This window comes from Dreissena polymorpha, chromosome 16, assembly GCF_020536995.1.
Source record: "Dreissena polymorpha isolate Duluth1 chromosome 16, UMN_Dpol_1.0, whole genome shotgun sequence".
Classification (NCBI taxonomy): domain Eukaryota; kingdom Metazoa; phylum Mollusca; class Bivalvia; order Myida; family Dreissenidae; genus Dreissena; species Dreissena polymorpha.
In genome coordinates, this window is record NC_068370.1 from 5,946,241 (window position 1) to 6,090,419 (window position 144,179).

The 144,179-nt window shown below is 36.6% G+C and overlaps 5 protein-coding genes across 12 annotated transcripts in view; 3 read left to right on the plus strand and 2 right to left on the minus strand.

The window, feature by feature from the left end:
- The window catches only part of LOC127862336 (endoplasmic reticulum metallopeptidase 1-like), a 24,051-nt gene extending 20,353 nt beyond the window's left edge, over positions 1-3,698 (minus strand). The window contains exons 1-3 of one of the 2 annotated variants that reach the window (XM_052401418.1): positions 2,872-3,692; positions 2,112-2,239; positions 36-141 (exon numbers count right to left, since the gene is read on the minus strand). In XM_052401418.1, the coding sequence (XP_052257378.1) occupies positions 36-141; positions 2,112-2,239; positions 2,872-3,448 (811 nt within the window). In that variant the 5' untranslated portion in view covers positions 3,449-3,692. Of the gene's footprint in view, positions 1-35; positions 142-2,111; positions 2,240-2,871 lie in introns of both variants that reach the window. The other variant, XM_052401419.1, reaches the window with a different exon arrangement.
- A 12,448-nt stretch (positions 3,699-16,146) lies between these two features.
- On the plus strand, positions 16,147-81,469 carry LOC127862250 (uncharacterized). Of its 6 annotated transcripts, XM_052401296.1 has the most exons (15): positions 16,147-16,513; positions 41,686-41,850; positions 51,254-51,286; positions 58,389-58,436; positions 61,249-61,386; positions 63,614-63,751; positions 64,486-64,583; positions 65,516-65,735; positions 67,515-69,084; positions 69,315-69,461; positions 71,884-71,904; positions 74,155-74,322; positions 74,513-74,793; positions 75,311-75,496; positions 80,744-81,469. In XM_052401296.1, the coding sequence occupies exons 2-15, from the start codon at positions 41,719-41,721 to the stop codon at positions 80,864-80,866; spliced, it is 3,303 nt and encodes a 1,100-aa protein (XP_052257256.1). In that variant the 5' UTR covers positions 16,147-16,513; positions 41,686-41,718; the 3' UTR covers positions 80,867-81,469. The 6 variants fall into 6 exon arrangements, with proteins under 6 accessions (XP_052257256.1, XP_052257257.1, XP_052257259.1 ...); XM_052401297.1 differs by lacking the exon at positions 71,884-71,904 and having other exon boundaries at positions 16,148-16,513; XM_052401299.1 differs by lacking the exon at positions 58,389-58,436 and having other exon boundaries at positions 16,148-16,513.
- Positions 81,470-95,649: 14,180 nt separating this feature from the next.
- LOC127861648 (RING finger and CHY zinc finger domain-containing protein 1-like) lies at positions 95,650-115,998 on the minus strand. Its single transcript, XM_052400335.1, has 8 exons — positions 115,899-115,998; positions 111,516-111,635; positions 109,051-109,169; positions 108,079-108,157; positions 106,685-106,788; positions 102,923-102,952; positions 98,235-98,379; positions 95,650-96,019 (listed from the first exon to the last, which is right to left on the minus strand). The coding sequence occupies exons 1-8, from the start codon at positions 115,959-115,961 to the stop codon at positions 95,810-95,812; spliced, it is 870 nt and encodes a 289-aa protein (XP_052256295.1). The 5' UTR covers positions 115,962-115,998; the 3' UTR covers positions 95,650-95,809.
- Positions 115,999-116,114: 116 nt separating this feature from the next.
- On the plus strand, positions 116,115-120,191 carry LOC127861655 (uncharacterized). 2 transcript variants are annotated; one of them, XM_052400348.1, is made up of 4 exons: positions 116,115-116,177; positions 117,345-117,571; positions 118,354-118,462; positions 119,895-120,191. In XM_052400348.1, exons 2-4 carry the CDS (start codon positions 117,383-117,385, stop codon positions 120,044-120,046), a joined length of 450 nt encoding a protein of 149 aa, XP_052256308.1. In that variant the 5' UTR covers positions 116,115-116,177; positions 117,345-117,382; the 3' UTR covers positions 120,047-120,191. The 2 variants fall into 2 exon arrangements, with proteins under 2 accessions (XP_052256308.1, XP_052256307.1); XM_052400347.1 differs by lacking the exon at positions 116,115-116,177 and adding an exon at positions 116,184-116,215 and having other exon boundaries at positions 119,895-120,189.
- An 8,898-nt stretch (positions 120,192-129,089) lies between these two features.
- LOC127862790 (decapping and exoribonuclease protein-like) lies at positions 129,090-141,950 on the plus strand. The gene is made up of 7 exons (XM_052402059.1): positions 129,090-129,367; positions 136,679-136,938; positions 138,145-138,228; positions 138,373-138,478; positions 139,138-139,273; positions 140,072-140,166; positions 141,824-141,950. Exons 1-7 carry the CDS (start codon positions 129,090-129,092, stop codon positions 141,948-141,950), a joined length of 1,086 nt encoding a protein of 361 aa, XP_052258019.1.
- Positions 141,951-144,179: the final 2,229 nt, after the last annotated feature.

Consider the following 144,179-nt stretch of genomic DNA (forward strand, 5'->3'; position numbering starts at 1 on the left):
ATTCTTTTTTCCATCCATTAGAATATCAAACACACCTGTTTGGAAGACAATCTCCCAACCTCCGGCTCCAGCAGAGTCAATATTCACAAAGGCCTTGATGGAGTCAGCCCATGGATGCTTCGTTATGAAGCCATGGCTAGCCTAGAATGGAAATATTCAAAAAAATGAAAATAAATAAAAGAAATAGTTGGGTTATATATTCTGATTTGAATATTTCATTTTTTATGAATTTTTGTTCAAACAAATGTATACTGTGTAAGAGTAAAGTTGCAATTTTGGTTTGTGCAGAAGACTTTACCGGTAAAAGTGTATCAGTAATTGTTTGGATAGCAGCTGCGAGCAATGAACAAGATTGATAAGTTGCATACAGAAACTAAACTATTAAGAGCTGTCTCCATCAGAAGACATATGCCCCCAAAAAACGCTTTTTCGAAACTTCAACACAGATTTAGAAACCCAAACGAGACCCTAAGTTCAAGGTCAAGGTCAAAGTGGTCAAAATGTGTGTGGGTATGGAAGGGCCTTGTCCATATACACATGCATAACAAATATGAAGGTTACATCTGAAGCGACATGAAAGTTATGAGCATTTTTCGCGCGGAAAAGAAATTTTTTGATGATTCAAGGGCTGTTACTCAAAAGTGACTCTGTAAATTTTGCTGATTATCGAACTTAAACTAGATTTTATTGCCTTACACATTTTTATGAAGTTTGGTGAAGATCCAATGAAAATTGCTTTAGTTATTGAGCGGAAACGAGAAAAAAATCAATTTTTCGATGATTCAAGGACCGTAACTCAGGAGTGTCTTGGTCAATTTGGCTGATTATCGTACTTGGCCTAGATCTTATTTTTGATGATTCAAGGGCCATAACTCAGAAGTGACTCTGTAAATTTTGCTGATTATTGCATTTAAACTAGATTTTATTGCCTTACACATTTTCATAAAGTTTGGTGAAGATCCGATGACAATTGCTTTAGTTATTGAGCGGAAACGAGAAAAAACTCTATTTTTCGATGATTCAAGGACCGTAACTCAGGAGTGTCTAGGTCAATTCGGCTGATTATCGTACTTTGCCTAGATCTTATGACCTTACACATTTCCATGAAGTGTGGCGAAGATCCTATGACATTTGCTCCAGTTACTGAGCGGAAACGAGAAAAAACGCAATTTTTCAATGATTCAAGGGCCGTAACTCAGAAGTGTCTGGGTCAATAGTGCCGATTTTAGAACTTGGCCTAAATGTTATTGCCTTAAACATTTTCATGAAGTTTGGTGAAGATCTGATGACAATTGCTCGAGTTTTTTAGCAGAAACGAGAAAAAAACAATTTTACGACGATTCAGGGGCCGTAACTCAAGTGTCTGGGTCAATTTGGCTGATTATCAAACTTGACCTAGATGTTATTGCCTTACACATTTTCATGAAGTTTGGTGAAGATCTGATCACAATTGCTTGACGTATTGAGCGGAAACTATTCTGGACGGACTAACGGACAGACATTGCAATTTTAATGTGCCCCCAGAACCTATGTTATAGGGGCATAAAAAGTACCCAGAAGTATGGTCGAATGCCTTTCAGCACATTTTGCATACCCAGGGTACATAGTAGTATACTTAAGAGCACCCAGGATACTTTAAAGTACCTAAGCAAACAACGACCAATTGAGCGTCAGTTTGAAAGGGTATTAATACACGGTGTTTAATCTATTTTCTAAGATAATTGACATTCTATTCATAGTTCAGCGTCTTGTCATTAAGACAACAGATGCAACATGACCTTCGATAGCCGAACATATTGCTTTTCCATATTTTAAATCCAAGATGATCTACCATAATCAGAATTTGAGTATCTTATCAGAATTTTGTTTCTAAATATTGACCAATTAAATTTATTAGCAATAAGCATAAATTTATTATGGCTTAAAAGCTTTTATTTTAAACAAGCTATATGTTCTAGACACATCTTAAATTTATATTCTAAGTACTATTCAGTTAAAGCAATACAATGCCCCTATCTTGTGAACGAACTATTTCATGGGCTTAAGTGATCATATGAAGGAGAAAATGCAATTTATTATAGTAAGTATAAATGTCAGCGATGACAGCTTACTTGTAAGAGATTTTCCTCAGCTCCATTGAACAGAAAAATGATGTTATGAAGTTGTTTTACAGGTGATTGCGAAAATACCCTCAATATTTCCAGCATAACAGCACAGCTAATGGCATTGTCACCCGCACCTACATTGAAAAACAACTATTAAATTGATGTTCAATTATCCACACATTACTTGACAACTAATCACTCAATGAAAACAAAGAAAGACGTATTAATATATGCAAGTTAAGCTGGTTAACTTAGAAACATTATACAACACATAGAAAAAACTTGAATATTAAGCGCAACAGATAATAATTAAATAATTGCCTCCAGATAATATGAGATTTTAAACATTATCATATTACAGATAAATGTGTTTCATGTAAATTAAACAACATCACTAAGCTCATAAAAAACATTGATTATGGAAATTGGTTATGAACGATTACATGTACTTTGGCAAATGTAAAAAACAGTTTGTGAAAGCTATTTAACCCTTTTTTCCATAAAAAGCAAAGTGAAAATGGCTTTTGCAACCAGTATAAAACCAGAAAAGCCTGCGAGAAACTTGCAGTCTGTTCAGGTTTTATGCTGTTTGCTGCTCATCAGTAACTTAGGGGTTGGAATTGAAGCCTTTAAAGCTTGAATTTAGTAAGAAAGGTATCAAATAAATGAAACTTTATGAGGGACTACAAATGCGTCAAAATACGTATATAAGTGGTAAAGGGTCAAACTGAGGTCACAGAATTTTGTTATGAATAAGAATGTGTACCTGGGCTATCAATAGAACTGTCAAAATGGCAACTCATCAGGAGACTATGTTCTGATCCCAATTCAGATTTCAGCATCGCCGCAACATTTTTGACATCTCTGTATACGCTTACAAAATCGGATAAAAACTCTATATCAAATGAGCCTGTTGCATTCTGTTGATCGATAAGGATATACTTCTGAGGTAACGCATTTGTTTTTATAATTTGCAACTGTTTTAAAATGTATTGATATGCATGTATTTCATTTGCATCACTTCCAACAACCCTTGGGCCATGTAGAGAAAACTCTTGCATATGTTTTCTAGCATTGCTTTCGTAGAATGCATCCTTTTGTGAGAATTTCCCCTGAATTTGAGGTTCAGGAAATGAAAAACTGCGACTTCGGACGAAACTAAATATGGCACAGTAATACATTACGACAGCGAACAAAACGTATACAACATTAACCCCATCTTCCTTGAGACATCTTTCATTAATGCCATTTGACAAATGTCCGTTTTGATGTCCATTTACTTCCAAATTGGCGGATTTGTAAGTTCGCTTCCGTGTTTTGCTGTCACCCATGGACGCGGCCATCTTGAAAATATCCGATCTATTCGATTAAACGTTTCCCTGGAAACATTTAATCGGTTAACACTCTGTCGCCATCGAACGTGGCCAGTTGCTGATTTATTATTTATAAACGAAGAAGAGAATCAAAACACACAAAAATCCGATTAAAAATAGTGTAGTAATCCATGTTTACTTATAAAACGCTGCATAGTGGATTTCTATTGTTTATAAAGAATGTCCTCGACAACATGATCTACCTTATTGTATTGTAGTGATTACACAATACTGTAGTACTGTATATTGTAGTAAATTAATTAAGTGTAGACTACCGGGGAAGCATTCAATCGATCAAGAAAACACAATGCAAAAGCGGATTGTTCTAGATCGTAACCAGTAGCTTTATTTGGTAAAAATAATGTATCTCCCGATTTACAGACATAATGTCAGTACGGCAGCCCAGGAGTGACATTTTAGTCTTTAGAGAACTTAATCATAATTAGTTGCAATATAATCGAACTCCCAGCTTCTTGTCCCTTGAGGTTTACACATGTTCATGAAAGCTCAAAGCACTCAATAATCACTAACTTGTAACTGCTTATTCGTTATGAGTTAATTATATGTAAACAGCCCCGGGTTACCCATTAAAAAATACATTATCTTCAGAATTAAAGGAATTCTGTCGCCATTTTGATCATTATGGCAAAATGATATGAGGCATGGTTGTTAGAGATGTACCTTTCAAATGAGCCGCGTTTAACGAAAAAAGGGCTTAATTAATTCATGTGACACATTTGAGCGGCGCTCTGGGAAAACGGCTCTAAATGCATGTGACACATTGAGAGGCGCTCTGTGCAAAACGGGGCTTAATGCATGTCACACATTTTAGCGGCGCTTTTGGAAACGGGTCTTAATGCATGTGACACATTGAGAGGCGTATGGGAAAACCGGGCTTAATGCATGTCACACATTTAAGCGGCGCTCTTGGAAAACGGGTCTAAATGCATGTGACACATTGAGAGGTGCTCTGGGAAAACCGGGCTCAATGCATGTCACACATTTGAGCGGCGCTCTTGTAAAACGGGTCTAAATGCATGTGACACATTGAGAGGCCCTCTCGGAAACCGGGCTAAATGCATGTGACACATTGAAAGGCGCTCTGTGCAAACGGGGCTTAATTCAGGTCACACATCTGAGCGGCGCTCTATGAAAACGGGTCTAAATGCATGTGACACATTGAGAGGCGCTCTTGGAAAACGGGATTATATGCACGCCACACATTGAGAGGCGCGCTGGGAAAACCGGGCTCAATGCATGTCACACATTTGAGCAGGGCTCTTGAAAAACGGGTTTAAATGCATGTCACACATTGAGAGGCGCTCAGGGAAAACCGGGCTCAATGCATGTCACATATTTGAGCGGCGCTCTGGGAAAACGGGTCCCAATGCATGTGACACATTGAGAGGCGCTCTGGGAAAACCGGGCTCAATGCATGTCACACATTTAAGCGGCGCTCTTGGAAAACGGGTCTAAATGCATGTGGCACATTGAGAGACGCTCAGGGAAAACCGGGCTCAATGCATGTCACATATTTGGGCGGCGCTCTGGGAAAACGGGTCTCAATGCATGTGACACATTGAGAGGCGCTCTGGGAAAACCGGGCTCAATGCATGTCACACATTTAAGCGGCGCTCTTGGAAAACGGGTCTAAATGCATGTGGCACATTGAGAGACGCTCAGGGAAAACCGGGCTCAATGCATGTCACATATTTGAGCGGCGCTCTGGGAAAACGGGTCTCAATGCATGTGACACATTGAGAGGCGCTCTGGGAAAACGGGTCTCAATTCATGTTACACACCTGAGCCGCGCTCTTGGAAAACGTGGTCTAAATGCATGTGACACATTGAGAGACGCTCTGTAAAAACGCGGCTTAATAAAGTTGGGTAATGTGTCGTCAAAGACTAGCCTGGCTACTCATGGACGACACTTTTCACCCCAAGTTAGTATCTTCTTAGCGAAAATCCGCTTGTGAAAGTCTCGTCCCTTATGAGCATGTTCTGACTGCATAGGCTTATCTGGGACGCTAATTAACGACGCACCATCATACCCTTGACCGGTTTGGCCGTTTGGGGGGGGGGGGAATTAAGGAGGACAAACAGAAAACCTCCTCCAGGCAGGTATGGTGTGTGCTGCTGAGAGTAATTCATCCATGGGAATGGATGTCCACTCTTTAACATAGTCCATCCAGCTTTTCTCCTGACGACTTCGACGTCGACCTCCCTCTAGCGTGCACTTAAGAACCGTCTTGCACAGAGGGTAATGCCTGGTCACTTTACCAAACCAAGCCAACTTTCGTCGTTTGACGGTCGCATTTAGGGGCTCTTGTGGGCCAACAAGTGTAGTAGGATGGAGACTACGAGGGACTTGTAGAGCCTGTACTTGGTTTAGAAGCTGATGGAACTGCTTGTCCACAACCTGCTCAGTCTGGCCATCGCCGCGGTCGCCATGGCAATTCGTATTCGGACCTCAGCGGTACTGGTACAATCCTTGGACAGGGTTGAGCCCAAGTACTTGAAGCTGGTCACTTCTTCTAGCATCTCGCCGTTCATGAATATTTCTGCACTGCTCTTGGTCCTGCTGTTCTCCATGATCTTCGACGTCTCCGTGCTGACCTCCATCACGTATGTTCCTGCAATTTCATACAGTCTATTTGTGAGATCTTGAATTTAACTTCTGGTGCCACCACTGAGGTCAATGTCATCTGCGAATCTCAAATTGGAGATGTGGAAATGTAACCGCTCAGGAGAAATATGGACAATTAACCAGATTTCACCCATCATATTGCGTGACTGGTCTCATCTGAGACTTGTCTCAAGATGGACAGTCGACTTCCGGGAGTCAGAGTTCATGTTTTCCGGTTTTTCAAAAAACTGGAATCGCGGTTGCGTGGTAAGAAATGTGTGTCTGAGTAGATGCGGCGCGTGCGTTAGTTACATCTATTTGACGAATCCGTTTGTCCATTTTGTTCATAGTGCGGTCTCCACGTTGAAGAAGTGCTCTTCACTCACTTGTGAATATTCGACTAGTATAAGTAATACGCTTTGTGCTTTACAACGGATCGATACCGAGCGGTATTTCCGAGTGTTTCTTGTACACTCATGATAGATCTTATAAGCCCTGCTCAATGAAAATGTGGCTTAATGCATATGCGAAAAGTGTCTTTCAATATAAGCTCGTGCAGACTGGGACGACACTTTCCGCTTTAACTAGATTTTTGCCAATAAGAGCGACAAATTTAGCGACATTAAAATGCATTAAGCCTGGCTTAATTTCGCAAAACTTGGCTCTATATATCGCAAAATACTCATTTTTGTGCCTTTGCATTTGCTTTTAACGATTTATCAGTACGTGAATTTTGGAATATGTACTTCGTATGTTGTATATGTGAATATTTTTTTTATGTTTTACATATAAATGTACCTATGCTTGAATATGTAACACACAGCACATACGTTTTTTCGATGGACTTATTTTAGTAACGTTTCAAATAAAAACTGAAATATATTTATTAAAAATAAACAAAACTGAATTGATAAACAAACTTACTCTTCTTCTTTTCTAAATTACATTATTAAATATGCAATATTTAGAGATATTAACATGAACACAGTATCGCGTGTTGATCTTTGATTTATCATATAGAGACAGCCTCATCATGTGTGTTTGTGTGTGTGTGTGTGTGTGTGTGTGTGTGTGTGTGTGTGTGTGTGTGTGTGTGTGTGTGTGTGTGTGTGTGTGTGTGTGTGTGTGTGTGTGTGTGTGTGCGTGTGTGTGTGCGTGCGTGCGTGCGTGCGTGCGTGCGTGCGTGCGTGCGTGTGTGTGTGTGTGTGTGTGTGTGTACGTGCGTGCGTGCGTGCGTGCGTGCGTGCGTGTGTGTGTATTTCGATGTTTACGAGGTCCCTCCGCGCCTGAGATACACAAGAAGGCTTTTCTATCAAATGCACAAAAACATAAAAAATATAGTTGTAGCAAGAGCCCATGCAGAAAAGTGTGTCTTTAAATAAATGCTTTGTTTTTGACGAAGCCGCTCGTCTAAGTTATAATACCATGAAAACATTCTTCACAATGGCGACTTATGTAAAAGACCGAGCCAGTCCGATAGAGATGGCTCGATTTTTCTTATCGGCATACTTCGCTGATTATCATTGATAATGGTATAGGAAGCTAAGCTATAAATAGGACAGCATATTCTGGGGAAAAGATTTAATAATAGTTTGAAAACGTTAATTTTAAATCAGTTGTATTCAATCTATTATATGTTTATAGGTCAATGCAAAAACTATGCATTTTCTGTATTGTATTTGACATCTGTCATGATTCAGTAAATAAATTGCGAATTAAAACGCGTATAATTAACTTTCAACGCGATCATGAGTGTAAAGAAAACGAATTATTTCGAACCTGCCATTTGTAAACGCTGTAGCGACTATGGTATATAAACAGCATAATAGCCGGTTGACGTTTGTGAAACTCGCTCTTATGCGTGCTTTCTCATTTTGCATATTTAATAAATTTTTCAAACAGAAATTACAGAGCCACATCAGTGCACATACTATGTTTGATAATTCATTCGTTATTTGGGTATTGTTTGCTGTTTTAAACACATATTAGGTCATATCGCGGAGATTTAGTTAACCTTACAATGTTTTCATGGGCGAACTCACGTATTCAAGTGACCATACCAACTTTCGGAATTCATCATGAAATTATTGCCGTACTTAACGAACAAACATGCCTTAGCTTATTGAAATAGAGGAAAAAAACAATAATCAAAAGAGAAATATTATAGGTTCATGCACATCGGCATGTGAAATATCGTCCGTACACGTAGCATCATTAACTTAGGAAAGGAAAGAGCATGGCGTAATTAAAGAGCATGTCAAGTTTTGAATTTATATGCTGAAACGTAATGTTATAACCCACAAACGTTTTACTATAACAGAACGTTTTTTAAGATAAGTGGTACAGAAACTACACGTCGAATATCTTTTTAAAGATATTTCTTGTTATATTTCTTCGAGAATGTAACCCGCCTCCAAGTTTCGCTGAATGGATCAAGTTCCCCACGGATACTACTTCCCCGTACCCCCATTTTTTTCGTACCCTACAATTTTCGTACCCAATTTCTTTTCGTACCCAAATTTTTCTCGTACCCAATTTTTTTTCGTACCCAATTTTTTTCCCACCCAATTTTTTTTCGTAACCAAATCTTTGTTCGTACCCAATTTTTTGGGGGCATAATTTTTGTACCCAAAACTTTCGTACCCATTTTTTTCCTACCCAAAATGTTCGTACCTACATACACAATTGTGGTGATGTAGATAAACTTAAATATATGCTATTATATCAATCCTCTTCAAAATTATCGTCACGCCAGTACTGTCAGTACTTTGATATAGAGATGGCATTGCACAACGCCCAGCAACTACGTAGTATACTGCAACTTTTAATAAGGAAATTACCTCCCTTATTATAGCCCCTTCAACGAAGTTAGTAGTTATACTAGTAATGCATGGAATGATAGAGAGTGAACAATTTTAATAAACATTTTTTATTAAATTATTAAGAATAAATATTTCACTCATATTTAAGGAAAATGTACTCATTATTTTATACGGTAAGTAACATTTAGCTACTTACTTCCCTTAATAAAAGCAGGTAAGAAAACAGCAAATAATTCAAATTCGTCAAAACATATAATAAATAACATGACATTTCAAATGTTACTGTCAACTTACAAAAGTAATAGTGAAAAAAGGGATATAGCAGTAAGTTGTAATTTTTTTAGTACACAAATCTATATTTTAAAACTGCAAGTACAACACCATCGCGTGGGCCCCAAAATGTTCACTGCGCCACCCGGTTCTTAATCCGGCACTGATCGCTACCATCGTAATCTCTATTACCATCACCTCCATCGTAATCTCTACCATCAGCGCCACCATCTGTATCTGTGTCATAATCGCTACCGTCTTCATCTCTACCATCATCGCTACCGTCCAGAGCTCCAGATAAGGGCCGCACAGGCGTAAATACGCCTTTTTCATGAAGATTTACGCATTTATTTTTATAAACTGGACGTAAAATAACGGCATTAATATCCATTTAACGCATTTACGAAAACAATCTGGCCGTACCGATACGTCTGCGTCAGCACGGCGTGATTTATTTTATTGGTCCCTAAACTAACAACGCTTTTCGTTAATTTAAATTACCGAAAAGTTGTAGACTGGGTTCATATATTTTTGTCTATTCTGTCGCGTGATTTCCTGTAACTTGTAAATCTGTCGAAAACAATATGTCTGCGCGCAATGGAATGCCGGCTTAACCGACAGCGGTTCAAAACAACACTTTGTTGTCATATAATGGCTACATACGGTGTCGTCTAACCATCCTGACATTAAATATGTAAACCCAGAAACAGACATTGTCGCCCCGATATTAAACGATTTAATTGCATCGGTGGCTTAAAACGTTAGAAAACATGATGAGAAACGAATGAGAAAGTGAAATAAGTGTTCATTTACTTAGCTTACTAGTTGGCTTGTGTTTTCTTGTCAAGAAAAATGAAGAAATAGTATTAGTCATTAGTTGTAATGTGTAGTTGTATTTGCATCATAATTCAGAATGGAAAACCTAATACAGTAACTGTTTAAGAAGCTACATATATTTATTATAATTGCTGCAAATGTTTCTGTAAAGTCAGTTATACACCATTCAATATCCAAGAACACGGGTAGTACAGTACTTCCTGTATTTTTGGATATGGTAGTACAGGTACTAATTGAGTTTAAGCGTTACTCCTTTTCTTTCTGCCAGTGGCAGTACCGTTACTAATTTCACAAATCTTTATCTGGAGCTCTGTACCGTCTTCATTTTTATCATCCTCGATATCGGCGCCATCTCCATCATCACCGCTATTATCTTCATCTCTATCATCATTGCTTCCATCTTAATCTCTAGCATCATCGCTACCATGTTCATCTCTTTTATCCTCGATATCGGCGCCATCTCCATCATCACTGCGATCATCTTCATCCCTATCATCATCATTTATGTATTCATCTATATAATCATCGCTACCATCTTCATCTCTATCAGCATCGCTACAGTTTTCATCTCTGTTATCCTCGCTACCGGCGTCATCTCTATCATCACCGCCATCATCTTCATCCCAATCATAATCGCTAATATTTTCATCTCTATCATCATCGCTGCCATCTTCAACTCTATCATTATCGCGATCATCTTCATCTCATCATCTTCGCCTGTGGTCCCATCTGGGCCGCCAACAATCTTCCTCGAGGTGTCACAGTTCTGGGAGAGTCTCTCCAGCTGCCCCCATGTTTGGCCCATCTGCTAAGCATCTGCCTCCAGGTCACGGCGCCAGGTGTTTATTGGCCCCCCTCTCTTCCTCTGCCCTTGGGGGTTCCATGTGAGAGAATTCATTGCCGTATTGGATGCAGGCTTGCGAAGGGTGTGGCCTTTCCACAGCAAACGCCTCTGAATGATGTATTCTTCAACTGACTGCTGCTTTGTTCGTCCCGATAATTCTTCATTGGATATCTTTTCTTGCCAGCGGATCTTGAAGATCTTCTTGAGGCAGATGTTGATGAAGACCTGTATTTTTTTTATGGTGGCGACAGTGGTTCTCCGGTTCTTTGCTGCATAGAGGAGTAGTGGCTTCACGAGGGTATTGAAGAGCCTAATCTTGGTGGTGATGCCAATTTCGCTAGATCCCCAGATGTTCTTCAGCTGATGGAAGGCTCTCGTGCTTTACCGATGCGGGTTCTGACATCTGTTTCCGTTCATCCCTGGTTGTCAAGGATGCTGCCGAGATAGGTGAAGCTGTCCACCTCCTACAGTGCCTCGCATTGGACTGTGATGGGTGTGTTGTTGGGTGTGTTGGTGCTTAACACCTTGCTCTTCTCTCTGTTGATGGTGAGGCACAGTCTTGCTGAGATTTTCGCTACCATGTTTGTCTTTCCTGCATCTGCTGTTGGGTGTGGGGGAGAAGAGCCAGATCATCGGCAAAGTCGAAGTCTTCCAACTGTTTTCAGAGTGTCCACTGAATTCCATTCTGCTTCTGCTCCGTCGATGTCTTCATTACCCAGTCTATGGCCAGCAGGAACAGGGCAGGTGATAGTAAGCAGCCTTGCCTAACACCGGTTCTCAATTCAAAGGCATCCGTGGCTGTCTGCCATGAACGATTCTGCAGGTCTATCCGTCATAAGACTTCCTGATGATGTTGTTGATCTTTCCTGGCACTCCGTAGTGTCTCAGAAGTCTGCCAAGGGATTCCCGGTCAACGCTGTCGAACGCCTTTTCATAGTCAATGAAATTGGCATAGAACGGCGAATTCTACTCCAGGGATTGTCCCAGAATGATGCGCAGGGTTGCCATCTGATCCGTGCACGATTTCTCCTTTCGAAAGCCTGCTTGTTGGTCACGCAGATGCGGTCTACTGCGTCTTTCATTCGGTTAAGCAGGATGCGATTAAACACCTTTCCTGGGATGGACAACATTGCGATTCATCGGTAGTTGTAGCAGGAACTGAGGTCGCCTTTCTTGGAAAGCTGGATGAGGTAACCCTCTTTCCACTCTGTTAAAATTTCTTCTTCTTCACATATCTTGCTGAGGAGCGGGTGTATTAGCTCCACACTGGTCTCCACGTTAGCCTTAAGCGCTTCTGCGGGTATGCTGTCAGGTCCTGCAGAATTGCCGTTCTTTAATTGCTTGATTGCGCTGCTGATCTTTTCCTTTTTGGGAGGGCAGCACTTGATTGGCAGATCGCTTGTAGCTTCCGGAATCAGCGTTAGGTTCGCAGGAGCCGGCCTGTTGAGTAGCTCCTGGAAGTGCTCAATCCATCTCTTCTTTTGCCCTTCGTCATCTGTTATTATTCCTCCATTTTTGTCCATTACTGGCCTCTCTGGCTTTTCAAACTTGCATGGTAATCTCTTGGTGATGAAGTACATGTTTGTAGTTCTTTTTACACTTGCCTTCTTTTCTCCTATTTCCGCAACTTTCTGAAGCGTCTATGCTGATATCCACTCCTTATGGGTGTAAGACTTGCAGCCCAGTACTGCTGGGCATGTTGAAGTCACTGCTTCTTTAACGATCTGCCAATTCTGCTCTATAGTCTCTTCTTCAAGCAGCCTTTAGGGCCTGAAAACTTGTTGGAGAGAGTGACCTTACAATCTTCTTGCTTCCAGGTGTCTTTCAGTGTGGCATTGTTGTAACGTTGGCGTTGGCGTTGGCGCCCCCTCCCCCCTGTCCAAGTCTTCTTCAGCTTTAGTTTCAATCGGGCGACAAATGAATGATTGTCCGAAGCAACATTTGCTCCTCGTTTGACACGTACATCCTGAAGAGAGCGACGAAACTTCATTACGATGCACAGGTGGTCATTTTGGTTCTCCGTTGACATGTCTGGTGACACCCAAGTTGCCTTGTATTCTTCTGCGATGGAAAACACTTCCTCCCATGACCATGTTACGTGTGGCGCGCAGATCGGCGAATCTCTCCCCGTTGTCGTTCATCTCGCCTAACCCTTGCTTCACCAAGATCTCGTCATATCATAGGTTGTCTGTGCCGATCTTAGTGATGAAGTCACTCATTGGAATGATGATGTTTTTCTTTGATCTGGCTTGTATGATGGTTGACAGTCTATTGCTGTCCTTCTCATCCTCTTTTCTGTCGTTCGTCGCCGCGTATAACTGAATAGTGTCCACGTTGATCCTCTTATTCTTTGTAAAGAAAGAGACCTTCATGATCCGTGGTCAGTGCGCCTCACACCCGATGAGCGCTCTCTGTGCCGACTTGGAAATTATCAGGGCAACTCCCAAGATGTGTGCAGCATCCTCCTCCTCGTGCCCCGAGAACAGTTACTCACCGGAAGCCAGTCGCTTCTGTCTTAAGCCAGTCCATCTTGGTAAGGTTGAACTTCCTCATCTCTGCGACCACTTGTGCTGTCTTCCCGGACTCGTACATGGTTTGGACATTCTATGTACCGATGGTAATTGTGTTCCTGGTGGAGATGATGGTCTTTGGCCAGATGGCTTCCAGTTGACACTGGCTTTCACCGTCTGGCGTCATACGTCCTCCAGCTGGAGGTCCACTTTCTCCCAGGTCTGTGATGTCTGTTGTTATCCTGTTTGGCGTTTATGTAGCAATAAGGTTTCAACAGGGTTGGGAAGCTAGCCCGACGCCCAACATTCCTCCTTTTTTCTCTGCGGGCTTGGGACCGTCCTTGGCTGCGTTATCTTCATCTCTATCATCATCGAAAGCTCGTATTTTTTAGAGGTAATCCTATTTAGGCGGAAAGAGTCGTCCCTAATTAGCTCGTGCGGACTGCATGGGCTTATCTGGGACGCAAATTTACGCACAGTATTAGTATTTCAATCAGTCGCATTTTGTGTTCGAATAGTGGGTCCACGTTTTTATTTGCTGAAAAAATCAAATGGTCAATCTCCATTTGACTTGTTTCCACGAATTTTGACGAAGTTTACCGCTCTCGTTTGCCTATAAAAAGTATCAGTAAACATAACCATCATTCGCATACCACAAGGGGGTCAATGTGGGTGCTTTTTATGTGCGTTTGAAACGGTTACAAATTGTTGCATTTGTTACATATTCAACCTGATACTATCGGCGTATGTGACTGTGTTTGATGGTCACCATATCGGAGATGTGCGGTGTCCTTCCTCCGGCTTCCCCACACAGCACAAGACCAACTACACCTACATTGAATGCCTTCCATTACAACAAACATAATAGCTGGAAATTGTTGCTATAACTGAAAAATAGTCCCACAGGCTCAAGAGGACATCGTAAACTGCGAAAAACACACACATAATCGGAATTTCTTCTGACAAATAACACAAAAACACATAATTATGTTACACCACATAATACATAACACAATAATCTCCGTGCAGAGTTGTCGTTCCATGCACTAATGTACAATCTCTGCCATCACAGGAATTTTTTAACCAAATTTGATAGGATTTTAATTGTTTGTTTAGGTATTATATTATGAAAAGTAGTATCATTTTCTTTTTTATTTAAAGAAAATAGTTTATGCGTTTAGTTTCATAATAAAATATGTTACTTAAATAAAAAAACAGTTACAATAACAACGGTAAATTTTTTTTAACTTGTGGCTAGGCTATCATCACGTGGTTGGTTATGAGGGCGGGGATTTGATTCTGCCATGCTGGTTCCAGTCAAATCTCTGTGCGGAGGTTGATAACACAAAAGTAGTTTAGATTCTACGGCAGCATGGTGGGACATTCGAAATATTTTATCAACGTGCTCAGATAAGAATTATAGTAAATAGAACGGTACATTCTTCATATGCATTAGAACCCCTATTTGTTGGTTTTGGCAGCTAAACGACGAAAAAAATATAAACTTTACTAATAAGCCAGTAATTTTAACACGCGTATTTCGAAAGAAGTCATTAACGTATATATGATTCTGATATTAATGTTAATATGAAAGTGGCCAATCGGCGTTGCATGAGTTGTGATTATTAGTGTTGTGTTTCCTTTAAAGGAAATAAGACGATCTGGATTACATTGCTCGAAAAACAGACATTTCATTGCCGCTGCAATTTCCCCAAAATCATTACCGGTATACATGATCCGAACAATAGCAACGTCAGCAGCAAGTTATTCAATGGGAACAGAGTGCGTTCAAGCTAAATAATTCGGTTGATATAGGATATGAATATGCTGTAAAAGTTGATAACCAATTAAGGTTTCTCGATCGTACCGGAAGACCGTTCATCGCGAGGAGTTGCGCTTTAATAAATGTGCCTCGTTCTGGGAAAACAAAGCATAATGCGTGTGCGTAAAGTGTCATCCCAAAGTTGCATGTGCAATCCGCACACGATAATTAGGAACGACATTTTCGGCTTGTATGGGCTTTTACGTTTAAAGGAAGTCCAGTCTTAACGAAAAATCCAGTTTAAGCGGAAAGTGTCGTCCCAGATTAGCCTGAGCACACTGCACAGACTGATCTGGGACCACAATTTCCGCAAAAGCATGAAGCCCAGATATCGCAGAACGAGACTCAAGCTGACGCTGTAATTTACTGACTTATTTTACTGGCATGTGTCTTTTTACGCATAACGTAAGGTCAAACGTTTATATAGTGTCTATAAACGACATTTGAACGGCGTGATCTCTGTTTACGGTACATTAGGTAATAATGTCAACATATTTAAAATGGCGCCACCGTACCTCCAACTGGCCCTCTCTATGAATCGTTTTATTTGAGTACAATCAAGTGATTATAATTACACTTGAAACCACATTGTGATTTATAGTTGCAACACCCTTGACGCATAGCTATTGAACAAGTCTTCCTTTCCATAACAAAACAAAATGAAAATGGTTTCAAAGTTGACAATAATGTTATTTTATTTAATATTAAGTGCACATTGTGATTTTTAATTTGTTTATAAAACTCTTGACGTATGGTTATTGAATAAGTTGGGCTTTTCATCTCAAGATTAAATATCAAATCCATTCAAAATAAAATCATTTATATCAATATTTAAATACTTTTACATTGTACTTAAATTAACACTAAACTCTTGACGTTATCATGCCGACCGTACCCACATGCGTCAGATTTGCTTTATTTCTCCCTTCGATTCGCTCGATAGGATTTATTGTTAGCATTACTTTAAAACCAATCGATCGGGTTACGGTTTACATTGTCTTTTTTAGAAGTAGTCAAAACATGTTCTAACACTGAGAACGTCTAATCACAACCACTAATCACCAATCGACAACTAAGTTCGTATACTAGTATATGGCTGTGTTTTAGCTTCCGAAATTTAAACGCTTGACCGTGTATTTGTATGGGAATTCTCTTACACTGAGTCTACCCCAATAAACAGAAGTGTGGGTTTGTGATAAGGTGAATAAATAAAACTGTTCAGTGGAAATCTACATGACCTGCGTTTGTAAAATTCATATTCAGTGAAATTGGGATATAATAAACTGATACTTTTTTCCTGATCGGTAAGTAATTTTAATTTTCAACGTGTATTGTTTATGTTTATTTAATTGTGTCCATGTTGATACAGACCAACCGATACATGATATGGGTCGGGCTTATTTCGTAATAGCAAGTAGAATTGCACCACTTCATACACGTCAAATAAAAAGTAAATACAGTGTTTTCAATAACGTAATCTGTGACACTTCACTTTAAAGATACAGCGTTCCAAAGAGTATTTAACGATGCTGTTTCAATATTAATCGCATACATCCTGTTGAATTCGTTATGGAAACGTAATGTTTCGTCCACATCTTTTTGACTTCCAAATCACGAACATACATTCAGAATGTGGCTCACATTTTCCAGGATATATAAGCGTACAACATTAAAAGCCAACAAACATCTGCACAGACAGACAGACAGACAGACAGACATTTTATTCAAGACTTGTACATAGTACATCGTCTAAACACATACATTTACAAATAACATGTCAACAGGCTAAGACATTTTCTTTTCCGCATTTCCGATAAAAAAAAATAACAAAAATATATATAATTATAATAACAACAACAAATCAACAGGAAGGAAAAAGGTGTGAAGTAAACATACATGACAATGCCATCTCTGTAGTGGAGATGAGCTAGTAATGAATATACATATGAATTTGCAGAATATATTTATACAGACGCGGTTAACAATTTTTATAAATAGAACTACTATTTGCATTATGCGTATTTAATCACAGTTAACAATTTTAATGTAAATACAATTACATTTGTTGCAATCGATCAGTTAAAACAATTGCTCCATGTGTATAAATACATAAATAGATCAACAAACATTTACGCATTGGATATATCAGGAGCATTTAAAATTTCAGAACGCATAGTGAGTGATTCTTTTATAAAAAGTGATAGCTTAATAAGTTCTGCTCTGTTACTTGATTTAAGTAATTCTAAATATTTATTAACAAGGGTAGTAAACATGAAAATGACCTGCCCTTGTTTTTCGTATTGAATTAAAAGCATTGTTGGGAAAAGGTTCAATCCGTTATCTGTATAAGGTGATAACAAACAATAAATGCTATGTTTGTGTAGCAATCTGTTTCTTTGTATTTGTGGGATACGAAAAACATTCTTCCTATGTTTATATACGGGAAAATAATCTTATGCATTTATGTCTTTGGGGGGATAAGACGATGCATATTGTGTCCCATGATAAGGAAAACTCATTACCTTAAATATCCGTATGTGATTACTGAGTGACGCTTCCCTTTATCTTTTTATTCGGTTTGACACTGCATTTAGTATTAATATTAAATATAACACTTAAATGTTACAGACTATCACTCTATCGTTATTAGGTCGTTTATCTGTACATTTAATGTTCATGTTACGTCCATACCTCTATCTTTACATGAAAATGACTGAACATGTAGAGTTATTGTTAAATTCATAAGTCTATCTTTACATGGAAATGACTGAATATGTATAGTTATTGTTTTAAAGTCCATACCTCTATCTTTACATGGAAATGACTGAACATTTAGAGTTATTGTTTAAGTCCATACCTCTATATTTGCATGGGAATGACTGAACATTTTGAGTTATTGTTAATGTCCATACCTCTATCTTTACATGGAAATGACTGAAAATTTAGAGTTATTGTTAAAGTCCATACCTCTATCTTTACATGGGAATGACTGAACATTTAGAGTTATTGTTAAAGTCCATACCTCTATCTTTACATGGGAATGACTGAACATTTAGAGTTATTGTTAAAGACCATACCTCTATCTTTACATGAACTGAACATTTAGAGGTATTGTTAAAATCCATACCTCTATCTGTACATGGAACTGACAGAAAGTTAAGAGAAAATGTTAAAGTCCATACCTCTATCTTAACATGGGAATGACTGACCATTTAGAGTTATTGTTCAAGTCCATACCTCTATCTTAACATGGAAATGACTGAACATTTACACTTATTGTTAAAGCCCATACCTCTATCTTTACATGGGAATGGCTTACCATTTAGATTTATTGTTAAAGTCCAACCTCTATCTTTACATGAGAATGACTGAACATTTAGAGTTATTGTTAAAGTCCAACCTCTATCTTTAGATGGGAATGACTGAACATTTAGAGTCATTGCTAAAGTTCATACCTCTATCTTTACATAGAAATGACTGAACATTTAGAGTTATTCTCTATATTTAGATGGCGATGACTGAACATTTAGAGTCATTGTTAAAGTCCATACCTCTATCTTTACATTGAAATGACTGGACATTTAGAGTTATTGTTAAAGTCCAACCTCTATCTTTAGATGAGAATGACTGAGCATTTAGAGTCATTGTTAAAGTTCATACCTCTATCTTTACATGGAAATGACTGAGCATTTAGAGTTATTGTTAAAGTCCAACCTCTATCTTTAGATGGGAATGACTGAACATTTAGAGTTATTGTTAAAGTTCATACCTCTATCTTTACATGGAAATGACTGGACATTTAGAGTTATTGTTGAAGTCCATACCTCTATCTTTACATGGGAATGACCGAACATTTAGAGTCATTGTTAAAGCATACCTCTATCTTTACATGAAAATGATTGGACATTTAGAGTTATTGTTTAAGTCTTTACATCTATCTTCATATGGACGTATGACTTTACATTTGCTTTTAATTGAATAGCATTACTATGTGAGGTTATGACATTTTATCTTTACAGTTAAAGTTAATGTAACGATCTATCCCTCCAACTTCTTATGAGGATTCACTACACATTTAGTATTAATGTAAACAAATATGTATGGGGACATGACTTTCCACGATGAGTTACATTGATGTAACAATCTATCTCTCAGTATGTACATTGACATATTGTTATGCATTGTGTGTTAAGAAAACCGTCAGCACTCTATATTCATATAGGGATACGTCAAGACATTATCGATGTCATTAAGTTACTATGGCAAGTTCCAGATTGCCTAAAAATAATAAAGCACATAACACGGACACAATTTGAGTGCACACACACACGCGCGTGAAATGACACTGGGGTAACCGGCTGGAATATGTCCATAAATAGCGCTGAAGGTTTTGAAGTGGTTTATTGGGACTAGCCACAGAACTGAGCCTTGTTCTGGGAAAACAGGGTTTTGATACATATGCGTAAAGTGTCGTCCAAGATTAGTATGTGCAGTCCTCGTAAACCATCAATTTTTTAGAGCGAAAGTCAACTGATTTATCGCAACCAGCCTCACAAGTCAGCCTAGAATTATTATATTTCCATGCTAATGTAGACTGACAAAAGAACATTGTTCATCAGATATAATGTTCTTAACAACAAACGTTCTAAGGCCCTTTGTAGTCTGACTATACGCTAATATATTTTATGACATTTTGCCATAATGTAATGTTGGCTCTTACATCAATTATTTAAAAATATTAGTAAAATGATAAGACAGCACATCCGTGTTAACGAGTGGCATTATACTTTCATCTTTCATCTTCCATGCGAGTGCTTTTTGTCCTAAATAAACTCAGCCTGATGGAATATGCTTTCCAGTCAAGAATATTAAGTAGACAATTAGTTAAACAATATATGGACCGCGTTCTGAGAAAACTGGGCTTAATGCATTTGCGCTTTTATGACATTTTTCGTTTAAATGAAGTCTCTTCTTAGCAAAAATCCAATTTAGGCGGAAAGTGTCGTCCCTGATTAGCCTGTGCAGACTGCACAGGCTAATATGGGACGACACTTTACGCACATGCATTTAGTCCAGTTTTCCCAGAACGTGGCTCAATTAGTTAATCAATATATGATGTGTGTACGTTGTATTCCTTTATTTTAGTTCTATTCTAACTTAGCAGATCAATGCACGAATGCTTATGGACAGTGCTTTTAAGGGGCATTTTCACGTTTTGGTAAATTGACAAAATTAAATAAAGTTGTTTCAGATTCGCAAATTTTCGTTTTAGTTATGATATGTGTGAGGAAACAGTAATACTAAACATTTACCAAGCTCTAAAATAGCCATTATTATGCATCTTTTGACGATTTAAATCCTGAAAATTATAAAGCGTTGCTACGCGAAAAGATTGAATAATTTGGAGAGTTTGGTTGTTGTCGTTTAATTTTGTGAAACTACGAGGATTGCTTATGTAAGTTAAATATACATCTCCACATAGCATGAGCACGGATGGTCGAGTGGTCTAAGCGGGAGACTTTTTACTCCAGGACTCCAGGGGTCAGTGGTTCGAGCCTAGTTGAGGTTTACTTTTTTCTGTTTTTTACTGTATTCTTGTCTTTTTTTACTGGAGATATTTAGATCAAATGTTTACATTTATCAATATAAAGCATTTAATGTTAAGCTTCAATACATGCCAAAATATGTGAAAAGGCCCCTCTAAGGCTGATATGCGAGACATATAGTTGGCAGCGATATGATTAATAACTTATTTGAACAAACGAAAGTAAATACTTCAGTAAAAGCTTCGGTAGATTCATACGCAATTTAATTGTTTTCGTTTGATAGCAAAGCTTACGATATTGATAATATCAAGGGAAAATCATTAGTCGTTCATAAATGGTTCTGAAGTGGAGTGCAATTTAATATCATTGTGGAGTAGTTATTTCAAAACTCACAGGTATTTGTACACTTAAAATCGACCGCATCGACAGCCAATTCATAATACAACAATGCACACAACTACCAATTGAGTTAGAATTGATTGGTTATTTTTGTTTTATGGTTACGTATGTGTAAATATTATTTTTTGTAAGCCAACAACTAGAAATCGTTTAATTATTCAAAATACAATGATTTCCTTTATCAAGAGAGAGAAGATAAGTACACACTTACGTCTTCAATTATGAGTCGTCTGTATGCATATGCAATGTTGTATACCTTAAATGGGCCGGTTAACAGATTTCACGTTTTGGTAAATTAACAAAATAATTAAAAAAAGTTGTTTCAGATTCGCAAATTTTTGTTTTAGGTATGATTTTTTTAGGAAATAGTAATACTTGACCATTTACCATGCTCTTAAATATCTATTATATGCATCTTTCGACGATTTGAAAACCTTAACATTATAAAGCGTCGTGTGACGCGAAACGATTGAATAATTGGGAAGTTCTGTTGTAGTCCTTGTATTTTGGAAAACTACGAGGATTGCTTATATAGATAAAAAATACATCCGCTTTAAGCATGAGCATGGATGGTCGAGTGGTCTAGGCAGGAGACTTTTTACTCCTAGGGTCAGTGGTTCGAGCCCTGTTGAGGGTTACTTTTTTCCTTTTTATGCCCCCGGATCAATAGATCGGGGGTATATTGTTTTTGGCCTGTCTGTCTGTCATTCTGTCCCAAAACTTTAAGGTTTACCGTTACAGTAAAGTTTTGCAATAACTTTTGAAATATTGAACATAGCAACTTGATATTTGGCATGCATGTGTATCTCATGGAGCTGCACATTTTTAGTGGTGAAAGGTCAAGGTTATCCTTCAAGGTCAAAGGTCAAAAATTTAAAAATTTAATATATTGAAGTTTTGCAATAACTTTTGAAATATTGAACACAGCAACTTGATATTTGGCATGCATGTGTATCTCATGGAGCTGCACATTTTGAGTGGTGAAAGGTCAAGGTCATCCTCCAAGGTCAAAGGTCAACCAAAAAAGCGGTGCATTAGGGGGCATTGTGTTTCTGACAAACACATCTCTTGTTTTAAATTGTATTCTAGTTTTTTTTACTGGAAATTTTTAGGTCAAATGTTAAAATGTATCAATATAAAGCATTGAATGACAAGCTTCAATACATGCCAAAATCTGCTAAACGGCCCCTTTAAAAACACACACTTAAATCCACTTCAATTTTCGTTGTTGTTACGGTAAAAACGAGAACATGTGCATATTCGATTAATTGATTTATTAAAGCACAAAATGACTATTTAGTAAACAAAATATTTATTCAAAAAGGAATGTATGCATTATATAAATGTATAAACAAGCAAAATAACACTGCTGACCAAGAAACGTGTTTTAAATATCAGTTTGTCTATGGTAAATCATTAATCGAAATTGGAAAATTATAAACCGTTTGTTACGCTTTTCATTGATAAAAACGTCGTTATTTAACAACAAAGCGTTTGGATAACAAATCATAACCTCATAGACTACAATGCCTGATTACTGCGCACAGTGTAGTGGTACAGAGTTAGCGTTAGCCTCGAAAGATCATGAGTTTGAACCCCAGCCATGGTATTTTTATGCTCCCCAAAAATTTTCGGGAGCATATAGTTGCCAGTCCTTCCTTCCTTCCTTCCTTCCTTCCTTCCTTCCTTCCTTCCTTCCTTCCTTCCTTCCTTCCTTCCTTCCTTCCTTCCTTCCTTCCTTCCTTCCTTCCTTCCTTCCTTCCTTCCTTCCTTCCTTCCTTCCTTCCTTCCTTCCTTCCTTCCTTCCTTCCTTCCTTCCTTCCTTCCTTCCTTCCTTCCTTCCTTCCTTCCTTCCTTTCTTCCTTTCTTCCTTCCTTCCTTCCTTCACTTTTGTTGCAGTTTCTCATAGCACCTTCAATACTTAACCAATCTCATTCATATTTGGCATATGTACCATGCATGGACCTCTACCTTTTGATGAGGTTTGAGGTCACTGGGGTCAAGGTCAAGGTCACCGAGGCTAATAATAGATTTTTCCGTCACACTTTTGTTACAGTTTCTCATACCACCTTCAATACTTTACCGATCTCTTTCATATTTGGCATAGGAACCTTGCATGGACCTCTTCCTTTTGATGAGGTTTGAGGTCACTGGGGTCACGGTCACAGGGGCTTATAATAGAATTTTCCGTCACACTCTATCTATCTATCTATATATACTGCTAGTCGCCAACAATTAGCATTACAAGCAGGCGCGTGTCAGTGCTAGGAAATTTGGGAGAAGTGTATAGGAGATAAAAAGTAATACATAATGTATTTGTGAGACATAGAATCAAAGGTGATAGTGTTAGTTAAAAGAAGGAATATACAGATAAAAGGTTAAAAACAGCCAACCTGCTTAGAAACTGTGGTCTAGTTTGGTCACCCCCAGCCTAAACTGGTCCAGGGTAGGTGACTGTACAATATTGGCGGGTAGAGAGTTCCATAGGACAATAGTGGCTGGATAGAAGGAGAATTTATAGTAGTTGCTTGGAGTGGGGATTTGTCTGAATGAAAGAGGGTGCAAATGTCTAGTGAGCCGGGTCGGAGGAGTGACGTAGGGAGGCATTGGTACAGCAACCAGTCCGTGGACAATTTTATAGAACATCAGTAGCCGGGAGTCATACCTTCTGTTCTCAAGTGAACGCCACCCTAATTTGTCTAGCATGTGTGTGACACTGTTGTGATATGAGTAATCATTTGTAACCCATCGAGCGGCCCTGCGTTGGACCATCTCGATCTTGTTTATGTTGTGTTGTGTGTGTGGGCTCCACACTGAGCTACTATACTCAAGTTGTGGGCGGACCAGGTTTTGAAGGCAAATTCTCTAATGCGTGGGTGTTTTATGGGAATGTTGCGTTTGATGAAGTTAAGTGTTTGACTGGCTGTTGCAGTAACCTGGTTTATGTGTTTATTCCAGCTGAGGTCAGATGTGATGCTAACACCCAAGTATTTAGCATCACTAACTGTTTCAAGGGTATGACCGTGGAGTGTGTAAGTGGATTTGTAGGGACGTTTTGACCTGGTGATGTTCATAACCGTACACTTGGAAGGATTAAATTCCATATCCCAAGAATATTCCCAAGAATCTTGCAGGGTATTTTGTTCAGTGGGATTGTTGACCGTGATATAGACAGCAGTATCATCAGCAAATAACCGGACCTGTGACACTATGTTTTCTGGCAGATCATTTATGTAAAGCAAGAAGAGGAGAGGGCCGAGAACAGAGCCCTGAGGGACACCTGATGTGACTGGAACCTCGTCTGAATTGTCACCATTTACCAAGACAGACTGAAGTCGACCTATAAGGAAAGATTTGACAAATTGTAATGTGCTATCTTGGATGCCGTGTTGGTGCAGTTTGTAGAGTAACTTCATGTGATTGACCTTGTCGAACGCTTTCGAGAAATCCAGGAGTATAAGATCTGTTTGTTGACCATGAATACGGTTCCTGGAAAAGTCCTCTACAAGTCCTATGAGCTGTGTCTCGCATGACAGTTTTGACCTAAAGCCATGCTGGAGATGGAAAAGAATGTTGTTGACCTGGAAGTGTTTGGTGATGTATGAGGCGACGATAGGTTCCATGACTTTGCAAAGAACACATGTCAGTGAAATCGGCCTATAGTTAGCGGGGTTACTTTTGTCGCCTATTTTGAAAAGGGGGGTGACGTTCGCCTTGATTCAGTCGGAGGGGACAGTGCCTGTGTCTAGAGATTTTTGAAAGATTCTGGTAACCAAGGGGGCAATTTGTACGCTTAGATTTTTTAGGACAATAGGCCTGATATTGTCAGGGCCGCAATCTTTGCCAGTCTGCAAGTTGGACAGAAGCTTTTGGACACCACTTACACTTATAGAGATTTCAGGCATTTTGGGGTATTTTGTCTTAGGGGTGTTGCTAAACAGGGTTTGGGCTTTCATTAAACAGAGTTGACCTATATTTGAGGATTCATTGGGGTGAAGACGGAATGAAATTGGCGATTGAGGAAGTTTGCTTGACCCTTGCTATCAGTGATGAGATTATCATTTTCCAGTAGAGGAGCGATACCTTGGGTATCCTGTTTAGCATTTTTGATGGTGGAGAAGAGCTTCTTACGGGAGAAATTTTGACCTATATGGGGGGTGTCTGGATCACCGGACTGCGTTCGAGTACATATTCAAGGTAACTGTTGTGGGCCTGATTTATTTTATTTTTAACCTGATTTCTGAGTTTTCCATACTGTTGTTTGACCTTGGGACTGCCAGTTTTCTGTTTTACGTACAATTTGTTTCTTTTTCTTATTTGTCTTAGGATACTTTGGGTGATCCAGGGAAGAGAGGGTTTTGATCCTAACCACTTTGAGGGAATAAAGAGGTTTGATCCCTCTCGGAGAAGGTCTTTGAATTCAGTCCATAGCTCTTCGATGGACTTAGATTGGTAATTTGTGAACATGGTAGGGAACCTAGAAACAATGTATTGTTGAAAGTTGACCCAATTGGCTTTACGGAATAGGTGTACAGTGCGGGGCTTTTGTCGATTTAGTCGGGGTTTGATATCAGAAGTGATTTGGACAATGTCGTGATCAGAGATACCGGCTACTAACTTTACATTTTTAATGAGGGAGGTGTTTGACGTAAAGAACAGATCTAAAGTGTTTGTTAACCTTGTTGGGAAACTGACCATTTGTTGGAGAGAGAAGTCATTTATAAGTGATAAGAAGTCATCGTAGAGTTTTGGAAGGGAGCAGCCATCTTTAGCTGAGGGAATACCTTGGCTGTCCCAGGATAGTTTTGGAAAATTAAAGTCCCCAGTAAGCCACACTTTACCTTTGAGTTTGTTAACCAGTTGTAGTGACTTATGTAATTCTAATATGCTATTTTCATCTTGTTCGTGGGGTCTGTAGTATGATCCCAATTACAGTGGTTGGGCTCCAAATATTTCAAGTTTTAACCAAAGGATTTCACAGTTTGTTTGCAACTTTTTCATTTCTGAGACAACAATTGTATTTTTGACCAGGATAAAGACCCCACCCCCAGATTTACCTGTTGTTCTATCATGTCTGAATGGGGTGTAACCTAAGGATTGGGGAAAAAAATCGCTATCAGTGTGTTTGGGTGTAAGCCATGACTCTGTGCCAAAACTATGTCAGGTTTATCTGAATCAAGAAGGGCGTGGAATTCTAGTTTCTTGTTAACAATGGATTGAAAATTTATGGTCATGACTTTAAGGCTGGAGAAGAAATTTTTAACATTTTTTTTGGGGGGGGGGGGGGGACAGTGGGATTAGTACTAAGAGACGCAGGTTGGGGGGGATTCTGAGTCTGACAATAGGGAAAAACTATTGTGGGATTCATGGGACGACAAAGATGAAGTAGATGTGGAAAAGTTGGTAGACTCGCAGTTCGTACACAACCAGGAAAAGGACTGATTGCTAGATACCAAGTTAGAGTAATCGGGCTGGCTAAATCCTTCGCAGTGAATGTGGAACCACAAATTACAGGTGTCACATAAAATGGCGGGGTCATGTTCAAGAACATTTAAGCCACAAGTTCCACATGGATAATCTGGGCCAGGATTGAGTTCAATATCGGCGGATAGTGTCAGTACTAGAATAAATAAATAGCTTTTATTGGTTTAGCCTTACTTACAAAGTTTTGAGTTTTTGCTTTGCTCACTAGGCGACCTACATAAGTCTTTCGCAGATGAGGGTTACCTGAATGGTTGTGTGGTCTGATGAAATATCCACCTGTGTCAAGATCACATTGGGCTACATAAAACAACGATTTACCAATTGAGAGTAGGACAAAACATGTGAGAATTCCTGTAAACATTGCTATTTCCTGTTGTTGTTGTTTGTGTTTTATTTTTCGCTGGAAGGTCAAGGACGTATCGCGGGAAAACAGTTGGCTGTGGAAAAAACTTACCAAAACCGATATTAGCAACCTGAGCTACCCTGAGTTGAATTAAAGTTAAATTAAAATATGTTTAAATTTCTCAAACCGCAACTAGAACCAGAATAACTTCGCTAGAACAACTGTTTTTATTGAAAATTTCAGGAGAGAGAAGGAAGCTTGTTAGTTGCACGACGCATGCGCATTGACTCTTGTTACAGTTTTTCATAGCACCTGTTATACTTTACCGATATCTTTCATATTTGGCATGTAGGTACCTTACATGGACCTCTACCTTTTGATGAGGTTTGAGGTCACTGGGGTCAAGGTCAAGGTCACTAAGGCTTATAATAGATTTTTCCGTCATGCTTTTGTTACAGTTTCTTAAAGCGCCTTCAATACTTTACAGATCTCTTTCATATTTGGCATGTAGGTACCTTGCATGGGCATCTACCTTTTGATGAGGTTTGAGGTCACTGGGATCAAGGTCAAGGTCACCGAGGCTAATGATAGATTTTCCGTCATGCTTTGTTACTTTACCGATCTCTTTCATATTTGGCATGTAGCTACCTTCCTTGGACCTCTACCTTTTGATGACGTTTGAGGTCACTGGGCTCAAGGTCACCGAGGCTATTAATATATTTTCCGTCACGCTTTTGTAACAGTTTCTCATAGCACCTTCAATACTTTACCAATCTCTTTCATATTTTGCATGTAGGTACCTTGCATGGCATCTACCTTTTGATGAGGTTTGAGGTCACTGGGGTCAAGGTCAAGGTCACCGAGGCTAATAAAATATTTTTTAAGTGGTTATTAACACATAGATTGACAAAGCGCATCATCGGGAAGCATCCATCAGTTTCACTGATATTCTTGTTTTATTATAATAGTTATTTAAAATTATTCAAAATACAACGGTATTGTTAATAGATGTTTTTGATCCGTTAACAAATTCCTTAAAATGTAATAATGTGTTACTTAATATCAAGGTTTACATTTTCTTTCGTGTTTTCAAACTTACCTTATCCACATGGTCATGAGTAATGATCCCTTGACGTGTGCCTTTTTTATTCCAGAATGATGATATATTCTAATTATGCGGAGCGAACTACTTCAACATTACTTAAGTGATTGAATTGGTATTCGAAACATGTCACCATCATGAAATGCAGGTGTAAGTCAAAATTTTTATGCTCAGTGATTCAGACGTTCCTGAGTTATGTTCCCTTGAACTTAGACATGGTCATTGTAGAGGCAAACACATTATAAGCTACGGAGCAAACGTCCTCTGCATTTCTCAGGCGATTTGTTTTAAACTCGATATATTATGTCACCGCCATTAAAGGTAGATGCACATGTAACATTTTTACGCACATTTATCTACCATTCCTAAATTATGTGCCCTTGACAATAGTCAATGGCACGGATGCTATTCCGGTGACACAGCGGTGCTGGGTTGCTTAAGTCACTTTGTTAAAAAGCTCTACTTAAGTTAGAAACATCCTAAACATTATCAATGATGATTGTATTCGTCATAGCCTAACCTAATGATCAGAGTGCGTGATGTATAATACCAACGCGGCTCATTAATTCGTGACCACGAGCTTGCTTTGATAACTTGCAAAGATACTTCCATAAATTAATTAATAAGAAATGCAACAGCCTTGTCAATGAGGAATGCAAATATTGCAGGCGATGATCAATCAAAATACTTTAAACATAGTTTTGGCATAATAACAAAAATAGCCACGAATAAGAATAAACAAATAAACAAAAATCATGGATGAACATACCTATCGCAATGTGAGTGAATTTGGTTAAATGTTTCGGGTCGGATTGATTTCGAGGCATGTCGCATGTTTAAACCTTCCGTGGTTTCTGAAGACACGGCATGAACACATGGAGTTTTTACTAAGCAATATGGCATTGTCATTTAGACACATATATGGACTGGTGGATATTAACTTACATACACTTGTACTATTTAAAGTTTTAGGATATTCGAATCTTTAAATTTTCATATTGAATATATACATTAATGCTCGGAGTTTACATGACTAATGTCTTCCCACGCAAAAAAAGACGGGATAATGTTATATTACATATCTTCACGTTTATCACATTAACATATCTGATTAAAAAACAACAACATTTTGTCGGACGTTATTTAAAGCACGAACCATATTAAACGATTGGATTTTTACCTTATAAATAGTGAAGGATACACACAGTTCTTTTAGCGGCATCCAGTGTCTTTTATGAAATGCCCCTTTAAAAAGGTCTGTTATTAGTATTTTTATGCGCATGTGCTATAATTGAGGAAAATGCCATAAATACCATTATGTTATGTTTACCATTTAACCAATTGACATAGAATGTTAATTGCTTGCCATTATCTCAGATGTCGAACTATAATTGAACATTTGAATACAAAAGTAAACATTTGAATTGCAGATACATAAATTACCTGTAAAACAAATATTTTCAAAATACAGTCTTCTCGCACTAATAAATAACAATACTCTCACGGTGCGGATAGACACTGCAATAGATTTATCACAAATGCACTGTTATATAATTCTGTTTGAGACCAGTGATGGGAAACGGAATAATGTATGTGCGTAAAGTGTCGTCTCGGATTAGCATGTGCAGTCCGCACATTTAAATCAGGGGACGACACTTTCCGCTTTTTTATATTTCGATTTAAGAAGACTCTTGTAAAGAAAATGAAGTTTAGGTAAAAAGTGTCGTCCCTGATTAGCCTGTGTGAACTGCATAGGCTAATCTAGAACGACACTTTATCACAATGCATGAAGACTAGTTTTTTTCAGATCGAGTCCCATATGCTTTTATTTCATGTTTTTACACTAGATGTATAACTGAACGTTTGCATAAAACCTTTATATATATTTTTACAAAGGGATGAACAGTCCTGCACACGCGTTCTGAGTAACTTATGTTAGATTAATATTAGAATAGACCAAAAGTCAAATCCAAAAACAAGGTCATTGTTGTTCAGCAAGATTAATACAAACACATAGAAATTTGTCGCCTGGACCTTCCATTAATATGTACTCCTTCATTTGTGGAATTTATGGACAATTAATCCCTGACATGAAAACGAGCATCGGCCTGGGAAAACTGAGAAAACGTACCTTAATGCATGCGCGTAAAGTGTCGTCCAAGAATAGCCTAGGCAGTCCGCACAGGCTAATCGGATACGATATTTTCGCACTTTGTAATATTTTTCTTTAAAAAAAAATAGTCCTTCTAAATGAAAATCTAATCAAGGCGGAAAGTTTCGTCCCATATTAGACTGTGCAGACTGCACTCGCTGATAATGAACAACAATTAATGCACCTACAATAAACCCAGTTTTTCAAAGAGCGAGGCTAAAATCATTGTTGTACCGATCAACATGCCGTGCAAGAATCTCACGTATTCAAAACATTAAATAGCGTTGTTGAAATTCGATATAAAGAGTACGTGCAGATCAGAAATGTTTTAATTCATAAACACCGCAATCTTTGTGTGTATTTTTTCATCTTCAAGATATTGATCGGTTACGTGAGTGTCGATTTCCACGATTGGTACCGAGTCAATAGGAACCCGATTACCGGTACGTTCCGACTGTACTATTTGTTTAAGTAGATCCAAGTAAGTGGTTGTTCGTGGCTGATTCGTTTATGAAAAAGAATGGTGCACTTAACTGGATTTAAATCCCCCGCCTAAGGCGGAGTGATAAGAATTGTCGTTGTTCTGCCCGTCCGTCTGTTCGTCAGTCTGTAAGACCGTCCTCTCCGTCTGTTACAAAACCTCTGTAGTGCTATGTCTCAGATACTATATTAGATATCAACATGAAACTTCATTGGTGTATAGATATCAATTAGGAGAAGTGCCATGCAAAAGAACAAGAACCCTACACTTTCTTAAAGAAGAGTAATTTACCATCGTATTTTTGTAGAATGTAAATTGTCAGGCCTATTTCTCAGATACCATGCAAGACTTCAAAATGAAACTTCATGGAAGTATTGGTATTTACGAGGACAAGTGCCATTCTAAGAACAACAACCTTTCACTTTCGTAAAAAGAGTAAGTCCCCAATGTTGTAATGGCATAATGGAACTTGTCAGGGCTGTACTTCAGATACGATACAACATGTCAAGATGAACGTTTATGGCTTTATAGATATCAATCAGGAGAATTGAAATGCATGAAAACAATAACCCTACCCATAATTATGTTTTATGATCATACCACAGGTGATTAACGTGTGACTATGATATTAAATAATACAAACATCTTTTTGAATGAATAATTATAAAACTATAACGGGAAATCAACTTTTCAGAAAAACAAATTCACACAACTCGCGTGACCTACTTGTCGACGATCTGACCCGATCCAAGATTTAAATGGTAACGGAGTGAAGGACATTTGACATGCAAAGTTCACGGACCTCGGAACCATAATTCAATAAAACGTTTGACATTTTTTAACCGTTCTTGCCGTTATATTATGCATCAAAACTAACTGTCCAGCGACTTTTGAAACCCTTGTTTACATACTTCAGCTGGCCGACATTTAATACACACGAGCGATTTCATTGGTCCAACGCGAAGGTGTGTCTTTCAGTGGAGAAATTTTAGTTATGGATCGGGTCAGATGGTCGACGAGTAGGTCACGCGAGTTGTGTGTCGTGTTATTTCTTAAAATTTGACCCAGCATTTGTAAAAATTATTGCGAGATATGTGCATTTCCAGAAAGGAAATTCATTTCTGCGTTTAATTAGACCGAGTTCATGAAAATCGCTGCATAAGAAATAGCTGTTCAAAGCGATGTACCATATTTTCGGGTCATTTTGCATTGAATACATGGTTATATATATATTTGATAGTTTTTGTTTCAGATAAGTTTTTTTTGTTAAAACTTGATTATTTTTCACACTAAGTGATGTTTTTAATGATCAATACCGTAGCCACACGCTAACCACCACTTGATCAAGGGATTTGCATCCATTCCATAAACACAATTCATTTGGCGGTGAATATCAATTCAACACATTTGCTTGTTTGTTTGATAGTGTTGTTGCATTCTGTAAAAAGCTATCGCGTGACTATATGCAGAACGGACTTCAATCCCCATGGTATTGTGGTAGAGCACTGGCCTCATAGCCCATGGGGTACGGTTTCGAACACCAGCTAGAAGGTGATTCCGAGATTGCAAAATCGCAGGGTCGCCTTGTTCTTTTTCTTGAGACGATGGGCATATCCGGGAGACTAATGGTGCACGATAAACAGCATTCCACTACAAACATTTCGAAACAAATCATCAATGTTATACTAAGTTGTGTTATCGGAAAATATTTTATTTGCCTTGTCGCTCGCCCAATCGAATGTTCCTGTAATACTACCCGTTTTTGAAACGGACGTACCAATAAAAACGTTCTATTCTTATTGATTGAAAATCGGCCCTTGTTCAAAATTCGTCGCCAAGGTGGTGTTTACGGTATTTATCTAAAATGGATAGTTTAAACAGCCTGCCATGAAAGTGTTCAAATAAAATAATGATGTCCGAGTGTATAAACGAATTTAATAGGTGCATATAAATCTCCAATTGTTTTTGTTTATTTATACAACTGGTGAACCAATATAAACTGGTTTTCAGAGCAAATAATGGTGAAGTTCGGTGAACAGAAAAGCGGAGAATGTAAATGTCAGAAAGTCGTCCCCTTCTCCGTAAACATAGTGCTATTTTTATGCCCCCCGGTAGGGTGGCATATAGCAGTTGAACTGTCCGTCAGTCAGTATGTCAGTCAACCTGTCCGTCCGTCCGAAAAAAACTTTAACATTGGCAATAACTTTTTCACTATTAATGATAGCAACTTGATATTTGGCATGCATGTGTATCTCATGGAGCTGAACATTTTGAATGGTGAAAGGTGAAGGTCAAAGTCATCCTTCAAGGTAAAATGTTAAATATATGGCGTCTGTCCGTCCGAAAACTTTAACATTGGCCATAACTTTTTCAATATTGAAGATAGCAACTTGATATTTGACATGCATGTGTGTCTCACGAAGCTGCACATTTTAAGTGGTGGAAGTTAAAGGTCAAGGTCATCCTTCAAGGTGAAAGGTCAAAAAAATAATTCAAAGCGGCATTTTGAGTGGTGGAAGTTCAAGATCAAGGTTATCCTTCAAGGTCAAGGTCATCCTTCAAGGTCAAAGGTCCAACAAACTAATATTTTTTTTCAATGCGGCGTTATCATGAAGCTGCACGTTTTGAGTGGTGGAAGTTAAGGTCAAGGTCATCCTTCTTTGTCAAGGTCATCTTTCAAGGTCAAAGGTAAAAAAATAAATTCAAAGCGGCGTTCTCATGAAGCTGCACATTTTGAGTGGTGGAAGCTCAAGTTCAAGGTCATCCTTCAAGGTCAAAGGTCAAACAAAAATACTAAAAAAATCAAAGCGGCGCAATAGGGGGCATTGTGTTTCTGACGAACACATCTCTTGTTAGAATTTATTTGAAAACCATTTATGTATTTGCAGCCACCATTTCAAGAAATGTCTGTATGATATGATACCTATTTGAAATGTGATTAACACAAAACATTATTTACAGCAAAAAACAAATCTGCATCCGACTTCACAAGCAGCCAGATATGCTTCTGGGAGCGATTCGTGCTCAAGGCGATTCGTATTAGTAATTTGTCTTGAGTCGGACACGTACTCAGTGCAGTTTTAAGACGGTTATCGGACGATTCTTACTGATTGTACCCTCGCTTCCTATATCACAATTCGATGGGATCAATAACGTAATAATGAAGCAACAAAACTCCAGTTAGAAACCTAGCAATACTCCATGTTTACAAAATACCTGTGGCTTCAGTTAAAAGGAATCATTGGCTGTTGTGGTTTAGGGAAACTGTTGAGTTGATATTTAAATAAGTAAGTACATTATTCATGTAGTTACATGCATTCGAACAAAAAGTTATTGAGTTACTTGGATATGATCCTGTAATATTGATGCCAACCTGTCTTCTATTGATAACAATTAGAGGATTTTGTTTTTGCAGTAGGACCAATTGTTGTGTGATTTATGTTTTGTACAAGCTCTTTTTCAATTATGTCGTAATTGAGCGTCAAGGGAAATTGGAAATAAATGGAAGTAAGTAATATTTAACAAGGTTCTATGAAATATTAATGGACCGTTATGCTATGGTGAATTAATAGATCGTCGACCCGGACCACGTATAATTAAACTTGTATGTTTCTCATTTAAAGGGACTTATTCTCACAATATATTTTTTTTCAATTGATCAAATGCGCGCATTCATCATTCTTTATAACTCTGTTAAATATGCATCTAAAGGCTAGACTTATCAACGAGAACGCGAATTCAAAGTCATATCTTGAAAGGACGACAGTCGCTGGGCAATTGTCTATAAAAACATATTTCAATATTCGCTAAGGGCTCTTTTGTTTTGATTGTTCAGGGGAGTTGTAAAACTATTTTCACAAACAATATTTTTTACATATACAAACTACCATTATTCACACATGAACAATGGTGGCTTTTTTCTCATACATTACAATCGTATTCTTAACATATTAACAACGTTTGTGAGAGTTTTCAGGTTTGATATGACCTGGAATCAAAGTGTTAATCGTCGTTACGCATACAAAATTAAAAAAAAAGTAATTGATGTTTTATTTGTCACGTGTATGTGAAGGATATGAATAGAGAAAAAAACTATGATCGTAAAGTTAATGAATCCATGACCACAAATCTTGGTATGACACTTATAACCCTAGACCTAAGGAAATTGATTATTCAAGGTTCTGATCGTGTTTAAAAACACTATATATATATATATATATATATATATATATATATATATATATATATATATATATATATATATATATATATAAATATATATATATATATACTTATTGGCAGTTTACATCGATTATAAAATAGATTTCCATTAAAAACTGCTATTTCTTTGTCAGAAATGTATTTTTACTGTTTTGTATTTAGTGTTTTTATCCCCACGCTTTTTTAAAAGCGTGGGGATATTGTGGTTATCTCCGCCGTATGTCCGTCCGTCCGTCTGTCCGTCCGTCCGTCATGATCACTATCTCCTCCTACACTATAAGCACTAGAACCTTGAAACTTACACACATATTAGCTATGAGCATATGTGCGACCTTGCACTACTTGGAATTTGGATCTGACCCCTGGGTCAAAAGTTATGGGGGTTAGGGTGGGGCCGTGTCAGAGATTTTCACTCATTTTTTAATGTTATTTTACATTAACTTCTTCATTTCTACACCGATTTACTTCAAATTGATACTGAACATCTCTTATGACAATACGGTCAATCTCAACTATGCATGGCCCCATTACAAACCCTGGGACGCCCCGCCCACATAGACCACGCCCACCCAAAATTGCCTTTTACTATAATTTCTTCATTTCCACACCGATTCACTTCAAATTGATACTGAACATCTCTTATGACAATACGGTCAATCACAACTATGCATGGCCCCATTACCAACCCTGGGGCGCCCCGCCCACATAGACCACACCCACCCAAAATTGCCTTTTACTATAATTTCTTCATTTCTACACAGATTCACTTCAAATTGATACTGAACATCTCTTATAACAATAGGGTCAATCTCAACTATGCATGACCCCATTACCAACCCTGGGGCGCCCCGCCCACATAGGCTTCACCCACCCAAAATTGCCTTTTACTATAATTTCTTCATTTCTACACCGATTCACTTCTAATTGATACTGAACTTCTCTTATGACAATACGGTCAATCTCAACTATGCATGGGCCCATTACCAACCTGGGGCGCCCCTGGGTCAAACATGCGGCGTGGGGATACGCGTCGGCCTCTGCCGCGCCATTTCTAGTTTTTACTGATTACAGATATTTGAAAATCGTCGGTATTTTAATTTGTAAATGCATATATAGCTTTAAGATTGTTAAATAAATTAACATTATTATATAAATTAACACTGACTATGTAATAGAAGCTTCATGTTTCCTCATCAAAATTACTTTTGTTTAAAATCCTCACAGACAGTCAGTGTCTTCATATTGTGTTTCATGACATACGGTAAGTGCCACATTGCACTGGACAATGGGTGTTGTATAAGCTCGTAACCTAAATGTTCAATTATTAATGAAGGTAACTGAGTAATTGTTCCTCCTACACCATCTATGCGATTTAACTGACTCTAGTATTAAACTTAAGGTTTAAATCTCGATTTGCGGTTTGTTGACTAATACATTTCATGTGCTTGACTTTCAGAAAGTGTCGCGGCGATACAATGGAACACGACGTAAAATCAGTTAGTTATGAATTTATTGAAAATCCATGTCCATTTTCATTTGTTACCATCACCAACGTAATGGAATGCAAGACCCGCGTCAGGCGATTTGGTCTTAATGCTATATGCGGCCACCGTAGCTCCAGACTAGCTTACTTTAAAGTCAATCAATATGCCGTGGCCTCATTAACGAACAGCCTTGCTCCTGACTAGATTGTCTGACTGCGCAGGCTGTTCTGGAGCTACGCTGATCGCATAGGGTATTATACCCATTTTCGTATGACGTGTGCCATATTTAAATTTTTCGTTGTTTGAATGTGTTGCAGGAGCTATACCAACTGGGCTGACATGTTTGCTTAAATAAAATGAGCAGCGTAATGCAAAAATGTGTTTTATGCCATATGCGGTCAGCACAGCTCGAGACCAGCCTAAGCATTCACATAGTAGCGGACTTTATAGCGGAAAGTGTAGCTCCTGTTAACCCATTTATGCCTAGTGGACTATCCCATCCTTCTAAATTGGATCAATTTATTTCCAATATTAGGGATGTCTAGTATATTTATTTCTACATTTAGAATATTTCTTACATAAATTCCTTAAAGCAAACAGCGCAGACCCTGATGGGACGCCGGATCATGCGGCGTCTCATCAGGGTCTACGCTGTTTGCTAAGGTCCTTTTTTTAGACGATAGGCATTAATGGGTTAATAGCAAAGGCTGGTATGGAATAACGCTAGCGACATGTAGCATAATACCTATTTTCTTATAACGCGGTTCAAAAAAATAAATGCTGCAAATCAAGCATTGTTTCGGTTGTGATAAAGGTCTCAGTTACGACGTCAGAGGTTCTGTCACGGTGTAGAAGGTTCGCTGTAACTCAACTGTTTAGCCATTAATTTATGTATTCGTACACATGTCGCCTTATTTTAGGCTGTAATAAGTTGTAATTGCTTTAACATTTTATTTCAACTTCAGCAGGGGCGTAGCAAGCATTTTTTGAGTTGTAGGTCCGGACATGATACATAAAAACGGGGGGTCCGGGGGTCCCTCCGCCTGAAAATTTTTAAGTCATATAACGCCTGTGGTGAGATTTAAAGCATATCTAGACACATTATAAGATAAGAAAATATAAGACTATGGCCTGTTTTCTTTGATATTTTACTGCTTTACACCTCACCCGCCTCAGGGTCAACATTTTAATGCATTTTCGACGTTGAAGCATTTTTATTGTTTTCATGATTCAAAAAATATTGTAGGCCCGGGCCCGCTGTGCATAATAGCAGCTACGCCACTGTTCAGTGCAAGCCGTAAAACGTTTTGATCTATAATCTCTAATAAAACACATTACTCGACAAATATCAATTGCAAAAGGGTAATTCGTAAATTAAAAACAGTTCAATTTGAAATTCAAATTTGATTCACAGCAGGGTGTCAATTTAACGGGTTTTTGAGGGAAAACGTTTCGTCGCATGTTCTTGCACGTTTGATCAAACATAGACATGCATTTATGTTTATTATATGGATGACATTGTTCTCTTTTAAACGATCTACTTGCAACATCATTTGTTATGGACAGAAGTTTTGCTCAAGGAATCAATTTTTTTGAAGTGGTAAATCATTGAGGACTTTCTGGAACAGTGTGTAATAATTGTGTACGAGTTTGTATTACCCGTCGAGGCGGTGTGCCTTTCATCATAAATAAGACATCATTTAGAAAATAATCCAAATTTTCGTAATTCGTGAACGATAAGTCTTGAGATTCGACGAGTTTGATTTGTATATATTTAGTGTGGATACACAATGTTAAGTAAGTATACATGAAAGTTTTACCAACCGTATTATTTTCGCATTATAAGTATACATGTACATGATTGATATTTTGTGAACATGTTAATTTACATTATTATATAATGCACAAAGGCAACTAGTTATTTTATGTGGAAAGTTTTTAATGTAAATTCATGAAAAAATATTTGTAAAAACAACACAAACAACACGAACGTCTGTGAACAAATCCGTTTAAATGATAGACGAACATATACACGTGTGCAATATCGTAAAAATAATCCTTGACTTCATCGATTCGAATTCATGGCTCTATGATTACTCTCAATCGTTATCCCCTTTATTATATCAACATGAGGAGGCAATAATCTCGAAAAGCTATTACAATTCTACATTAGGAGTGCGTGTCCATTATAGTTGTTCTTCAGTGTTATCATGATTATCGATTGGTTTTTATCCTCTCGAATTTGGTCGGTTGCGTGATGATTGTTAGAGTTGGTACTGAGTCGATAAGGAACCCGATTTATTTTGGACTGAATTATTGGTTTGAGTTTTTCCGGGGTTATTGGGTGTTCGGGCGTTCTTAACGTACATGCTATTAATGGCGTTATTGATTGGATTTCTTATTAAACGATCTTTTATTCCACATAGATAGTGATCGGGGCTATTGGTAATGCACTGGCTTGAAAAACAGGGGGTTAGAGGTTCGACCCCACTTTTTTGAACAAACACACGTACGCCTCTTTCGCATGGGGTTATTGGAACAATTTTTTCAGGAAATCAAAACTAAACAGCAACTTACACAAATATTATTTTAATAACTATTACTTTTATGTACAATACTAATAAAAATGTGTGAATCATACATGCAAAATGTAGTGAACAATATTAATATAAAACATGAAAAGATTTATGTTTTCATTAAAAGCCTCATGTTTTATAGATCACATCATATGATTTAAACACATATTTATAGTTAAATGGGAAAATCTTAAGTGAATATATCAAGTGTATGCGTTACATATACTTACACTCACATATTGCGTATGCAAAAGTAATACAATTTATGTATGTAATGCATGGACATTACAATAGCAAGATAAAAGGGCATCAGCTCATTGTTAATACCAAAATACAACGAATTTGTAAAATGTGGTTACAATTATATGTTAACTATGGACATTGATCACACTTAAACGGTCGCTGAAAATCAGTAAGTGGTTCATGAATAATTGGTTAACTTTATACGAATCAAACTGAAAAAAAAACTGCGAAACATTGAATCTCGCAATTTTGTAGGCACGAATTCGAATCATTCCAGTCCGGTGCTTTTTATGAAATTATCAACGATCATATCACTGCCTGCAATTGCGCATGTTTGAAAACATACATACATTAGTTTGCCGTGTTCTTTTCATGTCAACCAATTATTTGTCGATAGTGGGAACATATCTTTCGTTTTATGGTGAATATGCAGGAGTATTTAATCGCTTTTGAATATTTGCTGAAAGGGACATGTTTCGGATATCCCGAAAATTACATAAGCCTGTAAATCATGGATTAATATTGAAATACCTCATGCAATGCCTTGGTATAACTGTTTTGCAATAATATACAATATGACAGGACGAAAGTGATAACACGCGGTCGTTTGGCAATTACTTTTTGATCATTTACAATAAGTACCGGTAACATCGATACGAATCGAAATGTACAACTACTGCGAACCTTTTAAGCTCGCAATTTTATAAGCTTTATTGCGACGTCCTTTTGTGTGTGGTCTGACGTCCTTTTATGCGCTGTCCGTCAACATTTCAATGTTAAATTATGTCATTATGTATCAGGGTTCGGTATAAAGAGAACTTATACTGCCTTGCTATATGCGCTAGCTTTTATAGCGACGCGGTAGAGTGTCTGCCTGATTTAGAACCGGGAGGTCCCGGGTTCAATCCAATTTGAATTAATTGTTTTGAATGGATAAATATACAATTAAGAGATAGAAATCAGTCAATATTTCAATTATCAATATATCAACGTTGTTATCAGTACACTCAATTTAACAAGTTTGAAAACATATTTGCTTGCCTTTATCCTGTTCAACCGAATAGCTCTCGATAGCGGTAACATGCATTTCGTTTTATCATGAATATGTTTTTGCAAAAATATCTCTTATCACATAGGGTAACCCCCGAGTATTTAATCAAAATATCACTTCTGAAAATTTGATCAAACGGAACACAGATCTTTAAATTGACGATATTTTTTTCTGTATGTTGAGTAAATAAAATGGATTAAATTGTCACGATGATTGAATGCATTCACATGTCTGCGCGTACGCTCACGTCTTTCCATCAGCCCGAAGCTGGTCAGATAAATGTTCAATAAAATACCAGGTCGGTGGTTGAAAGAAAAAGTAAAATTCACAAAAGCAATTTTAATTTTCTTTTCGCTGTTATCGAAATTTGGGGTCGGCGCTCACAGAAAACGAAATGTAAAATATAAATTCCTTTGCCATGTTAAGTGTAATTCTCCTTAGATTTACGAGAAACGTAACACTTGGTAAGAAATTGAGCCGCGTTATGAGAAAACTGGACTTAATGCATGTGCGTAAAGTGTCGTCCCAGATTAGCCTGTACAGTTCGCACAGGCTAATCTGGGACGACACTTTCCGCTTTTATGGTAATTTTAGTTTCTAGGAAGTCCCTCCTTACCGAAAATCAAGTTTAGGCGGACTCCAATCTAGGATGAAACATTACGCACATGCATTAAGCCCAGTTTTTTCAGAACAAGGCTGAATTGTACGTGTCGTTAATACGTTTGACAACACGACATGACGACACTTACATGATTGGCCGCATCGGTCGCATATTTAATGGCTCTGGCGTGACGGTTGTCGCCCTTCGCGCCAACACACCAGAACGATACAATAAAAGAGACCATATGATATTTAACGTTATTTACGGTCGTTATTTTATATGTTGCTGTTACGAAGTTCTGGTTTGAAAGGCGTTGAAACGACAGCAGGCAAGAATGAGAAATAGGCGCGCCGATACGATTAATAAGGTATTTGACGTCATCTCGTGTTATCAATCGGAAGGCGCCACACCAACAAAAGAAAGGAAATGGACCGCGCATAAGCATATGAATTAAGTCCCATTTTCCAAAAGCGATGCTAAAATACTCGCCTCTTCTCGTATGGTGTGAACTTTGTCATACTAGTATTTCGACGCGTTTGCCGCCTTTCATCCGCACCTGAGCGTCCGCGTGACACGTAAGCAACAACAATAACGAGATACTTGAAAAAGATCAATTAAGAGTGTGAATACGACAGGTTGAAGTCGCTTGAATGACACATTCGACAATTCTTTTCAAATATGTTTATGAGTATCTAAAAATAAACTTCCTTTTTTCCATATGCATATATTTAAACCATCGTAACACAGCTTTAGAAAAACTGTGTCAACCACTTTTCGCTCATTTCGATTTCAGACCGTATTAACATGACAACGTGACGGCGTAACCATGGGAACCGGTGCATCCACGCAGGTGCAGCAGCCAACACGTCCGGTGACCGCTCCGTATGCAAAGCCAGCGGTGAACGGAAACGCGGCGCCATCTTCGAGCGCTAAGAATCCGGCTCCACCGAAGTCAGCGGTAAGTATTAAAATATGTTAAAGTGAACTCTATGAAAATGAGCATGTCAGATGCATTAAGTTGCGCTTTAAGCTTCGTGTTCAAGTCTTACATAACGCTCCGTTGAGTAGCGTTTGTTTATAACAATGAGCACAGAGTCGTGTTATGTTAAGCTTAAGTTTGTTCAGGAGTTTTTTTTCCGTTTGATAATTTAGCAAATAAACACATTATTAGACTCATTTCTTTAAAAAAAATAGGAGACTTAGGTTTAACATTATTCTTCTCAAGATTATATAATCAAAATATATTTTGTTCCGAAATAACAACAACACAAAAACATGATAAAATTAAACGTTTTTTAACCTACATGTTTTAATCAATAATTGTTATTATGTGTAGGTATGACTTAAAAAACCATCACTACAGATGTTCCTGTTATTTTCGTATGTCTGTGAATAAAATTGTTTCCCGTGTATTATGAGCGGAAATAACACGAGGATGGTACTTGTGGAGGATGGTACTTGTGTGAATTTCAACTACTTAAAATATGTTAATTATTGTCAATATAAAGTGACATGTATATTTAAGCAAACAATCTTAATAATCCTTTTGTCGGATTTATTTAAATTATGCTAGGGTCTTTTAAGAGATACTACTATTATTATTCTATATCATCTTAACGGCAAAACAATACAAAAGTATCCGAATTCACTTGAGAAATACTTTCAGTTAGTTAGGTTTTGTGTACTGATCGGTCGTAATTAGGCGACCGTCGTTCGTCTTTAGATAAAACGTACGTTAAATATGCCTACTTACCCGGTAGTACATTTTTATTTAATGTTCAGGGTCAAATGCTAAATAAGTATATATCCATAATCGTTACTCGTTTGTCAAACAATCTTTAAGGTGTTATGTGCTCAAAACACAAACTTTTAAATAACTTTAATAGGCGTAGAGAGTCTCAAAACAAGTTCGTTTCAATTGCGAGTTAAAGATTAAAAATGAGATAGAGAATCACATTTAACATTGTCATAATTGAATATCGAATAAATAAGTAATGTTTAATCGTATCAGTAATTCCGTTATTTCGAAATGAATGAGACCGAACTTTTAATTATATTACACATGCTACTTATAATGGCCTTTAAAATATATTGATTGCCGCCCGCGCATTTGATCTGCGGGTGGATGGTCGGGTTGAATTGTGCATGAGTGATAGAATGATGTATCTCTGGTTTGATTTGTCAGTCTATACGTCTTAACAAATACCCGTGTCCGTTTCTTCCCACCTCCGCGAATGGATTTGACTGGAACAATCATAACTCGGCCAAGTCCCTGCCGTTATAACCAACCACGTGACGATAGCCGAGCCATGTGGATCAATAATTTTACCGTTGTTATTTTTATGCCCCCGGTAGGGTGGCATATAGCAGTTGAACTGTCCGTCAGTATGTCAGTATGTCAGTCCGTCCGTCCGTCCGTCCGAAAAAAAACTTCAACATGGGCCATAACTTTGTAAATATTGAAGATAGCAGCTTGATATTTGGCATGCATGTGTATCTCATGGAGCTGCACATTTTGAGTGGTAAAATTTCAAGGTGAACATCATCCTTCCAGGTCTAGGGATCGAAAAAACAAATTCAAGGGAAGTAATAAGCTATAAATGGACATACTTATCTGACCTGCCAAATTATATATTTTTTAAGCTCACCAATTATTGGCAAAAAAAGAACTATTGTCATCCTTGGCGTCGGCTTCTGCGTCGGCGTCGGCGTCCGGTTAAGTTTTGCGCTTAGGTCCACTTTTCTCATAAAGTACCAATGCTATTGCATTCAAACTTGGAACACTTACTTACTATCATAGGGTGACTGGGCAGGCAAAGTTAGATAACTCTCTCGTGCATTTTGACAGAATTATGTGCCTTTTTATAGTTAGAAAATTGAAAATTTTGGTCAAGTTTTGTGTTTAGGTCCATTTTATTCCTTTAGTATCAAAGCTATTGCTTTCATACTTGCAACACTAACTAACTATCATATGGGGACTGTGCAGGCAAAGTTATGTAACTCTGACTAGCATTTTGACTGAATTATGTGCCCTTTTTATACTTAGAGAATTGAAAATTTGGTAAAGTTTTGTGTTTGGTCCACTTTACCCATAAAGTATCATAGATTTTGCTTTCATACTTGGAACACTCGCAAACTATCATAAGGGGACAGTAAAGGACAAGTTGCATAACTATGGTTGTCATTTTTATGGAATTATGGACCTTTTTTTACTTAGTAACTTTGAATATATTGTTAAATTTTGTGTTTAGATCCACTTTACTTCTAAAGTATCAAGGCTATTGCTTTCAAACGTCAAATACTTTCAAGCTATCATGAGGGTACTGTACCTGGCAAGTTAAATTTTACCTTGACCTTTGAATGACTTTTACTCTCAAGGTCAAATTATTAAATTTTGCTAAAATTGTCATTACTTCTTTATTTATGATTAGATTTGATTGATACTTTGACAAAACAACTCTTACCTGACATACCACAATAGACTCCACCCAAACCATCCCCCAAGCCCCCCCCCCCCCCCCCCCGCCGAATCCCCCTCCCCACAAAAGTTGTTTTTTCCCCCTTAAAGATCATCTAATAAATGACAACCACACCCTAACACTATACCCCCCCACCCCACCCCCCCTCCCATTTTTTAAACATGGTTAAAAAACACAAATATTTTTTTTGTATTATTTTATTTTTGAAATACTGTCCAACCATCCCACCCAAGAATCCCCCCCCCCAAAAAAAAAATAAATAAAAAAATTGCATTTTTTTGCATTTTTGGAAGAAAATGTAATACATGACTACACCCCCACACTATACACCCCCTCTACTCCACCCCTTCTTCCTTTGTGATTGAAATTGAGATAGGTCCCTTCACCTTTAAAAAGAAAAATAGATGAGCGGTCTGCACCCGCAAGGCGGTGCTCTTGTTTAAATAAATCAAAGTGGCGCAGTAGACGGCATTGTGTTTCTGACAAACAAATCGTGGTAAAAGGTCAAGGTCATCCTTCAAGGTCTAAGGTCAAAAATACAAATCAAAGGGAAGTAATAAGCTTTAAAGGGAGATAATTATTCAATATTGAACATAGCAACTTGATTTTTGGCATGCATGTGTATCTCATGGAGCTGCACATTGAGTGGTGAATCAACAGTCACGGTAGTGGCTTTTAATTATTTGCAACTAAAAATAGAGAGTAGCTTTTAATTATTTGCTACTAAAAATAGAGATTTGTTAGAGGCAATTATTTTCAAGGGAAGTAATTTATATAATTATAAATCTCATATTATATATATTTCCTTTCCAAGAATTTAACTTCTTTTCACAGCTACTGTACATATTTTTTATTTTGATTATTTATAACTCAAATGAATGATTTGTCAAAGGTTTTTTAAATGATATAGTTATCATTACTTCTCTGAACTAATTCGTGAAAGGTAGGGTTTATTACATACCTCTGGACTTATGTATATAGGTACATGATGAACTCTGGCTATGATCTCTTTGTTAAACCACAGGCCTTGGTTGTCAGTGATGTCTGACTTGGTCATTTTGACTGTCTACAGACCCCCCCCCCTGGTTGGGTTGGACAAAATCCAAGGGAAGTAATAAGCTTTAAAGGGAGATGATAACTATACCTGCCAAATGATAAATATAAATTTTATTTCAAAGCGGCGCAGTAGGGGGCATTGTGTTTCTGACGAACACATCTCTTATTCCCTTTTTTATTAACCAGGTTTTCCGAAGGAAAAAACTGGTTATTAGATAGGCGAAAGTCAGTGGGCGGGTTGGCGCGCGGGGGCGTGCGGGCGGGTGGGCGAGCGGGCGGGTGGGCGAGCGAGCGGGCGGGCTGGCGGGCGGAACAAGCTTGTCCGTGCCATAACTTTGTCGTTCATTGTGAGATTTTAAAATCATTTGGCACATTGGTTCACCATCATTAGACGGTGTGTCGCGCGAAGGAATTTCGTCGATATCTCCAAGGTCAAAGTCACACATTGAGTTCAAAGGTCAAAAATGGCCATAAATGAGCTTGCCCGGGCCACAACTATGTCATTCATTGTGAGATTTTAAAATCATTTGGCATATTTGTTCACCATTATGGAACGGTGTGTCGCACGAAAGAATTACGTCAATATCTCCAAGGTCAAGGTCGCCACGACTAAAAATAGATTTATTTTGAAACAAATGGGGTTAATTATAAACAATCAGTTCAGTTTGAGTTGTCTCCCTTTATCAGACTTTTTTTTCACTTGGAAAACCTGGTTTTGTGACGATTTTGTCCCTTGTTTATTTCTTATTATGAACCTTAAGTGATACATGTACACTGATTTCAAAATTTAAAAGAAAATGATATTACTTTTCATAATAAAATACTTTAACAAATAAACAACAACAACATATGTGTATGCGAGAGCATGGAACGACAGCTCTACGTGGAGATTGCGTTTCTTCTAGAAGGTGGTTCCAATTTTTAAGAAACTTAACATACTAGCAATATCAGGGTGCATGACCACGTGAATTTGTGGAGTTCACAATTGAACTTTACTGGATGTAAACACACCGGTATGGTGAGCTTTTCTCGAAAACAAACTTTTAAAACAATTTTTCTTAAGATATTTTTTAACTTATGCATAAAAGACGTTTTTTATGCTGCTTATGGCAATGTGAAAAACATCACAATTATTGTATTTACTAAGCCTGTTTTTTTTGGCAAAATTATCGATGTGTAACGCATTTATGTATATGGTTATGCTGCACGCAACATGACATGGCACCGATTTTAGACGTTTTCAATGATGTTTTCTTAAAACTTAAGATATCGGCAGAAACTGCGGGACAAACTGTTTAATGCACTAAAGATTTTTTTGCAAATGTATTTCAATAACTAAACTTATTAAAAACTATATACAGTTCTTAACGGTGTTTTAACATCATTCTGTCCAGCCCGTGTGTAAACCCATGCGAACAACGTTGATCCTGCACCCTGAATATATCAAGTTCGGGACGTCAAGATAGTGGGTATTAGGCGATAAGTCCATCGAACGTATGCCTGTAACAAACATTGCCGACCATTGTTTTCTGTAACCAATTGTCACAGTCTGAGAAAACTTCAACACGATACGTTCTTAGTGAGGATGTGTATACCAGTCCGACATGGGAGTCATGTAATTCGTATACCCCCACAAACGAAGTTTAGGGGGGTATATAGGAGTGAACTTGTCTGTCGGTCGGTCGGTCTGTCGGTCCGTATTAAGTGTCCGCTCTCTAATTCAAATAGTTTTCATCCGATCTTCACCAAACTTGGTCAGAAGTTGTATCTACATGATGTCTAGGCCAAGTTCTGACATGGGCCTTGCCGGGTCAAAATTTAGGTCACGGGGTCACTTAGTGTGTTTTAAACATTCAGCATGTTGCCCGCTCTCTAATTCAAGTAGTTTTCATCCGATCTTCACCAAACTTGGACAGAAGTTGTATCTACATGATGTTTTAGGCCAAGTTCGAACATGGGCCTTTCCGGGTCAAAAATTAGGTCACATGGTCACTCAGTGCGTTTTAAACATTCAGCATTTTGTCCGCTCTCTAATTCAAGTAGTTTTCATCCGATCTTCACCAAACTTGGTCAGAAGTTGTATCTACGTGATGTCAAGGCCAAGTACGAACATGGGCCTTGCCGGGTCAAAAACTAGGTCACGGCGTCACGTAGTGTGTTTTAAACATTCAGCATGTTGTCCGCTCTCTAATTCAAGTAGTTTTCATCCGATCTTCACCAAACTTGGTCAGAAGTTGTATCTACGTGATGTCTAGGCCAAGTTCGTACATGGGCCTTGTCGGGTCAAAAACTAGGTCACGGGGTCACTTAGTGCGTTTTAAACATTCTACATGTTGTCCGCTCTCTAATTCAAGTAGTTTGCATCCGATCTTCACCAAACTTGGTCAGAAGTTGTATCTAGATGATCTTAAGGCCAAGTTCGAACATGGGCTTAGCCGGGTCAAAAACTAGGTCGCGGGGTCACTTAGTGCGTTTTTTAACATTCAGCATTGTGTCCTCTCTCTTATTCAAGTAGTTTTCATCCGATCTTCACCAAACTTGGTCAGAAGTTTTATCGTGATGATCTGAAGGCCAAGTTCGAACATTGGCCATGCCAGATCAAAAACTAGGTCACATGGTAACTTAGTACGTTTTACACATTGAGCATGGTGTCCGCTCTCTATTTCTAGTAGTTTAAATCCGATCTTCACCACACTTGGTCAGAAGTTGTAACTAGATGATGTGTAGGTCAAGTTCGAACATGGGCCATGCCGGGTCAAAAACTAGGTCACGGGGTCACTTAGTGTGTTTTAAACCTCACCATGTTGTCCGCTGTCTAATTCAAGTAGTTTTATCCAATCTTCACCAAAATTGGTCAGAAGTTGTATCTTGATCATGTCTAGGGCAAGTTTGAATATGGGTCATGCCGGGTCAAAAACAAGGTCACGGGGTTTCTTAGTGCGTTTTAAACATCACAATGTTGTCCGCTCTCTAATTCAAGTAGTTTTCATCCAATCTTCACCAAACTTGGTCAGAAGTTGTATCTAGATGATGTCAAGGTCATGTATGAATATGGGTCATTCCGGGTCAAAAACTAGGTCACGGGGTATCTTAGTGCATTTTAAATCTCACCATGTTGTCCGCTCTCTAATGCAAGTAGTTTTCATCCAATCCTCACCAAACTAAATGATCTCTAGGACAAGTTTGAGCATGGGCCATTCCGGGCCTCAAACTAGGTCACGGGGTCACTTAGTACGTTTTTTAACCTTCAGCATGGTGTCCGCTCTCTAATTCAATTAGTTTACATCTGATCTTCAACAAACTTGTTCAGAAATTTTATGGAGATGATCTTAAGACCAAGTTAGAACATGGGCCTTTCTGGGTCAAAAACTAGGTCAAGGGGTCACTTAGTGCGTTTTAAAAATTGAGCATGGTGTCCGCTGTTTTTTGTGAAGACGACATGCAAAATATTATGTGTCAATGCGGCATGTGGGGGTAGTCGTCACGTCTGTGACAAAGCTCTTGTTTGTATTAAAATACTATGTAACATATGTATCATTATTTTTAATGTTAAATAGTCTACTTTTAAAATTATATTACAGTAACTAACAGTCTGTTAAATTGTTTATCTGCAAATTACCAAGGTCTCACACAATTGTTATCTGCAAAACTGTCAAGTTCGTCCAACAATCAACGTGTCTGTTTTTGTTCCAAACCAGTTTTGACAAATACGAAATCCGTGTCTTTTACTTATTATTTACTTTGAGTTCTGACTGATTGTTTTGGGTCATCTATTGCTTTATAAAAGGTGACATGTTCACATAACCGACTTTCTGTTTCAAAAGAACGCCGAACAAAAGCGACACATTCATTAATGTTATAGAAAATGAGATTTATGTAATCTGAGTCCACAGTCCCTCGATAGCAACCTAAGCGAACGACCGATTATGGTGTAAGGTGTTTAGTATATTAAGATAAACAAAACAAAAGAGAAGTGAAAGATCAATTTGAATGATTTAAATTGTAAAGCTTAAGACCACGAGGCCCAACCTTGTATTAATTGTAACGAATGAAAGTTAACATACTTCTTAAAATAGTTTATTTATAATTAAATATATTTCTAAATAATATCATAATATTAACTCCAACAAAAGTCTTGTATGACGAAACCTTACCTATAGGCGCCCATCGTTAAGTATTGAACATTTATGAATACTAAAAGGTGTTTAATATTCATTTGAGATTTCAATTCAAACGTGATTTGTTGTAAGTTAATTAATCACCCCAGGGCGGGCATGATTCTATCTTAATGACACACGTTTGGCATTTTTAAGACTCGAGTGCATTTGCACACAGTTAAAGAATATTATTAAGTATGAAAGAGAGTGTTTGGATGTACATTGAATATTAGAAACACTTATTCGAGGAATGTCCTCAAAGGTTTGTAGTTTAAAAATATCGTTGCGTGCTTATTCAATTAATTTAAAACAATGCTATAATTAGATTTAATAATTTTATAGATTGGCATACATAAACAAAATAGCTTTTGATAGGCCAAGGCTTTATATAGTAGTTATGTGCACTGAATGAGGCACACACTTACATGCTAAGTTGTATATAACAATTTCTACTTGTTCTGTTAGGTTTATATAGAAATCTTTAATAAGAGTAAGATACTCTGTAGGCTTTCCTTTTAAGCAGAGGCTGATACACTCGCTTCTCAAGTAAGCTTACCGGGTTCAATCCCCGCTCCCGCTGCATATTTACTTGTTTGGTGGATACTATATACCGGACATGTGGGGCTTGTACTGCGGCTCCACCCCCACACAAGAGAACATCATAGTTGAATATTATATGTCAGTAAAAACTAAATATCTGGAAATTACTGCCATAACTGTTGCGTCACTACTTTCACTAGTATAGTGAGTAAACCCATGTATGCATAGCGTCTAGAAAAAAAGGCATTGGCAAACAGCGTAGACCCAGATGAGACGCCGCGTGATTCGGCGTCCTATCTGGGTCTGCGCTGTTTGCTTAAAGGAATTTCTGTAAGAAATATTCTAAATATAGAAATAAATTTACTAGACATCCCAAATTTTGGAAATAAATTGATTACATTTACAAGGATGGGAGAGTCCACTATGCATAAATTGGTTAACTAGATAAAAATGCTGGGACAAACTCCTCGTCAGCACATAATGCAGCCCAGGCGCGAAAGGATCACGCAATCTTCGAAACACACAAAAATACATATTGCATAACTGTGTATAGGTTCGTATTTATATCATTGCTTTAATACTATTTCGTTTGCACATATGCGTCTTATTACAAACGTTTGCAATTGCAATGGTATTTATCTCCCTATTATGGATGTCACGTTACGAAGCATTGTTTTACATTACTCCGCTTAATGAAACTTTTATTACGTCATGACTTGCCACAGAATGTTGCATCACTTTCGACACACATCCACAGTTTTTACAAACTACGGTTAATATAACAGATATTCATAGTATTTGACAATGTTTTCTCAGTATAGTCTTAATCGCACACAGTAGAAACATTCTTAATCATGTGTTAATATTTTTTCGTTGGGCAACTATTTGTTTAAAGTTTGCTGTTATTGATATATAAATATGTGATTTATTTTCATAGTAGCAATTTCATGTGATTGATATTAACAAAGTATATAATTATTCTTCAGACAATATGACGTATATTTTTTTCGGCGGTCAGATATTATCTTTATATGAACGTATATACACTGGAATAAGTTTGCTTTAAGTATGCACATGTTTAACGTCTATACTGTGTGTGACATTTGTATTGTATTTTACTGCATGCTAGGGCTTAGATCTACGTCGAGCACACACCTCCGTGGTACGTCTTTTTTCTTTCTCTAGATTCACTATTCAGAACCAATCTTATTTAATTTTGCTTTCAGTACGCGTGTCTCTGAAGGAAACTTCATGATAAATTCAGTCGTATTCTGAGAAAACTGGGCATAATGCATGTGCGTAAAGAATCGTCCCAGTTTAGCCTGTGCAGTCCGTACTGGCTAATCAGGGACGACACTTTCCGCTTTAATGGTATTTTTCGTTTTAATGAAGTCTCTTCTTAGCAAAAATCCAATTAAGGCGAAAAGTGTCGTCCCTGATTAGCCTGTGCGGGCTGCTCAGGATAATCTGGGACGACACTTTACGCACATGCATTATTCCCAGTTTTCTCAGAACGCGTCTCAAATAAAGAGTTGAGTGTGGAACGTTTGTATCCGCTTAACTATGATTTATTATTTACAACAGTTCCACGCTCAACTGTCGAAATTGTACATGATCCTGTATTGCTCAATTGAAAGTCCGAAGCGTTTTTTGGGGTCGTATACTAAAAACTTTTTTAACTTCGCATGAAGTTTCCTCTCTCGCAAACGTTATGTCATAACATGGCACCGATTTCTCTATAATTGGAAAGTTTGTTTTAACAGAATTTGCTTATGCTATTTTATTGGATATTGCAATAATACGTTAAAAAATGTTCAATTTGACGACAGAACAAGTTTTAATTGAACATTATATTTGAATTAAACACAATAAACACCATTTTCTACACCACCATCAACTTCAAAATAAAAATACATGTATGAACAAATGAAATTAGTGAATTGAGTCAGATTACCTAAAATCTACGAGAAATCGGGGCCAGAAAATACACGACTTTTCTCACACATTTTTCCTTTTTAAGAATGCACCGTAGTCACTTGCTTTATAATAATAAATAATAATAACAAAATGACTCCATGTGTTACGTCATAAGAATAACCCCGGTGAATAACATTATAGTTTGTTATAAGTTAGATCGTATATGGCAATCATGCGCATTTATATTAGTAAATTTGAAATCCTGAAATATGTAACTGGTTTTAATATCGGTAACTTTTAAGTAAGTGTCTCTTATAAAGAAATGTTCAAGAAAAACTCTTTGAGGCCACATTCACATTGTATTGTTTAACATGAAACCATTTGATCTGTACACAATTTGACCGAATGAGATATAATTAAATAGCAAAGTAATTACATAGACTTAGTGCACTTAATTGAATTAACTAAAGGTCACAATCAACTAACTTTTAACTAAACTAAAGCCAAACTCATCGCTGTGATACCCACTGTGTTGATTTCCTTAAAAGAGCGATCACAAATATGGGAAATAATTAGATGATTTTGATTTTATAATATTTTCATTATATCAATATTGATACCTTATGCTTAGTGTTTTGGGTTTTCTATTATTCACAATCAGAATACGTGACAGTTGTTAGTTTAATTTGGACTCCTTCACAAAGTTGTTGAATTGTGAACTTCAATTACAAAATTAAGCATTTCGGATTAACGAATAGTACCTTTTTTAATCTGCAAACTAATCTCTTAAACACTATTTTCAACATTTGCAGTTCAAATTTGATAGCTACCTTGTCAGTTTGTTATTGGAATGCTATTTGTGGCACATTAATGCAAATAACAGAAGGGACATTCATCGAAGAATACTTGAATTCCGAACAAACTTGCTTGTAATTAAGTTGATCAGATGCAACATATTGAAATGGGTCATAATTTATAAACCCATTGTATCTTGCTTCTATAAAAATGAAAGCGTCCCGAAAACGCGTAATAAATCCTAAAAGAATGTAAACGTGCATATGACTCAAACTTTATCTTGTATATATTTATTAAAATTAATGTTCATTATTTTCGAATACATTATTTAAAAGGGAAAAGACCACACGTTTGGAAATGACGTTTTAAATTTGTTGACATCAACATCGGAGCCCACGGTATGTCGTGTATTTAGATGTAGCCAAAAATAGCGGCGTCTTACATTTTGTTTAATTAAACATGTGATAGAGTTGTGTTTTTCTCCTTCTTTGGTGTTCGTACTTCAGAATTGGAAGATGTGGTTAAAATTGGAATTGGTGATTAATTACTCAGGTTTTTGCATTAAACGGACTCGTTTCGTACTTATTACAATCCTTAAGTTAGATAAACCGATTTCTTAAATTAAAAGAACATTAAACTTGTAGATTTCTTGTTTTGATCACTTACTCGGCAGCATATGCATGGTGCATATTTATTATTCATTAACTTCTAATAGTTTCATTCGTGTGTCAAGCATTGTATTTAGCGCAATTCTGTGAAGAAAATTCAGTAACGCATTTGTTTTAGATCTTTACATTTGATTGACTAATCGTTATTTTCACGTAAAAATAGTTATCAATGACGGTCCACATGGTGTATATATAAACATTACCTAATTGTCTTTTACTGGTATTTCTTTACGGTTTTGCTTAGTTTCTATTCGGCGTCCTAAATAGTGTTACATATATATATGTTTTTGTTCGGAGAAAAGAAGAGAGTGTATTCATTGTAGATACATGTCTTTCTTTATGCAAACAGTGGCTGTAATGTTTTGTAGTTTTACGTGTTATCGGTGACGACATGTTGAAAATCGCACTTTTGTTTCACCTGTGAATACGCCATGTTTACGCGTATGAAATGATATGCTTTACGAACAAACGTGGACGCTACATCTATTGTCTATATTTTACTTAAACCAATGTTGTTTTGTATATATGTAAATATTAACCGGATGATAGGACGATTACCCTGACAAAGAGCACTCGAATTTCGAATATTATACAAACGTAAGTTCAAAAACAAACGAACAACAACATTATAATAAACATGACATTGATATGATCCACGGTGTATCAACCGTTTAATTCTGTTCACGATAACGTTTGACAAAGATTACGATATATTTATATAAAAAAAATACACACAACCCACATATAATATAACTCTGTCCAAGACAATCTCTACCTAGAAAAAAATGCTAAGTTTTTCTTATATATAAGATCTTCTAAATAAAGCTTTTCGTAAACCGGCATTTCAATTAATTTAAACTAATTACAATTAACCGGACGTTTTTTCTATGATACATACAAATTCCCTCAAACACATATTTTTTGTCATATAAATAAATTAAAAGGAACAAGAAAATGGCTTTGAAAGTGACATCACAAATTCGATGACGACATCATCAGAATCCACGGTATGTCTTTAGTGCTTGTTAAAACAAATTGAAAAGCGTTATTAAGAAATACTTTGTGTAGATCTTAATATGAGCCGCGTTCTGAGAAAAATGGGCTTAATGCATGTGCGTAAAGTGTCGTCCCAGATTAGCCTGTGCAGTCCGCACAAGCTAATCAGGGACGACACTTTCCGCTGTTATGGTATTTTTAGTTTCAAGGAAGTCCCTCCTTACCGAAAGTCAACTTAAGGCAGAAAGTGTCATCCCTGATTAGCCTGTGCGAACTGCACAGGCTTATCTAGGATAACACTTTCCGCACATGCATTAAGCCCAGTTTTCTCAGAACAAGGCTCATATTATTTAGATTCCTAAGCCTTTTATTCCCAAGCTTAAGAAGCTCCCCGAAATGGGGAGTATATCGTCGCCACTTTGTCCGTAAAATTTTTACTTTTGACGCGTGAATCAGAAACGAATTTCCCCGATAACAAATCATTTACGTCCTTTTCGATGGTCTTCCGTCTGCTTGTCCTGCCGTTTTTTCCGGCCGTCACACTTGTCGTTTTCGCGCCAGAGCTTAGACACTTATTAATTATCAGCATTTGATGAAACTTTGCATGCATGCTTATATCGTATGCATCATGTTCAGGTCGTTCGGTTGCGAGGATTTTACTGGGAGTTGTTGAAGTTTGATTTCTTAAAAGTTTACATGCACTTTCGTTGTATGGTGGGTTTTGCATATTTCCAATTCGTTTCGTCCCATTGATTTTTCAGCGAGTCTTTTTTCTTTGAATAGTAATTCCTTGTCGCGTTTGATCTCGGACACTAATTTTCCGAGTTTTATTACATTTCATATGCAGCATTTCTGTTGGGTAGACATGCGTACTTTCTCAGATAATTTATCATGTTTTTATTTCGCTTTGATTAGTAATATGAGATGTTCAACGTGTATGTTAAAGCTACTAGGAACTTAGATATGAATTTGATGAAGCTTTATTTAAAGCATCCAAGCATGGTGGACATAGGCTCGTTGGCATATCGTTCCGCTTAATTCATACACAAAGCGCATCATCTAAAAAACTTTTTTTATATATTGAAACCCCCAGTATTTTTTACACAAATATTTATATGTATATTATAAACAGATTTTTAGCATTGATGCTTTTTACTATATTTTACTAAACGATTCTTCGAAAAAAAACACATAAAAAATCGTGCTAAAAAAACATTAAATATCTATCTATAATTCTTTCTGTTAAGCTAAGTTTTGCTTTTCAGCTGTTTATGTTAGTGCATACAGTGTCTTGGTGTTGTTTTAATGTTTCACTACTATTTTACATTTACACCAGTTTTATGTTATATTTTTCCTTTTTAGATTATTTTGTCCACTGTAAATAGCTGTATTTTCATTCAACTTTAGATGAAATATGTGCCGGGGAATAGTACCACGGCGTGGGTGGTAAGAAATGTCCGTTGGGAACTGTGGCAAACGTATATAACAACTGGTTACTGTTTAGTGTTCATGCAGTGTACATGTGTCTTATTCGTGATCGATCGTTAAACATGTTTTAGTTAATGTAAATAATGCTAAAACATTAAAACTGTAATAGTTTTACAACAACTTTAGCTTCTTCGCAGAATAATATCTTTTTTTAGCATTTACAAATATTTTATCATCAGTGTTTTTTATTGTTAGGGATTTTTCTTCAAAGATATATACAATACTAAAATGGGGATAAAGTGTAAACAATAATTTTATTCACTCTTACAAAAAGCTTTTTTCCCATAATAAGTGTGTACATTTACACTTTGTTTAAACTGATGTTGTTAAACTATTGATAACATGTATTTTTGGATTAAAATGGGTTTGCTCTAAGCAGCAATTACCTTAGCACACGTGCTGACTAGTGTTATTCAAATGAAAACAAACAGATGACGATGATTTAATAAATAACATAATGCAACATTAAAAAACTGCGGCCCTTTCATAACATGACCTGTTCATACCTCATGCATATATTGATGAGGGAAGCATGTGGTGATGCGCCCGTCCGTGGGTCAGTCCGTACGAGGTTTACCCATTTATGTCTAGTGGATTCTCCCATCCTTCTAAATTGGATCATTTTATTTCCAAAATTAGGGATGTCTAGTTTATTTATTTCTATATTTAGAATATTTCTTACAAAAATTCCTGTAAGCAAACAGCGCAGACCCAGATAAGACGCCGCATGATGCGGCGTCTCATCAGGGTCTGCTCTGTTTGCCAAGGCCTTTTTTCTAGACGCTGGGCATAAATGGGTTAACATGTTTAGTTTATGTGAAACATCAATAACGCTTCCTAAAAAAAGATTTAATGCAGGTGTAGATTGAACCCTATCAACACACCCACATAACCTTTACCTTATGTGACCTTTGCATTGACCCAATTTTTTACTTTGAGTTATTCGCAAGGTACAATTTTTGTGTCAACCGAATATGACACGTTTTTCTTCTGATATTAAAACTTGTTGCTTTGATCCTTTCATGGATTTTTTTTATATGAACTTTCTCGACACACACATCACCTGACCTCATTTTGACCTTGACATTGGCCTTGTTCTTGACTTAGACTTATTCAGATGGGTCATTGAATCACAACTGACAAGGTTTCCACGGTTGATAGCAGCGTAAAAAAACTCTCAGGCATTTTCTCATGTACCAATCCACTGTAATATGTGTGTGAAAACGGTTAAACTTACTATTATTTCCGTGTATATATTCGGTATAAGTTTTTTCAATGTATCACGAAACGTGTCGAAGTACATGTACTCCTCTGCTACCAATACAATTCACATTATCTGTGCCATTTGCAGTTAATGCATTCACAGAAATTATCAAATACAAGATTATCTTTCGCCATTGTCGGATTGATTGTCGAATTGTTATTATTAAATGTGTCTTGTTCTGTGAAAGCTGGTCATAATGCATGTGCGTAAAGTGTCGTCCCAGATTAGCCTGTGCAGTCCGCACAGGCTAATCAGGACTGTGCAGTCCGCACAGGCTAATCAGGAACGACATTTTCCGCTTATATGGTATTTTTCGTTTAAAGGAAGTCCCTTTTTTACCGAAAATCTAGTTTAAGCGGAAAGTGCCGTCCCTGATTAGCCTGTGCGGACTGCACAAGCTAATCTGGGACGACACTTTACGCACATGCATTATGCCCAGTTTTCTCAGAACAAGACACATTTAGCCTTGACGAATGAAATTCAGCTTTAATGGTGTACAACTGTACATATCACTCGTTCCCCTTGGTATGACGACAGGCAATTATACAACTACAGATATAAGAAATGAATATATGAATATATACTATATTGACAAGTCATAAGCTTTTTTTACATTTTCAATAAAATTGTGGTATTAAATGCATGAAAGGAAAATATACAATCACGTGTAGACACGCGCTGTGTTCATTTTTATATTATTACCATATGCACGGAGCATTGTCATAAAGTTGTTTCGTTATATTTCAAACGTCATGAACAACATGTATGAAACACTTTCATGATTTCGTATGAGATATTTGATTTCTTAGTTGCTGTTTTTGGATGTGTACTTTTGTTTCGCTGAAACCATTTCAAGCAACGTTTAACGTAAACATGGCGATTATAAATGTATATTTAGATATCTAAATAACAAATCTTTAAAAAAAAAACACTATAACGAAGATGTATGTTTGGTTGAATACATGTATTTGTTTGTCATAAATTGTACGAACGTTTGATTTTATACAATTTTTACGCGATTTCTAATGAACACGATTTTCTTGGTCGTGTTGATATGTTTTATGTTACTTTTGACGTCTGAAAACACAACACTGTTCGGTGTTATTTTCATGTCACTGTTCTGTTCCTAAATATAGCAAAACAATGGACACACATCCAGTGACGAAAGTACATCATCGTCACCGGTAGGTAACCAAGATAACCAAGAGCTGTTACCATGGACAAATAGCAGGCCTTTGTTGGATGGTGACCAGTGTTTTTTATTCCCTCTTAGAAAACGTCGAAACGTGTGTGCTTGTAAATCCTGGTGGTGTTTAAATAACTCTTATTAGCCACATGACGACATTTTACTTTTAATGATTTCTGTCATTAATATGCGTTGACGTCTTGTTTTTTTTTCTTTTCATTTTGAATCTGGAAGTAATTTGCTGAGATAAAATTTAACTGAATGATCTGATATTTTCTTACAGCATGTTGCACAGCTAATATGTTTTGTTTTAAGAATTCAGAGTTTGTTTTGCATCATCAATTGATTGCGTTTGTTGTGCGTTGACAATTCAACGTGTTTACTGTGTATTTGTGACGTTACGTGGTCATGATCGTTTTAAAAATTATGCCGAATAATAATTATACTTCGCACCTGTAGTTATTCCATGCAATGATGACGTTACATTTGCGGTTCGTGTACTTCCTATGTGTGTCTTGTTCTGTGAAAATTGGGAAAATGCATGTGCGTAAAGTGTCGTCCCAGATTAGCCCGTGCAGTCCGCACAGGCTAATAAGAGACGACACTTTCCGCTTTAATGGTATTTTTCGTTTAAAGGAAGTCCCTTTTTACCGAAAATCTAGTTTAAGCGGAAAGTGTCGTTACTTGACACTTGACGCACATGCATTATGCCCAGTTTTCTCCGAACGCGACTCTTATGTAGTATGGTGAGGGCAGCTAGTGGTTCGAGCGAGAAGTTACAGTAACCAGTCCGGCTTGTATATGTTACTTAAGGATGTAAATTGTTATTCGTAGGTGGACGAATGGTATCCAGAGGTACGACTTATACACACAAACGCACACACGAACGCACACACATGAGCAAAACGTAGCAAATCATCACGTTGCATGAACTACACCTTGGCCAGCGGAAAATAATACTTGTCGATCATTCACAAAGCTCTTTTCGTTTTAAACATCCTCAGAACAGAAAATTGTTATCATCGTTATTATTGTCATCTTCGTCTGAACAGCAGATTGGTTAGCGTTAATAGAAAGTTGTTTGTTTCCACTTACCCAACATACCCTCATTGTTCGTGCGGATCCTACACTTTTTTAAGGTTGAGTTTTATATATTTTTTTTGCCAAATTCATTTAAATAACTTTTATCTTAAAGTATCTTAAACAAGAATGTTTATTCCAGATTTCAAAGATTTCTGCATGACATTGCATCTTGTTATTTAATTGGGAATCGTTAAGAAAGTCCACGCCTAAAAAAATAAAGCCAACGTACCAACCCTACTCTTTTACGATGTAAGTGGAAACAAATTGACTTGTTTGGCCTTGCATTGGTTTCTGTACAGTTGAATGGGTTCAGTCTATCCAACACACTACCTTTTTAAGTGAAAACTACTATGCACAAAGAACGGAATATGCATCTGTCCTGAATTTACTGATTTTCTATAGATTTTCCATTTCAGGGAATCACATTTTGTAAGCCATAATTTATAATACGAATTGAAAATGCTATTTATCCAATATTTTCTTTACAGCTTTGTGAAAACAGTTTTCTTCACAACTAAGTATTGCAATGTTCTGAGTAATGTTAAAAACACTGGATTTCGATCGTTATTTTGGATCACATTTTACAGATAAGGTAAATGTAAACATTGGAATAGACTCCATCCCACAAAGCACCCAGACGACCAAAACATAATGCTGATGTTTTCTAATAATCAACCCTGATATTGCTTTGGTGTATATAGTACTTAGTATTATATTATACAACACATGTGTTAAAAGAACACGTTCGATTATAATGAAGATGATGATGGCGGTGGTGATGGTGATAATTATTATAATCATTTAAATAGGGATTGTGTTTTGAAGAAGATGTGTATCTTGATTTAAGTTGAAATAAACTTGTCTTTGTAAGTTGTTTACAGGTGAATAACTGCAAAACAAATGATATTTCTTCTACTAAAAATTCAATATAACTTTGTGTGCGGTGATTATATTCTATTAGTTATTAACTTTCTCTATCGTAGAAACCTTTTTTAGTTATTAACCTTCTCTTTGAAAGAAACCTTTCTATAAACAAGTTGGTTATTTTCACGGTAACATATGAGACGCGTCATGCGAAAATGGGTCTTATGTTATCGTAGCTCCAGACCAATCTGCGCAATTGCGGAGTCCGTTAAGTAGCTTCTCTTGTCACTATAAAGTAACGCCAAGTTTTCGTGGGCTCATTTATTGGCAGCTCGATACATCTGTAGTCGCGAAGACGCTGGACGACCTGTAAATAAATCTCAAACACACACACATGGTCTCATTTATAAGCGGGTAGGTTAGCTATTGACCAGTCTGCGCGTACGCGAAGGCTAGGCTGGAGCTATTCTGGGCGCATATAGCATAAGACCCATTATCGCATAATTAACGGAACATATTGCGCAAACAATTAATGATCATGTTTATTTAAAAAATCTTTATCTGTGACTTATTTAATGTTCATGAGAGAAAAACGTCTTTGGTTAATTGATTAAATCATATTATTAATGTGCTTATGGTGTATGCTATTTACCATTATAAATATGTGTTTACAAAATACATAATAACCACCATATCATGTTTTTTCGTATATGAGTTTTAGCCTTACAAATTAAAACAACACTAAATTTAGAGCAACATGGAACAGCTTGAAATATTTAACTATTCAAAACCGACTTGCTTAATTATTTTGCAATGCCACCATTTAGAGTGGTTATGGTCACTTGGTCATTTTCGGTCCTCAGGGGGCGCGCAGCGGTCAGCAGCAAGACCCGCCCAACTACCATAGGTCTCAGATCCCCCCTCCCCGACCCCCCAGGACGCTCAAGTCGGACATCTTCTCACTAGAACGCTACAAGGAGGTCGACGACTATGTGCTCAATGTAAGTAATGGTTGTACCACATTGTGACTTAACCCATTTATGCCTAGTGGACTCCCCCATCCTTTTAAATTGGATCAATTTATTTCCAAAAAAGAGGAATATCTAGTATATTTATTTCTATATTTAGAATATTTCTTACAGAAATTCCTTTATGCAAACAGCGCAGACCATGATGAGACGCCGCATCATGCGGCGTCTCATCTGGGTCTACGCCGTTTGCAAAGGCATTTTTTCTAGACGCTAGGCATAAATTGGTTAAATATGTACTCTCGCTATGTTGAAAAAAATGTTTGAAACGTGTGCGTAAATTATCGTCCTAGGTTAGCCTGTGCAGTTCGCACAGGCTTGTCAGGGACGACACTTTCCCATTTTATGGTATTTTTCGTTTAAAGGAAGCCACTACTTTGTGGAAATCCAGTCAAGGCGGAAAGTGTTCCGTTATTAGCCTGTGCGGACTGCACTTTCTATTCTGGGATGACAGTTTACGCACATGCATTGTTCAAAACGAGTTTCCTCAGAGTGCGACTCATTTATATATTTAGAAAACCCGGAAGACGATGTTAAATAATAACATATGGATGTGAAAGTAATCTTATTTTTAACCATATTCGCCAACCGCAACCGGGACGACGTTTGTATAGACCTATGGCACCTATTTAAGTGCTTCGGACCAATGCTTTATCACGTAATAATACAGGTATTAATAAAGATATTTAGTTGTTAATACAAGGTTGTATGTCGTAATTACGGATTCTAAATGGAATCGTGATACCGAGCCATATGAAGACTGGAGTTAATCTTTGGAAAATTCGGACTTAATGCATGAGTGTAAATTAGCGTCTCAGATTAGCTTGTGCAGTCCGCACAGGCTAATCAGGGACGACACTTTCCGGTTTTATGGAATTTTAGTTCAAAGGAAGTTCCTTATAAATATAAATGAAAATCTAGTCTTGACGGAAAGTGTATTTCCTGATAAGCCTTTAGGAATGCACAGGTTTTGCCAGAAGCCGGCTAATTTGTTTTCTTTGGGACGTATACCACGTTAAATATACGCGTCTATGAATCCGGTCACATTATATTTTTGTTTTCGATAATGCAATATGATTCAGTGACACCCTTAAGTAATGTCTGGAGCATGTTTTAACCCATTTATGCATAGCGTCTAGAAAAAAGGCCTTGGAAAACAGCGCAGACCCAGATGAGACGCCGCATGATGCGGCCTCTCATCAGGGTCTGCGCTGTTTGCATTATAGAATTTCTGTAAGAAATATTCTAAATATATAAATATATATACTAGACATTCCCAATTTTGAAAAAATAAATTGATCCAATTTAGGAGGAAGGGAGAGTCCACTACGCATAAATGGGTAAAGTAATGTCTGGAGCATGTTTCAATGTTTCGTTACCATGTACTCCACAATATCATTTTCCATGTCAGGATTTGTTAGTTAAATGACCTCTTCAAATGTCATTTCAGTCAGGAGTGCGATTCGCAATTAGATGTAATGTTACGGCGTATTTCAATATTCACTTATAATGGATTTATACTACAGAATAAGTTTTAGATATCAATAAAATTGCATTTGTCTGCATTGTTTCGTTATATAACAAGTTCTTCAAGGGTCACTTAAAAAAGAATAATGGCCATTTAAGTCTGCATTAGTTCTTTTTAAAAGTAATTAATGCAATTGCATATGGTCTTTCTTCGGAACCGTGCTCTCTCGTAATATTGTAGTTCGTGATGGGGTAAATGCCTTTTAAAGACAAGCAATCTTATGCCAAGCATGAAGTGTTTCAAGTTAAACTTTGAATGCATTATTTAATGTAGTATGTTTGTGATAAATGGACAATACGCATTAATAGTGCATTGTATGTGACACATTTATGGTCTAAATATATCTAATACATACTAAACGCTAAGGACTGGCTTTCCTTTAACAAAAATATCATCAAAGCTGAAAGTGTCGTTCTTGATAAGCCTGTGTGGACGAAACATGAACATCAGGGACGAAACTTTACGCACATGCAGTAAGCCTCAGTGTTCAGAGCAAGCCTCATATTATTTTTGTATTACTCTCACTTAGAATGTCCTCTGATAATTTAACAATAATCAATTCATTAGGGAAAAATTTTCAGATTTTTTTCTCATCCAAAAGTTCATGGGGTTCTTTTCCATATGTCCTCTTTCCAGCTATCGTGTGATATTCACATGCAATGTCCTCTTTAGGCGCCCCCGAAGCTACTAGTGGGAAACTTCAACGAACTGATCAAGTACCTGACACGCAACAATGAACGCTGGGACGACCTGTGTAAGATACGAGCCATCTTCCTCTGGGTCACATCCATAGACGTGTACAACCTCAAGGTATGGGGGCTTTGTAACTATAAGCTAGCTTTGAGTGCGTATTTTCCGACACTGTCTAGAGCGGCTGCGAATTTTTGTAGTGCTTAATACTTTGTTCAATTTATATTTAGTAAGTTCTTTCATCACTAGCGGTTTATCGATTTCATAAGAACCTAACACATGTGTCCCTTAAACCATTACCATAATCATCATAATTGTCATCTTCGTCCTCAGCATAAAAAGCAGCAGGAGACTCAGGAGAAGCGTCGTCATCGTCATCTTCAACTGTATCATTATCCCCAATATCACTATCAACATAATAGTAATTGCCACCGCCCCCCTCCGAACAATAACGTCATCAATTTAGAAATCATCCTCGTCATGTTATTGCCATCATCATAATGACCATCGTCATCATTATTCTCATCATAATAGCTATCAACATCGTAATTAATTAGCACATAACTAAGATTGTCGTTTTATACTTTTATTTAAGCCTCGTGCTTAGCAAATTGTGTTTTATGCATGCACGTCAAGTGTTATGCAAGAGGAAGCCTGTGCAATTCACACAGGCTAATCAGAGACGAAACTTTCCGCTTGTATGGAATTTTGCGTTTCAAGGTAGTCGCTTCTACACGAAAATCTAGTTTATGTGTGGACTGCACAGGCGAATAGGGGACAGCATTTGCGCACATGCATCATACCTAGTTTTTCCAGACCGCAGCTCAATTTAACGTTCATTGTCGCTACTCTAGGTGGACGGTGTACCCCCGACACACTCGCCTCTCGAGTACTTTACGAAGATCCAGTGTAACATGGGCAACCACGCCCACCTCATATCTGGACTCTGTCAGTAAGTATATGTAAGCCGAATATAAGTAACTGTTTTTCGGATTGCGTATATATGTGTCGACATGATCAATATAATTATATTTATGTTTTTTCTCTCTCGTGCTGATATAAAAGGTTTAAGAATTTTGTCCAGACTTGAATCTGGGTGTCAACTGGCAGCAATTAAATCTATTCGGAGAAACATATTTTTAACAAAATAAATGACATTTTTATTTCCCTCGGTAAGTCGGCATATAGTAGTCGCACAGTTAGTTCGTCAGTCCGTTTTGGGAAGGTATTTTTGTGTTACACAATCCTTCCAAATACTTAGCTGATTTTTTTTGGTATGTGAGTCTTTCTACATGACTTACAGATGAATTGCGTGTTTCATCCCGGTCCTTTGTTTTTTAGCGAAGATATGGCCTTCTCTATAATTATAGTATTTGAGAGTTTAAAAAAACGCTTCCAGATATTTAGCTGATTTTGTGAATGTTGGGCTAATGTAAGTTTCGTTCCGATCCATTGATTTTTGGGAAAGTTATAGTCCTTGGACTTTTTTTCTTTTAAATAAAATTTCCCGTTTTTTCCCAAAACGCTTTCAAATACTTTCAAAGGCCCCTAACTTTGTCAAATAACAATGGCCCGTAAATTCGTCATGATGCTTTTATTTGGGATATAGCTGCTGTGTGGCTTCAAAGTGCAGAAGGGGGCATTGCGTCTCACAAACGCAGCTCTTTTTTTTTGTTTTATAGTTTAATAATATATGATGTAATGTGCCACGCTTAATTTTGCGTCATTATAATCATATAAGGACACCGCAAGTGATTGTAATACATTATTAAATGTGTCAAAGCTCAACATATTCTAGGATAAAATAAGATGTGTTTCTGATCGGCACACAGCCCCACACGTACGGACCGCGGTACTAGCATTGTAATATAACATCGCTTTCAGAATGGCGGGAATCCCGTGCGTCATCATCAGCGGCATGAACAAGAGCGCCGCCTATGACATCGGAGGCCGCGTTGATCGGAAGAGCATGGGTGCGCAGTGGAATGCCGTTTACGTGAACGACGACTGGCGCTTCCTGGACGCTTTCTGGGCCTCCGCGTGTGTGGTCGGCCGTAAGACGGGCGAGTGGACGCTCGTAGACTCGGACGGCAACGTGACACAGGTGAACGCGATATTTGAGTTGCGCTCTGGGGAAACGGGATTAAACGCATGTCCTTAAAATGTCGTCCCAGATAAGCCTATGCAGCCCGTACTTGTTAATCAAGAACGACACTTGAGACTTTAACTGGATTTTAGCCAAACAAAGCTTGCTTTAAACAAAAAATACCATAAAAGCGGAAAGTTTCGTCCCCGATTAGCCTGTGCAGACTTTACAGGCTAATTTGGGACGACACTTTTCGCGCATGCATAAAACCCCGTTTTCCCAGAACGAGGTTTGTTTGTTTTATTGTTTCACTTTTTCTTAAGGGGATGGCTAGGGTTAGACATGTAACGTGGTAAGGCTTAACAGAAGAAAGGGTAAAGTCGTACCACTTCTTGCACTATTTACAAATATAGTGTTTTGTTATGCAGAATATAATGTGTTAGATAGTCTCCTAAAAGGGAGAACATGATATTAAAAAGCCAGTGCGTAATATCACCACGTCAAGTCATGTATGTCCCCTCCCCGAAGTTGTTGCTTAAGGTTTAAAAACCAACGTTTAAAAATGAATGTGCTATGAAAAGTTTTATACATATGGCACGCACATAATTATATGTTTCATTCGTGTAATATTGAGAAGCTTACATGGCATTTGATAATTTTAAATTATTGCAGGATATTAACACTTAAGTTGTTTGTCTAATAAATAATATTACATGCAATTCATTCGATTCTTACATTGGTTTTCAACATTCGTACATGAACGTAGGCAAACTTTGAACCAATATTATCAGTATTAAACCCATTTATGCCTAGCGTCTAGAAAAAGGCATTGGCAAACAGCGTAGACCCAGATGAGACGCCGCAAACAGCTTAAAGGAATTTCTGTAAGAAATATTCTAAATATAGAAATAAATATACTAGACATCGCTAATTTTGGAAATAAATTGATCCAATATTGAAGGATGGGAGAGTCCACTATGCATAAATGGGTTAAATATGCTTTACTTTTTCGCTGATTTGAAGATTAACTACTTCTGCTTCAAACATAATTCGTATACATACTTATCCAAAAATTCAAAAGCTTTCGAAAAGACATACTTTCAGTTCGGGCCACTTGGGTGTTATCTTTTCGATAAACCGTAATCTCAAAAAAAAAATTACAGACGGAAGTATGAATGATCTGTTATCGTTACACATGTCATATACATAATATACACATCCATTAGCCAAAACAGTTTAATGTCATCAGAAGTTTAAAGACATAACACTTCAGCTGAACTTCTCTCTGATTGCTTAGAAGTGATGAATAATGTACCCGTAATTAATGTAAATGTCTCTGTAGAACTAGATGAGTTGAATACACAATGTACTAGTGAGCCGCGCTCTGGGTAAATGTGTTTAATGCGTGTTACGTAAGTGTCGTCCCAGATTAGCCTATGCAATCCGCACAGGCTAATCATTGACGACACTTTTCGTTTTAACTGGATTTTCACTAAGTAAAGACTTTCTTTAAACAAAAACTACCATAAAAGAGAAAAAGGTCGTCTCCCATATCTCCCCTACCCTGAATGAGATGTTTCTGGTTCCCACAATTCCGTTATTTCCTAACTCACAAAGACATCATCACAATTTTCCTGTTTTCCGTTAGCCACAATTCCTTGTTTTCCGTTCCCAAACATTCCCATGTTTTCCGTTACCCACATTTCCTTGTTTTCCGTTACCCAAAATAACACTGTTTTCCGTTACCCACAATTCCTTGTTTTTCATTACCCAAAATTCCTCGTTTTTTTTTCCCAGGAGGACGAGGAGTCAGCGGAGGGCACGACGCAGCACCGCATTAACGAGTTCTACTTCTTCCCCGACCCCGACAAGCTCGTCTGGACGCACTACCCGGACGAGGTGCAGTGGCAGCTGCTTGATCGGCCCGTCAGCCAGAAAGAGTTCGAGGAACACGTGTACCTCCGGGAGCGCTTCCACTATCTCGGTATGAAGCTCATGCCCAATAGCCACGACAGGTGCGTTCTGTCGTCCAAAGACGGCGAAATCGAAATCGTGTTCTCGCTTCCGCCTAAGAGCAGTGAGAATTCCCGGTTCAAGTACATGTTATACCAAGGGCAGAAGTCGCGGAACAAGGAAGAAGAGGACATATTGCTAGACCGGTTCGTGATGTTCGAGCACACGGCGCATCTTCTGCGGTTCACTATTCGGTTCCCGATATCAGGGCGGTTCAAAATGGACGTGTTTGGTCTGGACGTGACGGAGTCAGACATATTTGATCTGGCATGTACGTACATTATTCAGTGCAATGAGGCGAAGAAGAATTGCTTGCCGCTACCGGACGTGCCTCCGATCGGATGGGGACCTGGAGCGAACGCCAAAGAAGCTGGTCTGAAACCTATTACGCATGACGGTGCCATAATTGTCACCAAGGACGGGAACGTGGAGATTCGTCTAGCCGCCGAAAAGAACATACAACTGCATCAGATGTTGAAACACGCCCTCATTGACGAGGCGACGCTTAGTAACTACGCGGTCACCAGACTGGAAAATGGCGAAGCCGTCGTAAACATCCGACTGCCACAGGGCGGTGAATACGCGCTGAAGCTGTACGCAGACGACGCGGGCAAGGAAGGCGTGGCACCAAACGTTTTGAACTACCTGATCAAGAGCGAAGGAAAGAACGTCAGCAATCCGCCCTTCCCGAACATCAGCGACGGGTCGCTGGGAGCGAAACCGCTTTCTGAGAATCTCGGTGTCAAGGCCATAACGCCCAAGGGTGGAAACATTCAGGCCAAGAACGGTCGCACGCGCGTGGAGTTCCAAGCTCGAAGCGGCGTACAGCTTATGGTAGAACTGCACAGCAGCGACGAGCTAGCTTGCAAGCGCATGATGGTGACCCCGAAAGAGGAGAATGGCAAGTGGATATTCGACCTTGATATGCCGGAAGAAGGTGAATATTCTCTGAACGTGTTTGGCTGTTCAAAGAACTCGGTAGACAGAATCTACAATGTGCACTCGTACCTGGTGAAATCCGACGGCCGGAAGTTGGACGGGGCTGAGATCGATATGCGCGCGCAGAACAAACACGTTCAGACGCACGTTCCCATAGAAACAGTACAGACATCCGACAACGAAGTTCTCATACCTATTCCACCCGGTTTCGAAGACGTCTGCGCGTCTCTTCACAGACGGAACGCGAACGATCCCCCGAACGCTCACCAGGTGGATATCATAGAACAGGACGGTATTCAGCTGATACGGGCGCGACTTCCGGAGTTTGGCGAGTATCAGCTGAACCTGTACGACCGAGACAGAAAGGCCGTGCTTCGAAACATCGCCAAGTACCAAATAAACCGGCGACCTCCAGGTACTTGTTTTGCAGTTTCAACATTATGTAGCCACTTTTATTCTGCTGTAAATTTATCATAGAATAACATTCGCGAAGAAAGCAATAAACTGATGAAAAAAATCACGGTACTAAAATTTTAGAATATATATGCCTTTCTTCTGTAAAACCTATTTTATAGATGCCCAAATATGCATCCAGAACGCGGTTTATGTAATTAGGATTGACACCAATTGTATCTCTGTTGTCAGGCGAGCTATACGAGGACAATACGAAGATGCTGATGCACAACCTCGGCGCCACACAGCCGATCGTGGAGGAGGACGAGGAGGAGTATGCAGCACCCAGCAGGATCGACAAGAACGAGTCGGACGAGGACAAGAACAAGCGCATGGAGGGTAGGCGTGAAACATGGCCGTGTGGCTTTGGGGTTCCTTTATATGTGGATCGTTTTTGAAAATCTGGGCTGAATGCATGTGCGTAAAGTGTCGTCCCAGATTAGCCTGTGCAGTCCGCAGAGTCTAATCAGGGACGACACATTACGCCCATACTTGATTTTTATTAAGAAGCGACTTCCTTTAAGCGAAAAAAAACAACAACAAACGCGCGGACTGGACAGGCTAATCTGGTACGACACTTTACGCACATGGATTACGCCTAGTTTTCCTAAAATGTGGCCCATATATATTGGAAATAAATTACCTTGAATTGTCGTATTATCTCTTTATATATATAGTGTGTACTTTGTAGACATTTCCTATTATGGGAATACTCGTATCTAAAATGTACAGATTTGAATATTAAGGATCTCGTTCTTCACAAACCAGATTTAGTTGTATTTTTCAAATTTTCGATAAAATACGTGTCAAAATCATATCTTTCTGTTATGCGAACACATTGACCATCTTTGTTTAATAGCATTTGGCTCTTGCTTAAATTGAGACCTGTGCGATCCTATTCAGTCGTTTTAGAAGTATAACTTTGGAACATATAATAAAACAAATGTACCAGACCAGTCATGATAATACAATTAGGCTCGTCTTCGTGAAAACGGGTCTTAATGCACGTACTTAAAGTTTCGTCCCAGATAAGGGACGACACTTGTCGTCTAAACTGGGTTTTCGCTATGAAGAGACTTCCTTTAAACGAAAAATACCAGAACAGCGGAAAGTGTCGTCCCATATAAGCCTGTGATGACTACACAGGCTTATCTGGGACTACGTTTTATCAATATGCATCAAGTCTCGTTTTTCCAGAGCGCGGCTTATTTCAATACCATACCTTAATACTATGTCCCTTTGTTGCCTGGTGACTGCCTTTGGTGTGACATGTTCTCATATTTGTGCCAGTATTCTAGCACTTTCCAAAAGCTTCGTATAAACTTCAGTTCACATTATAGCCTTAAATTTTCTACTACAATGGATAATATGTTAAAAATCATATATGAAATCATATAAGGTTTACATAATTTTGACTGGAGCATTGTCGTTCCTTAAATCTCGATGAAACATAATCTATTTACAAGCGCATTAGTTCATGTTGTCAGCAGATTGCAACCTCCTGTCAGACTTAGGCTTTCTCATACAACACGCAAATTCGTTGAATTTTGATATTCCAAATATATTTTGTTTATTTATGGACGAACATCCCTTGATATACGATGTAATCATACAAATTAATTAAGTGTAAGGCAATTGCGTTTATGCATTGTCATTTCCTCATTGATATCTATACACCCATGAAGTTTCATGTTCATATCATGTAGCGTATCTGAGATATAGCCTTGAAAAGTAACGTCATACAAAAACAACAAAGGACAATATCTGTTAGTTAAGAAAGTGTAGGGTTATGGTTCTTGTGCATGGCACTCCTTTCCGTTGATTTCTACTCACCCACAAAATTTCTTGTTGAAATGTAGAATCGTATCTGAGAAATAGCCCTGAAAAGTTCCATCACACATAACAACCAAGGGCAATAACTCTTATTCAAGAAAGTGAAGATGTAAACTTCTTAAGCATGTCAATCAATACACCCATGAAGTTTCATGTTAAAGTTATGCATGGTATCTGAGATATAGCCTTGAAAAGTTATATCAAATCAAAAACAAAGGGCATTTTCTCTTATAAAGAAGGTGTAGGGTTGTGGTTCTTTTTGTTGATATCGTATATGGTATCTGAGATATAGCCATAACAAGTTTTGTGACAGACGGACTGACTGACGGACGGACTGACAGACGGACGGACAACGCCAATTTTATATCCCTTCGCCTTTGGAGGAGGATAAAAGGCTCTCTAAAGATTGATACCATCGCAATAAAGATAAAACGTATTCTTTTTGTCATATATTTCTTCTATCGAAAGATAAAACATGATTTAAATACTTGTAATCTCCTTTGACGAGCGTTTGGCTATGAATGTAAAACCATTTGAGCCTCGTTCTGTGAAACCAGCGCTGAGTGCATGTGCGTTGCTGTCCGCACAGGCTAATCAGGAACGACACTTTCGGTCTAAACTGGATATTTGCTAAGGAGAGGCTTCCTTTAAACGATAAATACCATGAAATCTAAAGTGTCGTCCTTGATTAGCGAGCGCGGACTGCGTAGATCACTTGGGATTACACTTTGTCCACATGCATTTAGCCCAGTTTTCCCAGAACGCGGCTCATTTTATCTTTAGTTTCCTCCATACATGACAACAAATAGTTCGATGATTTTTTTCAACCTGCAACATGTTTCTTCTTTCACCTAATGATTGCTATTGTATTTGCTGTTTACTATGTACCAATGTGTTGTGCACTTTATACCAACATTTCACCTTTCAGCCCAGTTAGAGATAGACCAAGGTATAAATATGCAGTTTAATTTGCGCTAACATATAACGTAGAACCTAACTAGATTTTATATTTGGTCGAATTTATTTCGGGAAACACAGTAAGTCTTTATGTGCACTGGCGGAACTTAAACGGGAGTTGGTTAGATGAATGATTGCTAGCAAGCGTAAATGTAAGCTCTTGTTCACTAAATTGTCATTAAGAAAACGTCCATTTGTGTTTAATTGTGCACTATTTTGAAAATGAATTAAAGAGTTGAGCTTCAATGTAAATGGCGTTTTCAATTTGGTGGTACTTTGCTTAAGTTTGTTCATTTATGGTCATTGGGAAGTAATGTTCATTGGTTTGTTTAAAAGGTACTGAAGTGCTGAATTTTATAATATATACCACATATGATATGAACATATGAAGAACGCACAATAAAGGCATGAACACACGTAAACTTAAAGCGTATACAGGAGAGATAAAAACTAAGCAGCCAGGAGAGTGGTTGTGGAATGATACCAGGACATGTTGATACATGGAATGCAAGGAGAAATCATAAGGTGTTTGTTGAACGGAATAAAGTACGAGTGCCAACAACATGTGTTGAATTTCATTGGGGAATACATTGAAAGATGAGCGTTTGGGGTGCTTTTATTTAAGAAGTATGCTGTTTTCGAAATCTCTCTGGCGAAAGCCTGATTTCCGAGGGTGTTTGCATTTTGGGAAAAGTGTCTGTTCTTAGAGGACATATTTATCTTTAAAACGATATCAGGCGTGCAAAATCGGATGGATAGGAAATATAAAAATATGCTTTGAAAGTTGGTAGCTATCATGTGACCCTATGGGAATAGGATTTAGTGTAAACAAGCCTTTAAGTATTGCGACTGATTGATGACACCGTAAAACGTATATTCTGTAAAGTGGGATGGTAGGAAAATCACTGGTTAGGGTTATAAGTAGAAGACGGCCATGGAAAGGGGTTTTAATGTTTCGTCTATCTTTGTGAGCTTTTCGGTCGTTATGTACAGTACTCGTAAAAGTGCATATTGTAGAAATCTTTTTTATTGTTTGGAGTCATTAAATTGATGAAAACTTTGATTGCATGGTTTTTAAAATATGACGTTATTTTGCATAAAGCTTTGATTCAAACATTGTTTTCTGTCTTTTGTTATTATTTACAATTAATCTTACGCTCCCATCGTTTTGCTAAATGTTGAGCTCATATATAATATTTCTCTTAGATTACAAAAATGTCAAAGGTTTTCATTCGTTGCTTTCTAGTAATAGTGTATATGTAGTCGTAAGCCAATAGTTTTCTCGTTAATAAACAGATTTTTTGGTGTCTTGTTCTGAGAAAACTGGGCGTAATGCATGTGCGTCAAGTGTCGTCCCAGATAAGCCTGTGCAGTCCGCACAGGCTAATCAGGGACAACATTTTCCGCTTTTATGGTATTTTAAGTTTTAAAGAAGTCCCTGCTTATCTAAAATCAAGTTAGGGCGGAAAGGGTCGTCCCTGATTAGCCTGTGCGGACTGCACAGGCTAATCTGGGATGACACTTTACGCACATGCATTAAGCCCAGTTTTTTCAGAACACGACACATTTTATTCAACATATTTTGTAGCATGCTTCATTATATACAGCGTGTGAAGTGCAAATACTCGTTATTTTACATAGTTGGCCTACGTTGCATATAATTTTTGGTATGCTATGTTTCAAAATCCTCGAATCTTACGTGTATTGATTATACCGTTTGTAATTATTAATATATTACTGAGGGTGATGGAGCGAAACTAGTTAAGTTCCACGCCTTTTCCAGGAAATGAACTCTAAATAAAAGTACATTTACCCGGCTTGTGCAATAGTATCTGGCTCTATTATGGTTTTCTTTTGTGAATAGAACATAATTAATATCTTAAAATTTATTATAGATTGTATAACATCGATATTGACAACTTATTTCATACGTGGTAAACTCACGAGAACAATAAGACCTACATTAATTGCAAGACACATACAAATCGTCATGGAAACGAAAAAAAAAAGATTCGTGTTAAATGCTAAATCCAAAGCCAGTTTAAGTTATTTAATACACCAGTTTAAAAATGTAAGCTAATATTTAATACGTGTGATAATATACATGGCTATCATAAAAGCAAATTGTGTTTACTAAGACAGCATCATGTTGTGTATTCAACGGATAACTGCTTGGAGTTCTATAGAGCCCGGCATATCGAAAATAAATCGCGTATCTATACATTTCCGGTTCCGATTTCAGAGGAACAGCGGCGCGCGACTCGGCGGCAAATTCAGAAGGCGATAGACATGAAGGATCCGGAAATGCTGGAGCGTTACATCCAGGCGTACGAGAAGCTTAACCCAGCCTACGACGACGAGATGCTGGTCAAGGCGCGCAGGGTGCTCGCAGCGCTGGACGCCAAGGAAGGTGCGTGGGGAGCTGTGCTCAAACTGCGCATGCGCGTAGATTAAAAAAATAGATTAATGTATTGAGCTCAAGTTGTTTAAAAGCTTTAAATCGAGAGTTTAAGTTATTTGTTATAATTATGGTGTAACATTTAAATACAATCGTAAATCTTATGAGCCTAAACGTTCCGTAACTTGCTGCTATTGTTCAGAGCTGACACAAGCTTGCCAACGCCGCGACCTGGACTCGCTGAAGAAGGCGATCGCGCGCGCCAAGGACGTCAACTACGACCACCAGCTGGACCTCCAGCTGGCGTTGGCAAACCGCCTCCGCGACCAGCTGGAGCGGATAGAGAAGCTGCGGCACTCCGTGCTCAATCTGGACAGCAAGACAATCGCGGAGATCAAGACGTACTCAAATCCGCCTGACGGCGTCCACCAGTCAATGATGGCAACGTTCATATTGTTGGGCAACACGCCTAAGGAAGTCAGGGTAACATAATAGTTATATTTTTGCCTGTTAATAGCGTAAATTAGCGCATAACAATCACAACCCGCTCTTCCGCGAAAGGCTACCGAGTGGTATAAAATATTTTAATGATACCAAATAGGAGATAACATCGATTGCAATTATATCACCAGCAGCACTAATCCACTATTTCCGTTCCCACCATAAGTAAACTTCCACAGACATTCATACTTGTATACGTAAAGAAACCCAAGCATCAACATGTAAATGCCTTCGAATTTAAATGTATTGATATTGGAAGGGAATCATTAACTTGAAATTGCATAATACAAATGCATAATACTGTTATAGCATATGTGAACACGATGGAGCACAATTGTACTGTCTTCACATATGTACATGCATTATAATTATCGATGGGTATTTATCTTCAGTTTGATTAATGACAATGCACGAAAAGCGTTGTATAAAAAAACATCCTTAATAAAATTGTATTGTTTTGTATGACCCCTGCATATCCAACTCTTTCTCTCCATTTTAGAACTGGCGAACGTGTCAGGCGTTGGTCGGCAAGACCGGAAAAGAGTCGCTGATGCGCCGGATATCCGGTTTTGACCCCAAGGACTGTAGCCTCGCCGTGGCTCAGTTGGCGAAGCACATGATTGAGAACTACTCAATGTCGCAGATCCGTGACGTCAGTGCAGGCGCCGCGACGTTCTTTGGATGGGTAAGACGCTTGCTTGGAAATATTTGAGTTTCGGTCTGCAAGGACGGGGATTAATGCATGTGCGTAAAGTGATGTCCCAGATTAGCCTGTGCAGTCGACACAGGCTTATCAGGGACGACATTTTCCGTCCAGACTTAATTTTTGAAACAAAAAGACTTCCTTCAAACAAAAAAATACCATAAAAGAACCGTTGTCACAGAGCGAATGTCATTTTTAATAAACATTGCCCCTCTTTATATGTTGGGAACTCAAAAATATGTTTTTTTTCGAAAAGCTCTTCAAAAACAACAGCACAGCATTTGTTCTTGTAGAAGCATTTACATGTCTGAAAGTAAATACTTTGCCTAAACATTTGATTTCCGTAAACATAACAAACTGACTTAAGTGAACCATATTCGTGCTACACAAAACGTTGCGTAAGATAGTAAGATAATAAGTTTATCTTACCATTTGGCCAAGAAAAGAATGTAGTATAAAAATACTCTGTTTTAAAAACATTATCTGAAATAAAATAAACTCTGACTTTGTACAATAATGTACGCGGCTGTTTTTGTTAACTTTTTGTTTTTGTTATTGGTCATGTTAATTAAGATATGGTAATTGTATGAGTGTGTGTGTGTATAGGTGTGTGTGTGCGTGCGTGCGTTAGAGTGTGTGCATATGGAAAATGTAATCAACAATACATTTATATTCTTAAATACTTTCTGTTATTAAATATTTGTTCCTTGAGACCATTTCAATATTGGAAGAGAAATTAATCATATAAGAGAAGTCATATAATATACTTGCTTTTTATTACACTTTTATTACACTGTTACAGTACTCTTATGCCCGTCAAAGTCTACATGTTTGCATTATAATGTAGAAATGCATTATACATACCATAGTTGTTTGAAGGCCTCATTGAAAATAAGATTGCCATTGTTAAACTGTTTGCATGACTTTGTATCAATGTGTTGTCTTAATGAGTTACCATCGGAAAATAAAGAGATTATTATTATTATTATTATAATGGCTATTCTAGGGAAACACGAGCTTACCCGGTAAATTAAACGACGGATCGAAACATTCCTTGTGAACGAGGTCAACTCATCTAAAACATTACAACTTCTTATAACAATTAATTCGCTTTGAGTCCTTTTAAACAAATTTGCCATTAAAATATTAAAGTAACATTACTATTCAAAATCAACGAACATTTCGTACAATTGTTCGTAAAATAAACTTTACCAATTAAAAATCAGTGTTCCTTATGGCAATTGCCGAAATTTCAACGTCAAATGTGGTCTGGTAAAATAGATGTTTGTAGATATAAAATGCTCATTTTTATTATTGTTTTGCATATCTATTCATACGACACATGAACACTAAAATGGTGTTCGTGTGTCGTATGAATATATATATTCGCGGGAATTAATTGTGGCCACAAATAAATAAAAACGAGCCTTTTGTATCTACAAAAATCTATATAATCATACCACATCTAGCGTAGAAATTTTGGCTATTGCTATAAGGAACACTGATTGTTAAGGTGTTAACTTTATTTTACGAAAATACTTTACGAAATTTTCGTTGATTATGAGCGTTATAGAGACTTTAAAAATTATCAAATTTTCGCGTCTTAAAATACATTAGCTCTTTTAATGCCCCTATAGGGTGGCATATAGCAGTTTAACTGTCCGTCAGTATGTCAGTCCGTCCGTCCGAAAACTTTAATGGTCGTAACTTTTCAATATTTAACATAGCCATTTGATATTTGACATGCATGTGCATCTCATGGAGCTGCACATTTTGAGTGGTGAAAGGTGAAGGTCATCCTTCGAGGTCAAATGTCTTATATATGGCGTCTGTCCGTCCGTCCGAAAACTTTAACATTGGCCATAACTTTTTCACTATTGAAAATAGCAACTTGATATTTAGCATGCATGTGTATCTCCTGGAGCTGAACATTTTGAGTGGTGAAAGGTGAAGGTGAAGGTCATCCTTCAAGGTCAAATGTCAAATATTCCGTCCGTCCGAAAACTTTAACATTGGCCATAACTTTTTAAATATTGAAGATAGCAACTTCATATTTGGCATGCATGTGTATCTCCTGGAGCTGAACATTTTGAGTGGTGAAAGGTGAAAATCAAGGCCATTCTTCAAGGTCAAATGTCAAATATTCCGTCCGTCCGAAAACTTTAACATTGGCCATAACTTTTTTTAAATATTGAAGATAGCAACTTGATATTTGGCATGCATGTGTATCTCATGGAGCCGCAGATTTTGAGTGGTGAAAGGTCAAGGTCATCCTTCAAGGTTATGTCAAAGGTCAAATTTTGCAATATTGAAGATAGCAACTAGATATTTAAAATACATGCGTATCTCATGGAGCTGCACATTTATTAAGTGGTGAAAGGTCAAGGTCAAGGTCATCCTTCAAAGTCAAAGGTCAAATATATCGCTGCAAGGCGGCGCAATAGGGGGCATTGTGTTTCTGACAAACACATCTCGTTAAAAACGTTGGCTCATTTCAAATCATGCTTAACTTACAAAAATTAGCATTCCGCTGATATACAATTGACTTGACTGCTAATATTTGAATGACTCGTATAATACCATCGACTCTTTTAAGCGCTGACGTAAGTGGCTATTAAAATTGTTAATTAATAAATTATACTCAATTCTCATTTCGGATTTCTATCTATTTTGGAATAATTATTGTTGATTCTATATATGATGGAATGTTTATTCTTGACTGCCTATCAGTTTTTAAAGGCCGTCATCAATAGGTTGCCGTGGTGTAATGAATATGGTGTCCGCCTAGCGACCGGGATGTCACGGGTTCGATCCCCACCGTGGGGGCGTTCTTTAGATCTCCCCAAAAGACACCAAGTACTGGTTCTAGGCCCAGGAAACAGACTCGAGAGCGTTTATATAAGTCTCAGTCTTTCGATGCAATCGAGCTAAAATAAATGGGTTTAAACTAATGAGTTTTTTAATGTTTGCAAAGATTTCTTTTGAGACCACACACCAAAAGCTTTTATTTTGTGTTTCGGATGACAAACTAATGCATGGTATTTATTGATCGCATCCAGCAATTATTTTCTTCCATCATGTTATATATGTATAATCTCTTCTTGCATTTCCTTTTACCGTAACATTGGACTGAATAAACGTTGTTCTGTTACGCGTTAGCTTCTCATAAGGGTTCACAAAGGCCCACATTATATTCGAAATATTAATATTTTGCAAAGAATACGTTGAATCTTGCTATTTACAAGCTGCTAGAATATGTGAGGGAAATCGCCGATTTATCAGGCGACAGTGCTGATCCTGTCCTATGCAGCAGTTGTGTGAAGCGACACGGGGAGAGGACATGTCCGTCCACTGAACAAAGCAGTGACATTCTTAGTGAGACGAGCGGACTTGGTAGCGAATATGCAAGCGATGAGGATGACGATAGTGATGATAATGACGACGATGTGGATCAGCTTAGATTTCTTGTTGAAATCACCACCGGTAAAAGAATCGTCCCTGTGCCCCAGGAAGCAGAGAGCGCAAGGGTGGTTGTTAAGAAGAACGGCAAACATGTTGTTAAGAAGAAAGGAAAACATAAAAAGCGACCAAAAGCTGTCAAAATTTTGCGGTCTGCAAATCGCTCACATAGTTTCGACCGTACTGTAGATGAAAAATCGGCTAAAATTAATGAGAAATTTAAAGAGGTTGAATTCAAATCGGCAAAAGCAACTGGGAGGCATAAATAGTGACGTACATTCCACTTGACTCGCTGAGGTACTTAATTATCGTGTCGCATGTTGTTCAAAACGTGGCATTTGTGCACATTGTTATTATGGCACAAAGTTATCGCCCCTAATTATTGCACCATTATTATACATTTCTTAAAGTGAGCGTTGCTTATTGTTTTCCCCTTTCCATTAACAAAGGCTCGATTCATTTGATCGCTTATTTTGATTCGGTGCTCGTAACAAATATTATGTGTTATAATGTTTAAAGGGGCCTTTTCACAGATTTTGGCATTTTTTAACTTATTCATTAAATGTTTTTTATCGATAAATGTAAACATTGGATCGTAAAAGCTCCAGTAAAAAATCAAGAATAAAATTAAAAAAAGGAAAAGCACATTGCCCGGACCAGGTTTCGAAACAGTGACCCCTGGAGTCCTGCCAGAGTCCTGAAGTAAAAACGCTTTAGCCTTCTGAGCTATTCCGCCGATTACACATACTTGATATATTTTATACCTTATATAAGCAATCTTCGTAGTTTCACAAAATTTAACGACAAAAACAGAACTCTCCAAATTATTCAATCGTTTCGCGTTGCAACGCTTTATAATTTTTAGGTTTTAAAATCGTCAAAAGATGCATATAATGGCTATATTAGACCATGGTAAATGTTCAGTATTACTGTTTCCTCACAAATATCATAACTAAAACGAAAATTTGCGAATCTGAAACAACTTTTTTCAATTTTGTCAATTTACCAAAGCGTGAAAAGATCCCTTTAATTCAATATAAGAAAACCTTGATTAGAAAGGATTTCCATACCCATCATGACAGCGGAAGAGTTATTAGCTTCATAAATTCAATTACCCTGAACGTAGTACGCAGCTTTAGAAATTTTCTTTCGCGCAATTGCGTACATTGGCACACTTATTGCTTTTAGCGCACCTAAAATGGTGTATTTTGTGTAGTAATGTTAGTGAATTATCGTGCTTGATCAACAATGATCAGTATTTATACACAATCTTGACATCTTGGTCAAGTCAATTCAATTTTATTGGCAAATACATACAAGTACATAGCCAAAAAAACATACATAAGATGTAAGACATAATGTAAATTTGGTAGAATAAAGGAATTTCATCTGTATATAAAATAAATGTAAGTGTCGGTTATTGACAAATAATGCTTTTCAAACTGTTAATGACATATAATAACTAGTGGTATTGAATGATTAACTTTCTCTTTTTTTCAAACAGTTCTTACATTATGCTTATTTCAGCTCATTTTTGACCAAAATAAAATGCTTGTGATTAAAAATGCAACTTAGCATGATAGTTATATGCACTAGCATCTATCAGTGATACTACTTCTACTGCTTCTTCCTTTTCATCTTTTTCTTCTTCTTCTTCCAATACTACTACTAGTACATTTGCTACAACAACAACGCTCTCTACTTCTTCTTCGTTTACTACTAATACAATTTCTACTGATAATAGTTATTGCGTTATTTCTCTCTTGGCAGTCGCTGGGTATGATAGAGGAGATCGAGTCCACGGGCGGCTCAGGCATGGGCATCATCAGCAAACCTCCCCAAAAACAGGAGAGACCCAAGACCAAGAATAGCAGCCGCAACGGGAAGAGATAGATATAAGCGTCGCAGTGGGAAAACGTGGTTTATTGCATGTGCGTAAAGCATCAACCCAGATTAGCCTGTGAAGTCTGCACAGGCTAATCTGGGACGACACTTCACGCACGTACATTTAGCCCCGTTTTGCCAGAGATAGATATGTTTAAATTAGTCTCCCTTAGCTCACTGTACCAATATATATTAAGGTTTGTTACTTAGGTTTAATGGTCAATGATAGTGCTGAATTTGTCGTTTTCGTTTGGTTGGCGAAACTTCTTCGTGTTGATAACCCAATATGTCAGTGAAGTGAACACTAATATTCGTTTGTGGAAGAATATGATTTTCTGCTGCTTTGAATTAAAATTGTCATTAACGCTGATATCGCATGTTTCTTACTATGGCATTGGACTTAGGCTTTACTTTCAAAACAATAAATGTGCACTTATATGTTCTTGCTATAGTTTTGTGATATAATTCTGTAACGTGTGCGCCGCTCTGAATACTTAGAGAAACGCATTATGTTTATATTAATATGTTGTATATTATATTATTCAAATGTATGTAAGTATACAACATACATGGTTGTATACTAGTGAATGACAAGTTACAGGATTTCGGCTTTAAAAACAGCACACATGTACGTAATTTGCAGTTGTATACAACGTCATATTACATCAATTTTTATTTTATAAGTGTACATTTACAGTTAGTTTACATTTACATGTAAAATTTCCACATATTTGTTCCATACATAATTTTCGCGGAAATTTGAATTACTTGCTTGATTTTGTATCCCATTTTGTTGATGATGACTGTTTATAATAATTGTATCTGCAATTAAGATATTTGCTGATATGTATATTGTGAAATATCAAAACATGTGATCTAGCTCATATTGAAAATGCACCTAAATCAGTGTTTCGTTAGGTTGCACCTATGATTTGCAAATCAATCATAAAGCACAATATACTAATATGGTTTCTTCATAAACTGCACACTCATGCATGTGGGTGTTTGTGAGCGATTATATGTACCTATTATTTTCAGTATTTCGAACATTCTGCAATATTTGTTTAGTAAGGTCATTTTGTTCAATAATAAATATGTATTTTTATTCCACATTCATACATGCCATGTTTATTTCATTTGATTTCTGCACGGCGTTTAAGACTGTGTCTGTCATTGTTTGCGATTCAAAAAAGGGATTTTACAACAATCACATAATTATTAAAGGGGCCTTTTCACAGATTTTGGCATTTTTTTTAACTTATTCATTAAATGCTTTATATTGATAAATGTAAACATTGGATCGTAAAAGCTCCAGTAAAAAATGAAGAAAAAAAATAAAAAAAGGAAAAGAACATTGCCCGAGCAGGTTTCGAACCAGTGACCCCTGGAGTCCTGCCAGAGTCCTGAAGTAAAAACGCTTTAGCCTTCTGAGCTATTCCGCCGAGTACACATTCATGACGTATTTTATACGTTATATAAGCAATCTTCGTAGTTTCACAAAATTTAACGACAAAAACAGAACTCTCCAAATTATTCAATCGTTTCGCGTTGCAACGCTTTATAATTTTTAGGTTTAAAAATCGTCAAAAGATGCATATAATGGCTATATTAGAGCATGGTTAATGTTCAGTATTACTGTTCCCTCACAAATATCATAACTAAAACGAAAACTTACGAATCTGAAACAACTTTTTTCAATTTTGTCAATTTACCAAAGCGTGAAAAGATCCCTTTAATGGTATGACTTTGTAGACGTTTATCAATTGTTCCAACTAGATACTTTTTCATGTTGGTATTTTTGTCTGTGATATAATGATTCACATATTTATTTACATTACTGTTACTTCATTTTTGTATTGCTGCACAAAACATATTTGTCTTTTATGCACAAAACACTCGTCCAGTGTTACTTGAGGGTTATAAACCGAGTTGTGTGTTAAATTCTGTTCTCTTTTGTTCAGTTCAGGTATTTTCAATGCTATTTATTACGCTTTTAAAGTTTTTGAAGAGGAATGATATTAAGTGATGTTAGGTAACAAAGTCCTATGTTGGATATACACAGCAGATGGCTTCATATTTCCCAATGTAAACACTAAGTACTTCCCATTTATGTCTAATAGTTTGATTGGACACATGCCTATTTAATTCAGACACGGCTATCAAAGCTGACATTGCAAGCCGAAACTAGTTCGAAATCAAAGTACTGACAGTACTGGTGTGACGATGCTTTTAAAGAGGATGGATATAAAAGCATCAATTTAAGATCATCTATATCACCCGATTTGTGTATGTGGGTACGAACATTTTGGGTACGAAAATAAATTTGGGTACGAACGTTTTGGGTACGAATAAAAATTGGGTACGAAAAAAAATTGGGAACGAAACATTTTGGGTACGAAATAAAAATTTGGGGGTACGGGCAAGTAGTACCCGGGGGGAACTTGACCCATTCAGCGAAACTGGGAGGCGGGTTACATTCTCGATCAAATCTAACAAGAAATATCTTTAAAAAAATAATCGGCGTGTATTTTTCTGTACCACTTTTCGTAAACACTTTCTATAGCAATAAAATGTTTGTGGGTTATTAAAATTACGTTTCAGTAGATATATACAAAACATGACATGATCGTTTATAACACATGTACATCATACCTTACCTTTATTTCATTGTTTACGTTCTTAATTTGATAATGTTATATGTACGAACCTGATTTCTCATGCCCATGGACATATGCTTTTTTACTGTTGAATATTGTTTGTTAATTGAAGTTCAAAACGCATAGGCATGTTTGTTCATTAAGTATGACAATACTTTCATGATAATTCTCGAGAGAAGGTATGAGCACATAGCCGGACCAGGAGAGCTAAATCGTAAGAGCACTTGCAAATCCGAGTTCGTACAGGAACATATGGATAAGTTAACTAACCAAAGCGATATGGCATTATACATGTATATGCTGAAATCTAACAAACGAACGAATTATCAAACATGGTATGTACACTTAGGTGGTTGTGTAATTTCTGTTAGAATATCGTATTAAATGTAAATTTAAAATGATTGTGCCCGCACGTGAGTTTGTTTCCTTTTTAAGTCTATACGCGCCTAGGCTGCACACAGTGTGTGTATTTGTGTATTTTCAAGGTTATGAGTTACCTCCGCGCCTGAGGCTGCATAATGTTGGGACCCGGAGTGTGTCCAGCACTCCTACCTAATAAGCTTAGACTGACGACAGTTGGGACGAATTAGGAATGATAGCTGTAATTTCCAGCTATTTTTTTTTACTGAAATACTTTTTAATTTTTGATATGGTCTTGTGCTGCGGGGGATAGGATTATCCGGAGAAAACCCTCCTGTCCGGTATGGTGACCACAAAACAAACACACACAAAAACATTGGGCCGGGAGCGGGAATCGAACCGGTGTCGTAAAAAGCGTACGTGCCGACCACTGCGCTAGCGGGACGGACAACGACTCAAAGCCATGTTGTTTTATCTATATATATCATGGCAGTGCAGCGTTTACAATTTTCAGCTTCAAAATTGTTCGTGTTCTTTTGATTTGTGATCGAGTAAAAAGTTAATTTTACATGTTTCCATTCGCAATTTATAAAAAAAAAAAATCGAGAACAAATATCAAACACAATAGAGAAAATATATAGTTGTTTCATTGGTCCATAAAGATAAAATGGATGTAAAATTACTAATTTAAAATTTACGTTTTCATACACTTATTGAATCTGTTTCCCCAGAATATGCTGTTCTATTAATATTTACCTTTATCAGTTATAATCAGAGAGGTATGCCGATTAGAAAAGTCGAGCTATCTCAATCGGTCTTTTACATAGGTCGCAATTGTGAAGAATTTTTTCATGGTATGATAACTTAGACGAGCTGCTACGCAGCATCGTCAAAAAGTATTAATTAATATGAGATTACAATTATAGAAAAAAAACTGATACTTTTCAGTATGAAGCAAATATAACAATTTTTAGTTTTACACGTCAAGTGTATACGCAAAGATCCATCAATAAGATTTAAGTTCATATCTGTTTGTGTTTGTAAAGTGATAACCAAAAAAAGCTCGCATATGCCTCTTATTGAACGAAAGAAGTTACAATTTATATAATCCTTGAACACGTCTTTTTTATGCAAGGAAAACTACTTTCAAAACATACGGCTCCGCCAATGGTTTGAATCAGAAGACCGGTATAAACCCACAATGTTTCTCCTTCTTATTCTATTGAAACAAGTTGCGAGTAAAGGTAGAATCATCTATATATGAATAGTATATGCCCCAAAATCCGTCCAGATTTATTGACAGTCCTACTCGACTATGCATCTATTTTTAATGGGATTACTTAGAAATAATGAAATACTAAACTTATTTTAAAATAAGCAAAAGTCTATTATCTGATCCCAGTGTTTACACGTAACAATGCTTGTTACACATTTGGGCCCACATTTGCTTGTTACACATTTTCGAATGTGTGTGTCATTTGAAATAAATGAAAACCTAGATTGTGTGTTTAGTTCTTCCCTTCTGCAGACCATTGCATTCCTAAAATTGTTTATTTGAATTCATGGCAAATCTATTAACAACGGCTGTTTGTAAAACATGCATGCCCCCCCATATGGGCTGTCAGTTGTAGTGGCAGCCATTGTGTGAATAAGTTTTTGTCACTGTGACCTTGACCTTTGACCTAGTGACCTGAAAAACAATAGGGGTTATCTGCCAGTCATGATCAATGTACCTATGAAGTTTCATGATTCTAGGCGTAAGCGTTTTTGAGATTTCATGCCGAAACCATTTTACTGTTTCGAGTCACCGTGACCTTGACCTTTGACCTGAAAATCAATAGGGGTCATTTGCCAGTCATGATCAATGTACCTATGAAGTTTCATGATCCTAGGCGTAAGCGTTCTTGAGTTATCATCCGGAAACCATTTTTCTGTTTGAGTCACCATGACCTTGACCTTTGACCTAGTGACCTGAAAATCAATAGGGGTCATCTGCGAATCATGATCAATGTACCTATGAAGTTTCATGATCCTAGGCGTAAGCGTTCTTGAGTTATCATCCGGAAACCAATTTACAATTTTGAGTCACTGTGACCTTTGACCTGAAAATCAATAGGGGTCATCTGCCAGTCATGATCAATCAACCTATGAAGTTTTATAATCCTAGGCCTTAGTGTTCTTGAGTTATCATCCGGAAACCATCTGTTGGACGGATGGACAGAAGGACCGACTGACCGACCAACGATGTTCTTCGAAGGGGGGCATAAAAATAAAATCGCAATTTTTCTGGATATTATAATTTATATACAGCTTAACGTTCTTTGTATCAGCAATGTCGCTTCAATACCTCGTGGTAATATCGCAGTAATTCCAACATGGCCCCCTTATACAAAGGCAAACTTTCAAGGCACTTTTTGTTCCTTTAATTAATTACAAATTACAAATTATGAAACAACGGAGAAAACACACCTATTTTAATTTAACCTTTAATGAAACTAAACATCTTGCAAATACGTCATCTACATTATCATTAACCAATGTGTAGAACAAATGCAAAATTTCAAGTCAATCAGAGAAATAGCTTCCGTTTTAAGCACTTGGATTCCATGGACAAGCGAGTTAAAATTCATTTGAATTTAATTCATTATAAACATTAAAACAAATGAAGTAAAACAAACGTTAACAAGAGCACCGCCTTGCGGGTGCAGACCGCTCATCTATTTTCTTTTTAAAGGTGAAGGGACTCTCATTTTCAATCACAAAGGAGGGAGGAGTGGAGTGAAGAGGGGTGTATAGTGTGGGGTTGTGGACATTTATTACATTATCTTCCAAAAAAGCGAAAAAAAAAAAAAAAAAAAAAAAAAAAAAAAATCGGGGGGGGGGGGGGGGGGGGGTATAGTGTGAGGGTGTGGTGATAATTTGTGAGATGATCTTAAAAAAAAAAAAAAAAAAAAAAAATCAAAAAAAAAAATTTGGGGGGTGGGGTGGGGTGGGGGGGTGGGGGTGGGGGTATAGTGTGAGGGTGTGGTGGTCATTTGTGAGATGATCTTAAAAAAAAAAAAAAAAAAAAAAAAATTAAAAAAAATTGGGGGGGGGGGGAGGGGGGGAGGGGGGGGGAGGGCACGGGGGATGGTTTGGGTGAAGTCTATAGTGGTATGTCAGGTAAGAGTAGTTTCATCAAAGTATCAATCAAATCTAATCATAAATAAAGAAGTTATGGCAATTTTAGCAAAATTTAATAATTTGACCTTGAGAGTCAAGGTCATTCAAAGGTCAAAGTAAAATTCAAGTTGCCAGGTACAGTAACCTCATGATAGCATGTAAGTATTTGAAGTTTGAAAGCAATAGCCTTGATACTTCGAGTGGATCGAAACACAAAATTTAACCATATATTAAAAGTTACTAAGTCAAAAAAGGGCCATAATTCCGTAACAATGACAACCAGAGTTATGCAACTTGTCCTTTTACTGTACCCTTATGATAGTTTGTGAGTGTTCCAAGTATGAAAGCAGTATCTATGATACTTTAGGGGTAAAGTGACCAAAACATAAATCTTAACCAAATTTTCAATTTTCTAAGTATAAAGGGCCCATAATTCCGTCCAAATGCCAGTCAGAGTTACATAACTTTGCCTGCACCGTCCCCTTATGATAGTTCATAAATCTTGCAAGTATGAAAGCAATAGCTTTGATACTGTAGGAATAAAGTGGACCTAAACACAAAACTTAATCATATTTTCGATTTTCTAAGTATAAAAAGGGCACATAATTCTGTCAAAATGCCAGTCAGAGTTACATTACTTTGCCTGCACAGTCCCCTTATGATAGTTAGTAAGTGTTGCAAGTATGAAAGCAATAGCTTTGATGCTTAAGGAATAAAATGGACCTAAACACAAAACTTAACCAAAATTGTCAATTTTCTAAGTATAAAAAGGGCACATAATTCTGTCAAAATGCATGCCAGAGTTATCTAACTTTGCCTGCCCAGTCCCCTCATGATAGTAAGTAAGTGTACCAAGTTTGAATGCAATAGCATTGATACTTACTGAGAAAAGTGGAACTAAACGCAAAACTTAACCAAAATTTTCCATTTTTTAAGTATAAAAAGGGCACATAATTCTGTCAAAATGCACGCCAGAGTTATCTAACTTTGCCTGCCTAGTCCCCTCATGATAGTAAGTAAGTGTACCAAGTTTGAATGCAATAGCATTGATACTTTCTGAGAAAAGTGGACCTAAACGCAAAACTTAACCGGACGCCGACGCCAACGCCAACGCCAACGCCAACGCCGACGCCGACGCCGACGCCGACGCCAAGGTGATGACAATAGCTCATAATTTTTTTTCAAAAAATAGATGAGCTAAAAATAATATGCCAATACGTCCAACAAAATATGCTTAAACATTTTAATATCAAATATTAACTAGAAATGTGTCACAGATGCCCCCACCACACATGATTGGACACAAATCCACTATAATTCTAAAGGGAACAAGAAGGCAGAATGTCGCTCCTAACCCAAAACAGGGAACTTTAGTGTATAATAGTGAAAACCTTGTAAAGACCCTGCCCAAAACTTGTTGCAGTCAAAATTCCTTTTAAAACACATTACGGTCATTCAGATGTGAAAATCAAAGTAAAACCTGCCTAACAGTTAGATATATTAACAAGAGATGTGTTTGTCAGAAACACAATGCCCTCTATTGCGCCGCTTTGAAATAATATTTCAATATATCATTGGGCAGGTTTAGAAATTTTCTCCCTTTAAAAGCTTATTACTTCCCTTGGATTTTATTTTTTTACTTTTGACCTTGAAGGATGACATTGACCTTCACCTTTCACGACTCAAAATGTGCAGCTTCATGAGATACACATGCATATCAAATATCAAGTTGTTATCTTCAATATTGCAAAAGTTATCACAAAACTTTAAACAAGGTTGAAGTTTTGGGACAGAATGACAGGCCAAAAACAATATGCCCCCGATCATTCGATCCGGGGGCATAAAAAACACTTTAATTTTTGGACTATGTATTCCAAAACTAAACGGGGACCATATGTTTGCCAACATATTTTTTTTACATACATCTACACATTAAGGTTATTCAACAAAGTTTGAGCAAGAACAACAATGTAGTTAAAAAGCAGTTGTAAACACAAACATGTTGGGACAATATATTACATAGTGGAACAAGAGATGTGTTTGTTAGAAACACAATGCCCCTTAATGCGCCACTTTTTTGTTGTTGACCTTTGACCTAAAAGGATGACCTTGACATTTCACCACTCAAAATGTGCAGCCTCACGAGATACACATGCATGCCAAATATGAAGTTGCTGTGTTCAATATTAAAAAAGTTATGAACATTAATGTTTTTTATATTTTGACCTTTGACCTTGAAGGGTGACCTTGACCTTTCACCACTCAAAATGTGCAGCTCGACGAGATACACATGCATGCCAAATATGAAGTTGCTGTGTTCAATATTAAAAAAGTAATGATAAAACTTTAATGAAGGTTAAAGTTTTAGGAAAGAATAACGAAGGTTAAAGTTTTAGGAAAGAAAAACACAATGATATTTGACCTTTGACCTTCAAGGATGACCTTGAAATTGACTTTTCACCACTCAAAATGAGCAGCTCCATGAGATACACATGCATGGTAAATATCAAGCTGGTATGTTCAATATTGCAACATAATCAAACTTTAACCAAGGTTAAAGTTGTGGACAAAGTTTTGGACAGAATGACAGAATGACAGGACAAAAAGAATATATCCCAGATCTATTGATCCGGGGGCATTAACACCGACAAAGGGCCCTAGTTCTACACAAAATCACAGCCAAAATTTCTTTCTTACAGACTATCTGCACATTAAATCATTCAGTTTGAGCGAAATTCATGCAGGAGTTTAAGTGGAGTTGAAAACACCAAATCTTTGGATTATATATTCTTAAGTTGAAAAACAGACCAAGGGCAAAACTACTGCCAAAATTCTATTATTTACGATAATTGACATCTTAGATCATTTAACTGTGAAAGTTTTAGTGAGATTCACCAAGCATTAAACGTGGAGTTGACAAATGCTTCAGGATGTGACAAACAGACATAGGATCATTACTCTGTCTTAAACCCTTTCAGCAAAAATCTGTACATCATCTACATCTTAAGATCATTTAACTGTGAAAGTTTGGTCGAAATTCATTCACTCCAGAATTTAAAGAGGAGTTGAAAACACAGGCCCTGAGACGTACTGACAGACAAGTGCTATGCGTTATGCCTCCCACTTTGTGGATGATTATCACATTTCACAAACCCATTACATTTTATTTAAACACCAACTTAAAATATCAATGCCAATTATGATAGAATGAGCATTAATATACATAAAATATGAAATATAATAAAGGATAAAACACAACCCTGGTTAAAACTTCAGCTGTTTCTTTGCTGTCAATCCATTTTAAGTGTATATGTTTGTATATACAATACCATGTCGTATATAAATACTGGTATAATATAATTAAAAAGACTTTACTAAACAGGTAAACAAATACTGAGATACAACTTGGGGAAAAATAGTAAACCAAACCATATATAATACATAATTGCATTTTCTCATTTAAATATGATTAACAAATGTCACAATTTTCAAACATTAAGATCTAGAATAACTGCATACGTAGGTAAAATATTCCTATTTAAGTGAACAAATGCCAAGCAGCCTAAACATGAGAGTTAATTATTCTAGTGATTATTCTGCTGACAGGTTTATGCTACCTTAAAATGGAGGAGATTTAACAGATTCACTATTTTTATCAAGCACAGACATGCTTCTTAATGATATAAATAACATTTTAGAAAAACTCGACATTTAAGACTTAATATTTCATAATTCTGCCGAAAATTGTTGTACCCATAATTCCTTTATTTATGATCATCAAGACATTCACCGGTAGGTTATTCTTCTGTGTAAGTTTGAGCGAGAGCCACACAGTAGTTCAATATCAATTAAAAAAAAAATTGTGATCACCCGTTGAACACAAATGTGTTGTGCTTTTAAGACTTTATCAGAACCATTACACGTTCCCTTCTGCAAAAAGGATTTTACAGGCTATATCTACAACGATATATGCTCATGTGTGCATTATCAGTATAACCTTCTATAAACAATCTTAAACAAACAGTCCAACCAATATCACAGGAGATATCAGGTAATACAAGAATTTATATCGTCCCTGATACACCAACAGGTATATATTTAACACTGGACTGTCAGATTAAAAGAGATAAATTAATAACAATTAATATAATTAAATTCAAATAAGTAAATTGCAACAAGAGCACCGCATAACGGGCGCCACGCTCGGCTGCGAAAGCTTGTCAGAATATTTTTAGAGGTCACAGTGACCTTGACCTTTGACCTAGTGACCAAAAAATGGGTGTGGTGTGTAGAACTCATCAAGGTGCATCTACATGTACATATGAAGTTTCAACGTTGTAGGTGGAAGCACTTTGATGTTAGAGGAAAATGTCAAGCTTTTAGCATGGCTGATGCCGGACGCCGAGCTGGCTATGACAATACCTCGGCTTTTCTCCGAAAACAGCCGAGCTAATAAATTACGAGTGTAACAACCAATTTTATTAGCTATTATTGGGTGATTTTGTACTCTTTTCCAGAGTTGAAAAAACCTTTGAAGACGATCACCATAAGATGTAACATGTCAAATACCAAATCTCTAGTCCTTGCCTTTTCAGAAAAAATATTTAAAGTTTGTACTTTATTCATGAAAGGAAAACAAGTGACCCTTATGGTGGGGCCAATTTAGCCCAAGAAAATATTAAATTAACAAACTATGTAACAGACAACCCTATGAGATTACCGGTATGTGCCAAATAGTTTATACAAAATCTATGGGCCTTGCGGTTTCAGAGGTTTTTCGAGCATTCAATAAATACACAAAAGGAAAACAATAAAAACCGTATGAACGGCCAATTTTGACCCCAGGGTTACTATATGACACTTTCACAATTGGGAAAACCATGCAATTTAACAAGCCAAATCTGGAGGGTCTTGATGTTTCAAAGATCGACTATACACATGTTAGATGGTCATGATGGCTCTTAAGCTCTCACCTGAGTTCACAGACAGGGATTAACCAATTTATGCCTAGCGTCTAGAAAAAAGGCCTTGGCAAACAGCGTAGACCCTGATGAGACGCCGCATAATGCGGCGTCTCATCAGGGTCTGCGCTGTTTGCTTAAAGGAATTTCTGTAAGAATGATTCTTAATATAGAAATAAATATACTAGACATCCCTAATTTTGGAAATAAATTGATCCAATTTAGAAGGATGGGAGAGTCAACTAGGCATAAATGGGTTAAGTCTCAAGATTGAAGACAGATGACACCTGATAGACTGACCACAATGGCTAACCATGTGCACAAGTCAGTTAAAAAACATGAATGCTGCAAGATAAATATTGTACATTGAAATACAAAATACCAGATGAAATAGAACAAACCTCGTGTAAGACATGTACATTCTAGTTAAACGGTAATGCAATAAATACAGCTGGGTCACATCTCAAATGTATCAAAATACACTGTCACAGACTCTACACTTATATAATTGTGAAGACTACTCATAAGTATAGTCATTTAGTATTTTCTATAAATCTTTAGATGTTGAAATAAAACAAATTACACGCACATAAACAAGGTGTGTTTGTGAAACACAATGTCCCCCTATATGATGTTTGACCTAGTAGGATGACCTTGACCTTGTGAAGGATGACCTTGACCTTTCACCACTCAAAATGTGCAGCTCCATGAGATACACATGCAATATGATGTTTGACCTAGTAGGATGACCTTGACCTTGTGAAGGATGACCTTGACCTTTCACCACTCAAAATGTGCAGCTCCATGAGATACACATGCATGCTAAATATCAAGTTGCTATCTTCAATATTGCAAAAGTATTCATAAAATAAGCGATTTGGGCCACATATATTTGACCTCTGACCTTGAAGGATGACCTTGACCTTGACCTTTCACCACTGAAAATGTGCAGCTCCATGAGATGCACATGCATGCCAAATATCAAGTTGCTATCTTTAATATTGCAAAAGTATTTATAAAATAAGCGATTTGGGCCACATATATTTGACCTCTGACCTTGAAGGATGACCTTGACCTTTCACCACTCAAAATGTGCAGCTCCATGAGATACATATGCATGCCAAATATCAAGTTGCTATCTTCAATATTGCAAAAGTATTCATAAAATGAGCGATTTTGGCCACACATATTTGACCTCTGACCTTGAAGGATGACCTTGACCTTTCACCACTCAAAATGTGCAGCTTCATTAGATACACATGCATGCCAAATATGAAGTTGCTACCTTCAATATAGCAAAAGTTATTGCAAAATGTTAAAGTTGGCGCAAACAGACAGACCAACAGACCAACAGACAGGGAAAAAACAATATGTCCCCCACTACTATAGTGGGGGACATAAAAAACTACAAAAATATTAAAATTCACTTTGTTAACATAATATTGCATAGCAGTTGTAAATATTTAACATTTTATAAAAATGATTTGATGATGAAGGTATCAGCTTGGTTCTAAAAAAGAAACCTCCTGTTATTACAGGTAAAACATACCAGTAGGTTTCCTTTGATAACAGAAATACATTATGTAATTCTTAGCAAGAGAGTCAAATGCAATAGGTAGCACGACTGAATGTGGAAGGAACTGTACTGTTTTGATCAATTTGTGTCATGTTATAGAGAACCATTATAGAAATCAGCCATTATATGTTCACAACAAATCTACATTTTATGATGGGACAAAGATGTGGCCTCTAGAATGTTCACTAGCCTGTCTTGTACATGTAGTTTGAACTCGGCTGTAATATCTTTGGAACAAATGTTCTGACCAAATTTTAGATTTTGCAATTAATGTGGCCTCTAGAATGATTATAAGGTAAATGATTACGACGCATGACAGACAAAAGGTGATCATGAAGACTAACAAGGATCATGTTGTGCTCAGATGAGCTATTATGTGCATATTAAACATTTCAGACATCTAAAGTGCTGCCCCTCAGACTTCAACAACTACAAAAACTGTATCTAGTTTATTTACTGAACTAACAATTATTAAAGGCCCATTAAAGGTGACAAATCCAATTATTATGCATATAAACTGGTCTAATTTTTATCGGATTTCAGTTACTCTTGCATTAAGAATGATAATACAGCTTAGGTGCAACGTTATCAAGAATTATGGAAGATATACCCGTTTCATAATTTGCAGAAATGTTTACAACTTTGCAATTTCCGTACATTTTCGCTATCTCTGATGTTACTCAGCTTCTTTCGTAAAGTACGCATTTTTTGATGACGTAGTACAAACAACACAATATCCTCGTAAACAAATAAAGAGAACATGAGATTGGTGAGATATTTTTGTGTTGTACAATATTTTGTTTAACATGGAATTGCATCATGCATACTTGTTTAAATATACGTTTCATTTTTTACGCCATTTTTTTTGTTTTGAATGTCTGGCCTCTTCACCCTTGACCTGGTCACATGATACACAATGTCTTGTGCCGACCAAACAAAATTTGTTATCCGAAAACTGGCTCAGAATCGATCGGCATGAATGAGTAAACAGCGATATTTATATACTGATTGTTTGTAAACACAATTGACTTGGAGGACACTGTATTTTGAGCACGAAACAAGTTGTATTGCTCATTTTTTTATGGTAATGTCCAAAAGCATTTATTAATTATTTTTTGATAACCTTTATAAATAAAATATGCAAAAAATATTTTAAAACAAGGGCTGTTAGTAAAACATGCATGCCCCCCATATGGGCTGTCCGTTGTAGTGGCAGCCATTGTGTGAATACGATTTTTGTCACTGTGACCTTGACCTTTGACCTAGTGACCTGAAAATCAATAGGGGTCATCTGCAAGTCACGATCAATGTACCTATGAAGTGTCATGATCCTAGGCAAAAGCGTTCTTGAGTTATCATCCGAAAATCATTTTACTATTTCGGGTCACCGTGACCTTGACCTTTGACCTTGTGACCTCAAAATCAATGGGGGTCATCTGCGAGTCATGATCAATCTACCTATGAAGTTTCATGATCCTAGGCGTATGCGTTCTTGATATATCATCCGAAAACCATTTTACTATTTCGGGTCACCGTGACCTTGACCTTTGACCTAGTGACCTCAAAATCGATAGGGGTCATCTGCCAGTCATGATCAATCTACCCATGAAGTTTCATGATCCTAGGCGTATGCGTTCTTGAGTTATCATCCGGAAACCATTTTACTATTTCGGGTCACCGTGACCTTGACCTTTGACCTAGTGACCTCAAAATCGATAGGGGTCATCTGCAAGTCATGATCAATCTACCCATGAAGTTTCATGGTCCTAGGCATATGCGTTCTTGAGTTATCATCCGGAAACCATTTTACTATTTCGGGTCACCGTGACCTTGACCTTTGACCTAGTGACCTCAAAATCAATAGGGGTCATCTGCAAGTCATGATCAATGTACCTATGAAGTTTCATGATCCTAGCCCCAAGCGTTCTTGAGTTATCATCCGGAAACCACCTGGTGGACGGACCGACAGACCGACATGTGCAAAGCAATATACCCCCTCTTCTTCGAAGGGGGGCATTATCAGTAATAATTACGGATCGTCACCTTTTACGGGCCATAAAATATAAGGCCATCTTCTTTTACCCAACACTTCATCTTTCCCAATCTCTATCACTGATGACCTTGAGATGACCCCTGCCTGACTGTTATTAAAACTAAAACATGATGATGTTGAGACAGCCCCTGTTGAGGAATCAACCAACGACCTCAGCAACTCCAATTCCTGCCCTCCCTGATCCTAGACCACATCTGACCTAGTACCCTGGGCCCCATCTGACCCTTGACCATGAGCTTCTTCTGACCACTGTTCCTGAACTACATCAGACATCTGACGCTGTATCTGTGGTGTGACATTGGTAGTCTCGTATCGTTCACCTGAGCGACATGTGTTGTAGGAGCCACATTTCGGGCATTTCAATCCTATCACGTGAAACAGAACCTTATTCTCCTGAAAATACAATATTACTTCTTTTAACAAAGCTTGAAATTTTTCAGAAGATAACATTGATTGCAATTCTATTTTTTGCCAAGGTTTTATTTTGGCTAGAATTATATTGACTTTCAACAACAGCAGCACAAAATAGTAACATTTTAGCAATAAAAATGTCACATTTAACTTTACTGTAGATTTAACTAATTAAAATTACATTATTGAATTTAAGTGCAAACAGTATACATTGTTCATGAGGCGGGGAGGTTAAAGGGATCTTTTCACGTTTTGGTAAATTGACAAAATTGAAAAAAGTTGTTTAAGATTCGCAAATTTTGGTTTTAGTTATGATATTTGTGAGGAAACAGTAATACTGAACATTTACTATGGTCTAATATAGCCATTATATGCATCTTTTGACGATTTAAAAACCTGAAAATTATAAAGCATTGCAATTCAAAACGATTGAATAATTTGGAGAGTTCTGTTGTTGTCGTTAATTTTTTGAAACTACCAAGATTGCTCATATAAAGTATAAAATAGGTCTCCCATATATAATTGGCAGGATGGCCGAGCAGTCAATTTGGTTTTTACTCCAGGATTTCGGGGGTCACTGGTTCGAGCCCTGCTGCGGGCTACTTTTTTTTCCTTTTTTAAATTTTATTCTAGATTTTTTACTGGAGCTTTTTAGATTCAATGTTTACATTTATCAATATAAACCATTTAATGACAAACTTTAAAACATGCCAAAATCTGTGAAAAGGCCCCTTTATCTTTAAGAAGTCATCTTTAAATTACCTTCCAAAAATGCTCAACACTTGATAATTTGCCTTTTTTGGAGTTTTTTTAACATTTGCCATTAATTTAAAGCCTATAATGACTATCATTGCATGATTTCAGGTTTTCGATATGAAAGTAGGACATGTTTAATATTGATTGGTATTGCAAATTTAATCACACATAGTTTATTTATTTAACAACACGCACCTATGCTTAAAATAAGCCTTGGCAACAGAAGGATTGGACCTAATGGAATCAGTAAAAATGTGTTCGATATTAAGGGGGAACTTAATCTAGCCAGTAAATTGGTACATGTATTATATCTCCCTTTTACAAACTGTGTGTTTTTATATTTCCAGAATTACATATATAACTACAAATTGCCATAACAAATTTGCCTTGGCGTAATAGATATGGTGTCTGCCTAGCAATCAAGACTTCATGGCTTTGATCCCCAATCAGGAAGCGTTATCTAGATATTTCCAAAGACACCAAGTACTGGTTATAGGCCCAGAAAACCGACTGGAAAGCATTTCTATAAGCCTGAGGTTTCCGATGCAATTGAGATAAATTAAATAGGTTCAAATTAAACTAAATTGACATATCAGATGTGTGTTTAAAAACTGCTTCACTAGAAAAGGTAGATTTACTTATAAAGAGGTCGGGAATGACGGGTACTAATGCTACTTCTATTAAAAATATTCAGTAACATAATTTATTTAAAATTTGAAGCATATATTCCACACCTGATCGAGACTTATTGATTTCAAGAATAACGCTACTTACCCGGTATATCAAGAGCACCACTATTTATATCAAGAGAATCCCTTTTTATATCAAGAACACTGATATTATATCTAGAGCATCACTATTTGAATAACAAGCACAACTATTAGTATCAAAAGCATCAATATTTCTATCAAGAGAACAACAATTTATATGAAGAGAACCCCTATTTACATCATGATCAACACAATTTTTTATCAAAAACAGGACCATTTCTATGAAGAAAACCAATATGTTAATCAAGAGCACCACTATTTACATCAAGAGTACTATTATTTATATCAAGAGCACCACTATTCACATCAAGAACACCACCATTTACATCAAGAGCACCACTTTTTATATCAACAACACCACCATTAATATCAAGAGCAGCACCATTTATGTACATATATATAAACAAGCGATGTGTTTGTGAAAGACTATGTCCCCATATATCTGACCTTGAAGGATGACCTTGACCTTTCACCACTCAAAATGTGCAGCTCTATAAGATACATGTGCATGCCAAATATGAAGTTGCTATCTTCAATATTGCAAAAGTTATGGCAAATGTTAAAGTTCACACAAACAAAGCAACAAACCAACAGACAGGGCAAAAACAATATGTCCCCCACTATAATGGTGGGGAACATAAAAATTCACTTTCTATATAAAGAGATCTCACCTGATGACAGTCCCTGCAGAGTATTGTTACATGGTAATCCTTGTACTCATCAGGCATGGGGGTATTGGCCACCTCCTGATCCAGTATCTTCCACGCCTGCTTCATGTCAAACAGGCTTTCAGCACATGTCGGGCAGTAATAGTTGCTGAAGTGAATGAAAGATCTTTGATAAGATATTTTCAGATCAGCATGACTTGCTGCAAAAGATTCATACAATTTTCATTTCAGTCATTATGTTTTAAGAAGACGTGAAAACATGACAAAATACACATGGAATTCGTTTTTGAATCCTATGTATAATTTTTTTTAAAATTAATTAGAGGTAAGAAGAATAGAGTAAATGTTATCATAATAAGTTATTTTCACATGTTTTGTCTGGAAATTAAATACAGCAAAGTATTTACAGCATCACTTAAATACTTAGTGTACTTTATACTACTTAACCCCAATAAATAATTTGATTGTTTGCAACAAACTTTTTCTCTTGTGTTTTCTTACTGTGTATTTGAGTTTGTCAACCAGAAATTGATGAGTCTTCATGCAAAGTCCATGCCCACACGCATAATAACAAATTTAATGACACCGCTTTTTATGCAAGTCCATCCCCTGTTAATGTGTAATGACAGAGACAAACCTATGAATTAAAGAGGCTGACCCCATTATAAAGTTATTTAACATTCACCATAAAGGAGTCTCGTATTGTATCAAGAGCACCGCCTTGCGGGTGAAGACTGCTCATCTATTTTTTTTTAAAGGTGAAGGGACTCTCAATTTAAATCACAAAGGAGGGAGAGGTGGAGTGAAGAGGGGTGTATAGTGTGGGGGTGTGGACATTTATCACATTATCTTCCAAAAATGCGAAAAAAACACACATTTTTTTCGGGGGGGGGGGGGGGGGGGGGGGGGGGGGGGGGGGGGGGGGGGGGGTGGGGGGGGGGGGGGGGGTGGGGGGGGGGGGGGGGGGGGGGGGTGGTGTGGTGGTCATTTGTGAGATGATCTTAAAAAAAAAATTAGGAGGGGGAGGGGGGGGGGTGGGGGGGGGTGGATTCTTGGGTGCGATGGTTGGACGGTATTTCAAAAATAAAATGATAAACAGAAGGGCTGTTTGTAAAACATGCATGCCCCCCATATGGGCTGTCCGTTGTAGTGGCAGCCATTGTGTGAATACGATTTTTGTCACTGTGACCTTGACCTTTGACCTAGTAGGGCTGTCACGATTCACCGGTATATCGCGGTGCATGTCGTGAAAAAATCGCACCGCGGTACGGCGTTGCCGCACCGGTTTTTTTAATATTATTATATTAGCACAGATATAAATACATTACATAATATTTTGATATAGATATCGTTTTGAAAACTGTAGAAGCGATTCAAATAGGCTAAATAAATAATCCGTTTATATCCAGGTCAAGCAAGCGCTTCCACTGGTAGATGTTTAACTTCCCCTTTTAAAATACGGTGATGTATGGGTCTGTAACTTTTTTGGAATTTGGGACAGATTTCCTTTGCAAATAAGTTCATAATTATCCAAAAGATGTTTATTCTATTTCTTATTTTCTTTCTTTAGTATATCGATTGTTCAAAGCATGGCTCTTCCGAATCATGTTATCTAAAGATTATCAATAAGTCGAGGAAGAGTCAGAACGCTACGGATTTTCAATACTGGACCTGCTGACTCCGCATTTAAACATGCCCTTGAAGCGTTCGATTTACACAGATCGTGGTCACAGCTATTGTAAACAACATGGCGGACATTTTAGAAAAAGACGCGAATAACAATAACAATGACTACATCTATCAAGTTTATTACAGTTTCTTTTACATTTTCTAGTCATACTATGATACTAGTGTTTTCTGATTATTGAGTTTAATAAAGTTTGTAAAACTTGTTATTCTGCTGTTTTCTTCACAGATACATATTCTGTAAAATATCGCGGTACGTACCGCGATACAGTGTTGCCGTACCACGATATACCGCGGTACGCTCACGGCGTATCGTGACAGCCCTATGACCTAGTGACCTGAAAATCAATAGGGGTCATCTGCGGGTCACGATCAATGTACCTATGAAGTGTCATGATCCTAGGCAAAAGCGTTCTTGAGTTATCATCCGAAAATCATTTTACTATTTCGGGTCACCGTGACCTTGACCTGTGACCTTGTGACCTCAAAATCAATAAGGGTCATCTGCAAGTCATGATCAATCTACCTATAAAGTTTCATGATCCTAGGCGTATGCGTTCTTGAGTTATCATCCGAAAACCATTTTACTATTTCGGGTCACCGTGACCTTGACCTTTGACCTAGTGACCTCAAAATCAATAGGGGTCATCTGCGAGTCATGATCAATCTACCCATGAAGTTTCATGATCCTAGGCGTATGCGTTCTTGAGTTATCATTCAAAAAACCATTTTACTATTTCTGGTCACTGTGACCTTTGACCTAGTGACCTCAAAATCAATAGGGGTCATCTGCGAGTCATGATCAATGTACCTATGAAGTTTCATGATCCTAGGCCCAAACGTTCTTGAGTTATTGTCTGACAACCACCTGGTGGACGGACCGACAGACCGACATGAGCAAAGCAATATACCCCCTCTTCTTCGAAGGGGGGCATAATAAATATTTGTGTTTTTTAACAGTTTCAAAAATAAAACATTCATGCCCCCCATATGGGCTGTCCGTTGTAGTGGCAGCCATTGTGTGAATTCGTTTTTTGTCACTGTAACCTTGACCTTTGACCTAGTGACCTGAAAATCAATAGGGGTCATCTGCGAGTCACGATCAATGTACCTATGAAGTGTCATGATCCTAGGCAAAAGCGTTCTTGAGTTGTCATCCGAAAATCATTTTACTATTTCGGGTCACCGTGACCTTGACCTTGTGACCTCAAAATCAATAGGGGTCATCTGCGGGTCACGATCAATCTACCTGTGAAGTTTCATGATCCTAGGCATATGCGTTCTTGAGTTATCATCCGAAAACCATTTTACTATTTCGGGTCACCGTGACCTTGACCTTTGACCTCAAAATCAATAGGGTTCATCTGCGAGTCATGATCAATCTACCCATGAAGTTTCATGATCCTAGGCATATGCATTCTTGAGTTATCATCTGGAAACCATTTTACTATTTCGGGTCACCAAGACCTTGACCTTTGACCTAGTGACCTCAAAATCAATAGGGGTCATCTGCGAGTCATGATCAATCTACCCATGAAGTTTCATGATCCTAGGCCTTAGCGTTCTTGAGTTATCATTCAAAAACCATTTTACTATTTCGGGTCACCGTGACCTTGAGCTTTGACCTAGTGACCTCAAAATCAATAGGGGTCATCTGCGAGTAATGATCAATGTACCTATGAAGGTTCATGATCCTAGGCCCAAGCGTTCTTGAGTTATCGTCTGACAACCACCGACAGACCGACCGACATGAGCAAAGCAATATACCCCCTCTTCTTCGAAGGGAGGCATACAAAAATTTGGGAGGGGGTGGGGTGGGGGGGGGCATAGTGTGAGGGTGTGGTGGTCATTTGTGAGATGATCTTAAAAATAAAAAAAAATAAAAAAAGGGGGGTATTCCGGGGGGGGGGGGGGGGGGGGGGGGGGGGGGGGGGGGGGGTAAGAGTAGTTTTGTCGAAGTATCAATCAAATCTAATCATAAATAAAGAAGTTATGGCAATTTTAGCAAACTTTAATAATTTAACCTTGAGAGTCAAGGTAATTCAAAGGTAAAGGTAAAATTCAACTTGCCAGGTACAGTAACCTCATGATAGCATGAAAGTATTTGAAGTTTGAAAGCAATAGCCTTAAAGTGGATCGAAACACAAAATTTAACCATATATTCAAAGTTACTAAGTCAAAAAAGGGCCATAATTCTGTAAAAATGACAACCAGATTTATGCAACTTGTCCTTTAACTGTCCCCTTATGATAGTTTGCGAGTGTTCCAAGTATGAAAGAAATATCTATGATACTTTCGGGGTCAAGTGGACCAAAACACAAAACTTAACCAAATTTTCAATTTTCTAAGTATAAAGGGCCCATTATTCCGTCCAAATGCCAGTCAGAGATACATAACTTTGCCTTCACAGTCCCCTTATGATAGTTAATAAGTGTTGCAAGTATGAAAGCAATAGCTTTGATACTGTAGGAATAAAGTGGACCTAAACACAAAACTTAACCAAATTTTCAATTTTCTAAGTATAAAAAGGGCACATAATTCTGTCAAAATGCAAGCCAGAGTTATCTAACTTTGCCTGCTTAGTCCCCTCATGATAGTAAGTAAGTGTACCAAGTTTGAATGCAATAGCATTGATACTATCTGAGAAAAGTGGACCTAAACGCAAAACTTAACCGGACGCCAACGCCGACGCCAAGGTGATGACAATAGCACATAATTTTTATTACAAAAAATAGATGAGCTAAAAATGGGGTTTAATAATTATGAGTCAAGGCTAATGTTTAATCAATTTATTATATCCCACACCAGTTTTTCACAAACATTAACTACTCTTTCCGATTTTATGTTATTTATCCTTAAAAGAAAGTCTTGTCCCTGATTCGCATGTGCGGACTGAATAGGCTAATCTGGGACAAAACTTCACCCTCTTTTCCCAGAGCAAGGCTCAAATGGTTTGATGAATAAAGTTTGTCTGCCAACAACTTCAAGTTGTCATAGTTACTGACCCAGTCTGTATACATTGCTCCATACAAGCCCTGAAAAACAATAATAACGCAATTTACATGATGGTGAAAAATATAATTATATTTACCAAGCAAATCTCAACATATCCTGATACTTTTGTTTTGCTTGAAAATCAAGTGTGATCTAAATAGGATATTTAAACAAAGTTTAAATGTGAAATAAAGGTATTAATAACATAGAAAAAAAAAATGCAGTGTAATGAAAAAATATAATTATTATAATTTACTGGTATTTGCAAACATTTTTATATAAAGTAAGAAGTAACTAAATGTTTTGGTATGTTTTAAAAGAATTTTGACACAAGTTCTGCTTTAGGGACTTATATGCCATACTGCTGTGTCACAGAATTTGATGTGACTTATATCCCACTCCTTTGTCTGAGACGTGACTTATATCCCACATTATTTAGCCACACAAATGACTTCTCATAACCCACACTTCTTTGTCACAGACATTACTTATATCCCGAACTAATTTGTCAAAGACATTACTTATATCCCAAACAACTTTGTCACAAACATGACTTATATCCCACACTACTTTGTCAACGACATGACTTATATCCAACATTACTTTGACACAGACATGACTTCTATCCCACATTGCTTTGTTACATACATGACTTATATTCCACACTACTGTGTCACCGACATAACTTATATCCCACATTACTTTAGCATAGACATGACTAATATCCCACACTACTCTGTCTCAAACATGATTTATATCCCAATTACTTTGTCACAGACATAAATTATATCCCACATTACTTTATCATAGTCATGACTTATATCCCACACTACTCTGTCAAAGACATGACTTATGTCCCACATTACTTTGTCACAGACATGACTTATATCCCACATTGCTTTGTAACATACATGACTTATATCCCACACTACGTTGTCACTATCATGACATATATCCCACATAACTTTGTCACAGACAAAACTTACATCCCACATTACCTGGTCACATACATGACTTATATCCAACATAACTTTGTCACATACATGACTTATATCCCACACTACTTTGTTACATACAGGACTTTTATCCCACATTACTTTGTCACAGACATTACTTATATCCCACATTACTTTGTTACAGACATAACTTATATCCCACACTATGTTGTCACTGGCATGACATATATCCCACATTGTTTTGTCACATACATGACTTATATCCCACACTACTTTGTCACATACATGACTTATATTCCACACTTTTTTGTCACCGACATTACTTATATCCCACATTACTTCATCATAGACAATACTTATATCCCACACTACTCTGTCACAGACATGACTTATATCCCACATTACTTTGTCACAGACATGACTTATATCCCACATTGCTTTGTCACAGACATGACTTATATCCCACACTACTTTGTCACAGACATAACTTATATCCCACATTACTTTGTCACCTACATGACTTACATCCCACATTACTTTGTCACAGACATGACTTATATCCCACATTGCTTTGTCACATACATGACTTATATCTCACACTACTTTGTCAAAGACATGACTTCAATCCCACATTACCTCGTCTCAAACATAACTTATATCCCACATTACTTAGTAACAAACATTACTTATATCCCTTTTTACTAAGTAACAAACATTACTTATATCCCACACTACTTTGTCCCAAACATTACTTATATCCCACACCTCTTTGTCACAAACATGATTTATATCCCAAACTACTTTGTCACAGACATGACTTATATCACACACTACTTTGTCACAGACATGACTTACATCCCACATTACTTTGTCACATACATGACTTATATCCAACATTACTTTGACACATACATGACTTAAATCCCACACTACTTAGTCACAGACATGACTTATATCCCATACTACTCTGTCATAAACATGACTTAAACCCCAAATTTCTTTGTCACATACATGACTTTTATCACATGGGATACCCTGTTTCCCATGTTATATAACCATTACATATATTTTTATCTTACACATGAGTACAATATTTTTTAAGCGTTTTGATTGGCCTAGTTTTCGTTTCTTGACCAATCGCATTTTGTTATTTTTTTTAAATGACGTTGCAACGTCAAATTACATCATGAAATGTAAGCAACATTCGGGATTTATCATCAGGTTTGCGTGAATATTCATTTAATTTGCTCATTTAAAAGCATGTGATCAAAAAGATCTGACACTCGTTGTCATATCATACCATTTTTTATTAAACTTGTCCGGGAAATTCATTATGAAGCTCGCCAAAGGCTCGCTTTAATACTAACAAAATTCATGAACTTGTTTAATAAAATATGATATGATTTGACAACTCCTGACAGATCCTATATATATCCCACACTACTTTGTCACTTAATGACTTATATTCCAAACTACTTTGTCAAATACATGACTTAAATCCCACATTACATGTGTACTTTGTCACAGACATTGCTTATATCCCACACTACCTTGTCACAGACATAACTTATGTCCCACACTAACTTGTCAAAGACATAACTTATATCCCAAATTACTTTGTCACAAACATGACTTATATCTAACACTACTTTGTCACAAACATGACTTATATCCCACACTACTTTGTCACTGACATGACATATATGCCACACTACTTTATCACTGACATGACATATATGCCAAGCTACTTCGTCAGAGACATAACTTATATTAGGGCTGCAACAATATACCGGTATATCGGTATATATCGCAATACGCAATCCGCATATTGTATTGCGATATGATTTTCATCATACCGGTACGAAAATTTTTCAAAAATTCATTCACATTTCGTCCAGAAAAGCCATCCGAAATAATGATAAAAAGGTAAACAAAACAAAGCAGTGTAAATTATTTTTTACGTAAAAATAGCATTCTAAAAAGTGTATTATACGGAGTAGCGTTGTTACATGGGAGCATTCATTCGATGCTTTTGAACAGATTATCGTTGAATTAATTTCGCACAGCTGTAAATGTTTCGTTCGATTCTGATTTGAGCATTATTTGTAATCCGAATTTCGGAAACACGCTTCCAAATTTGAATGCTAACGCGACAATAAAAAATTATAGCGTCAAATAAAAAGTGCTTTATCCTTTGTCTCAATAAAAAGCGCGCGAAAATTATACAGACATGTAGAACGTCGCATGGAAAGTATGGGTGTATTTTGTGTTGTATACAAACGGGAACATCACGTCAGCTGAATTACGCGTGTTCAGTTGGAAAAACGCCCCGGTTGGACGTTATTTCATCACATCTTTAAATAGTAACAATTGCAAAAATGTATTTGATACTTAAGAAAATTTGTGAATGTTTGTGTTTCTTATTATTCTTGAGCACATTTATAGTAAATATTTACCAGAATTTGCTTTAAAATTGGAATTTATGGGATTATCGGGTAATTGGCAAGTTATAATTTTGGTACAAGTTAGCAATATATTGCGATATATTGCAATACGGGTTTTTGAACTGACAATATATTGCAATACGGTTTTTGGCGTATTGTTGCAGCACTAACTTATATACCACACTACTTTGTCACAGACATTACTTATATCCACTCTTAGTCTTATCCCCACATTCCCAACAGAAAGGGCTATATAGATGTGATTATTATAAAATAGTTTTGCTACTTATTCTTGTAAGCCCAATTTGAGTCAGTATTTTAGTAACGGATAATTAAAATCCCAACTACAGGCTCATGTTTAAGTACTGCCTACCTGTGTATCAAGTGACCACAAGGTGGGATGTGTGCATCACTTCTTGATGAGTGCAGGTCTTCAAGACACACTGCACAATTACGGCGGGAGCTCTCTTCAATGCACTGTGAAAAACAAAGGAAATACAAAAATTGGGCCTTTTCTTTTTTAAGCAGAAGCCATCTCTTTCAACACCGTTAATTTCTTTAAATTGTTGCAATTGTTACCTAAATGCATAATCTGCGAAAACTGGGCTTCACCCAGATTGTGGGGAAACTTGGCTTCATGCACATCAAGGGAAAACTGGGCTAATTGCACATTATTGAAAAACTTGGCTAAATGTTAATAGTGGGAAAACTGGGCTAAATGTTTATTGTGGGGAAACTGGGCTTATTGTGGGAAAACTGGGCTGAATGTTTATTGTGGGAAAACTGGGCAAAAAGTGTATTGTGGGAAAACTGGGCTAAATGTGTATTATGGGAAAACTGGGCTAAATGTTTTTTGTGGGAAAACTGGGCTTAACATTAGTTGTGGGAAAACTGGGCTGTTTATTGTGGGAAAACTTGGCTTAATGTTTATTGTGGGAAAACTGGGCTACATGTTTATTGTGGGAAAACTGGGCTATTAATGTTTATTGTGGGAAAACTGGGCTAAATGTTTATTGTTGGAAAACTGGGCTTAATGGACATGATTTGAAAACTGGGCTTAATGGACAACATTTGAATACTGCGCTTATGATGATTGTAGAAAAACTTGGCTAAATGCTTATGGTGGGAAAACTGGGCTTAATGCTTATTTTGGGAAAACTGAGCTTAATGTTTGTTGTGGGAAAATTGGGATATTAATGTTTATTGTGGGAAAACTGGGCTAAATGTTTATTGTGGGAAAACTGGGCTTTTAATGTTTATTGTGGGAAAACTGGGCTAAATGTTGATTGTGGGAAAACTGGGCTAAATGTTTATTGTGGAAAACCGGTGCTAAATGCTTATTGTGGGAAAACTGGGCTAAATGCCTATTGTGGGAAAACTGGGCTTAATGTTTATTGTTGGAAAACTGGGCTAAATGCCTATTGTGGGAAAACTGGGCTAAATGTTTATTGTGGAAAACTGGGCTAAATGCTTATTGTTGAAAACTGGGCTAAATGCTTATTGTGGGAAAACTGGGCTAAATGTTAATTGTTGGAAAACTGGGCTAAATGGACTACAGAATAAATTGAATGAATGTTGATTGAATTTTCTAAGAGAACCCAATGGATTATTATATATTGCTAGTTTTAAAAACATTTTACAAAACTATGTGAATCTTACCAATTGACACCATAGACAATCTAGTTTGATTCAAATATTTTCCACATAAAGATATTGTTTACACCGATAATTATATCATGTTTACACTGTACAAATTAAGACTGATACCTTGTGTTTCCCTTTCAGACTGTTTGACAAGCATATGCCACACTTTTCACAGTGGAAGAAATTGGATCTTCCTCCAATCCTGGAAATATTTCAGATTCACAGATAACAGTTTGGATCAAATATGAACATAACAAATATAACAAGAGCTGTCTCCATCGGAAGACAATGCCCCTGAAAAATGCTTTTTCAAAACCTAAACACAGATTTTGAAACCTAAACGCGGACCCTAAGTTCAAGGTCAAGGTTAAAAGGGTCAAAATTTGTGTGTGTATAAAAAAGCATTGTCCATATACACATGCATACCAAATATGAAGGTTACATCTGAAGGGTCATAGAAGATATGAGCATTTTTCGAAACCTAAACGCAAGAGTGTGACAGATGGATGGACATACACACAGACAGACGGATAGTGCTACATGTATATGCCACCCTACCGGGGGCATAAAAAAACTCAAACACACCTGTTGCAAGAGAATTTCTTAGCTCAAAACAAAACTCGGCATTGAATCAACTTCTGCAGACATACGTATCTGACCAAGGGACTACAACAGTTATTTTAAAGACCCAACACAAAAAGCAGGTTTGTTTCATATTACCGGGCTACCCACAAAAAATGGACCTGTAACTATATGAGTCGTATATTGAGAAAACTGAGCATAATGCTAGTGTGTAAATTGTCATCCCAGATTAGCCTGTGTAGTCCGCACAGGCTAATCAGGGACGACACTTTCCGCCTATATTGGATTTTTGCTAGGAAGAAACTTCACTTAAACGAAATATGTCATATACGCGGATAGTGTCGTCCCTGACGGGGCTTAATGCATGTGCGTAAAGTGTCATCCCTGATAAGCCTGTACAGTCCGCACAGGCTAATCAGGGACGACACTTTCCGCCTAAATTGGATTTTTGCTAGGAAGAGACTTCATTTAAGGCTCATATCATAACATTTAGTTAGTTAAAACATGTTTTACCTGCACAGTCCACATCCATCGCAGTGGAATTGACCCTTGTCCTCATCATCGTATAGCCGACACTTCTCACAGAAATATTTCCCAAACACCACATTGCAGCCCTCACAGATATTTTGCACCTACAGGTGAATTCACAAGTATCATTATCAAGAGGTTATCACAACTTTTTGTATCTTACCATAACCAGAAAATTTTCTTTTCACTAGCTTAGTTTTAGTTTGCTTTTTCACCGGGTCTGTGTACTGTATCAATTCATATAAGGTCAGTTTCAGTTCATATCTAGCCAGTAAAATCATTGTTTCAGTATTAATTTAACTAAGCTATAAACAAGAGGGCCTTAAAGCCCAAGGTTAATCACCTACATGTAAGACATATGGAAACTCCATCTGTTTTGTGCATATGTTATTTTGTTACAACTGTTGCTTTTATCTAGTTTTTTTTACTATGTATGACACAGATTTGATATGGTCTCAGATGGCATAAGAAAAAAAGAAGTTTCTGTACTAAACATATTTTTTTAAAAGAGTACCTTAATGACCCTTCTTATGTGCTTAACGTAAATTGTTGAAGATTTTACCTGATAGAAGGAATGAACTTAGTAAGAGAACAATAGGATAGACTCAAATGAACAAGACATGAGTCCATAGGGCATGAATGCCCCAACATTTCACATTTCATGTCTCATAACTCTAATTTCAAACGCCAGCTTTTTGCGGAAAATATAACCTTTGACCTCTAAATGTGTCCTTGACCTTTCAGGTATTGAGAAAGGTCATACACTCCTACTTGGATGGGTATAAGGTTGCTCAAACTGGAATACATGCAACATGAAGTATGCTCATGTAAGTCATTTGTGGCAATTTGTTTTAAAATCAAATTAAAAAGTGCCAGTCTGGACAAGCTGTTTTAAAGCCAAGTTTGACCTTTGCCCTCTACATTTGACCATGACCACTGAGACATGTTTTACACAAATGGCGAGTCTTTATAGTTTCCATTAGTGGTAAATTATCTAAAAATAGCACATGGTTTAATATGATCTTTGAAAAGTGACCTTGACCTTTGAGGTTATGCAACTGTAAAACATGAAAGATCTTATTGTGACGACTTGCATTTATAAAAATTATTTTAAAATCCATCTATGAATTTCAAAGTTATCTCTCAAGAAAGACCTTAACCTTTTGTTGCTAAAGGGAAACACATTTTAAACTCAACATGCTGCCTTATAATGGATTGCATTTGTGTCTAATTATTTCAAAACCCATCAATATAATTTTCAAGCTGTTTAATGGTCCAATTTTAATTTTGACCTTTACATGTGACCTTGACCTTTGAGGTAGGAAAAGGTTTTTCCTTAATATAATCAAGATAAACATTCTGACCAAATATAATCAAAATTGACTCATAAATGTGGCTTCTAGAGATGTAACAATTTTTTAAACAAAGATTTGAACTTGTAATTTTTAGATGCACTAGACCCAGATTCAAATTAATTCTGACCAAGTTTCACAAAAACTGAGTAACAATTGGGCCTCTAGTGAGGTAACAAGGTTTTTTTTATTATTTGACCTGGGGATGTAGTTCTGGGAAGCATGTGAATCAAATTCGCTTTCGGCCTTGATATTGTCCGATTTAGTGACATTGTGACTAAGTTCCTTCTAGATTGGATATAATTAAGTGGCCTCTAGACTCTAGGGTGGTAACGTGGACAGGCGTCAAACATATGGCATTCACAAAAGCTCAACTTCAGCATTTTTAGCTCAGGTGGGTAAAAATCAAATAACCACTATAGTGTGGTGCCAATTTTGATCCAAGGGGATTGGTTTGAAAAATCTTAGTAGAATACCACACTGTGATGTCGCACAAAAAGTATTAAATATCTAACCCTTGCAGTTTCAGACAGTAAGATTTTTTAAGGTTTCTGCCATATAAGTCTACAAAAATCTTTTCACCGCTGTGCGTGTCAAGTTTTGAACCAACATACCATGTGACATGCCAAATACCAAACTTCTCCGCTGTGTGGTTTACTAGATTGTTGTTTATTGTACTATATCATTGTAAAGATAACAAGTAACCCCAAGGCATGGCCAGTTTAGACAACATGGGCATGATTTGAACAAACATAGAAGATGACCTCTACACTATGTTGCAGTTACACACCTAAACTTAATGCCCTCACCTTTTTTGATTTAAACAAGAATATTTTTTAAGTTATCTTTTTAAAAATCTATTTAGCTATGGAGATTCATATGCAAAACACAGGATCATTTTAATAACTTAATTATAGGGTCACCAAATTAATGATTATTCATGAAGTTGCAACGTTTCATAAAAATATGTGAAGGGGTAGAAGAAAAACTTAACATGCACACCTCAAACACCTGCTCACTAAAGGACAACTGCAATCATGTTATCCTAAAAGATCCCCATGAGCACTTTGTGAGCTTAAAAGCATTATTTTTACTTACATTTTGCACCAGATCACACATGCTACACTTGATGTGCTCCACTGCCTTGCGATCAATCACATGAGTCTCATTTTCGTCATGGCACACACGGCATTTGTAAAATTTCTTACAGCATGGTGCCTACAACAGATATTTCTTTAGCTTTTTCTCAAACTGGGTGTGTTTTCAATATATGTCTCTATACAGATTACTACAGTGAGCTACATGTTCATGTAATAAAATCAAGGATTTTGTCAAAATATTGCTGATTTTAATGCATTTGTTATGTCCAAGAATACACATTTAACTATAGATGTTCATATAAAATATATGTGTTTTACAATATTTTTACATAAAATATTTAGATGTACGCATTAAGAGGGACGATACTACGGAAAAACATACATGTACTACTCTAAGACTCACAAGATATTCTCCCAAGTCAGCTTTTCTGGCTGTATTTTATTAAAAAGCTCAGCAACCTACTGTCTGTAACTACTTTTGATTAGCTTAATGGTTTTACAGTATTCTTGTTCAGAATTGTATAACTTAAATAAGATTTACCAGGGTTTGCTTACCAACCTTGTTTGTTTATTTCACATATATCCTGGTGTGGGGTATTTCGACGATGTAACAATTTTTCAACAAATGGCAATATAAATTATGCAAATAAATATGAAAGTCATGAATATTTTGATAAACAAATTTGTTTTACAGTAAATAGATTTTTATAAAAAAAACTTAATCAGAAAAGTTGTCTATGTGTTCACAATAGAAAAAAATGTCTGATACTCAACGGTTGTGTTCTGCGTATCGGTGGGGTATTTTCGACGGTTGTGTTGCACTAATAGTAAATAGTTCCATACTCTTCAACGAAGATAAGGAAATGGTCCAATTAAACAATGAACATATTTAAAATGTATCTAACTAGTTTGAACAGAAATTAGCAGCTTTAATAACTGATTTACAGTTTTATTAATGTCAGCTGTCTATTTTATTAATCTTCAGAAGTACACTTAGGGCAAAGGAAAGAGTCAGCCCGCCTAAGTACTTTGATTTGTGTACAAAATGTCAAATGTACCCATCCTTGACACAAATCACAACATCCCCACTTGACGATGTTAATGAATGAAAGCTTTATGTCAGTGCAAGGGGGATAGAAGAGCTTGCACATAATGCAATATAGTCTTGTCAGACTCTGCAATGTCACTGTCATCTGAGTCAGAGCTGACCACCTCTTCAAATGGGGGCTGCTTTCGTTTCACCTGAAGGCCGGAGGAACTGGGTATAGCGGAAGAGACATCTGTACACTGTTTGCTCTGTGACTTCAAGTGAAGCTTTATTGCGCCAACAACGGGCGATTCTGTTATAATAGCTCTGCCTCCCACAACTTTACTTAGGGTATTCCTTGGCTTTTTCTGTTGAACATTTTTAGAATCTGACCACCTTTTGTTTGAAAAAATGATTCATCTGATTTTTCAGGAACAGCTTGAGTTGAGTTGTTATTTTTGAAAGCTGTTGATGGAGCAAGATCCAAGGGGCTTATCACATTTGGATTTAAGGGAAATACACTCGACTTTCTAAAAGCTGCCTGAATATTTGAGGCAGTCTGGGTACTTGTGCAAGCTCTGCAAGCAAGCACACACACTTCATACCGCGTGATGGCATTACCACCCCTTTCTCTTAAGTGTCTATGGAAGGCAGAATTCCAGGCTTGTTCTAGGGGCCCATAGCAACTGACATCTAAGGGCTGTAACAGATGATTACAGTGAGGGGGCAAAACAAACAGAATGATGTGTTCTTTTTTTGCCCATTCAATCAATGGCAAAGATACGTTACTCTTGAGGCCATCATATAATATCAAACATAACCACTGTCTCTAGCTGGCAAATACAAATACAAATGATTTTTCATGTAAAGGTCAAATATGATAGAATTTGACCATCCACTTTCTGTGACTGTGCCTGCTGCTCCAGGGGTAGCTCCTGCTAAAAGGGAGTCCAACATACGCTTACCTGGAAACACAAAATAAGGTGGTATTTGGTGTCCGACACCACTAACACATCCACTCAAAGTAACATTTTTTGACTTTCTTAATGTAACTGCCTGGGTTTTGCATAATTTTCCAGAAACAATTTTTGGTGGTTTATGTTCAACATTCAGTCCTTTCTTGTCAATATTGAAAATACATTCAGGTGTGCTTGTTAAGTCATATTTAGTCATTATGTTTATAAGTTCTTTAAAGAAATTGTTGATCGAAATTGGATTAGCAGACATGGCACGCCATATTTCAAGACTTCTAGGCTTGTTCAACTTCAAATTTGGCCATCTGGACATGAAGCCATAAAACCAGTCAAATCCTATGGTTTGAGCTTTCTGTTTTATTCCTAGGTGTCCAGCGTAGTCAGATGCCAAATTGATTGTTTCCTGACGTGAGTAACCATAGCCTACTTCAGCCATTATTTACAAATGGCTAGCTAAAAATGCCTCTGGATCTAGCATGAACAAAGTGTGCGGCCCAGATCTTAAGACATCTATGTCAACCCTGCCCTTAACCCGATCTTTAAAAGTGGTTATGGGCACTGCCAACATCTTTGCAGCTCTTTCTACTGAAATCCCATCCTCTACCACAGCCTGGTACGCTTCTGTTAAATCCCCAGGGTCATACCTCCTGTAAGGGCCTCTAGAAGGACCCTTATGCTACAAAATATATATTTTACTGTTTTTGTAAGTGCCAAATACAGTTTCTTTATTGATTTAATATCTTAATTAACAATAAAAACGATGCTAAGACTCCAGTCGTCGAAATTCGCACTAGTCCGACAGCAAAAAACTAGTATTTTTTCGTTCGGGCTTGTAGGAAATCCAATATTACAAGCCCGACGTGCTTGTACAATTCATTAAACAGAAAACGAGTTCCACTTTCATTTTCAATATTTGTAAACAATGTTTTGAGCCCCTTAAATCAACAGCCGCTTATGTTTTAAAACACTGCGCACACATGCTGGGCAATCAGCCGATAATTGGATAACTGCGCATAAAGCGCATGGTTTTGTGATTCCCGGATTACTATTATGTAAAATACATGTTTTGCGTTGCGTTCGGGACACAGAGAGTAATGGCCGAACAGTTGTCATTCAAGTACGTCGTTGAGGAATGCGTATCTGAGGTAACTGTGATTGACGCATTTGTCAACTGGCTTTTTGTAGAATAACCTGGCACTTAATTGCTTATATATTTTCGGGTGGTTCAGGTTTGCTCTCTCTTTCACATGGATATATGGGATAACTTTCTGCTTATTTTTTACCTAAATTTTATATATATATTTATAATTGTGATTTGATTGAAATCCGTGTGTGAAATTAGTTTCTTCTTATTTCAGGATCCGAAAGAGGCTGGCTCAGATGACGAGGAAGCTAACTTGGATGAGGATGAAATTAATAAGAGATTTGTATTTTATTCTAAAGATTGAATAAATGAATGCTTCGTTGGATGTTTTATGTTATGTTTATCTGCATTTTTAACAAAAATGTTTGGGCCAGTAACATCTGACTCGGGCTTGTTCAAATTCCCATAGTTCTAGCCCGACTTGCTTGTAGATTTAAATCTCAATTTCAATGACTGAGACTCGCATAACTTATTACACATTTTTTATGTTGAACAGTTTACTACAGGTTCAAATGAATATCACGATACTACTATGGTATACGTATGACGAGTGAAGCAGACGAACTGTTAAAAATCTAAGTTGTTGTTAAATAAAGTAAAACTTCATTCATGAATGGTGATATTTAGGGATTAGCTGAAAGGCATGAAAAGTACCATATTTGAACAAAAGTATGTTAATTTACCGTCCGTAGAGCCATGAAATGGTAAATTAGGTCATCGTTGATGGAGCTATGTAAAGTCAATGTAAACAACACATGACTTCCGTCGAGAATGCGCGGTACCCATGTTTACACCAGAAAATGCGCAATCGTCGAAAATACCCCAACGTCGAAATTACCCGATGCCACAATATGAAACGCAATGCACAACCATGATCATACAAATGCAATAGATAAGAAATCTCAAACATCAAGGAAAAAATATTCATATAAGTTAAGGTTAACATTTTAGTTGCAAAGTTATTTGGAAGAATGATGATAAAAATGTAACTACATGCTACATGTGTATGTTCTAGTTGCAATAATACAACTCCCAGCTATTGACCATCCGGATCGCTGAGCTGTACGTATGTACTTATAACGGTTCAGAGCATTCAAATAGAACTAGTGTATGTTCTACCATGGTGACAGATAACAGATTTTGTAATCGCTACATTGACATGAGTTATCAAAGATTACCAAAATTAAGCAAGTCATTAAAAAATAAAATAAGATAATCATAATAAATCAAACATACCACAAACACACACTTGCGGGCATAGTGCTCACAACCTATCCTGACAGTTTTAACATCCGACATTATCAAAATAAAAGTTTGTCCAATACGAATGCTTATATCATCTTCATTTTATATTTAAAGAAGTATTCTTTTTAAATATAATATTCGGTAACTTGTCATAAATTAATTAAATTAGACATGTTGATGGACTTTCAATATTCACCTATGTAAATAGCAAGCGAACATTTTTTTAATTATTCAGGCGAAATGATGCAAACGCCCTGAATCGGTGATCAGGTAAATTATTTCGCGTAGAATTAGGCCTATTAATCAATGTATATATTTCATTTGTGTTTCCAGATATTGATTTTGTTGTACAAAAATATCAAATGGATGTACACTCGTTATAGCTTATAACTCATAACACTGAGCTAAAATTTATAATCAATATTGTTATGCATATAATGTTATAATTAGGGACGGGAATCGTATCCGAAATCGGTATCCGGATAACCGTATCGTCTATCCGAATACATCCGGATATCCGTATTCTTTTGTATGTAAACTACAAAAGGCTTTTACCATAATCACAACACTGTGAAAACGTTAATTTGCACTGTTTATGAATTAAAAATACAATATAACGTATTTAAATGATTTCTAAATTTATATTGTGTAAGTTATTTTTAAAAGACACATCGTAAAACTATAACAAAAGCTATATTACTATATATACATTCTACAAACATATATTTAATCAATTCAGTTTAATATTTGCATCTTGCACTTCGCTTGTCTGCTGACTTCGTAAAATGATTCCAAACATTCGATGTTTGTGGTGGAGGCATTGTTAATTCAGAACGCTTAAACACACATATAGAAATTCAAAAAAATTCTCACAGTATTCGGTTCAGTAGACTGTTAATACAACAGTAAAGACAAACACAACTTTATTTATGCTCTAATTTTAAAACAGATAAATATTAATTGACCAATTGAAATAATTTTATTTGATTAGGCATAGATTAGTTTTCCATACTGTTGCACCCGTCGATTGAAGCCAAGTAGCCAATTGGTGTCAATTATCGAGAAGTAAGGACAATAAAACAAAACAGGGAGGTGCAAGTTGGCAATAATGCAACTCAGCCATTATCACCAAGGTGATCGGAAACTGGCATGGGCACTCGCTGAGCAACAACCAATTAACGGATTTATGTCTGTCAATGATGTCTGGTATACAGATTAACGTCAAAATATACTATAAGAAACATTATTAAGTTTGCATAACAACCGAGGTAATATCATTTAATCAAGTATTCTGACCCTCTTGCAATTCAGATACTTGACTAGTATTCGGATATCCGGATAATCGTTACCATCCCTAGTTATATTAAAAAAGGCTAATACTTTACTTTTAGTCAATTGTACATTTTCAATTTATAATGGTAATATTTGCTCCTCTAGCACAGTCGTGGTCATGTGATTTAGGCACACATGACACAATGAGTCGCATCCTAGATCAGCCAGCCCGGAAGATGTTCCTCACCCATCTGACACACTGCAGGCACTGCGCAGGCTCGACTGGAAACAGTGGTGCCTCGCCTGAGAGTCCAAGCCAAACGTGGTCTGCGGAATATGAGGGCAAAACAATAGAGTTCTCCATGGTCACTACTCAAGGTGTAATCATTGAGGTAAGTTTATATATGTGCACCATTTTGCATTTATGTTTTAAGTTGAAGGTTTTGAAAAAAAACAGTTTTCAAATGTAACTGGCTAATATTGATGCAGCCTTGAAGTGAGTGGTTTTATTTATTCTTCGGTTAAATCATTAATGCATGATTTGCTTATGTGTTACAAAAATATTTTATTGACAAAAGAAACACACAATGTAAGAAACAACAACCTTTAGAGGCAAAACCTGCATTGGAATGATTTATGTTTGTACAAAATGAGTACCAACATGACAGTTATGACATTTGTTCTGGGACCTATACAAACAAAGGGATGCGCATTGTATTTGTTTGTATAGGTCCCTGATTTGTTGCAGTTTTTGTCATACTGGCTGGTAATTTTGTTGTTCTGGCTTGTTGTCGACCTTCAAACCTGCTCAAACACCAACAGGAAAGAACAACCAAATATACCTAAAAGAATTTCAAAAAGACACCGATGTTATAATTATGCAATAAGTCACTCTTTTCGGAGTTTTTAGGGGTATTTTTGTCGTTCAGGCCTGCTATTGTGTTGGCAACTTCAAAACTGGCCAACAGACTGACCAACGACAGATGTAAACAAAAACCCTACAGATCAACAAAAAAAGACGCCAGTACGACAATTATATGAGTCGCCTTTTTGTTGATTTGATGTGTTCTGGTGTTGTTGAACTTCAAACCTGCCAACAAGCCAGAACAATTTGGCAGAAATCAGCATCCATAACATTCTGTGTGACTTTAAATGCATATTTCTTATATTGTAGACAAAGGACTCATTTGACAGCATATTGATAGACGATGGAACAGCTATTGCTCTTGTTAAAGGATGTCACAAAATAGCACAGCAGACACAAACTGTCCAGGCCAGCAAAGGTACCAGTAATGCATCAAAATGTTTTTGATTCTTCTTACCCGACCGACCATTATCTTAAAGGGACTTGTTCACAGGTTGTTAAATTGAGGAGTTTCAAAATAATTGCCATAGATTAAAAACAAACCTGATTGCATTATGTTTAAACAAGCAAACTAACACTCCTTAGTGGGGACAGTGGTCTAGTGGTAAGATGCTGGTCTAGGGATCCAAAGGTCCCTGGTTCGAATCCCGCCCATGTGTAAACGGACGACTTAAATCCCAGTGTCCAAGGGTTAATGTCGAAGTCGACTGAAGATGCATACGTTATGGAAGCAGACTATAAACCACACCTCTAACCTTTCTCTTTAAGATGATTGATTTATTTTTAAACAAGCAAACTAACTCTTTCTACTTCTACTTCGTACTTCCTACAGTCATTTGCTGACTATTACAGGAAGGCCTATTATAGGCAGATATGGACACTGTCGATTATGTTCCCTGGGAAGAACCAGTACTTGGTGTCTATGGAGGAGATAATGAGAACGCTCCCTGAGTAGGGAGAGAACCCACAAATTCTTGATCACTAGGCGGACACATCATCCACTACACCTCCGCGACATATAAGATAGGTCATAAGATAAATTTTAAAATATTGGTTCAGTAAGGGATAATGATATTTCAAAATTGCTAAAATAAAAATTAAGCATTTGTAAAGCTTTTCAGCGATAATATGAAAAATAGGTTGAGTACTTATATAGCGGTTAAGTTTCCCTCACATTCCACAAAATGCTGCTTAGTGCAGTGGTAGCGCGTTCACTTTTGCATACAGAGGTCGCGGATTCAGATCTTGGGGAAGGCAATATTTTTGTAATCAATTTTTTTTCTTGCCATTATAATCACATAAGATAAATAAAACATTATAGATTTAAACAAATTTAATGCCATTTTTAAAAAATTCGAAAATTATGACCACATATAATAAATTCATTTTCAGCTCGGCTGTTTTCGGAGAAAACCCGAGGTATTGTCATAGCCAGCTCGTCGTGTCGTGTCCGCCGTCCGCGTCGTGCTAAAACCTTAACATTTTGTCAAGGTTTTGAACATTGGCTCTAAAATCAAAGTGCTTCCACCTACAACTTTGAAACTTCATATGTAGCTTCACCTAGATGAGTTCTACACGCCACATACATATTTGGGTCTTTAGGTCAAAGGTTAAGGTCACTGTGACCTCTTAAAAAAATAAATTCTGACAAGCCTTCATTTCTTCTAAAATGCACCCGCAGCCGAGAATGGCATCCGTTATGCGGTGCTCTTGTTTGTTTTACCGCTTACTTCAATGTATGTAAATATAAATGGTTAAAAGGAGTGTCAAGTTGTGACGTAATGGCTGGAGATTTAAAAACATAAAACCGCAACATCATAAATACCACCAAACGTTGGTATCGATTGCAGGCCAGTATGTGATGGTAGTGGGACAGCTTCTGCGGACAGGCAGCGTTCCCGTTATCCGCCCTTTCAAGATACAGAACCTCGGACACAACGCTGAAATGGCAACCATGTGGCCACTTGAGGTCATAGATGGCATGAACCAAAATGTACTATGATGTGTGGGTTTGTGTTTGTATGAATTTGTTTCATGTCATTTTAAATGAAAATAGTCATTTATACTTCTCGTGCTGGTCTATCAATCACGTCGTCCATGTTAGTTAATGTGATAGTCAAAATGGTTATGTGATATGTGTGTTTATTGGAAAGTCATTGTTAAATGTTCATTTCCTGTTATTGTGTTCATGTTTTGTTTTACAATTAATTTGATAAAAAAAACATATGAACAGTTATAAACTTCTTGCGTTTTTTTCCTGTCCTGGAGGTCTGAATATGGGCCCGTTTACTAATAGAAATGTTGATTTTGTCCTAATCCATTACAAATTTCAATTACAAAAGCTGCATCTGCAGTTCTTGCATTCTTTAGGTACAGTCTTGTTGAAGCTTGTGCTAATCTTGCTGCATTGTTAGTTTTAAATCTTCTAGAAATGTGTCCCAACTGTGCATTCACATGAAAATACTCTTGAAGTCCAACGGACACATATGCCAATGGGCGACTAATGGCCTGCAGATTTAAGGTGTAGGATTATGACCACTTTTTAAAGCGCAAAGTTGTCATTACCAATGAGAGTGTATTGTACTGGCAATATTTATTTCTTAAATTTGAATATTTTAATACAAGATAAAAAAGTTTTGGTGACGAAAAACGCCGTGATTAACCGATAAAAAAACTTAAAAATAAGAGTTAAAGATAGAACCGTGTCAATATGTACGTATGCAGTAACATACTTGCATGTGTACACTTGACATCGTTAATTTGTATTTTAAGTGATGCATGATCCATGAGTAGTTAAGATTACATGTAGGATTATACATATATTTAAAGCCGTCATGCCTTGTCAAAATGTTTGCTGATTTTTTTCTGCCATTAAGTCGGACTTAAAACGGTCTGTCATTCAGTCAACCAGACTGGCTTACAATATTTGATGCACTGAGATTCAGACCAACCAAACGTTTGAGAGACAATCGTATATGGCATTCATGTCATAGCATGAACAGTTCGTAATCAGATGACAAGCAGTTTAAATGTAGTTACCCTTTAATATTGAACACAATGAGGTTTTCAACATGGAATGATATAGATAGTTAATAAGATCGTTATTCAAAAGTATGTCGCATTTTAACGTTCACCATGTTTTGTTCGCAACAAACTGAAACAAGTATCGCCAGATCTGATCAAGCAAACTTAATAGTTTAATTAAGATTTTATATGGGCCGCGTCATGCGAAAATGGGTCTCATGTTATGTCCGGTTAGCGTAGTACCTCTGGTGTTACTTCGAGTTGCCTTTAAAGGTGTGGAATCAACTATTGCTGAAGGGATTTTGAACCAAAAATGCCAAAACAAAAAGTTCTTAATTTGTCGTTTTTGTCCAAAATCGTAATGAAAACAAATGATATGTTTGCCTCCTCTACCAGTATATTTTTTATGTATTACAAAATCATAAAACATCTATACGTGTACTATTATTTAATTGCAATTTTAATAGTTAACGTGTCCATTATTATATATTAGAAAAATAATTTGAAACGAACAAGACAGCGGGTGGTTTATAGTTAAACTTTTTCATATACTGGCACTGCATTAATGACTGTTTACCCTAAGGTGATATTATTTGCTTTATTTAAATATTTTATACCAATGATATATTTAGTTGAGACAGGCAACTCGTGAAAACACTGTGTATTTTACACTGAAAACAAAACAGAGCATCAATTCCATTATATAAAAGTAAATGGGCAAGTACTTTGGTTACGCACGGAGCGTATATTGTCTCATCTTGAGTCCGTGATTGACGAATTTACGAAGACGTCATTAATCGAGTATATAATAGTTGAGGGTAACTTATCTGGCAAACCATTATTTCAATATGTCTTAGTCACATGTATTTTCGTCTGAAAAAGATGTTCTCGCTCGGCTTACGAAGAACATCGACAAGTCATTACTATGGAATTTCTTTCCTAAATAAAATATAATGATGTTTTGCAACAAAACATCATTTTGAATCGATAGAAAATATGGGTTACTTAAATAGGGTGACCTGTTGTGTTGTTGTACTATCCCTAATTCCAAAAAAATACTTGAAAAAGTTTAAATAAAGTATTGATGGAATAATGCATGCATTATGTATAGACAGCATGTATAGTATGTGAATAAATATTGTTTTTACTGATTTACAACTTCAATTCATCACTTAAATGAGATTAAATTATTAATTGATAATGTAAAAATGTTTTGAGATGTTTGAGTTCATTTTGAAACAAAAGGTAAACATAAGCCTGACACTACACAACTGAATGGAACGTTAATTGTGCGTTGATCGAATTGAAATCACATTTCCGAATAAACCGCTTTCTGAACGCAAACAATCTCTCTTATATATTGTTATTATGAATCGTAATACGATACTGTAACTTATATGTTCGCCGTTGATTCGTTGAATAAGCTGGGTTCCCAAATAACTCTTTAATGCAATTACAATTGATCATTAATAAGCAATCATCACTCTGGATCAGCAGACGATTTATTTCATAAATCAATCTCTGGGTTAATGGTCGCCATCTTTCGAACTACTTTCAAAAGAACAACAACAACAATAACAGTAGAAGACAAGTTTAATTGCGAAAAGTTGAAAAATTTAGTACATGTGTCACGGTTGTTGAGTGAAATAGTGTTATTTTCAACTGTGTATGAAGCATGTGAACTGGTAGTGGAATAACCGAATTGTTGGTGGAAATGGAATATAGAAATATATCTCATAATTCATCATCGTGTAGAATTATCATCAGCATCATTTCTGTGGAACATTGCACTATTCAAAATACAAGTGTTTCATAGATATGGTGCTTTTGACATAGTTCACTAACCATCAAGACTGAAATGATTCATGCACACAGGTAAAGTAAATAATTGAATTTGTGCAGAATGTTTATTTTTTACAAATTATTATTTAGTTTGACTAATTTATTTAAGATTGAGTGCACTGAAACTCAAAGTCTAAAGCTTAGTAAGACACTTAAGCCAGTTTTCTGAGAAGAAACAATACTTGTTCTGAGTATAGCAGGCTCATGCGGCCTCTGGTTTATTTATTTTGCCTCGGCCTTTAACCTGGGTCGCTTTGATTTCAGGTGTTTAGCCCCCATATCAACAAGGCTCTTGACCCTATATGTAGTTTTTCATATTGTTTAAAGATTTTGAGAACCCTCACGCTGTGCCAGTGGGGATAAAACAGGGACCTTATAGCTAGATGAATGCATCAAATATGCCAGCAACACTTTATAATCAATAACTTTATAATTGATGATTCTGCTCATTTAACTACATTACTAATTTACCAAAACAATGTGAAACACATTTTTATGCCCCCAAAGGAGGGCATATAGTGATCGCACTGTCCGTCTGTCTATCCGTCACACTTTGCATTTAGGTTTCGAAAAAATGCTCATAACTTCTATGTCGCTTCAGATGTAACATTCATATTTGGTATGCATGTGTATATGGACAAGGCCTTCCCATACACACACAAATTTTGACCCCTTTGACCTTGAACTTAGGGTCGGCGTTTAGGTTTTGAAAAATTATCATAACTTCTATTAAAGCGTTTATCGGGGCGTATGTCATCCTACGGAGACAGCTCTTGTTTTTGCTACTGTCCTCTGCACAAACCATGATATATCTGCATATATGCATCCAACCAAATCAGTAAAACTATTTGTCACCTAATTACAGTAAACTTATTGCATGTTAACTTTTCAACAATATATACATACATGTATATATAATTATATATAACAGATCTTGAAAAAAACACACATCAAACTTCAAATTGTTTTAGTAAATTATAGGCTTTACTTGGTATTGTGACATTGACACCACTCATGCATGCGACTATACAATTATACAACTATGGAACACATTATTTATGAGAAATTCCAATACATCAACACATCGTCTCAGATTTAAGGCAGATAATCTAGTGCTTTTTTGCTGCCATTTTTACTATTACACATATTTTCATTTTATGTTATGATGCATTGAACTTGTTTCTAAATTAACCAAGCAATCATGTTAAACTTTTGAAGAAAGATGTTGTCTGATAAATATAGAAGATATAATCACTACAAAGTGAACAAAATTCAGTTGACTACTGTGACCAACAAAGATTTGCCAAAGAGCAATTCAGATCATGATTTAAATTAAATACAAGTAATATGAAAGTCTGCCTATTGGATCCCAGTTAAGACTTATTTGTCAAATCTGCACATTAATTTTCCCTTAGCCATGTAGAATTGGGGACTAAATACCATCAAGTCATGTAAAAAGGAGCAGGGTATAGCACGCTGCTATTGATCTCTTGAGCTTTCACATGAATTTTACGGGCAATTTTCATACAACAAATGATATTATATAGTGTAATGATAAAGCATTATGAGCACAAATTATATCTCTTACTAGTGGTGCAAAAATCTATTAAGTGTCACATTTCAAAAGAAAATTTATATAAAAAGGTATTATTAATTGTTAAAACGTTATAAAAGGTTATTTCAATTCACTAAAGCAATTAATTACAAGAACAAGTGCATTTTATGTCCATTACAATACATGTAACAGTATTGGCATTGTATTTATCTGCATTTGATGTATTTAATACACTTAAAAATGCAGACAAGACACACTTCTAACAGAAACAAATGTATTTTTTTCTGCATTTTTCCAGCATTAATACTCTTCAAGTGTATTTTTTATCATCCCAAATACACTTTACCAGGAAAAAGGTATGTTAAAATGCATTTTTAGTTTGTTTTAAGTATATTTTCAAATGCATTAAGACACTCTTTTCTTTTGCAAAAAAATGTTGAACAAAAACTTGAAAATATTTAATATACTAAAGTGTTGTAATAATTAAAGTTTTGTATGAGCATCAAAAACAGTGTCAAATTCATACCAGTGCCTATTTAGTAGCAGTAGGCCTTATATGGTCTACTTGTGGTAGAAATAATGCATTTTGTATAATACAACATACATAAATTAAAAAATATAGCTGCCCATACAGTTCAATACAATGTTCAATTAACTACACTATGCAAAGTTGAAATATGACATCAAGCTTGGAATAATCTTTTCAATAATGAATAATATGCTGTTTAAATTTATAAGTGAAATAGACACTTGCATATAAAAACTGATTTCACATCAAAACTAAATGTTTAATTTGATTTTTAGCTCCACTGGCCAAAGGTCATGTGTCCATCGTGCATCCATGCATAAACTTTTCCTTTAAACATCTTCTCCTAAACTACTGGTCCAATTCTGATGAAATTTCTTAGGAATGTTCCTGGGGTGAACCTCTTTCAAATTTGTTCAAATTATGCCCCTGGGGTCAAATTTGACTCTGCCCTGGGGGTCACAAAATTGAAAATTTGCTTAAATAAGGCCTATATTGTGAAAACTTTCAAAATCTCCCGTCCATAACCATTGGGCCTAGGGCTATCAAATTTGGTATGTAGAGACATCTAATAGTCCTCTACCAAATTTGTTCAAATTATACCCCTGGGGTCAAATTTGACCCTGCCCCGGGGGTCACAAAATTGAACATATGCTTATATAGGGTATATTTTGTGAAAACTTTACAAATCTTCTCGTCCATAACCATTGGGCCTAGGGCTACCAAATTTGGTATGTAGTGGCATCTTATAATCCTCTACCAAGTTTGTTCAAATTATGCCCCTGGGGTCAAGTTTGACCCTGCCCCGAGGGTCACAAAATTGAACATATGCTTATATAAGGCCTATTTTGTGAAAACTTCAAAAAAATTCTTGTCCATAACAATCCGGCCTAGGGCTATCAAATTTGGTATATAGTGACATCTAATAGTCCTCTACCAAATTTGTTCAAAATTAATCCCTAGGGTCAAATTTTACCCTGCCCCGGGGGTCACAAAATTGAACATATGCTTATATAATGCCTTTTTTGTGATAACTTAAAAAAAAATCTTGTCCATAACCATTAGGCCTAGGGCTACACAATTTGGTATGTAGAGACATTGTATAGTACTCTACTTAGTTTGTTCAAATTATGCCCCAGGGGTCAAATTTGACCCTGCCCCGGGGGCCACAAAATCAATTATATGCTTATATAGTGCCTATTTTGTGAAAATTTTAAAACTCTTCTTGTCCTTAACCATAAGGCATAGGGCTACCAAATTTGGTATGTAGTGACATGTTATAGTTCTCTACCAAGTTTGTTCAAATTATGCCCCTTGGGTCAAATTTGACCCTGCCCGGGGTCACAAAACTGAACATACACTTATATGGGGCCTATTTTGTGAAAACTTTAAAAATCTTGTTGTCCATAACCATTGGGCCTAGGGCTACCAAATTTGGTATGTAGTGACATCTAATAAACCTCTACCAAATTTGTTCAAATAATGCCTCTGGGGTCAACTTTGACCCTGCCCCGGGGTGGTCACAAAATTGAATAAACGCTTTTAAAGTGCCTATTTTGTGAAATCTTTAAAAATCTTCTTGTCGAAAACCATTTGGACTATGGCTACCAAATTTGGTATGCAGTAACATCTTATAGTCCTCTACCAAATTTGTTCAAATTATGCCTTTTGGGTCAAATTTGATCCTGAACCGCATGTCACAAAATTGAACATTATATACGCTTATATCTTGCTTATTTTGTGAAAACTTAAAAAATATTCTTGTCCTTAACTCTAGGACCTAGGGCTACCACATTTTGTATGTAGTGAGATATAGTAGTCCTCTACAAAGTTTTCTCAAATTATGCCCCTGGGGTTAAATTTGACCCAGCCCAGAAGGTCACAAAAGTGTACATGTGCTTAAATAGGGCCTATATTTAAGTATTTGCACATGCAGAGAAATTTGTTTCAGCCTTTTTTCAGCAGTGGAGCGATACAGGGCCATCATGGCCCTCTTGTTTAAATACTCAAAAAATGAAACCGGTTTCATGCTTGCATGAACACAGTTTATAAATGCTGTCAGAATTATAAAATATGTAAGTACTATAAATACAAATGCCAGGGAAAAGTGCTTTTTGTACTAAAAAATTTGAATGAATATTACATTAATACATTCTGAATACTTTAGAATGTAATAAACAGTTTTGAATGAGAAAATCACTAAATTTTATATATTTATTCAAATTCACATAAATCATATTTCAAACACACATAATTACTTCAAATCCTTTCACACAATACTGAAAAAAATGCACAGTTTCTGATTGTTATTGATTCTTTATTAATTTATACATGTACCATTTTTTAATCTTGATGCATCCTCAATTGTATAATGCTCTGGAGGTCACTGGTGTGATCCCCAGTGTGGGAGCATTCTTAAGAAATCTCCAAGAGACACCCAAGTACTGGTTCTAGGCCCAGGAAACGAACTCAAGAGCATTTCACATACATGTACGTAGTTAGTACTTTAAATTTAATCGAACTAAAAATGGGTTAAAACTAACAACTGAAACCCTTATTAATAGATTTTATTTTGAATCAAGCAAATGTGCAAATTCATTAAAAATAATGAGTAAAATTTAAAAATTCTACTTTAAAGTAATCGTGATAATTTAGATCTTCAGAATATTTAAAGATGATAATGATACAATTATATATTCCCTAAATGATAAAAATAAAACATGTAATGTTAATTTATGAAAAAAAAAGTTTTAATTTTATCAATATCATGGTAATTACAACTAGATACAGGCAATTAGATCAGAAACGTGCATTAATTATATTAATGAACAACCCAGACATTTGTAGTGATTTATGGTCACTATTTGATTAACGTTCTATACATGACCTGTCATAAAAGGTATTTTTTAGCCAGTATTACAATCGGCAATGATAGTCTGTATTGCATACATATTCCAACGTCTATTATCGATTCGCTTCCTCAAACTGAACAAATATTTAATGTTTACATCGCGAAACGTAATGCATCCAGTTTCACTTTCGGTTTGGTTGGTTTTGTAAACACCGTAATTTCATCTTAAAAATTGGATGATAGGGTGATTAAATAATAATGGAAAAGTAAATCACTTGGATAATAGGTCAAAATGCAACACAAATGAACGTTAATAGTGCTATTAATATCAAAGTTTCGGTAAAAAGTTTGGCGCTAGTTCAACGCGCATCGTATACAGCCTCATAACAATAGACTGACAACCTTTTGGGTAGTAAAGTAGTAATACAAGGCAATATGGCGACCGTTAGCCACGAGGCCTATCTTACGGAGGAATCCGAGATAGCCGATGTATCACGATTGAAGCAATCATGTTAGATAGTTGGATCGATACCAATATACTGATTACACAACATGTATGCATTGCAAACGGCTATTTTTACGACGGAATAACCAAACAAAAGTTGTACACACAGACATTAAAAAAAGAAGAAGACAGCATGGTATTTAACCAGTATTTCTTAATGATTTATTTTTACATGCATTCAAAATAGTAGACAGCATAGCAGGGTATATAACCAGATTGTGTTAAGGAAGTGCATGTAAGAACAATGGACAGACGCAGATCGGATGAGTCTACATTTCCCATACGTCGAAGTATGAAGCCGATTTCACAGAGCGGTCAGTTTCCCTGTCCTGTGACAAGAGGCCGTATATATGTAGATAAAAAGAACAACATTACGTATGGTAAAAGCCAAATGCGTTACCTGAAAAGGCTCGAAGATCTAAATAATGTTAGCTGGATTCCCAAACAACATTTTAAAGTAATAAAATATTGATTAGCGATCATTACAGGTATTTTGGATCGATACCCAAAATACCGATTACATAATATGTATTCATTTCAAAAGACTATTTTTACGACGGAATATCCAAACAAAACTTGAACACGTAATTGAACATGCATTTAAAAAAAATAGAAGACAGCAAAACAGGGTATTTTACCAGTATTTCTTAAGGAAGTTTTTTAACATGCATTTTTAAAAAAGAAGACAGCATAACCGGGTATATAACTAGTTTTTCTTAAGGAAATAAAACAATTCGAAACAATGGACGGACGCAAATCGGATGGGTCTACATTTCCTATACGTCGTATTATCAAGCCTATTTCAGAGAGCGGTCAGTTTCCCTCTCCTGTGAAAAGAGGACATATTTCTGTAGATAGAAAAATGAACATTACGTTTGATGAAAGCCAAATGCGTTACCTGAAAAGGCCCGAGGATCAAAATAATGTCAGTTTGAATTTAGATGATGGGTATGAAGATAGAGAAGAAAAATCTGAAGAATTTTTTGAAAATATTGATCTTATGATTAAATGGATTTCTGAGTAAGTCGTGTTTTTCCATTTTCTAAAGTTGTTATGTTTGTATCTCGCATGTTATCGCATTTTGCCCTTTGTTCGTCGTGCGGCGTCCATATTTGCTTTGTTAGGCTACATGTTTTGTCCGATCTTCATGAAACCTGGATAGACGTGTTGTCTTAATAATATCTTGAACGATATCGAAAATGATTCCAGTTGGTTGAAAAACATGGTTGCCAGGGGGCGGGGTATTTCCCGTGAATGGCTATAGGAAAACAATGTTAATACTGTAGACATCACAGTCATTGTCCCATCTTCATGAAACTTGGTTGGAACATTTGTTATACACATGTCATTATATCTTTGATCAGTTCGAAAATGGTTCCTGTTAGTTAAAAAACATGGCCGCCAGTGGGCTGGACATTTTTCCTTATATGGCTATAGTAAAACCCCGTAAACACTATAGAGGTCACATGTACTGTCCGATCGTTATGAAACATGGTCATTATTTTTGTCCCAATGATATAATGGACGAGTCCTTAAATGGAACCGATTTGTTAAAAAACATGACCGCAAGGGACCGGAACATTTTTCCATATACGTCTTAAGCGAAACATTGTAAACACTCTTGTTTGAAGTATTAGGAACTGTAATTATGAGACTTAATAATACTTATATATGTTGAATTATATGAATATTTCCATAATTATAACGAAGTAAAGTTGCTTTCGATTGTTTTAATATTTTTTTTATGCATCCAAAGGAAGTTATGTATAGTAGTCGCACTGTCTGTCCTTAAGTTATTGGACGAGTGGTTGGGTGGGTTATTGTATTTTCTGTACGACCAGATAATTGTCCGCTCTGTAATTTTAATGCGCTGAAGGATTTCAATTTTAATATGGGTTATTATTCTTCATGAACAGAAAATGTATTAGGTACAACTGCCATGATTCTTTGAAAGGTAAAGATAACAACTCAAATTTTTACTTTCATCTCCTACAACCCCATAGTTCAATCTAAAATTTCAAGTAACGGTTCAGTTGAACACTTCATTTCTCTTCCAAGCATATACATACTTTTTTGATGGCATGTTTCACATCCTATTATATATGTATGAAATATATGTGTTATTGTTTAGTTGTTAAGCAGATGATTCAAGCATGATGAGCACAGAAATGTTGTGTTCAAACGTAAATTTGTCAAGTCAGCGGATGTTTTTTGTAACATGTACTTTTCAGGTGAAAGAGAAGGGGGGTCTTTTTCCCTTTTTTTTCATCGGGGTATTTCCATCAACTTCACTCTTAGATTTTCTTTTAATGGTTTAATATTTAAAGTGATCTAAATAATAATCTTGGGTTGAATGAAGCGTTGAAGTTGTTAAACGTTACGATGTTAAAAAGGTTGGGTATGTTTCTACCTCGATCATGTTTTCATGTTTGTGATTTATGTACATGTAGGAAGAAACGATAGGTAAACAATTGATAGCTAAGCATTAAGGAAAAAAATTAAACAAGTGTTTCAGTCTAAATACTCTGATTTATGCGTGATCTTAATCTCTTTATGTGTTAACTGTTTGAGAAGTTACATGTATTCACCAAAATTAGCATATCATATGTACTGCTAAATGTCTCAGGTAACTTATGTGAAATACATTTTGATACCTGTTGGCTTTTGTGAATTTGTTTTACCAGTCTCTATGATTGCAGTATTCTTGAAAGTATAACTGCTAAGAGTTCTTTGCAAAGTTTGGACTCGAATTGAGTTTCTTTCAATTTAGAATGATTCAGAATGGTTGCAGTGATATTCAATATGTAACCTCCCTTGTTCCTTGCTATTTTAGCTCCCCTGATTAAAACTCTAGAGGCCGCATTCATGATCCGATCTCCCCTGAAATTTGTCAGAAGATTTGTCCCCATGATATCTGGGACGTGTTCGAAAATTGTTTCGGTTAGTTTAAATACATGGCCTACAGGGGGCGGAGTAGTTTTCCTTTTATGGCTATAGTAAAATCTTGTTAACACTCTAGAAGTCACTGTTATTGTATAATCTTCATGAAACTTGGTTGGAACATTTGTTCTAATGATATCTAGGATGAGTTCGAAAATGGTTCCGGTCTGTTGAAAAACATTGCTGCTAAAGGGTAGTGCATTTTTCCTATATGGCAAAAGTACAATCATGGTAACACTCTTAAAGTGTCATTTATTGTCGAATCCTCATAACTTGGTCAGACGATTTTTTTCCTATGACATCTGGGCTGAGTAAGAAAATGGCTTCAGTCTGTTGAAAAACATGGCCGCCGGGGGCGGGGCATTTTTCCTTTAATGGCTATTATAGTATAACCGTGTTTACTTACAAGTTGATATTTATGAGAATTTTGAAAATTGTTTTTAAAAGCTCCAGTAAAAAAAAACACAACAAGAATACAATTAAAGAAAGAAAAAAAGTAACCGTAAACTGGGCTCGAACCACTGACCGTTGGAGTAAAAGTCTATCGCTTAAACCACTCGGCCATCCATGCTCAAACAATGAGTGATGTATTTTATACTTTATACAAGCAATCCTCGTAGCATTAGAATATATAACAACAACTCCAAATTATTCAATCGTTTCGCGTTGCAACGCTTTATAGTTTCCGGAATAAAGTTATCATTTAACCTAAAACGAACCTAAATCTAATTTTGAATTGAGGTTGAAAAATATTTATTTTACACAAATTTATTGCATGAATGTTATTTAAACAAAAACATATCATCGCATTATTGTTCTTTATTTTCTTGAATCCGGATCGGTTCGGGTGTCTTCCCAGTTGTCCTGGAAGTACAAAAAATATCAAAATAACCAACTGTTTTTTTTTTAATAAAACGGAGAAAAAAAAGACAAGACAATGAAGACATACATGTACTGCACAAATAACACCAAGAAACCACACATTTATGCGACATCATGAAGATACACATATATAAAACTGAATTTTTTATCATACATGGTAAAATAATCTAGCGTTACATCTTAAAATTTAATAATGTATTTTATGACTGTATCAATGCATAACTCAATTTGATATTTACCTACAAGATCAATACTTTAATCATATCATAACCAACAGTCACTTTTTATAAACTAAATTTTAAATAATTATATATTTCAATTTTAGAATTTGATGAAATTAATAATTGAGGTTAAGATAAAATTTTGACTTTGATTTATTTTTCAATAACGGTGAATTCGAATTATCGGTGTTCAAAATAACGGTGTCGAAGTGTACATATTTATTTTTCACATAATTACATGTCTTTTCAAGAATGTTTTCATCAACAAATTACTACCAAAATATGACTTTAAGTGAACGTTTAGTATATCAAAAGTGGTACGAAGTCTCCATGGTGCGAATTTCCCATAATTACAAATTTGAATTCAAAGAAAGTGCATAATGATATAAATTTTAATATTACAAATTGAAATAACATTAAAACCTACCTCGCAAACTGTTGTTTATCGTCGATTGTAGGTTCCAACTCATTATTAATCAACAAGAAATATCTTTAAAAAAAGATGTACGGCGTTGATTGTGGTTGGAGTTGGTGAAAGGTAAAAAGTTCAATGAATGAGATCAAATATAGCGAATGTCTTTTTCTGTGCAGTTCTTAGCTGCATCACGCGCAGTACGGGATGTTACGCGGAGTTTTCGCGGCTTATTTTACATTATTACATATTGCTGGTCATAAACCTAAGATACAAACCAGAAAACCAAAAGAAGAATGGAAGTGAAATTAAAACATATGAGTCAACCGGCCACACGCGAAGTATCCGTACATATTTTAAATATTTAAACGCGCGTTCTTCGAACAAACCTATTTTAGTGGTTTGTCGGGCATTGCTATTTGATTCGATTATTAGCAGTATCGAGAATCTTCGCGCTCATGCTTGATACATTAGTCAATATGGTGGAATAATTCTTCTTAAATTAATAAAAATAATAAAAATATTTATCATGGTATTGTTTTAAACACATTAAGAATCAAGTACTGACATACCATAATTATATCGCTGAATATCTTTATTGTCCCCTACCGGTGACACCGGAGGGGACTTATGGTTTGCGCTCTGTCTGTCTGTCAGTCTGTCTGTCTGTCAGTCTGTCCGTCACACTTTTCTGGATCCTGCGATAACTTTAAAAGTTCTTCGTATTTTTTTCATGAAACATGGAACATGGATAGATGGCAATATGGGGATTATGCACGTCGTTTCATTTTGTTCCTACGTCAAGAATTTTGGTTGCTATGGCAACATATAAAACATAATACTGACAATGGTGGAGTTTCACCGGTAGGGGACAATATTGCTTGGCAATCTCTTGTTTAACATATTTCTGATAACGATTATTTTACTGGCCGCGAACTGACCCTGATACCTTGCGGGTTGGAATGCAATGCATTAAAGTGAGGCCACGCTTCCACTGCTGGAACGACGGCTTGTTTAAAACTGTATACTTTTACATGTCAAATGTTCAATTTCGAAAACAATTTAAACTGGTTTGGCCAACACGAATATCAGGATAGGAAAAAGCGATACTTTTATGAACTTAAATATACAAGTACACATACAGGAATATGGAAGTAATTACTAAATATGAGAACAAAGACTTTAAGTATAAACGTTCTGGCGCTGGCAATCATCTGAAAATGAAAGGTGCACGTACAAACTGTATTGATGTCGAGATTTGAGTGTAAAACTGTTCTATCTATTAATTAAAGCCTTTTCATTCGAGATAAAATTGTTTCATGCTGGACACGCAGTAAAACAGTGTTACAAAGACGCGGTCATGTTTCTAATGTTCTGGTGGTATGCTCAAATCAGCCAATGGAATGAATTAAGTGTATTCATTCGTGTCTAGCCGCGGGAAATTTTATTTTAATTTTATTGGACACTTACAAAGGTCAGGTAAGGTCAAAAGTGACGTTAAACTGCTACGCCGAAAAAGGTTTACATTCAATAACAGCACAGTTTGAAAATACAATTAGCCAGTAGGTCAGTGAACAAATGAATCGAGTGGCGCTGCTGGTTTAGATAACAAGAGAATCGCGCATGCAAACATTCGAAGGTACACAAACGGGTCAAAATGCAAATCTACTTATAAGCGTATTAAAAAAAAACAAAAAAAAAACAACAACAACGTCAAATTCTTTATGAAAACATAATTAATGTACATGTTTATATTGTTTGATTTTTATACGTTCTGCGAACGTTAGGAATGTAACGTTGAAATTTGTTTTCCCGATAACGTTCCGACAAAAACGTATGAGAACGTTACAGGAACATTACACTTTTTAAATCCACCAATACATCCTAGGATCGTAAAAATATACTGTTAAAATGTGACTTTCATAACATATTTCATTTATTAAATTAATGCTACGAATACTGATAGTTTGATTTTTATTACAGCGTTCTGAAAAAGTTCTGGTTACGTTCTGTGTGATCATTACCTAAATAGACCTTAAGCGTAACGTTATTTGTACGTTACGTGCTAGCTAGGTATACATTTTTTCTTCATTGTTATTTTATTACCAAAAAACAACGTTGTATAGACGTCTTTTCCCGACGTTGTTTAAACGTCGCAATTCTTACGATGAATCAACGTTGTATTTTGGTTGCCGACGTCGCGACCGAAATTCAACCAATATTCGACGTCTATTCAACGTCGGGTGTTTGCCGGGAAATGTTCAGTATTACTGTTTCTTCACAAATATCATCACTACAACGAACATTTGCGAATATGAAACATTTTTTAGCTCATCTATTTTTTGAAAAAAAAAATGAGCTATTGTCATCACCTTGGCGTCGGCGTTGGTGTCGGCGTCGGCGTTGGCGTCGGCGTCCGATTAAGTTTTGCGTTTAGGTCCACTTTTCTCAGAAAGTATCAATGCTATTGAATTCAAACTTGGTACACTTACTTACTATCATAAGGGGACTGGGCAGGCAAAGTCAGATAACTCTGGCGTGCATTTTGACAGAATTATGTGCCCTTTTTATACTTAGAAATTTGAAAATTTTGGTTAAGTTTTGTGTTTAGGTCCACTTTATTCCTTAAGTATCAACGCTATTGCTTTCACACTTGCAACACTTACTAACTATCATAAGGGGACTGTGCAGGCAAAGTAATGTAACTCTGACTGGCATTTTGACAGAATTATGTGCCCTTTTTATACTTAGAAAATTGAAAATTTGGTTAAGTTTTTTGTTAAGGTCCACTTTATTCCTACAGTATCAAAGCTATTGCTTTCATACTTGCAACACTTATTAACTATCATAAGGGGACTGTGCAGGCAAAGTTATGTAACTCTGACTGGCATTTGGACAGAATTATGGGCCCTTTATACTTAGAAAATTGAAAATTTGGTTAAGTTTTGTGTTTTGGTCCACTTTACCCCTAAAGTATCATAGATATTGCTTTCATACTTGGAACACTCACAAACTATCATAAGGGTACAGTAAAAGGACAAGTTGCATAACTCTGGTTGTTATTTTTACGGAATTATGGCCCTTTTTCGACTTAGTAACTTTGAATATATGGTTAAATTTTGTGTTTCGATCCACTTTACTTCTAAAGTATCAAGGCTATTGCTTTCAAACTTCAAATACTTTCATGCTATCATGACGTTACTGTACCTGGCAAGTTGAATTTTACCTTGACCTTAGAATGACCTTGACTCTCAAGGTCAAATTATTAAATTTTGCTAAAAATGCCTTAACTTCTTTATTTATGATTAGATTTGATTGATACTTTGACAAAACTACTCTTACCTGATATACCACAATAGACTCCACCCAAACCATCCCCCGTGCCCTCCCCCCCCCGATTCCCCCCCTATTTTTTTTAATATCATCTCACAAATGACCACCACACCCTCACACCTTACCCCCCCCCACCCCACCCCTTCATTTTTTTTGAAACGGTTAAAACACACAAATATTTATTTTTATTATTTGATTTTTGAAATACCGTCCAACCATCGCACCCAAGAATCCCCTCCCCCACCCACCCCCGACTTTGTTTTTTCTGCATTTTTTTCCCGCATTTTTGGATAATAATGTAATAAATGTCCACGCCGCCACACTATACACCCTCTTCACTTCACCCCTCCCTCCTTTGTGATTGAAATTGAGAGTCCCTTCACCTTTATAAAGAAAATAGATGAGCGGTCTGCACCCGCAAGGCGGTGCTCTTGTTTTTAAATTGTGTCAATTTACCAAAACGTAAAAACGCCTCTTTAAGGGAAAAATTGTCTTAACGTTTTAAGTATGATGTTTCCTACAGCTATTTAATGTACATTTCAGGAACCTTGCAACGAGCGAACTTAACAATCTGGTTGTTAGTAGACGTGGCATTTTAACCGATATCATGTGCACCCCGTTCAATAAGTATTCACATTCTCAATGGAAAATTGCAGTTATTCTTCAACACGGCGCATATCACATATGTCGTTTTGACAGGAACAATAAATGGGAAGAGGTTCAGAAACCACACAATAGAGTATGGCATAAATCCTATTACTGGGGATGGAAAATGGAGCAGCTTCTAACCGAAAGTAAACCAGGTAAACATGTGATCGACTTTTTTACTTCAAGTAAATGTCGGCTCGGGTACTACTTACATGTACATATATAAATATATAAATAAGTTCAGATCTGATCTTTGTAGATTAAGGGTTTCATCTCATAGATTAGAAATCGAATCATGCAGATGACATAAACCTGAAGCTAAAACTTTTCAAGATAGAAAATGTCAACGTTGCAATGTTCTTGAGGATGAATATCATTTTTTATTAGAATGTTCCTCATATATTGATACTAGGCAATTGTATATGAATAAATATTATTGGAAAAGACCAAACATGATAAAATTTATTGAATTAATGCAATCGGAAAATACAAGTACCAACTAAAATTTAGCAATGTTTGTACATATAGCATTTGGCAAAGACACCTGTATAAATATTATTATGATTAATTGTATATAATTCATAACTCAAACTTTGTTGTTTTTGATGTTATCGATATAGCATTACTTGTTCAATAGATTCTTAATGCTGTAATCCAACAAAATTTGTCCTAGACCTTTTCATGTATTGATACTATTTTAACAACTTATGTAATTCAACACTGATCACATGTCGTGCCTTTATATATTTTACTATGTTTTGATCATGTATACTCATGGACTGTATGGCTATTGTATATATTGAATAAACTAAACTATTATCGAAACTCATACTCAAAAAGCATGTTGATGCCGTTTTTTTTTAAAGATAAGTTTGTTTAAGATAAACGATATCCTTTTACGGTAATCGGTAGCGCGTTTTACGACATCGGATTTTGTGTTGGAATACAAATCGGGTACAGTCTAATATCGACCGGATACGATTAAGTATATTTTCCGTACCCGGGGTACATGTAAGTATACTTTTAAAAAGTATACTTAAGAGTACCCGGGGTACATGTAAGTAGTACCCGAGCCGACAATGACCAATCGAGCGCTACTAAAAGTATCTAAACATTAAGTAAATACCAGTATGATGATTAATCGCTCCATACTTTTATGATAATTCTGTTCGTGCATGTCCCGGTTGTGTTTAATAAATCTAAACAGTCTTCGAAATGAATTAGGAACAATAACCCTTTTTTTACATTCTTGAATATCTCCAGACAAGTTATTTGAGTATCATGCTGAGGTTATAGTTGCGTTTTTCGAATGGCATTATTTTTGTACTACACGGTACGTTGTTTATTTTCACACATTGCAGATGAACCAGACTGTACGAAAACGCAGGGGCAACATGGCAAATATCTACTAGTAAATCAATTGAACATAAATGCACATTCATTAGGTAAGTCTTCTACGGTTTCTGTTTGTTTGCTATGTGAAACACGACATAATGCCATCCGAACGAATGGAACATATTTACAATTATAATAATGAATTCATGACGATTTTTTAACCATGCTATCAATCATGTTTGTTTATGTTTAAGTGTTCAACTGCGAAATAGACGCATACGATGAGAACACCGGCTCATTTGTTGAAATAAAAACCAAAAAACATATTTCTTCAGCAAAAGAGGACGACATTTTTAAAAGGTATGTTTTATTGGATGATCCACACTTAACTGAAACTGGTGTGTAATATTTGGCGTTGTAAGTACGGGTGATGGTACACACTTCCAGTTAATATAGGGAAGAACAATGTGCTCCCAGTCTGTAAATTTTGATAAATAAACACCTGACAAACATTTTTGCGAACGATTTATATGGGAATTCTCTCATTTATTTTGTTTTAAGAGAGAACACAACTCATTTAAATTACAAAACAAAGGCGCACATTATTGCCTTACCGTGAACGTTTTTCATTAATGCGCGTTTGATCTCGCTTTGACGTCATATTTGCATTGGGCACTTTCGTTTATACCATTTACGTTGATTGTGATACTAAAATGCGTTTTGTTTAACACTTTATTTAAGTGACTCAACTGATACTTAGTATGACTATCCCATTTATGCCTAGTGGACTCTCCCATCCTTCTAAATTTATTTCCAAAATTAGGGATGTCTGGTATATTTATTTCTATTTTAGAATATTTCTTACAGACGTTGATTTAAGCAAACAGCGTAGACCCAGATTACACATCTGGGTCTACGCTGTTTGCCAATGCCTTTTTTTTCTAGACGCTAGACATACATGGGTTTAAGTTTATAGATTCGTGGTATAACTTTATTTCTTTGGACGTTTTCGGCCTTAGGTTCAAGTTGTTGCAGTGGTGGGCCCAAAGCCAGTTAGGAGGCGTTAAAGAAATACTTTGCGGATTCAGGGATAACGAAGGGCTCGTGACTAGAATGGAATCTTTCCAGACCAGTAGCATCTCGAACTCTGAGTTGGTTTGTAAAGTTATTGTGCTTATATATCTATTAGGATTAAATCAGTTATTTTATTTCATTTATATACATATATTTAATAAGAATTTATATTCCATTTTAAATATAACTTTTGTAATATTTCGATTTTAAATTGTCTAATATAAGTCAATAACATCTTGATGTGATTTCTATCCCTTTATTTAGTGTGAGATCAAATCCGATGTTAGAATATTATGAGATCTCGTTGTGCATTTAGCCGTGGGTATATATAAGCTACATATTATTATTGTTCCTTACCGGTTTCACCGGAGGGGATTTATGGTTTGCGCTCTGTGTCCGTCAGTCCGTCAGTCCTTGAGTCTGTGAGTCTGTCACACTTTTTTGGATCCTGCGATAACTTTAAAAGTTCTTTATATTTATTCATGAAACTTGAAACATGGATAGATGGCTATATGGACATTATGCACGTCATTTCATTCGTCCTACGTCAAAAATGCTGGTTGCTATGGCAACAAATATTTATATATATATATATATTTCTGACAATGGTGGAGCCGGTAGGGGACATATATTGCTTGGCAATAGTCTTGTTCAAATTAATCTTTTTTTGTTTTGTTTTTAAAATATAAATTTTGAGTTTGAAACATTTAGACATCACACACTTCATTTATAAACAGCAACATTAACGGACTCGCATACATTATAACATGATATTTTGTTCGAGGAAGTGTGGAGAGGTATACATCGTACATACTATTCTTGCATTATTTCATAGTGTACGAGTAAAGGACGTAACACAAATATTTGTGAAACTTTTAGCCATGGAATCAAAAAGTGTGTTTCCACTTTCTTGAAAACTTGCTGACATGGATCAAGAAACGAGTGTCGGTCACAGGAGAGTTCTCCGATAACAGGTATAGTAGCGTACACAAATATTGTTTTTAGTGTTAAGTAAAAGAAACACCATTGTTCTATGAAACAAACTAGTCAAATTTATTTCATATAGCGGTTAATACGGCTCATATCAAAACAGCGAATCGCATCAAGAACTTTGCGTGCTTTGCAAAGGAACTAAAGCGTGCCATATAGGATAAAATGGACTTTTATGAAATACACATTGTTACGGTCATTCTCACAAACATCAGTTACCAAAATCAGCAATGTCGCATAAATAAATAAATTTATTCCGAATGTTTGACATCAATTATTTTCAAGGGATGAGGGGTGGGGGGTTGGTGTAGGTTTGATGTACATTGTTGACAAGAAAGTCGTTTCTGTAGATCGGAAACAAGATGTGTCCTCAGGCAGTGCTACGTAGGACGCCGGAGGTAACAAGTTCATTGTCTGACATGGTTCCCTCTAGGACAACGGTGTTGGTTCTATTTGTTAATAAGTCATATATCCAGACGAAAGCATTTTTATTAATTCCATAGAATTCAGGTTTGTTTAAACGGTGCTTGGAGGGGGTGGGGGAGTTCTTTCTCAAATGCTTTAACAAAATCCATGAATATGGCAGTTTAAATATCTTGATTATTTGATTGTGTTAAGTTTTGGAGGAGTTATATTTGCTGTGTTTTACAAGAACGGGAAGGTTTAAATCCGTGTTTGAGGTCATATAAAAATTGTTATTAAGGTGAATGGCATGTATAATTATATAACTGCAAATGCACGAATGCAGGTAAGTAATATTGGCATGTAATTTAATTATAGCAGTTATTTTTTCTCCATTTTTATAAAATGGTCATTCATTTGTAAGTTTCCAATTGGTTGGGATTTTTCCAAGAGACAGGGACTCTTGTAACAGATAGAAGTCAGGCTCTAGAGAGTTATTTCTGTACTGCGTTCCTTAAATACTTTGCAGTAAATTCTATCCAGACCTGAAGCTTTGTGGATTTTAGGGTTTTGTGATAGATTTGTTTTTAAATTCTTTTGTTAAAGGGATGTCTGGTATAGATGGAAGAGGGCTTGGGCCCTTGGTAAGAACAATATCAGATGTGATTTGGGTGAAGACATCTTAAATTTGTCTGTTGAGGATATTTGCTTTGTTTTGTGGTTCCGATTTAAAGATACCATTTTACCTAAGAGGTGGTATTGTTTGGCTTTTCTTTTTTTATTTTGATGTACGAGGATTTGTTTTCTTTTAAAGCTTAGAGTGTGCAGACCCAGCTAGGGCTATCTTGTTTTGAAGTTCCGATGCCAAAGGTTTTCGGTGAATTGCCAATATTCATGGCGCTGATATAATTAGATTTGTTTGGGCTGTTTAGTCTTTCCAGGTTATTGCTATTATGGGTTTGTTAGGGTTTTGCGTCTGTATGCGTTCATATTTGTCTTAAATTCGTTGAATACCCAGTTATTTTGTTTGTTCTTGTTTTTTGTTTGTCTGTTGAAATGGTTTTACTTGTCATTTTTATTTAAAAACAAGCATTTATCGAAATGTTTTATGCAATATATTTTTATCAGCGTTGCTCAGAAACATAAGAACATATGGTATTATAATTTGGCTCAGAATGACCAATTATCTAGTATACTTTAATATTTGTCATGTAATATTGAAAACTATCTTTTATCTAGAATTGTTCACCTGTTTGAGAGGTCAGATGAGGACACAATCAGCCACAATACAACAACAGAACCCCGATACCAGTTTCTGCCCGAACGGTACCTGAATATTGGTGAAAAAGGACATAACCAACATTGACAGCGCATCGAAGGAATTAATCGGTGTTATAACTGATAATTCTAAATAATACCAATGTCAAAACTTTGCCCCTTGCCTTAACAGATATTGTCATGCTGTTTTCTGAATCTCAGAGACTATTAATTGATTATTTTGTTGTTACTTCTTATTATTATGTATTTTGTTAAAATTTGGAACTTAAGGATAAAGGATTCCGCGAAAATAAATAAATTACATTAAATAGATATCAAAACATGTCAAACAAAACAAATTGTGGAACATGTAAACCGTGCAGCTTATCTTGAACTGAACTGTTGTAGTTCTTTTAAGTCGGAAAAAGGGTCATCTAACATTCAACAAACCGTTATTGCAATTTTGTTGGCAGTTCTTGCGTAAGTCAAGAATTAAATTCATAATCAGCCTAGGAGCATTTCTTTATTTAATGTTTAATGAATTATATAAATCACATGCACGCACACACACACACACACACACACACACACACACACACACACACATACTTGTAAAACCTTCCAACCGGGGAAATGTGTTCTAAACCTACGAAACGGGGACCACCATTTCCAAATATTCTAGAAAGCTTAAAGTGATAAAAAACAGACAAGTTTCGAACCTAAAATACGATTTTGACATAAAAATTATGATAAATAGGGTAATAAATCAAAGAAAATTTTACATGCACACCGGGGAATTATGTGCGTACCAAATGGGGAACTGCGATGTGTGCCAACTGGGGAACGGTGTATACCAACAGGGGTACTAAGTGCGTACCAACTGTGGAACTTCAATGTGTACCAACAGGGGAATGGTGTATACCAACAGGGGAACTTAGTGCGTTCCAACTGTGGCACTTCAATGTGTTCCAACTGGGGAACGGTGTATACCAACAGGGGTACTATGTGCGTACCAACCGTGGAACTTTAATGTGTGCCAACAGGGGAATTGTGTTAACCAAGAGAGGAACTTAAGCGCGCTATCACTGTGGAACTTCAATAATGTCCAACGGGGAACTTGCGTTTACCAACAGGGGTAATTGTGTGTAATCATGGTACCGTTGTTGATAGGGCAATGGCGTGCACGTTCATGAATAATATTTAAGTTAGTACAAAAATTGAAAAGAATATGTATGAAACAATATTTAAATTAAATATGTTTATTATATGACCTTATATAAGTTCTGCAAAAATGCCTCATTTGATTGACTTAAATATTATTCACATCAAAATAAGCATACGAGACATAACGCAAATCAAACAATACATTTATGACTTTATTAGCTATAAGCCGACTACAAGCATGCAAGTGCTGCATTATACCATAACAATCATGGTGCAATTAATCAACAAATGAATACAATTCGTTCTTAAAACTAAAAAATAATGTTTTTTCAGGCCACGCTAATTGTCAAACCGAATGAAGGAGAGGGGGAGGCGGCTTATTTGTTTAATTCCTTTTTTCCATCAGAAAAAAATATTCACGATGTTCACGTACTATGAAGTTTTTTTTCCTAAAAGTAGAACTGCCCATAAGCATGTAGATTGAGTAGTGTAAATTTACTTTGTCCTTACTCTGACATTATAAAATAACTCATGCATTTAATCCCCTAAAACAGGTAAACATCAGAAAATTCATTCACACGCATGGCAACTTCCACTTCACTAAAATTGTCTTAAATACATTTATTGCATTTTCAAAAATAATAAAATCTGTAACTTTAAACAATCATGAACGTTTCACAACGAATGTGGCAAGGCCTGAGAAACAAAATAGTTTAGTAAACTAGCAAAACGACTTGATAACAATGCATTTTGATGCGCCAGTGACTTAGTCTACGGCGGTAGGTCAATCTGAATAATGATCAGTATTTATTGTTATAATATATGAATTCCAATTCTACAACTGTGATACCATTACACATGTGCTGTATTAAAAAAATACAGTATGTATGCAATTGTTTGAGTAGAGAATGCCAAAATCGGGTTAACGTTAATAATGAACTTACATTTAATTCTACCTGTCGAAATAACAGATTATATTTTAAGGAAAATAGTCACTGGCAATCGCTTAGTTTTCCCTTGCAAACTAAACACCTTTTTTCAAGATTTGAATTCACGTATTTTGTTCAAACTACCTTTATGTAAACCAACTTATGTACCTAATTTTTGCATAAAATATAATAGAAAGAGTGTATTTTAAGCACTGAAAATTTATGCCGATGTGTCAACCATATAT

Coding starts and splice junctions, on each gene's coding strand:
- LOC127862250 (XM_052401296.1), top strand. CDS start 41,719: ATGGGAACCGGTGCATCCACGCAGGTGCAGCAGCCAACACGTCCGGTG. Junction 69,085..69,314: donor AATAAACCGGCGACCTCCAG/GTACTTGTTTTG, acceptor CTCTGTTGTCAG/GCGAGCTATACGAGGACAAT. Junction 74,794..75,310: donor ACACGCCTAAGGAAGTCAGG/GTAACATAATAG, acceptor TCTCCATTTTAG/AACTGGCGAACGTGTCAGGC.
- LOC127861648 (XM_052400335.1), bottom strand. CDS start 115,961: ATGTCGGATGTTAAAACTGTCAGGATAGGTTGTGAGCACTATGCCCGC. Junction 108,158..109,050: donor GATGGATGTGGACTGTGCAG/GTAAAACATGTT, acceptor AAATATTTCCAG/GATTGGAGGAAGATCCAATT. Junction 102,953..106,684: donor TGTGGTCACTTGATACACAG/GTAGGCAGTACT, acceptor ATTGTTTTTCAG/GGCTTGTATGGAGCAATGTA.
- LOC127861655 (XM_052400348.1), top strand. CDS start 117,383: ATGAGTCGCATCCTAGATCAGCCAGCCCGGAAGATGTTCCTCACCCAT. Junction 117,572..118,353: donor CTCAAGGTGTAATCATTGAG/GTAAGTTTATAT, acceptor CTTATATTGTAG/ACAAAGGACTCATTTGACAG. Junction 118,463..119,894: donor AACTGTCCAGGCCAGCAAAG/GTACCAGTAATG, acceptor TATCGATTGCAG/GCCAGTATGTGATGGTAGTG.
- LOC127862790 (XM_052402059.1), top strand. CDS start 129,090: ATGGACGGACGCAAATCGGATGGGTCTACATTTCCTATACGTCGTATT. Junction 136,939..138,144: donor TCTAACCGAAAGTAAACCAG/GTAAACATGTGA, acceptor CACACATTGCAG/ATGAACCAGACTGTACGAAA. Junction 140,167..141,823: donor GGAGAGTTCTCCGATAACAG/GTATAGTAGCGT, acceptor TCTTTTATCTAG/AATTGTTCACCTGTTTGAGA.